This window comes from Sciurus carolinensis (genome assembly GCF_902686445.1).
Source record: "Sciurus carolinensis chromosome 14 unlocalized genomic scaffold, mSciCar1.2 scaffold_124_arrow_ctg1, whole genome shotgun sequence".
Classification (NCBI taxonomy): Eukaryota; Metazoa; Chordata; class Mammalia; order Rodentia; family Sciuridae; genus Sciurus; species Sciurus carolinensis.
In genome coordinates, this window is record NW_025920109.1 from 982,206 (window position 1) to 1,126,384 (window position 144,179).

Below are 144,179 nucleotides of genomic sequence, written 5' to 3' on the forward strand. Positions count from 1 at the left end.
ATTATTTAGCCCCCAAAATATAATTCGTAATTTAGCCCACCCAAATGTAATTGGTAATAACAGCATAAACCAAGGTAGATGGTTTGTGACCTTAATATTGTCCATATTTTTTTAATAAATACATATAGTAATGGACTGTAGAATTGACTTAAAGTCATCATCCTGGAGATTCCTTCAATAGGAAAATTGTATACAAAGTATATCACTGTGCCTATTATTTCTAAAATAAATCATTGAAATTTATCTTCAGGTGCATGTTATAATTGGTAAATTAGCTTCTTCATTCTCCTCAAACACTGGTTGCCTTCTTAGTGAAATGTGGTTATTTTGAAGCTTTAGAATCTGTTTCTTCCCAGCTAATAGCTAGTCTCAGTGGATTTTTGTGGTCATATATCTATAGGAGTTGGAAAATAACTGATGGCTTGGTGCAGGGCACTGAAACTGGAGACATGCAAGTTTCGAAAATTACAAAAAAGCAAAATCAAACTAATGCTTAACTTAGCAATAGATGAAATGAGGTGTATGCATGTTCTAATAATTCTGAATGTGACTTTCTAAGGAATCAAAATATACTAAATAATCCTTTATTTGAAAAGAAATTATTATACAAAGGGCACCAGTATTCTTAGATAATAGCTATTTATTAATAACTATTATTTATTACAACTATAACTATTAAATATGATAAATAGAATTATAGGAATAGCCTTTGGTCTTAATTTAAAAGATATAAAATTATATTGACTGAGCGCATATCTCAGATTAGATTTATTCTCTCTAGACTATCTTAGCTGTCTCAGGGCTCATCTATAAATTAGAATCATTCTCATCAATTTTTTTATTTCCTTGAGATGGTTAGTTTTACTTGTTTTATGAAAATTACAGGTTGGATCTAGTCTTAGGGAAAGTCATTGAATCATGGCAAATAGAGTTGAAGTCAGCTCACCTAGCTAGCATTAATTAGCCAAATATTTAAGAAAATGAGTCTAATTTTGCATCAACATTTTCTCATAAGTCCTTGAGGCCAAAAGACTGTGTCTAGGTTGGTGTCTTCTCACCTTTACTATAGCTGTTGATCATCCTGGATGCTTAATATCAGCCAGGTAAATACATTGCTGAAATGTATTTAGTTAAGCATTCAGTTATATGCACTGAAGAACACCTATGCAGGTTTACAAATGCTAATGATTATGTTAATATTTAGTATTGGAGCAACTACTGATGATAATGAATATAGTGAAATTGCAGCAGTAGTGACCATTATTTTTTAGTTTTTCATATATTCCAGGCACACACATTATATCCCTTATTCCATATTACAGTACTACAAAGTATGTATGATTATGGTCATTGTTTTACAGATGAGATCTTTGGGAATCAAGGAGATTCAATGCTGAAGGTAATGCAGCTTACAGGTGATAGAAATAAAATAATTAAGAAACAATTGGAAAGACAAGCAAAATAATTATTTTCTAGTTAGTCATGCTCTATAAACCAGATCTTCCCTGCCTCTGACTACCTTAAGAATGCAGACTGAGCAAAGTTTTCACAGCATCAAATAATTAAATCTAAGTTTCTAGAAATGGCAGGTCAGCCTTCTACACAAGTTACCACTAGCCCAAGAAGAAGCTGAGCTAGTGCCCAACCCAGAAGAACTGCTTTTCATCTAGCCTCTCAGGTACTCTGAGTACCCCAGAGTTTTTACCTGGCCAGATGTGTTCCAAATTGTATCTTCAGCTGGGACGTTCAGATAATACATGTATGCAGTGAAGACTAAGGTCATCTAGAAACATGTTCTTCTTTTTTATGGCACAAACTATATTCCTTATTCTCAAATGTCTGTCTCAAAGAGATGCAGGTGGGCATTTATAGGGATAGAAGAGAATGTGGACAAAACCACAAAAATGCACCTTCTTCACTGGTAATTCAAGCTTGTCACTATCAGGATGTAGGACAAGCGTATACTTTCCCAAGGCAGACAGGTACAATGAGAATCACTTCTAAGTGAAATTAACCAAGAAAGTGCATAGATTTCCAACAATATGACCACATGCTCATGATTTGAGGATATCTGTCCCAGACATTGAAGTTCTAGGGATTGGAATGATGTCTTTTAACAGATCATCTCTCAATGAATTGCAAATAAGGAATAAAACACTGCATTTTCAGAAATTTGAATGATGAATTCATTTTTCTGGGGGTTTTTATTCCTGGCAGAACTTGCAATTTCAAGAAGCCTGGGAAACTAAGTTGCCTATAAAAGTAAACTTGGTAGTTAAAGAAACAGAACTGAAATACAGTGATCATAAGATACAGTTACAAAGAAGGAACCTATTAAAAACATGTTGTGATTTTCAGAAGAATATTTTTAAGTTGTTTTTAAAACAGAATCGCTAATGTCAGGATATGGCAGTGTATTGGTATAGGATTACCAATTCGATACCTCGGACTAATGTAAACAAGCAGATATGAACTTTTATATAGGAGGAAAAGCTTTTTTAAAACTCTGTACACAAGGAGAGCACCCTGGTCCCACCTCCCTCCTCACCCACACTAGAGATGCACACAGGACAGAGAAAGGCCTGCACTGATCATAGTCCACTCTTGACCCAGTTCCTTGGCTGTGTCCCCACAGAGTGAACCCTCAGAATTGTCCCACCTTCCATCTTTATGGTACTAACAAAGTCCAGATTAGTTTGCTTGTTAGGTTTGTGCTGTGTTTTTTGTTTTTTATCTGCAGGATAAGGATCATCTTTTTCCATATTGCTTGATAACAGTGGTATTTCTGGTTCCTTTGTACAAATTCACTCTTTTCAAACATGTGTCCATGTTTTATGGTACATTGTAGCTGTACATAATGATGAGGTATTGTTACATATTCATATATGCACACAATGTAACTATATAGTTTGGCTAAATTCACTCTTGAAAATATCCAAACTTAGGATAATAATAGTATTCTGAGCAGTTTTTCCTGGGAGTGGCTGTGTTTGATAGACATCAGTCATGGCACAGTTATGCTCAGTCTATAGGTTGTAGAGTAGCATGTCAGAGAGGCAAGGACACAGAGTTGGAGCCAGGTGTCCCTGATCTACAGCTCTACCCTCTGCTGGGTAGTGGTGTGGTTTTTAGCAAGTCCTTAACTCCCTAGAATTGTGGTTTATCTTCCATAAAATGAACCAGAAAAGACCTTTCCTATAGTTACTGTGAAGATTGATTGAAATAACATTTGGAACACCTTTCCAGGGACATACCATTCCATTGTCCTAAGAAGGATGGTTGAGGCATACAGTCATGGGGTTGCTGGACCATCCTTATTTTGAAGATAAGGAGCCAGGACTCATGAGACTGAGGACCTGACCAATATCATCCAGGAAGGCAGCACTGGGATCTGGAACTCATACCCTGTCCCACTCAGAAAAATAAAAACTAGCATTTACAAGAAAAAAAAAAAAAAAAGAAAGAAAGAAAGAAATAGGAAAGTGGCCCATCAAAAGATTTGTCTGATTCAAAAGCAAACTGACATTTTTTCTCATGACCATTATGAAAGTCAGGGAACTATTTGGGAATGTGGGAATTTAGTTTGTAGTGTGAAGAACACCCCCAGAAACCAGCACATGAGACACACCTAGGCACCTCTGTAGATGGGCATCTCTTTTCATGAAGAATAATTAATACATATTTTTCTGTAGCAAAACAGTTGAACCAAACAATTGTGTAAACTGGAAATGACGCTGAATGCCAGCAGTGAGCAGCCTACAGTGAAGTGCATTGCCCTGCCAGTGTGCCTGCTGGTCATGCTGCCCTCTCTGGTGATCTGCACTTAGTAGACATACTTTAAACTATGTAGCTTAGCAGCAGAGGTCAGTACTGCTGTCTACAGCATTCTCAGTCAGCCCAAATATGTGTACTCAGGTAAAATGTCCATCAATCATCACTGGACACCTGGGGTAACTAAGAGGAGTGAGAATGGATAAATGAATTGAGCATGTTCACTGAAAGTGCTTTTATCTGTAATTCATCTGGTAAAATTATCATATTTAAATTGTCATATTTAAAATTTATCTTAATAGCCAGCCATGATACTGAGAAAAGCTCCATTTGCATTGTGGAATATGTTTAATAGAGTATTGAAACCTGGAGTCCCCTGGTGTGAACTTCGGAGGCAATAGGCCCATCCTTCCTAATATTCATGCCTCATATCCAGACCCTTTTCTAGGAAATAAAGTGTTAAATTTTTCAGTTTACACTGAACAGATCCCAACAGAAGACAGTACCCTACAATCAGCATTATTTAGAGGGGCCAGTGACAATTGTGACTGAATTCTTCCCTTCCTCAAAAATGCCTGAACCACAGTATGGGAGTGGGAAATACAAATTAATCAGCCCCTCTGTAGACTGCTATAGACACCATGTGGAGGGTGTTCTGTGATCATGTACAGCTCTGGAGGAAGAAAGGCACACAGTACTAGTGTCAGGGCTGTGGGAGGAGGTGTTTGCCAGGAATACCATGTGCCTTTTTGTCTGATTTAAATTCTTACAAACATTTTCTCTGACAAGGACCCTCAAAAATACATCTCCATTGTCTTCCTTCCTGATAATTATCTTTCTAAACCAACACTGCACTGCCAGGATCAAGTAAATATTGCCCTGGTTACTAAAGGCTGGCTGTTTTGTACCCTCTTGTGTACTGGACCCATAAGCTCTGGTCACGGCATCCTGAGATGGTCACAGCCTCAGTGGGTGCATGTACCCTGGAGTCGGATCTGAACTGTCACCCTCCCTGGGCAAAGGGTGGCACTGGTGGCCATCCCAGGGTGAAAACTGGCTCTGGATATGTTGGGCAACTGTCTCCTGGGGCATGTTTGGCCACAGATACCCTGATGCACAGAACCCAAGGTAGCTATGGACCAGGGACAGCTAGCTCACATCTGCATTCTCTAGTCAGTCCTGCTCTTGTCTCATTTATGTGTCACACATGTTTGTGCAAATACTGAACCAGGAACCATGTCACTATTCAGGCTACCCTCTGATCTCCTATTGTCCTGTTTGGGTTCTCCTGAATGTGGAATTTTACTTTGTAATCACAAAAATAAACAGGAAACTCAAAAGCTTCAGAGTTCCTTTAGTTTTCATCTTTATGTTTTATTATCTTAGAATATTCCACAGTCTCTGAGAGTACATCTGAGAAAAGTAGAGAACATAAACCAAATAAGCTTTGAAAGTATATTGCCATGCCAACAACAGCCATGGACATTTCCATCACAATATAAGTCTTACATACATTTAGTTCTGATTGGCTAAGTTGTGGGGATACATAGAACAAGTTCAGTAACAATCATACCGCATCCATAACTCTACTATTGTTAAGTATCATCTTGTCTTGGTCAGCAACCCAGAGGCACTTAGTTCTTAATATGCTGAAAATTATAATTGTTTGTATAAAGACAGTTTTAGAATATTAAGCTCTAAATTTTATTTTAAGAGCATATATATTTTTCTCTCTAATGTTTATAAAATTAATAATGACCCCATATTACATATATTAAGTATGTGTATGTGTATATATGTACATGTGCATGCACACACATATGCACAGGGCTATGTATTTGTGTGTGTGTATATATATGTGTGTGTGTGCTTGTGTTTGTGTGCTTGTGTGTGTGTGTGTGTGTGTGTGTGTGTGTGATATTTTTAATTCTTGATTTTCAAATACTGGTGTTCTTTTTCCCCAGAAAAAAATGATAAAGCCTGTGGGTAAGAATCTTCATTCAACTGCAGAAGAAAACTTCCCTCAGAAAGACCAATACCCTTCTTATCAAGAGCTGGTAGTCACATCTCTAATACACTTGGAGAGATTTGAAAAAATCCAGCTGTTGAGACCATAAGTGGAAATCTGAATGACAGTGGCATCCAGTCTTTATCAGCAGAGAGTGATAACGATAGTTTTATGTTTTCTTCTGATGATGAAAGTGACAATGTGGATGACTCCCAGGCCCACTCTGCTCTTCTAGTGACAGAAGAAGTAACTCTGAAAGGGCAGAGAATGTGTAGGATAGTGGACCCCAACTGTTCAGAAGACACCAGACCTCATAGAGACCCAAAGTACATGTTAGCAGGTGAAAAAGATCTATTGGAAGTTCCTGAAATGAACACCGAAGGTGATAGATTTGTCCCTTGTAAGAAGAGAGGTGATTCCAACCCAGATTGGGGACAACCACAGAATGCTCATATGGAGCCCTTGGATGGTACAGCTGAGCCTTCCTTCCCTGTGACCAAGAAGGAACACTGGGAGAGCATGGCCACAATTGCAGAAGAGCCCAGTGATCTGGAGAAAGACAGGGAAACCTAAGTTTGCATGTGCAAATCATTGCTGTGCAGGCTGAGCAAGACTCAGTTTTCCACAGTACCTACAAAGAGATGGGCAGATCTCAGCTGGTGCATCTGATGGGGGTAAGGCAGCAAACCAGAGCTATTGACATGGGTGGAAGACAAGTCATCTTTTACAACAAATGTAAGAAAACATCTTTTCATTCATTTTAGAAGAGCATTTTCTTAAGGTTAAGAGGTTATATTTTATTATTTCTTCCAGATGCTTTTTGACAACTTCGTGCTATTTGAAAGTCAGTTTATGCTGGGCATGGTGGCACATGCCTGTAATTTCAGTGGCTCAGGAGGCTGAGGCAGGAGGATCTCAAGTTCAAAGCCAGCCTCAGTAATAGCAAGGTGCTAATCCACTCAGTGAGACCCAGTCTCTAAATAAAATATAAAACAGGGCTGGGGATGTGGCTCAGTGGTCAATGTCCCTGAGTTCAATCTGTGGTACCAAAAAAAAGGCAATTCATAAATGGGAAATAATTATTTTTATCCCTACTCTTCACATTTTTAAATCTGGTTAGTTTTACAGTAACTTAAACATGAAAAATATTCATTGCATGTATTTTTTAAATGTAATTACTTTTTAAAGTAGATCACACCTTTAAAAACTACTTTATTGGATATTGTTAGAAGTAAAATAATACTTGTTGCATTTCAGATTATTTTAATTATCAAATCAAGTCCAGAAATTTAATTTTTCTTCCCTACCCTCCTTCAAAATCTTCTGGTTGCTTTTGAGCTTCAAAATGATGACAAGTTACTTTTCAACTAGGCAGGATGCTCTGATCCTTCTTGGATCAAACTGGGTGTAGTGGGTTTATGCAGTCTTACTTGCCCTCTAATGCAGGGCCACAAATATTTGGGTCAAACTTGAATTAACAGACTGAATACATTTTGGGAAGACTTTAAAATTGGTCCTGTGTCTTTAAGAAAATTGGGTCTGCTCCCCATGAAGTATTCTGCCAGTTTTTTCATCAGGGTCTTGCACCAGATCAGCCCAGTTGATTTCAACAGTTATGTGGAATTTCCCAGGATTCCCTCAGTGCCTACAAGTCCCATTTAAGATAGTTATTTTCAGAAGCCAAATTCAGAACTCCATGGTTTGAATTTTTTTATAAATCTTAGGTAATACTGAGACTCAGAATTAGGGGAATAATATCTTAGGGAAAATCAAGATCCTAGATCTAAAGGGCTTACAAGAATCCTATATTAGTATGGTTTAGAAGTTATAATTGTGGGGATTTATGCATAAATGAATTGTATATTTTTTAATTTAATTCCATTTGAGTGCTCACCTGCAATCTTGAAAAATAATGACTTTCATCTGAGAGCTGAGAAAACAGAAAAGACTAAAACAATGTCATGAAGCAAGGAGCATGATCATAATGCTATGCAAACATCCTACAGAGGGTAGAAGTAGGAACAGAATTCTAATGACTGATGTAGCTTTCTGGACAGACATTGTGTTCAGTTCTGCGTACTACCATTAATATACTGCTTTTTAAAAAAATTGCATGTTTTCTTTAATGAGCTACAACTCTGACAAAAAGATGTCACATGACAAAAAAATTAATTCCAAATTTTCCAAATCTGTAATTTCTTTTTTTTTATTGTAAACAAATGGGATACATGTTGTTTCTATGTTTGTACATGGAGTAAAGGCATATCATTTGTGTAATCATAAATTTACATAGGGTAATGTTGGTTGATTCATTCTGTTATTTTTCCCTTCCCACCATCCCTCCCACCCCTCTTTTCCCTCTATACAGTCCTTCCTTCCTCCATTCTTACCACCTACCCTAACCCTAACTCTAACCCTAAAACTAACCCCTCCCATGCCCCATTATGTGTCATCATCCACTTATCAGCGAGATCATTTGTCCTTTGGTTTTTTTGAGATTGGCTTATCTCACTTAGCATGATATTCTCTAATTTCATCCATTTGCCTGCAAATGCCATAATTTTATCATTCTTTAGGGCTGAGTAATATTCCATTGTATATATATACACAATATGTACATATACACAATATGTATATATATATATATATACCACAGTTTCTTCATCCATTCATCAATTGTAGGGCATCTAGGTTGGTTCCACACTCTGGCTATTGTGAATTGAGCAGCTATGAACATTGATGTGGCTGTATCTCTGTAGTATGCTGATTTTAAGTCCTTTGGGTATAGGCCAAGGAGTGGGATAGCTGGGTCAAATTGTGGCTCCATTCCAAGTTTTCTAAGGAATCTCCATACTGCTTTCCAGAGTGGCTGCACTAATTTGCAATCCCACCAGCAATGTATGAGTGTACCTTTTTCCCCACATTCTCGCCAACACCTGTTGTTGCTTGTATTCTTGATAATCGCCATTCTAATTGGGGTGAGATGGAATCTTAGGGTGGTTTTGATTTGCATTTCTCTTATTACTAGAGATGTTGAACATTTTTCCATATGTTTGTTGATTGCTTGTAGGTCTTCTTCTGTGAAGTGTCTATTCATTTCCTTAGCCCATTTGTCAATTAAAAATATGGAACGCTTCACAAATATGTGTGTCATCTTTGCGCAGGGGCCATGCTAATCTTCTCTGTATCGTTCCAATTTTAGTATATGTGCTGCCGAAGTGAGCACTGTAATTTCTAATACATCAAGTTTCATTGATTTTAAGAGATAAAGTTTCTCCATTCTGACGACTCTGAAATCAGAAAGGTGCACACTAGTTTCTTAATGGAATATAAAGTGATGTTTCATCCTACAATTAATATCTGATTACCAATGAAATCCAGAGTTTGTGTAAACTTTTTGAGCTATAGTGTAAAATACTTCTTGGTTCTCTGGTTATTTTTATAAGGCATTTTCAACTTTTGTTTTCAAAACAATAGAATCTGTGTTTGTTAATGGTGGGTCACTTGGAGTCAAAAAACAATAGAATGTCCTGTGGTGTAGAAGCTGTTCCTGCTGTAGGGCATTTAATTCTGCAAGATCAGGGCTATGCTTATATAAAACAGGTAAAAAAAAGTGAAACCCATGTTGCAGGGGAATTGTAGGCTTCTATAAGCATACCCATGAGTTCACATTAAGTTCTCACATTCCTCTTCCTTGTTCTTGGTGGGCATGCACCAGAGGGAGTTTTCTATTCTGATATGCACTCAATATTAAATGAACATCCATCCTGACTGATAGCCATCTTCTTCAGGCAATTCTGACTTAGCATACACTTTGGACATAAAATTGCACTGTTAAGAACACTAGAATGTTAACATATCATTTTACCCAAGGCTTCAGATGAGTCAGCAGTTCTACAGTAAAATTCCAGCATACTATGGCTACTGAGCATTTAGAGACCATGGATCTCAGTGTAAGTAGAGTCACCATGTAATTTATTGCCCAGCTTATGACACTTTTTAAGTAAAGGGGGACAGTAGGAACTTGCATAGTTGTTATGGACAGAACAACATATGGGGACTTCATAACAGTTTTTTTGAAGACAGTCCCAGGAAAACTCAGATCTAACATCCTTAAAGTATAAGGTCTCCCTCATTGTGCAGCACTGCAAAAAGTATGAAAAAGAACCAACTTTGAGAGTTTCCACGAGTTCAAGCTCTGGCTTGTCATCATGCAAATGGGCTCCTCCCTTCAGCGCATTTTATCTGCGTCTTTGTTTGGGCAAGCAAGGAAATATTTGAATAAAAGGTGCCTGGCTCCACCTGAGCAGTGCCAGGCTGTGTGATCTCCAGCACCCTCTCTGTCTCCCCACAGACAAAAACATTATGGCACAGAGTGCAGTGCCTAATTCCAGACCTTTCCCTGTGGTTTAGAAACATGGTCCCTCCTGGAGATCTGAGAGAGGAAGGGCATCAGAATGCACATGGCTATTCTTGGCTCCCTGTGAGCAGCACTCCATGGTGGAGTCAGCCCCTCTTGCTTCACTTTAATCAGACTTCAAGAATTTTGACTAGGGATCTACAGATTTTCTATACCTAAGTCAACTTCAAATTTGGCACCAAAATTGGATTAAATGAGAACATGGAACATCACAAACTCTTAATATACCTTTTGTGTCCTTTATAAAATACAAAGACTCATGCCTCTGGCCCCTGACCCTTCCTCCATTTGTAATGCATGCTACAACTTGAAGAGTCCTGGCTTCTCCCTCTTCCACTGAAACCCTGCCCCCATATAATTAATTGCATCACATACCACCTGCTGTGCCCATCTGCCCAGGATGGGTGTTACATGGTATCACAGTGGCTTGTGTCCTCACAATAGATCACCCAGAGACTCTCCTGCATCCTGCAGCAGTGGCCTTTTCCTGGTTCCCCACCTGGAGAAGGAGCATATGAGGAATCCACATCCTTGCACACAGAGTCCTTTCCCACAGTCCACTCCTGGAAGCTACCTATGCATAATCACATGGATTATTGCAGGTCCTTTCCCATGGTCCACCCCTGGAAGCTTCCTGGGTAGAATCATGGATTATTTTATTTTTGCTTACAGCATCAAGCATTCTCTTTATTCCCATTGCTTTGTGTGCTGAGAAGCATGCAACCCACCTGCAGTCCACTTTTCTCCCTCTGCTAGGGCTCACAGTCTTCTCTTTCTTCTTCCAGACACCCTCAATGCTGAGAAGAAACACAATTCCCTGTGACTGCTATCATTCAGAGCATGACTTAGGGGCAATATTGGCTCTAAGACAGTATTTCTGTCTTGAACTTATCTAACCTCTCCATCACAAATATATTCATTTGTAATCAGAGCCTGGTCCACGTTATCTCTGACCTCCTCAGTATTCCTGTTTTTGCTCATTTATGTTAAGTATTTATATAACCTTTTATCTAACCCTCAGTACCGTAAGTGCCAAGGAAATCATAAACTGCTGAACTTATCTTTGGTCCCCTTATCTGCAGCCTGTTGTCCTGTGGCAGCCTGACTGAATGTGTCGCAGGTGACTCTTGCCCTGCCTGGATGCACCTGAGAGCCACACCACACCTGGCTTCCCAGCAGCTCCCTCCATACCACCAGGAAGGTGGTCGCTGCCCTCTACACCTCTGTCTCTGAAAGGCCCCACAAGGTTGTTGCCTTTCCAAGTGGTGCTGTTGCCTCAGTTCCCAGTCCCTGCAGTCAGTAAATCAAAAACTTATCACCCTAGTCACTGTGCTTGAAGCTTCAGTGGCAGCTCACTGAGCTGGGATCTGGCAACTCTGCAGCTCTTGGTTAGGCAGGACAAAAGTTGGGTCCTGACTTATCAGTTGCTCTTCAGGAAGCTACTTCTGTTTATGCATGAGCTGCTGGGTGGCCCTCAACCCCAGGGCCACCTGCTGCTAGGGACTCACAAGGACAAGGCCAGGGAGGCCTTTCCCAGGTATGGTAGTTTATTTTGTAATTTTGAATCTGACTTTTTCCTGACTCTTTCAATAGGAGGTGGTTTGGAATAAAATACATTCTTCTTTCTCACTTTTTCTTTCTGCTTTTCTTTTCTTTTCAGGAGCCTGTTCACCCTCTGGCAGAGGGGTGATTTTTTCATAATGAGACTTTAATTGCAATATATGACATGACAACTGAAGACCATCTTTTTATTTTTAACAGCCCCCTCCCCTGTGTCCATCTTTGCTTAGGAAACCAAGGAAATTGAAAATGTGCTTTACATTTCCACAAATCTTAGCTAAGGTTCTTTCTCAAGGCCATGTGGAAAGAATGTTTCTAATGGTCAGAATGAATGAAGTGAGAATGTTACCTTGCCAGGTCACTGTTGAATGGGAAAAGAAGGAAGAATGACCATATGGATGTCTCCATTTAATTTCTCTGTGGATTCACCAAGGCCTGAGAAGAGGAGGATCAGGTACCCCATCCCTGAGTGTTATGGCACAGGACACATCACTGGGCATTTCCCTTATCACCAGTGCCTCTCAGGGTGCCCCCACAAAGTGTGATTTCCCCAGGAAAGTGGGCACACGTGTCCTAAAGATGTGGGTGTCACGTTCTTAGTGCCAGAACACCACAGTATTGTGTGTTTTCTCTTCCAGTTTGGAATGAAATGGAAACAGTTTTCTCTAGGTCAAGCAATTTCCATCTAGCTGTAAGTTTTAAAGTAGAAAGGATTGTAGAAAATTGGACAATAAGGCCAACAGGCAAAGATAAGATTGCCATTGAGAAGAGAGAGTGTTTCCCATGCTTCCTAGGATGGGGTCTCTTTATGCCACTGGGGAACATCCAAGTGAGTCAGGAGGCAGGAGCAAGAGAACTTCAGGCCAGAAGAGAAGCCTTCATCTTCTGTATAAAGGAAAATACAGGCCAGGGTTAGTGGGCTAAGGGTTTCTGGTTCCTCTAGATCTGGGTATAAGGTCTGTCCCTATTCTCTGGTCCATAACCCTAGGGTAATTAAAGAGGGAAAACAGTGACCTGGAATATTAGGACCAAATCAGCCCCCTGGGGTGCTGGTTCCAAAGTGGTTACTTGGCACTTTAAGGCTATTCTCCACTGATCAACTGCATGCCGCCTTTAGGAATTGGCTCATTCTGGGAGGAGCAGTTCCTCCTGGGTCAGCAAGTTCCAGGTGCCAGAGCATCACAGTATAGAGAATAAGCCACCCTGCCCTGTGTCACGCAGCTCTTTCTCAGACTGAAGCATGGCCTCCAGTATGTCCAGGATCAGGTTCAGCCTCAACACATCACAGGGAGGTCTCCAGCACCCTTGTGGCCTCCACTCAAACTGAGAAAGCATGCGCTCTGCAGTGTTGTCCTGGGACATCCTGTCACACTGAGAGCCTTGAGCGAGGGCAACCCTTCATTCATCTCCCCATTGCTCTCATGCTGTGAACTGGGTCTCTGCAGATGAAGAAAGGACTGTGACATTTCAGGCTGAGAAGATGTAACACATTTCTTGAATCTCTCTTGAGATACCTCTTGGGCCACACAAACTTGAAGAATAGGGGCACCTTAGCATTCCCTTCCTTAATACCAAGAGTTAGCAAATCACTAATCTAATCAAGTTCATCCTGTGCTACTGAGTTAACAGTTCCTTAGATTGATTCTCAAATGGTTCACTTAGCCATGTCCTACTTCCTCCTCCCTCCCTGGTTCTACTTCTACTTCTGAGCTACATCCCCACCCTTTCATTATTAATTTTTTTTATGTTGAAACAGTCTCACTAAGTTCTCAGGACTGGCCTCTAACTTAGGCTTTTCCTACCTTACCCTCCCAAGTAACAGGGATTACAGGCAAGTGCTCTCAACCATACTCTTGCCTACACACATGACAGTGGATGGTGATTGGAGAGAGAATCAAAATAGCATCACTTAGGAACTGAAAAAGACCACAGGCAGAACCTCAAATTGTGGAAAAGGCAGCAAGAGCTATGTGGCAAATATTGTTCTCCAAACACTTCTCCAGGGGAGAGCACATATTTGTGGAAGAAAGGTCATGGATGTTTCTGTTTAAATAAAATATAAGCAGAGTAGAATTAATTGTAGGCTTAAATATAACTTGGAGTTCAGAGCAATGAATACAGGATGAATCTTGCTAGATTTAATTTCTGAAATTCTGTTGTGCTTATTTTTTTTCAACTGAAGTGTATCTGGGGAGGGAGCATAGTAGATTATGTAACTGAAGTCATTGCAAAATTAAGAAATGAACTTGTTGAGTTTTATATATTTATGGTAAATTAATCTTCTCTTTAATGTGCTACTTTTTGATTAGTTCTTGCCACATGTGAATATGTGCTCAAGTGTCCCACCCCCAGATGCAAAGGAAGGGGTCATGTGAAGATTAATTGAAACACTCACAGGAGATAATTCTGATGATATGCTAATCATGTTACATTTTTAAAAATTGAAGCTTTCCACCAATTAAATCATGGGCTATGTGTTGTCAAAATCACTGCATCACTATCGAATATGTTACCACTTGAAATAGATAAAATATTCTCTTGCATTATATATAATTGGGAAGGTGGGAGGTTGCACTCCATTCATCTATGATGCATCAAAATGTATAAATACATTCTACTGTCATGAACAATGAATTAGAACAAATAAAATAAATTAAAAATAAATTTAAAATGCTGCCAATAAAATGTATGCAATGCTCTCCTAAAAAAATATTCTCAACATTTTCAGAGTCAAAAAGAAAGAAAAATCACCTCATTATTTCATTTTCTAGAAATTTTTATACTGGTAGCCAGTTTCGGAAATGAAACACTATTATATTTGAAGATCCTGGAGTTATATGTTCATGTAGTCAGACAAACAGAACATATTTTCTGGTATTCTGGAAGTCCACCATTATAGTGTTGATACTGAAGGCAGAGGTTTATCTTGGGTTCCACTCCCTAGGCATTAAGAAAGAATCAGGTCGGCTTCCATACACAGTGGCTTGACCATTAACCAGGCAGGGAGGTGACATCCTTACATTGAGATTGGAATTAAAATAAAGCATTTATATGCATTTAAATGCAAATTCATTATGTGTTTGTATGTGTATGTGAAAATGATGATCATTTTGTGTGTGCATTTTTTATTATGTATAGACTGTGGTTATGAGGTTCTATTTGATTGATAAGCACATAGCCAAGAAAACTTCAATTTAAACTGCAAGATTCAGTACCTCAAATTATGCTGAAGCTCGTAAATCACAGAGTTATCATGCTGATAGGTATTGTTGGACCCATTGCATTTGGTATGAGCACAGAATGCTTAAAATATTAAAATTTTCAGATTCATTTGGTTATTTCTCCTTTACATAGTATTTTGATTTTTTAACATGAGTTTGTTACCTTGTACCTCTGAGATGGAGTTGGGGAACAATGTAGTGTGCAAAACCCTTTGGGGTCTTTTCATGTGAGAATAGTGCTAAGTGAACTGTTAATATCACTTACCGTTTAGTGTGCCAAGAGGCACATGCCAGATCAAATCATTTTATCATTTTAACTCACATCCTCCTGCTTTTATCTTTTGAAACAGCCTTTCTGGTTGTCCAATGGCTGCAGTTAGAAAATTGTCAATGTCCCTGGATAAATATCTGCTTGATTCCTACCAAATTGGGCCATGTCCTGACCAGGTACACAGGTAGGAGCTCCGAGAAAGTTTCTGATTCTCTCTTCCTGCCAGAGTCCAGATCTGCTGGACCTCAGCTCCTTTATGGATCATGTCATTGTGGTCTGATCATCATTTTCAGCCATAAATGGACCTATGTGGGCAGCTCATTGGCAAGATTGGTATAGGGAATGATACTGCCTCTTAAGTGTACTAAGAGATCCTCCAGAAATTTAACTTGAAATTGGTCTCTTTACAGAGGCAATGCAATATGGGTGAGTATAAAAGGAATAAAGCATTCAATAACTTCCATTAGTCAAAATTCTGATTCACTAATATAACACATCCCTCAAGTCGGGTGAACTTCTCTTGGTGATCGACGTCACCTTTTCTGCCTGAAGAAATTAATGTCATAAATTTCTCCTACCCACTCAAAACTTGTGATATTATATGTTGATCCTTGTTTTCTACATATACATATAGTTTTTCAAAGCAAAATTTTATTCCATGATCAATAGCTATTAATAGAATAACTTCCATTGGTCCTTGTACCAGATTCTTCATGGTATCCATCGGTTTGAAAGATCTCACACCTAAATAATAAAGTATGTATGTTGATGTTTAATATGATGGTGTATGTCTATTCTATAAGAATTATTCATGTAGGAAAAGTGATTTTAGGATTAAGAAAGGTGTTCAGATAACTGATGTTAATGAGGCAATGGAATGTCACAACAGCTCTTAAGCATTTCAATATTTTCAGGACATAGCTTCCATTAATATATTATTTCTATATATTTAATTTAAAGAGTCAAAATTGGTATTCAAATCACATGAATAAAAAACATGCTAAGTGAAGATCATTAGTTACTGATTAAGCATCAGTTAGAAATCTTAAAATGGGATTGTATTACTGTATTCACTAGTTTTACTGTAAGTAGATAATTTATCAAATATAGAAATAATGTGAAGTTTCACTTTGCTTGTTTCATAAAGTATTCATTTCTTTAGATTAGAAAATTTTTGTCACTTTAGGGCTATAAACCAAATTATATGCATAATAATAGAAGTCATTAGTCCTGGAAATATTTCTATATAATAGCTACCATTTTCTTTCTCTAATCCAAAAACCATCATTCAAAGTTTGACATTCTGATGCGCATTATGTTTAATAAAAGTAAAACTTTTGATATTGCTAGATTCTGAAAGGTTGTGTGTTTAGTTTCTCTGACCATTAGAATATTTATATTTTCTTTGACTAGAACTGTACTTCACAAATATAATGCCTTTATCTAATCCAAATCCAATAATTCTACAGAAATAATTAACTCACATTTAGCTTGGAAAAGAATAATTTTATTGAAAAATAGGAATTTTGATTAATGTTGAAATGATATCAGTTTAATAGATGAAATATTGAGATACTATTTTAAAGTATTGCATAAATCAACAAAATTATTCAGACCAAAGGTAAGTATAATTTTCTTATTTACACACATGATATATATACAAACACAGGTTTAATTCACATAAAGCCATTTAATAAGAACATTCTATGTACTCACATAATATGGATATTGATTTTAGAAATGGCAAAGCATTCAAAGTCATTTTCACCTTCTTGTTATCAGAAATAACATTTGGTATTATTTTATGTTTTTCTTATAAAAATACTTGAATATTTAAATTAAGAAACAATGAATCAAAATAAATAAATTAAAAAAAAGAAATACTTAATGAAAAATAAATAGGTAAAACACTTTTGTATCAGCTCTCATTAAATCTTGGGTTTTTCTCCCATAACCTTGCATGGTAGTTACAAAAACCCCACAGTGAGGAGAAATCTGTGCCATTCAATCACTCAGCAATGCCTGACTTACTCACAACAGAAAAATTAAATAGAACTCAGTCTTGATGACTGAATCACCTTCCTGTTCACCCTAAGAATATCTCTTCCCTCTCCTTGGCTTATCTCACTCTCCTTGAATATGCAAAATGCCAGCCCATTAAAGAATTCACTGCCTATTTAGTTTCTTCTATTTGGATGAAGAACGCTTTCTACTTGTTCAAAAATGGAACAAACCTTTGTGTCAACAAATAAACATGCAGTTAGGTATCTAAGAATGAATTGTCTTTGTGAATACAAGTATTAAAAGGATACATTTTTCTGTAATGGAATTGTGGACCCTATAAATGTGTAATTTTTAGATGTACAGCCTTAAACTCTCTGAAGTCCTTGATGGGTTTTTCTTGTAGGGTTTTGAGCTACATTTTTTGCTGCAAATGTTGCCAGTACTCCTGCCCCATAAAATTAGTTGTGGAGTTTTTATCATAAGAAGTGTTGATAGGAAAAGTACTAAGAGAATATGCATTCTCTCCCAGCGACTACATTATTTGATCTGTGAACCTCCATGAAAACCCATTTGAATAACCATCATTTAACACACCAATGGATAATGGTTCATGGGTTAATTTGTTCTTCACATAATTTAATGCAAGAATCACATCTTTAAAAACTATATCTCTTTAATGACTAATAATACATACATGCAATTGCTAATCAAATCTCTCTCCAACAGCAAAGCATTTTTCAAATCCAGTCACATTTCTGAATCAACTGCCTAGAGCAGGTGCCCACACAGGATCCCTGCCTCCTCTTACAGCCATGGTCAGTGTAGAGACAACTCCCAGACAGAGGCAGCTGCTGCTGTCCTGAGTCTTTCCACCCACTGGATGGAAGATGCAGTCATCCTCCCCAACAGGCCACAGAGTCTGCATGTCAAGGTAGGCCAGTCAAAGGACCCAGTAGGAGACCAGAGAAAGAACAGTGAGAATAAATTGCCTTTCACATTCCTTGACACATCTTCCACCCCTCAGCTCCCCCAGCTCTGAAGCCATTCCCTCCTTGACTCAAAAAGAGGAACAGAAACAATGAGTCCAGAGAAGGAAATTGTGCCTTCCTTGGTTGGTGGCTCTTCTTGAAAATGGTCTACCACCATTTGGGGAAAAGTGAGTTATAGAGACTGGTGAGGGAGAATTTACAGATTTCAAAGCCATTTTTTTTATCAAGGGGACTTGGTAGAACAAGAAAAGAGAATTGATATTAAAATAAATCTTGACTGTGGAAGCTTTTACAGCTTGCAAATCAAAGATTATAAGAAATGTTTGATTAAATGGTGACTGATAAAACACTTGCAAAGCTGACTCAGGAAATTTTATTATTGCATGTGTTACTGTTGTGTAACCTAAGATAGTCTCAGTTGCTGGAGTGTTTTCAGGACCCACAGGAAATCCCAGATATTTTAAATCAGCAAGGAGAGTTCAGAACTTGTAATGCTCTGATCCAAAACCAAATATTGTGATCTTTGTGAAAACTCTGCATTTCTGAAGCCTGTGAAATCAATCACATTTTTCCTACAGCCTCTCCTTTCCATGGGTGAGAAGCACATGTATATGCTCATGGTGACCGGACTAATGTGTGCACAGAGCATCCACGCCTGACCTGTTGCCAGTGAACAACTCATTTTGCACATGTCATAGGGATCCACAAGAGGAGGTTGTAGGGGCTCAAGCCTATTCCTCTCCCTAAGGCCAGGAACTCCTATTGACACAAAGTGCTTCAGTTAAGAGAATATATTTCCCACTTAGATGACTGAAGCCAGCTGAAATAAAGTGCCCAGGCTTGCTTGTTAACAACTTTTACCTTTCCAGTCAGTCGAAGATTCACCAGATTAAACTGGAACCCTGAGACTCAGGCAATCAAAGCCTGTGTGGCCTTTTACCCCTGTAAGAACAGGCTGTCTCTGGAGCAGTCAGCTGCTCACCTACACTGTGTGAGACCTTCAGGAGAGCAGGTAGGGCAGTGCCAGATGGCAGTTGGCAGAAGAAACAGGCTCTGGACAGAGCTGAACCAAGTAAACACCAGGAAGAGATGGTGACCAAAAGCACTCAAAAACAGTTTTTAAACAAATGAGGTTATGAAGAAAAACACATTCTCAGAAAATACCTGTCTGTCTGAATTCAGAGGAATGAATCCCAGCGACAGTCTATTGCCTATGGCTTTGTATGATTTTAAAATGCAAAATTATTTTAATATCCACATTTTAAATTTGTGTAAGTTTCTTTTTAAAGGTATATTCTATTAGGGATATTAGTATTTTATTATATGATGGTTTAGGCTGTCCTGTGAAAATCAGATGTACCAGTATTATAATTATTAATGTCATTTAAAGTACTCAAGTCTTAGTCTTGAATTCTTCAAAAAAATTGCCTCTTTTCCCTAGTGGTAAGCATAGCAGGAATTTCGGGCTCTTTCCTTTTTTCAGTGATATGACATTTCCCATATCACTTGTTACTCAGTCCTCATAATTAACATTTTAATGACAATAAAATGTGTGGCATTGCATTACCAATTTCTCTTTTGTTGGACATTGAGGTCAGTGCTTATTTTGTAGTACAAATAAAGATGATTCTTTCAGCTTCCAATTTAATAATAATAGATACATATATTTATCAAATTACCTTTCACTAGAAATCTATAGGCAATGGGACTGAGGTTGTGGCTCAGTGGTGGTGCTCCTGACTGACATGTGTGAGGCACTGGGTTCCAGTCTCAGCACCACATACGAATAAATGAATAAAGTCCCATCAATGTCTAAAATAGCATTAAAAAAAAGAAATATATAGGCAAAAAATAATAAAAACCTTGAAAAGAGCAATCTATTTCTCAAGTTTTCTTTTCCCTAAAATGTAGTGTTTTAAACATATTAAAGTGCTTACTCAGTAATTTATTGACTACATAAGAGCTGGGTAGTACCATTCAAAAATGGCTAAAATGATACTTTTTGATCACTTTTCTAGGTTGAAATGTATAACCTAGCCTCAAAAGAACTCAAAATATACATGTAAATACTTACTATAAAAATCCCCAAGAGCACCTTGAAAAATCAGAACATCAGAAGGGCTGAAAGGGACTGGGATCTTCGACTGTGGTCCTAGCCCCTTCCTCCACTGACCTCTCCCACCTTCCCCCTTTCCTGCTGCATTCAAAGTTTCAAGCAGAGAGAAGTGATGTCTGCTGACATTGCACTGAATGGAAGCCCATGCTGTAAATGTGCCATCTCCCATCTATGGGAAGAAAGGGACACTTAGCTGTTCCTGTGTGTCATTTAGGAATGCACCTGTGTGCTTACTTAGAGCCATCTGCACCCCACTCACCAAAGTGCAGGTCAATTTCCATGACAAGTCAGGTGCTCAGGGCAGCTGACTGGGGTATGGAAATGCAGAGGCACCTCTTTTAAACATTAAGAGGAATTTTATTTTTTCAGTCAAGCCCTGGTCAGTCGAGGCATATAAACAAATCAACTCCTAGAATTTCTCATATTAAAAAAATACTATTTGGAATTCTGTTTCTGTAAAAACTATAGATGAGTCTTATGTTGAAAAAGTTGTAGTTTTCAGAGAATTCGAATCTGTACTCTTTATGGGTTTTGAACTAGAAAACTGCAACCCAGTCACATGACTGCCTTTTCCTAAGCCACGTGTCACAGAGGTCTGGAACTTTAAGTGAATGTTGGTTGTGCACTCTTAACCCAAGGTTTTTATTTTTTATTTTTTATGAAGAATGTCAGCAACTACCATATTTAGCATTTTACTTTACATTTGCCATTAAACTTGAGTACTGTAAGTCTTTTGCATTGCTACAGTTGCATTTCAGCTATAGAGCCAAAAATCATTTTGATGTGTTCCTGTCAGGATACATTGTGAGGTCATGGAAGGGAGAAGGCACATGGGTAGTATCATGGATTTTCTGTCACTAAGGTTCATTAATGCTGATATAAAAATATCTGATATTGTGTAGCACTGATCTGATACAGGATTATTAGTAACTAGAAATAAAAAAGACATATTTGATATGCAAATGGCTTAAGATGTGGTTACTACCTTATTATCCAGGAGGAGCTGTACTGTCAAATTTAGGACTTAAGGTTTACAAAAAGGGGACAGAAAGGTACAGGCAAATTATCTTAGTACAACCTATTAGAAGTGTATTTACCTCCTACAAATGTGCTGCACCTTAAGTAGCTGGTAGAGTGAGAGATTGAAAGTAGGAATGTTGCAGGTGAAACAGGCACATAGAAGAGGTGCTTTTATTTTTTCCATCAGACTCAAATGGCAGGTCAGACTAAGTGCAGCCCAGGACTCAGGGACAGCACTGTGGGAGAGAGGGTGGGAGGTAGGGGGAGTGAGAGTACATCCCAGGAAAGTAACTGGTGATCGTGGGTATTTGGAATCTCACTAATATATTCAAGGTGTTTGCTTTGTCCACCCAAAGGAAAGAGTAAAGAAATTGCCAAAAAGTTGAATGTGAATTGATCAGTAATGTTGCATGTACCAGAAAGGTATTGTTTGACCTCTTTGGAAGAAAGACAAGCATGTTCTCCCAGCTTTGAGGAATTGCTACCTGGCCATGTTGTCAATTCCTGACTTCACACTAGCCACCCCATGGGGTGAATCTTGAAGCATATCCCAAACACATGATCAGTTTTTATATACTTGAGCCAAATAGAGAATGTGGTGCTCTTCCCTCAAAAATTAATAAAGAAAGCTTAGCAAAAGGGAGCAACATTAGTTTTAGGTCTCATGCTAAGCTTCTTCAAAATAAACATCTTTATCCTGAAGTTACCATTGCTAAACCACAAGTAAGCAGTCTGTCAAATGCCGACCAGAAATGAAGTTGGGTTATGCTGTCTGTCTCTCTCTTTCTCCAGCCATGATTTAGCAAAAGTTTCCAATTCAGATAAGCTAGGGTGAAACATTGCTTTCATATTTATATGATGTTCCAGTGAAGATTCTCTCCAGCTGGTTATTTTGCATATTTCCTATGTCACTTTAATGCTGTGATGGGGGAGTTGGGAAGTTATATGTGCCTTTTGATGAACACGATTGTCAGTGCTTTAAATGATGAATTTGAAATGGCAGTTCTGTAAAGTAGGAAAGAAAATTGAAAGCTGAACTTTAAAAATATGTACATATACAAAATAATTTTAGCCCATATACTTAGCATTTGGAAGAGATTATTACTTCTATTAAGTTTACTTTATTTAAACCAGTATACATGAAGCCCACTAAGGGAGCTCTTCTAAGAAGTCTGCCTAAGAATTGAACACTACCCAATGCAACTCAGAAAGCTTGATTTAAAAGCAGATATACTTCCATAAAAACTTATATTTAAAATTATTCTCCCCACACGACTCAGCTCTAACTGAAAACTGCTTCAATGTTTTTCCTTTTCCTGTTGTGCACCAGGAAGACAAGATAGAAGAGGAGGAAATTGTGATATTGGACTTCAACATGGACAAAAGTGAATGAAATCCTGGGCAAGGCTGCACACACCTCTTCAGACACCACCAGCCCAGCACTTTCCTCTTCTCTATCCAAAACAATCAACTTTCAAGCTCTGTCTGACCAAGAGGGCTGGGACACACCTATCAAGAACAGTGAATCCCATGGAAAGACAGAGGAGGAAAAAGAGGTATTGCTTTAATGTGTCAATCAGTAAGCTGGAGACAGAACATGATTGCAGAGTATCACTCGCTTTTTCCTCCAACATTACATTTCATGTTCCTTTTTCATGATACATTATCCTGCACCTTGATTTAGAATTTGATAAAATGCCTTTTATTTCACATAAAATTTATAAATGAAACCAACTTTTCCTTTCTCTTTCCTAAAAGCATATTCAACATTGCAGCTCATACCCCAAGATGGTGACAGTTGCATGCATAGCAAGGTTGATTTTATTATCTGTCCCATCTTAAAGAGGCAATGCCAACTCACTAATTCTTCTTTAACAAGAAGGTCAAAGATAAAATCCAGCAGACAGAATCTTGGAACCATGTCAAATCTGTTTCTTTGGTTTCTTGAAGGAACTCTGTTGGCATGTCCATGTATGGAGTCATTTGAGGTATTAGATTGTAAATGTTGGATGTTTAAATTGTATCAATCCCAGGGTCAAGGAGATGTGTTTGTGCATTTGGATGTCTCAGAGGTGGTTTCATCCTGAAACCAAAAGTTGTCACCTGGTATGTGCCACTTTATCCTTTACCACTATAGACTGAGTTGCTTAATTTGTCCTCACTCACATTAATTACTTACTGTCACTTACAGGTTTTGACAGTTAGAACTCCCATTATTTAGGTGTGAACCTATTGATTGCTATTTATCAGAAAAGTTGTTGATGTTATTTCTATTAAACTTACTTGATACGTTTAAAGGACTGGAATAGCTGTTCTTTGCAGAACTATATGCCTTCTTTTTCAGATTTCCAAGGTTCACAAACTTGTGGGAGTTGGGGATCTAATTTGACTTTGGCTTAAAACCTCAGATTGAGAGCCAACATACACAGCAGTGATTACAAGATTGGACGTTTCCAATTCATCCTTCATTTTTTTCCATCCAACCTCCTTCCCTTCTTTCCACACACTTTTGCTGGCATCTCCAAGTCCAAACAGTGAGAGGGGTCATGCAGATGCCTCAAAAGATAGGACCCACTTCCAGCATGCATAAGCATCTCTGTCACCCTGAGCTCAGAGTTCAACAGGAAGACTGACCCATATCCAAAAACCCTGGTCAACAGAGTAGCACAGACAGACACCCAATGTGCAGAGGAAGGAACTGTTGACCCTGCCTGGGGTTGTCAGAAATGTGTGCCCAGAAGAAATCCACCATCCCTGACATCACATGGAAAAATGAAAGGGGTCCCACCACTATTAGCTTTTAGTGAGAATGTGCTCTACTGACTCTAGTCACTGTATTCTGCTGGGCTTTGAAATCTTCACCTAAAGTATGTAATTAATCTATCATTATACCTGAAGTTGTATATCCCTTATCTGATTTGCTTGGGACCAGAAGTGTTTCCAATTTTGGAGGTTTTCAGAATTTGGAATGTATGCCCAGACTCTTGGTTGAACTTCTCTAACCCAGAAGCCTGAAATCCAAAATGCTACAAAATTGAAGACAAATTTTTGAGTATCTTGTTACATTTTGATTTTTATTTTCAGATTAGGTTTTCTCAAGCTGCATTTTGTTTAAATAATATATTTTTGATGATAACAAATGTTAAACAGTCACCTGCAGAGTTAAGGAGTTTACTTAAAATTAAGTGATTATGAGGACTGGGAAGTGTGCATCACTTCTCTCCATCACAATAACTCATTGCCCCCCAGGCTTGTGTAAAAATCCAGCCTTACACTGAACGTCCACCTGTTTACAGACTCTAGAAGTCTGTCACCATTAACATTACTTGGTCGTGCAGTGCCACTGTCTGAAATGAAAGTGTGGAGCATGTGTGGAAGTGGGCAGGTTGCTTGGGGGCACAGTCCTCAGGGGTCAAGTCTGTGTGTGCAATCCCACTGCCTACACTTGGGCTTTAGAAACCAGAGACACTCCCCAGTCCCCAAGACTGCTTGATCTCTAGTCTATTGATCACCACTTAAGCATAGCATTTTGCACCTGTTCCCCTAAAGGGTTCTTCACTCTAGGCATGAGATCTGTGGGTGTGGGTTGAGTGGAAGTTATCATTATCCATGAGTAACAATACTTCACAAGATACCATTATAGCCTCCCATTTCTTGCATGAATCATGCAGTGTCAAAATCCCAGGTTGTTCTCATCTTTGGGAGGAACTCAATGCCATGTGCAAAGTTGCATCTAGAATTTCTGTCCTTATCCATGTGACTGGGTTGTAAAGGGACCTTGGCCAGTTTATTCAGCAGAAAGCCTCTGCAATATTCAGACTCAGTTTCAGAGTGATCCAATCCTGAGGAGTAACAAAGCAAATTTTCTTCAAGTAGGTTCTCATTTTTCTGTAAAGTATCTTGTATTGTTTGACATTGGTTATGCTTGTGTGCCCTTATAAATAATGTCAACCCCCCATCATCTCCTTTACTGTCCTTCCCATTACCCAGAAGTCAAAAAATGAACCTCATAACAAATATTTTACATTTACTTTCCAACTGTGTTTTCTTGCATAATTCAAAAAAATTCTTGATTAATCTTGATAACTTTAGAGATTCAACTAGAGAATATTTTTATCTAATGCATATATATGTGACAAAGTTTCATATTCCTGCAAATCCATAAGTTAACAAAAAACAGGGAGGAATTTTTCTTCAAGGTATTTGTTCTGTTTTGTTTTTTTAGAATGAGCTGACACTTCAGGTCTGACATCAAAATCTCTTACTGCTGCAGTTTTCAACCTGAGTGTTCTGTAATTTAGAATTTAGAAGCTCTTTTAAAACTCACGGCCACTGACAATGACATGGAGGTCTATTGGAGATTGTAATTTTTGTACTAAAAGTGCTTGCCCTAGGTTTAAATTGCCAAAATATGTTTTTAAGCCAACTGCTTATTGCCACAGCTGTGTACACAGGGTAAGTCATTGCTTGAGAAACTGCAGTTGAAGTGCTCCTGAATCATCAATAGCTCCCCAGTACAGTGTCCCACCTCATTCTTGGTTCCTTTATCTGTGCCAAGGTAATTTCTAACAGGGCATATTTACTCCATTCTGTTCCAAATCTTGAAAATAAAATGTGAGACTTGATAGGTATTATTTTGAAAAAGTAGTCTGTATTCAGGGTCCTCACTGAGAGGGTTTCACAAGGATCCTATGTGCCACATTAGTGAAGACAAACAATCTTTATAAACAGTGTCTCATCCCAACAATCCTGCAAAGCAGGATTGGCATCACACTTTTTTATGGAGTTATAGTTTTGGGGAGCTATAGTTGTTGGACCCTGTTATACAGAAATTAAGAGTATTAGTCCCAGAAGGGAAAATAGAGAGAAGGAAAAAAGCACCAAAAAATAGAGCAAACTTAGGGAATATTAAGAAAAATTAGAAAGGAAATTAAAACCCCCAAAGAGTGGAGAGTTGGTCCATGGAAAGTTGTGGTGGAAACCCATTACCACTGGTGTCTTCAAGGGTGCAAGACCAAGTCCTCTGGCAGAGGAAGGCCTCCATGTGTGTCTACAGGAACCAGTCCCAGCACTGGTTGTCCATGGTCTCTCTCCAGGGAGTTCTCCTGGGATTGCTTCGTGGGACCCTGAAGACACCTCAGGCATGACTGAAGACCACACTGTGGTGTGTCCTGCTCCTGCCATCCTTCCCTTTCACCTCCTCTCTCCCACACACAATAGGCACACACCATTCACATGACCAGGAATAGATTGACAGTTTCCAGTTTGTTGTGATCTAGTTCATGTGCATGACAGTTGCTGAATTTATGAGTAATTTTCAGAAAATATTGTCTGTCTCAGTGAAATTGTTCATCCACATGCCCCCTAAAAAATTCTGAGTTTAGAAAAAACTCAAAATATCTCGAAAGGAGATTACTAAGAAAAAACTAGGGCTATCAGTTTCATGCAACTGTCAGTTCTCCAAAGACTTCAGGACTTAAAATGTAAAAAATGCCAGATGCTATTATCTGCAATTTGTGGTATCACTATGTTCTGGTCATTACTGAAATCACCATGAACTTTTACTTGTGCATGAAAGAATTCCATTGCACACACATACTCCAAACACACGTGTATGTGCCATGTTTTCTCTTAACATCTTGCACAGGATAAAAATATTATTTCTAAATGATACTTTAAATTTAGGGGAAAATTCTTACAAATGATATCAGTGACTCTACACTTGGTCATCCTTAAGAATTCATCCAGAATAAAGTGTTTCTGTAACAGAACTAATCTAAGAATTCTTTTCAGTGATGGCCACATGTATTTGAACACGTACACTCTGCAAGTTTCCAGGGGTGGAGTGTTAAGCAAAGAAAAGGAAAAGAGACTCAATTTACAAATCAGTTGCATACATAAGAAACTAGATTTTTATAAAAAAGTGATGTAATATTTCAAAGTAATCACTTACAAAAAAAAAGTCCTTTTAAAATATTCCCACATATTATTATAGCAGATTAAATACCATTCATGATAGTCAGGCATATTGGCACATGCCTGTGATCCCAGTTACTCAGGAGACTGAGGCAGTTTTATTAGGGATTGAGGCCAGTCCAAGCAAGTTAATGAGGCCCTGTCTCAAATAAAAAATTTGAAAAATGGCTGTAACATAACCAAAGGATATATATATATATATATATATATATATATATATATTATTAGTCAAATAATAATTAATAGTCAAATAATTAATAATTATTAGTCAAATAATAATTAACACACTTTTGTGTTAACACTTTTGTGTGTTAATTATTTCAAAATCCTCCCCAATTCTGTAGCCTTTCATAATGTATGAATTCAGTCCTCATCAGCAATGGAATATTTATATGTTCCTATACAAATGTAAAATCCTCCTTAGGCTTTGTTCTGAATGTCATGAAGAAAATAATGAAATAACACTTTTTACTTCATGCCTTTTTTGTGAAAATGTCAAACCCTAAACAGAAAAACAAAGGGTCTTCCATACTGAGACAGCATTGAACTTAGCTTTAGCTTTTGCATCTACTTTCAGAAAGCCAAGATATTTCTAAATGGGGGTGGAAATTGCTACCCAAATAGAATCGAATTGTCCTAAATGGATTGGATGGTGAAGTGATCAGGGTTTACCTGTAAAATTAGAAATGACTTGACTTAGATTTTTACACTGTAAAACTCTACAAAGATGAATTTCCATCATCTGTCTTGATGAGAATTCCATGGAGGTGACTTTGAAATAACACTTGTCTTTGTAGCTGGGTACACAGCTGTTTTGAAATATAGAGTTCTTTTGACTTTGAAATATATATTTCTGTTAGCTACTATTTTTTAACTGTCAGATAAATAATTTCAAATAATTTATTTGAAATCTTTAGAAAATATTGTTTTTATTTTTAATTTTTTTAATTTAATTTATTTTTATTTATTTTATTTAAATGTTTTTATTTTTAAATTCCATCTCATTATTTTAATATTATTTCTGCCTAAATATATCTTCATTTCTTATCAGTGTACTGTTATTCCAGTGACAAAATGCTTAGAAAAAATAGAGAAATTTCCTCAAATACTATGTAAAAAGTTACAATAAAATACAGAGAGCATGCTAAAAATAAAACATCATGATTTGCCTGTTAATCATGTAATTGAACCTGGTGTTCAGTGTGTAGTGAGAACTTCCAGTACTTGATTTGTTACCACTTCATACCTTTGTAGTCTGTTGGTTTGCTTGGTTCTTTGCAGCTTAGTTCATCTTTCAATGTGTAATTTGGAAATACATTTTACAAAATCAGTAAGTATTTTATTTTTCAAGAAAGTACCATGGAATATTTAGCACTTTAAACAGTCTGAAGGCAGAAATTCTACCAAACCAGTTTGTTTTAATTTGATATAATAATAATATTACTTAAAATAATGACCAGTGTATTTACTACAGCAAACTCATGTGTATAACTATTGAACTCTTACTCAAGTAAAGAATGAAGGAATTTATGTTTGCTTTGATGGCAAGATCAGTGTTAAGAATATTTCTGTGGTTTAGAAAATTCAGGAATTTTTTTCCATTACTTTTGAATGCAGATTCAGAATCAAAAATTATATCATGCTGTAGAATTTTTATTTCCATTGAACTTAAATGAAATTTACTTCAAACAATCCAAAATATTTTACTCACTCTAAATAGCTCAATACTTTCAAGATTTGGAATATGATTTTCTATATTAGTTAATATTATTTTAATTTTAAATCCAAAAGTAATATATTTACTGGAAAATGTTGTGAGTTTTCTGTGAGTTAATGCACCACTTGGTAAATTAATGATTTGGAAAGATTAGTGACTGTTTCTTATGGGATCAGAATAAATGTTAAGCTTTAGAAAACATGAAAATTAGTAATATCCAACTAATAATGCCATCCAATGATTAAAAGCATTATAAGACACTAAGTTAGCAAAGAAAAGAAGAAACAAAAAATGATGTGAAAATGAGAGGAGTTTTTCAGAAAAATGAAATTAAAGGGCTAATACCATTACATCAGCTATTACAGATTTAAAAACATAATTTAGATGTTAATTGTTTGTGTATTAGAATGAGCATTCTGTTAATTTAGAGTCCTAATTAAAACTCTAATTCATTTTTGAAATATTCCTTTTATCTTAGTGCTGTCGTGACTGCTGTAAAGAACTATGTCTGTGTTTTCTAGGAAGTACTAATTGAACAGAAAAAATTTGAAACGTGCTAATATATTCACTCAATTACATAATTCAAGAAATGTCTCTATAATTGTATTTGCTAAGATGTGAATTTTTCAAAGATTTTCCCCACCAATTATAATTTCTCATTCTTCTTCACTTAGGGTGAAGGTCCCTAACAATCAGAATGTGCCTTTTTTCCATTATATTATTTAAATCCTTTTTAGTATTTAAGCTGAATCTTTTAGGTCAAAACTAAAACCTGACTCCAATCTCTTTGTTATTTCAGAGTTCCCTAATGGCTTCCTTCTCTTTTTCCTTTTTTTCCAGAAAAATCCAGTGAACTCTTCATAAAATTTAGAGGAAAAAAGATTCCTGGAGAGGTCTCTATAACAAACCCTAAACCGAAGCTCCATGCAAGGCATCTCAAGAAAGAACCAATCATGTAAGATCCTGGAGTTGAGAGACTCTAGGTCATGATGTTTGATAATAATATCTGGCTTATCCTTTTTTCTTTAGGACTTTTAGAGCAATTCCAACTAGTTGGTAGTTAAATGTTCAAACTATGCATTGGAATGAGGGTGCTGTAAAAAATGTACTTGTTGTGGTCTTATGCTAAGAGAACTGAAGATCTGTTGATTAAAAAATGGAATGTGCTAGAACAGTTAGAAATGCAGATATTTAGGGCTGAAGTTTCCAACTTGAGGTCAATCGACCACAGAGTATCTAAGACCTGACTTCAGGAAATCTGCTAAGCTCCTAACACTTGCTACAAAATGTTACTTGGGTAAAAAATATAAATGATTTTCTTTGGATTCTCCAAGGAGTGCTTTGACTCAAAGGAGTTTAAAGACCAGTTACTCTGATCTGATCATTATACAGTGAAATGCATACACATCATATCCCCTATATATGTATAATTTTCAATTATCAATTAAAAATAAACATAAAATAAATACAGAGCAAGGTACCCAAAAGCAACCCTAGTGAGTGAGTGAATGAAATGCAGGAAACCCCTTTCTACACATAAATGATTAAATGCTAATCAACTGTGCTGATTTTTTGCAAGACAGACTTTCATTCCATTGCTCCACCAAAGCCATTGCGAGATCACCATAAAGCCACCATTCTTGTTACATTCTGCAGGTGTCCCCTCCAATTTGGATGTCCTGATCCTCCCATTCTACCTGACAGCACAGAGATGCCACAGAGCTAGCTCACCTTCCTCCAGAATCTATTGTCCACCCTCCTCACTTGATGTCCAGGACTCCTTATTTGGGAACTTCTCTTCCCTCTCGCTGTTATCTCTTCCTATCTCGAGTGCAGTTCTGATGTGTCAAAGCACACCTGGGGCCCTTTACTTCTTCTGTCTCCTTCTGGGACTTCCTGATCCACATCCTACAGTGAACGAGGGCACGGGGCTGTATCTTCTCCCTTCCCTTCCAGCTTCCCCCCAGAATACCAGAAAAACTCCTGCCTCTGGTCCTGGCATTCCCTGTCCCTCTGCCCAGACCTCTGTCCCCAGTTCCTCTGTCAGGCTCATCCTCTGCTCATCAGAGGTCTTCCAGCTGCTGCAGTTCCGCACCTCCAATTCTTAGCATGCCTGCTCAGTTTTCTAGGTCTTTTCTTTCCAGAGCATTCCTCACCATCTAACATGGACAATTCCTTTCACCTCTGCTCTCTGTTGTCTGACTCCTCACTAAGACTAAGGCCCTGAGGGCACAGGTGCTGTTGCTCAGTTTGTGTTCTCCACTTGGCCTTGTAACTGTGCATGACACACTATGCTACTCCTCATTCTCCAACCACATACACTGTGGCCTTTAAACACACCTTGAGTATCATTGCCAGGTACAGTGGCTTTGTATACAGTAGACATCCAGTTGAATTATTCCCATTCCCACCTCAGTGTGTTGTAACAACATGTGAATGGCTTTTAAATAAGTTCAGTTTGTTCACTATTTAAGGATTTCATAGGCAGTCACTACTGGCTCAAATATCATGGCCCTTTATGTGTTCAGTATCTACCTGGGACTTTGGGGTGGACATGTAATGAATGGTATCAAACATGTAATCACTTAAACTCCATCAAACACTGTTTCTTTCCAAGAGGTCATTTGGCTGAGTCATACACTTATTCCACATGGTCCTATTTAAGCTTGCTTACCTTTAGATGGATTTTCTTTCCATGCACTATATTTAATGTCTTCAAAAATGGCAAATTTTTATTTTTCTAAGGTGGATTGTTGGAAATTGCCAGAAGTCATTGTAGACTTATTTCCATGCAAAATATAATGTTTTAATCAGCACTTCTTATGACACACACATAATAAACAAAGCTAAATAAAAATGAGGAACCCTCCCAAAAATTTTTAACAAGTTTTGAACAAATTTTTGAACATATTCATGAATTCCTAAGAAATTAACTCTCTGAGACCATACAGTACACATTTTATAGGCAGGATGAGAATTTTGATGGACATCTTACACAAACACACACACACACACACACACACACACAAACACATATGTATGTAAATGTTAGTATATTTTATGAAAGTCTTGCTACTTAGAATTCTGTCACCCTACCTTATCATATTTAACTTTGTTCCTAACATTACATTAAATATACTTTAGAATTTTTATTTTGTCAACTCTTCTTGAATTTGTGTAGGGTATGAGTGCTGCTTACTAAGGGAATTAACTAGTTTTCTGCCTTTAATTTTGATATTTTCTTTTTTTTTATTTTTTTTTTACGTTTACATAGGGTAATGATGTTTATTTTATTTTTCCCCTCGCCCCCACCCCTCCCACCCCTCTTTTCCCTCTACACAGTCCTTCTTTCCTTCATTCTTACCGCTCTCCTTAGCCTAACTCTAAACCTAATGCTAGCCCCTCCCACCCCCCATTATATGTCCTCATCCGCTTATCAGCGAGATCATTCGTCCTTTAGTTTTTTGAGATTGGCTTATCTCACTTAGCATGATATTCTCCAATTTCGACCATTTGCCTACAAATGCCACAATTTTATCATTCTTCATTGCGGAGTAATATTCCATTGTATAAATATGCCACAGTTTCTTTATCCATTCATCAACTGAAGGGAATCTAGGTTGGTTCCACAATCTGGCTATGGTGAATTGAGCAGCAATGAACATTGATGTGGCTGTATCTCTGTAGTATGCTGATTTTAAGTCCTTTGGGTATAGGCCAAGGAGTGGGATAGCTGGGTCAAATGGTGTTTCCATTCCAAGCTTTCTGAGGAATCTCCACACTGCTTTCCAGAGTGGCTGCACTAATTTGCAACCCCACCAGCAATGTATGAGTGTTCCTTTTTCACCACATCCTCGCCAACACCTATTGTTGCTTGTTTTCTTCATAATCGCCATTCTAATTGGGGTGAGATGAAATCTTAGGGTAGTTTTGATTTGCATTTCCCTTATTACTAGGGATGTTGAACATTTTTTCATATATCTGTTGATTACTTGTACATCTTCTTCTGTGAAGTGTCTGTTCATTTCCTTAGCCCATTTGTTGATTGGATTATTTGTATTCTTCGTGTAGAGTTTTTTGAGTTCTTTATAGATTCTGGAAATTAGCGCTCTATCTGAGGTATGGTTGGCAAAAATATTCTCCCACTCTGTAGGCTCTCTCTTCACATTTCTGATAGTTTCCTTTGCTGAGAGAAAGCTTTTAAGTTTGAATCTATCCCAGTTGTTGATTCTTGCTTTTATTTCTTGTGCTATGGGAGTCCTGTTAAGGAAGTCTGATCCTAAGCCAACAAGTTGAAGATTTGGACCTACTTTTTCTTCTATAAGATGCAGGGTCTCTGGTCTGATTCCGAGGTCCTTGATCCATTTTGAGTTGAGTTTTGTGTAGGGTGAGAGATAGGGGTTTAATTTCATTCTGTTGCATATGGTTTTCCAGTTTTCCCAGCACCATTTGTTGAAGAGGCTATCTTTCCTCCATTGCATATTTCTGGAACCTTTGTCTAGTATGAGAAAATTGTATTTATTTGGGTTTGTGTCCATGTCCTCTATTCTGTACCATTGATCTACCTGTCTATTTTGGTACCAATACCATGCCGTTTTTGTTACTATTGCTTTGTAGTAGAGTTGAAGATCTGGTATTGCAATACCCCCTGCTTCGCTCTTGCTACTGAGGATTGCTTTAGCTATTCTAGGTTTTTTATTCTTCCAGATGAATTTCATAATTGCTTGCTCTATTTCTGCAAGGTACATCATTGGGATTTTAATTGGAATTGCATTGAATCTGTATAGCACTTTAGGTAGTATAGCCATTTTGATGATATTAATTCTGCCTATCCAGGAACATGGGAGATCTTTCCATCTTCTAAGGTTTTCTTGAATTTCTTTCTTTAGTGTTCTGTAGTTCTCATTGTAGAGGTCTTTCACCTCTTTTGTGAGATTGATTCCCAAGTATTTTATTTTTTTCGATGCTATTGTGAATGGGGTAGTTTTCCTAATTTCTCTTTCTGAAGATTCATCACTTATGTATAAAAATGCATTGGATTTATGAGCATTGATCTTGTAACCTGCTACTTTACTGAATTCACTTATGAGTTCTAAAAGTTTTCTGGTGGAATTTCCAGGTTCCTCTAAATATATAATCATGTCATCAGCGAACAGGGATAGTTTGAGTTCTTCTTTTCCTATTCGTATCCCTTTAATTTCTTTGGTTTGTCTGAATGCTCTGGCTAGAGTCTCAAGGACGATGTTGAATAGAAGCGGTGAAAGAGGGCATCCCTGCCTTGTTCCAGTTTTTAGGGGGAACGCTTTCAGTTTTTCACCATTTAGAATGATATTAGCCATGGGCTTAGCGTAGATTGCCTTTATAATGTTTAGGAATGTTCCCACTACCCCAATTTTTTCTAGTGTTTTGAGCATGAAGGGATGTTGTATTTTATCGAATGCTTTTTCTGCATCTATTGAAATAATCATGTGATTCTTAACTTTAAGTCTGTTGATATGGTGAATGACATTTATTGATTTCCGAATGTTGAACCAAACTTGCATCCCTGGGATAAAACCCACTTGATCGTGGTGCACTATCTTTTTAATATATTTTGTATGCGATTTGCTAAAATTTTGTTGAGAATTTTTGCATCGATGTTCATTAAGGATATTGGTCTGAAATTTTCTTTCCTCGATGTGTCTCTGTCTGGTTTAGGTATCAGGGTGATATTGGCTTCATAGAACGAGTTTGGTAGGGTTCCCTCCTCTTCTATTTCATGGAATAGTTTGAGGAGTATTGGAATGAGCTCTTCTTTAAAGGTTTTGTAGAACTCAGCTGAGAACCCATCTGGTCCTGGACTTTTCTTTGTTGGTAGGCTTTTGATGACCTCTTCTATTTCATTGCTTGAAATTGGTTTATTTAAGTTGTGTATGTCCTCCTCGTTCAGTTTAGGTAGTTCATATGTCTCTAGAAATTTGTTGATGTCTTCGAGGTTTTCTGTTTTGTTGGAGTATAGATTTTCGAAATAGCTTCTAATTATGTTTTGTATTTCACTCGTGTCTGTTGTGATGTTTCCTTGTTCATTCCGAATTTAGTAATTTGAGTTTTCTCCCTCTTTCTCTTTGTTAGTGTGGCTAAGGGTTTATCAATTTTATTTATTTTTTCAAAGAACCAACTATTTATTTTGTTAATTTTTCCAATTGTTTCTTTTGTTTCGATTTCATTGATTTCGGCTCTGATTTTAACTATTTCCTGTCTTCTAATACTTTTGGTATTGGTTTGCTCTTCTTTTTCTAGTGCTTTGAGCTGTAGTGTTAAGTCATTTATTTGTTGATTTCTACTTCTTTTTTTGAATGCACCCCATGAAATAAATCTTCCTCTAAGTACTGCTTTCATAGTGTCCCAGAGATTTTGATATGATGTGTCTTTGTTCTCGTTTACTTCTAAGAATTTTTTTATTTCCCTCCTGATGTCTTCTGTTATCCATTCATCATATAATAGTGTATTATTTAGTCTCCAGGTATTGGAGAAGTTTCTGTTTTTTATTCTGTCATTTATTTCTAATTTCAATCCATTATGATCTGATAGAGTACAAGGTAGTATCTCTATCTTTTGTATTTGCTAACAGTAGCTTTGTGGCATAAAATATGGTCTATTTTAGAAAAGGATCCATGTGCTGCTGAGAAGAAAGTGTATTCGTTCTTTGTTGGATGGTATATTCTATATATGTCCGTTAAGTCTAAATTTCTGATTGTGTTTTTGAGATCTATAGTTTCTTTATTCAATTTTTGTTTGGACGATCTATCCAGTGGTGAGAGAGGTGTGTTAAAATCGCCTAGTATTATTGTGTTGTGGTCTATTTGATTTCTGGAATTGAGAAGGATTTGTTTGACGTACGTGGATGAGCCAATGTTCGGGGCATAGATATTCATGATTGTTATGTCTTGCTGATTTATGCTTCCCTTAAGCAGCATGTAATGTCCTTCTTTATCCCTTCTGACTAGTTTTGGTTTGAAGTCCACATTATCTGAGATGAGGATGGATACTCCAGCTTTTTTGCTTTGTCCGTGTGCATGGTATGTTTTTCCCCATCCTTTCACCTTTAGTCTATGGGTGTCTCTTTCTATGAGATGAGTCTCTTGCAGGCAGCATATTGTTGGATTTTTCTTTTTAATCCAATCTGCCAGTCTGTGTCTTTTGATTGATGAATTAAGGCCATTAACATTCAGGGTTATTATTGTGATATGATTTGTATTCCCAGTCAGTTGACTCATATTTGTTTTTGACATGATTTGGTTTCTCCTTTATTTGGCTATTCCTTTAGGCTAGCGCCTCCTGTTGCTGATTTGCATCGTTGTTTTTCATCTCTTCCTCATGGAATATTTTGCTGAGAATGTTCTGTAATGCTGGCTTTCTTTTTGTAAATTCCTTTAGCTTTTGTTTATCATGGAAGGATCTTATTTCATCGTCAAATTTGAAGGTAAGTTTTGCTGGGTATAAGATTCTTGGTTGGCATCCGTTTTCTTTCAGGGCTTGGTATATGTTGTTCCAGGCCCTTACTAGCTTTTAGGGTCTGGATTGAAAAATCTGCTGATATTCTTATTGGTTTCCCTCTGAATGTAATTTGATTCTTTTCTCTCGCGGCCTTTAAAATTCTGTCTTTATTTTGTATGTTAGGTATTTTCATAATAATGTGATGTGCCTTGGTGTGGGTCTGTTGTAATTTTGTATGTTTGGAGTTCTATAAGCCTCTTGTACTTGGTTTTCCATTTCATTCTTCAGATTTGGGAAATTTTCTGTTATTATTTCATTGAATAGATTGTTCATTCCTTTGGTTTGTTTCTCTAAGCCTTCCTCAATCCCAATAATTCTTAAATTTGGCCTTTTCATGATATCCCATAATTCTTGTAGATTCTGTTCATGATTTCTTACCATCTTTTCTGTTTGGCCAACTTTGCTTTCAAGATTAAATAATTTGTCTTCAATGTCTGAGGTTCTGTCTTCCAGGTGTTCTATCCTATTGGTTATGCTTTCTATGGAGTTTTTAACTTGGTTTATTGTTTCCTTCATTTCAAGTATTTCAGTTTGGTTTTTTTTCAGTATCTCTAACTCTTTATTGAACTGATCTCTTGCGTCCCGTATTTGGTCTTTTAACTATTGATTGGTGCGATCATTTAATGCCTGCATTTGCTCTTTCATCTCCTCCTTCAATGCCTGCATTTGCTCTTTCATCTCCTCATTAGCTTCCCTGATCGTTTTAATTACGTACATTCTGAACTCCCTTTCTGACATTTCTTCTGCTGTGCTGTCATTGGGTTTTATTGATGTAGTATCTAGGTTTGTTTGGGACATTTTCTTCCCTTGTTTTCTCATATTGGTCAGTTGTCAGTGGGACCCTGAGATATTGCAGTTTTCCGCTATTGGCTTATAGTGTCCCGGTAGATTTCCAGTGTATCACCTCCCAGCCTTCAGTAGCCTGATGTCTTGGAGGAATCTGATAAAGCAGCTCATCAGAAGAAAACTGCCCCTAGCCCCCTACTGGTTCCATGGTTTGAAACTGGCTCTGTGCGGAAATGCTCTCACTGTGGGCCTGCACCGTGAAGCTGGCCGTGTGGGAGGAGCCCACTGCCGGAGTGTGGAAGGCTACCTTGGGAAGACTCTAGCTGCCCTGCCCGGCTCCAATAAGCCACCTCTATCTGGGCCTGCCACCCGGGCTGAACTTTACCCAGTGGGCAGACTCACCCGTGGCTCTATTTCAGTCCGAGTCTCTCAATGCCTCCCCTTCTTAACTCCTGGGTTCTGGAGCGACTGGGGGTGCAGTCTCCCTCTAGGCCGCCATCTTGGATCGCCCCGTGAAGAGAGCCTGCAGCTGGAGTGGGCAGAGCCGCCTGAAGAGGTCTCTGGCTGCCTTGCCCTGATCCCAGAGGCTGCTTGTGGATCGAGGCTCTCCGCTGGTTCGTTGCCAGAGTACGCTGCACTGCAGTGGCTCCGGGACTCGGAGCTTGTTCTGGTCAGAAAGGCTCTCACTAGCAGGCCAGTTCCGTTCCGAGAACCTGGAGAAGCTGGCTGTGTGGGCGGGGCCCACCGCCGGAGTGCGCAGGGCTGCCTGTGGATGACTCTAGCTGCCCTGCCCGGCTCCGATAAGCCACCTCTATCTGGGCATGCCACCCGGACCGAGCTTTACCCAGTGGGCAGACTCACCCGTGGCTCTATTTCAGTCCGAGTCTCTCAATGCCTCCCCTTCTTAACTCCTGGGTTCTGGAGCGACTGGGGGTGGAGTCTCCCTCTAGGCCACCATTTTGGATCGCCTAATTTTGATATTTTCATGTACAGATCTTCCCAGAATATATCACCTAATGGGTATTGGTATATTATCATGTAGAATTTTCACCACAGATTTGGAATTAAATCTCGCTATCAGAACCCTAAACAGAAATATTTCCCACTACAATGTTGCCTCTAATTATTTCTTTATTATTTGATATTTATATGCCATCACAAATTTTTTACAAAAATAATGTTAATTAAGTTCATTTTATTACTGTATTTCATCAGTACTGTTTAATTAATTCGTCTAAAAATCAGTGCGACTCTTTGCCTTTTTGAAAAAGTTAATGTAATTGAAAAAATAAATTTTAATATAAAATAAAATAAATGCAGTGTTGCTGTGGAACACGAGGTGGCGTGCATTCCACAGTGTAGAGTGAGCAACTGAAGCAAACTCCCACCTTCCCACTATTGAGAGGGAAAATGTGCAGAAGAGAATTGTCTACACTTAATGAATGGGATGAAGGTCACTAGCACGCGTGCACACACACACACACACACACACACACACATCAACCCTTAATTTTTCCTTTACTTTTTAATATATATTTTCACTTTTTAATATCTCTAACATCCTATCCAGGAAGAGGGGAGAGTTGGTTTACTCACCTTGGATCAAGCTCTGAAACAGACGTCTCCTTTGAGAGTTCTAATGCTTGTAGTTTTTTTAGATAACCTAAATATTATTGGAAAATAACACCTCAGGGGAAAAATACTTAGAAAATGGTGATTAAGAAAATATTGGAATGTTGTTAATCTATTCCAAAATTTGTCTTCAAAAGGTTAAAAGCTGTATTCAGAATATACAGGTAAGACCTCACACTGAGCAGGATGTAAAAGAAAACTGGATGTATGGGTGATGTAATTGATTTTTTTCTTCTGATTCTTAACACTGCCAAAAATAGTGCTAAGCAGACTGGGCTTAATCTGCTTACTGCAAACAAGTGAATTTCCAGCAGCATCAGAAATAATTAAATAATTGAAAATCCAACGAACCTACTAATTATGGAAGGAAAACTTCTAAAGATAACTAACTTCTTGCATTATTTTTAAAACAGACATAAAAACCCCAGGACGATCTGAAATAAAGTGATATACAGGGGTTCAGATCAGTCTGTTCTGAACAGACCGACTGTTTGCAGATATTCTGACAGTCTGTTCTTGGTCTAGTCTTGAATTAGGGATTGTCTTTATTGGAGTACAACTTTGGGTGAAGTAGCTCATGAGCTTTGCCATTTGAACTGTTTCTGTACTTTCAGAAATGTCCCCATCTAAAATATCCACTTACATTTCAGTGATAGACTTTCTTCTTTTGCTATTAGTGGTTTCTGAAGTTACTAGGTTGCCTGGTTTTAAAAATTCACAAAAATTCCTTTCTGGACTCTATCATAATTGATGCCAGTATTTTTTAAATCTACTGTCATAATAAAGTATGGATTTATAATGTTCACTTTTACAGAATTTATATTTTCAAAGAAGTAGAACACCCCTGATTGTTGTTGATTCACAAAAATTATACGTGTTTTACATGTTAGTATCACGTTCCCACATCATTCGAATCAGATCATTGAATTTGATGTCGTACACAGATAACTAAAAAATTAATCCAGCATGCTACATTTTCTTTTAGTGCACTGATTCTTACATAAATGCCAGTATAAACCTTTAATTCACTAGCTTCTACACGTGCCTTATAGAATATTAACTTATCATGAAGGGAAAAGCTGCTTGGTAAAAGAAGCTGTGAAATGCAGTTGTCTCTAATGATGTGTTTTTCAGTTGACCCAGCTCTCCAGCACCAGGAAATTATGTGAGTGGCCATGTCACAGGAAATTCTGCATCTTACCACAGGTACCTGAGCATGTCCTGCACAGACAGAGTCTCCTCATGTTGCTCTATTGCAATTACTCATTCTCAGATGTTCTAGCAAGATATTATCTGGATCAGGAAGTACAGAGGGGTTTAGTTACATTACATTTTGGTTTTATTTTGTTTTTCAGGAATAAAATTATGACATTTAGAAATCATGATTCTTGGTGAAAAAAAGTCATTTTCTTGTTCAGGTTACAGAACAAGTGTTAGGGTTCATGTCCAGCTTTGGACCTGTCTAAATCTAAGTGAAGGCAATAGCATGGATCTGTGGAAGTGGCACCTTTAATCTTGGGCAGACATGAGTCTTAGAGATTAAGAGTGCATCTTTGCTGAATCTTTCTGCTTACCTTCTTACTGACCTGACTTTCTTTCCTTTTGAGCCCTAGTTTAAAACTTTCAGTCATCTCTACTTGGTGTTTCAGTGAGAAGGACTTTGTAATAATTATGTCACTGAATTCCAGAGTGGGGGAATCTCACTGGATTAAAGCCATTCATTTGATAAATAGCAAATCTGAGTTCTTGAGAAACAATTGAAATGCTGGCAAACCTAGACTCATTACAGTAGCAAGGCCAGATTCAAACACAGTTATTGTTTTCCTCAATCTTCAGTCACCAGTAATTTGGCTTATGTTACAAACTCAGTATGACTTTGAGTGGGTTGACTGTGTCAGTGAGGTGTATATATTTTTCTCTCTCCTCTGTAGTGTTACTGGATGTCCTTTGGCACACAAGACTCTTAAGTCCCTCACAGTGGCTCACTCTCAGAAGCTCAAGTGTCAGGAGGCAGGACCACTTTGTCTTTGTTCCCCCTGGTGGGACCCTCTTCATTCACTGTCAGTGTGTCAATGAGTAGTAAACTGTACCTAACTAAATGATCACAAAGTGACTCACCATAAAAGTTGGAAAAATATTAAAAACCTACTGTAATTTAATTGACTTGCTTTGAGGACCTTTATAATAGATTTTTAAGGAATGATGTAATTATTAAACACAATACCACAATACTTCTTTTCCTTTTTTTTTTCCAGTACTGGGGATTGAACCCAGGTGTGCTGTATCACTGACTTACATCTCCCAGTGTTTTTTATTTCTTATTTTTTAATTTTCAGCCATGGCCTCACTAAGTTGCTGAGGCTGACCTTGAACTTGCAAACCTCCTGCCTCAGTCTCCCAAGTCACTGGGATTACAGGTGTTCACCACCATGCCCAGAAAACTCTTATCTGTTAATTTCAGAATTTATTTATTTATTTTAAGTCAGACTTATGAAGATGTGGCAAAGCATTTATATCTTCTGATTTTAAGAAAATTCTACATTTTACCTTTTGGTCATTTAAAATCATACAAGAGCTCTTTTCGTTTTTCATTGATGAACACACATTTGGCTTATTTCTACATCATCTTTAACATCTCAAAGTAACTTGTGTATTGATATTTACTTATTGAATTTATTCTTCTGATTGTTATCTTCTTTATTCAAAAATTTTCATTTGTGTTTTTAAATCTTATTTGATTACATATGTAATGATAATAAATTATGATACATCTTATACCCTTGGTAATGATCCCATATAAAATTTTAAGTTTTATTAACAGAAATAGTAAAGAAAACTATTTAATATATATTTCTGATTTTCAAAGTGTTAAGAAAAAGTCTTGTGTCAGAACAGATTCTATAAATCATTTTATAGACTTCCATATTTTTAGACTACACTAGAAAAATGTTCAGCAGAGATTCATAACAGATTGAAAAGTAAGATGCACTAGAATATTTTAATCACTTCTACATTTGCCAGATCTTAATTATAGCTATAATGTCTCCTAAGTATTTTCTCTAAGCATTATTTTTAAAAAACGTGTTGCTAATACATTGAAAACATACAGATAGAGAGGTCCTATTTTGCTATTCAGTATTTTCATTTTATGCAGGTATCTATTTTATTAACTTCTTGTTTACTCAAGGAAAGCCTCCTCAAAAAGTTTATTTGGTGCAATTGTTTTAATAATTTCACTATGCTAATAAAGCAGTATTTCACTAAAAATAGTAAAAGAAAAAGTTAAGCATGCAAACCTTGTTTATAATAGAGAATACATATTATCTCTTTAAGTTCTTGATGAAAGACTTGTGCCAGTTTTTTCAGTTATCTGGAAAAGATATGTGTTATTTGTAAAAATTTCATTGGAATATAAAAAGTAATCCCTGTATTGTAACTCAGGATTGGAAATTGACATTTCATGAAAGTTCATTGGGATAAATTTTTTAAAAAGAGAGTTTCATAGTTTTCTTTAGATTATTGCTTTTTCTCAAATGAAACTTTTGTTTGGGTGGAGATCTGAACCATAGAGAACATAAATATGGAATGAAATATGAAAACAATCTCTACAAGAATGTTCAGGAAAACAATTATTTTGAATGGTCTCTCTGTTTTCATTTTTATTGGATATTTTTTCAAGGTCAACATAAAGATCAAAATCTGTATTTATTCTAGTGTATTTTGAAACTTATTCCTAATCAGGATTTCAAGTAGAAATGAATTCCCTTCCTGCTTTCACCCATCTCCTTAATTGCTGATAATAGTGAACTTGGGTCATAAGGCAGGATGGACCAGATGCAGGTTATTCAATTTCTCTGGCAATAATATTAATGCCCTAAGCCTCTGGAATTCACATGTACCACTGTTGTTCATGTAGAATAAAAGGGTTATCATGACAGAAAAATAAATCATTGACAAATACCACTTTGAAAAGCTGTTCTTCTTACATGAAAGATAAGATCTTTACGTGGTGTAGACAGAAGACCATCCATAAGTTGTGGTCTCCCATTCAAGTTCTTTTCAATATAAGGTTTAAAACAAAGAAACAGTTACAATAACTAACAGCTAATGCCATTGTGTGCCCAGTACCATTCAGTCATGACATCTTAACTTTTTTAATAAATGAATTCTGAACCAAAAGCTGATTATATTTAAGCAGAAAGACTCCCACACAAAGCAGCTCTTTCTGATCAGTTATATTTGAATGTGCCACAATCCCCCTCCCCTGCTAACCTTGGGACCCTGTCCTGCATTTTCCAGGTGTCTGATGCCAGTCTGCAGTGGGTCTGGGCATGCGTTGAGAAACTACGCGTCCCACCGGAGGTAGGACTGATCACTTTCTGAGAGGGGAGCATGGGTGTGCAGTAGGACTGAGTGAGACCACTGGTTTTTGTGTTGTTAATGTTAATTATATATTTTAGCTTGTATGACTATCCTCAATCAAGAAAAAGGGTCATCAAAATGCCCACTAACAAGGAAGAAAAAGAAGACCTCGAACTTATGTAAGTGCAATGGAGGCAGCATTGGGGTCAGCTGTTTCTGGTTGGCCTCATTGGAAGAGCCTTAGTTGGGACACAGGTGAACTTCAGTGGAGTTCCTTGGAGGGAAGGCACCCTGCTGAATACCAGCTGACTACTGAAGCAAGAGTCAGATTGTTTGGAGGTTTGAATACCTTTTCCCATTCAGAACTAAATCTCCATATTTCTTTGACAATGCAAAAGAAATAACAGTTTTTCTTAAGGAAAGCAGCATTGTAGAAGTTCTCCAGAATGACAAATACAGCCACATTTTCTCCTGAGAGTTCAGTTTTGCTTAAGGTGAAATTGAATCTGTTGAAATTTATTATCTAAGAAATATGCTACCAGGCCTAGTTATAGACATTTAAATAGTTTTCTCTACAAGATTTCTAAATACTGTATTTAAACATTTGCAAATCAAAATCCCAGTGTTAGGAGCAATGTGCTATGTAGCATCAATCAAAGCAGGAAACTTTGGTCTTTGTTTAGAAAACATAACTCAGTGTTTACATGGTTGGCTCTAGCACTGGAAAGCACAGGCTTGAATGTGGCTCCACTGCTTATAGAATAGGTGAGAAGTCACCTGAATTCTATAAGCCTCATTTTTCCACCTACAAAATGGGATCATAACACTCTCTATCCTGTGGGTTTGCAGCAAAAATTAAGAGATAATGCATTAAAAATGCTTATATCTGAGCCTGACAACTATTAATACTAATACAATGCTGCTTGCTACCAGGGGTAGCCTTTATGCAGGTATGCAGTTTCATGAATTTCCCCCAGGATGGTGTGGAACCATTTCTTCCTTCTACCCAACTGGTAATGTGTGTCTTTTGTCTCTCTAGGTGTCCTATAATGGGGTGTAATGGCCAAGGTCACATATCAGGTAAACATAGAGCACACCACATTGCTTCTGGCTGTCCCCTGGGTGCCAAGAGGCAGAGGGAGAGTCCTCTCAAGGAGGACCCTGTCTCCTGGAAACTGAGCAAGCAAGAGCTGCCCCCTTCTCCCTTCCTGGGCTGCAAAGGACTGGACCATGAAAATACTGATTCTGTCACCCACAGAAGGTAACTTTTGCTTCCTCCCTTTCTGTTCTGTTACTATAATTGGTTGTCATCTGGGACACTTGGAAGAGGAGGCAGAACCCTTCCTAATGCCATTAAATACTGCCCTTTAGATGTCATAACATTACCATGCTAGATAGATATTTGACTCATCTAAAAACATGTTATTTTCTATATTTCTGAAAATTCACTATGTTGAGTGCCCTAGAAACTGTGCAATTGTTTTTTGTATTCTAAAATATCACATATGCTGCTATTTTAAGATGGTTCAGACTGTTAGTGGCTCACTTCAGTTACTGGTGGTGATATCTACTCTAGTATGTTATGTGATTGTAAACTCTCACTTTACATATTTATACCATTCCCTCCCTCTCATGCATTGGCTCAAATTTCTGGCCAAAATGGTAATTTTTTTTCTTCAAGGAAGATGTGACTCATCTCCAGCAGCCAAAAAGAAAATGACTTAACAACTTCCATGTGCACAGCAGGATGAGGGGAAATTTAAAACCCTTTCATAGTTTCACAATGACTTAAGTCTTTTATCACCAAGTGTCCTGTTGTTTCATCTGAGCTCTTTGTTGGACAAGTGCAATCTTTGTCCAGCTTTTGGGTTTGCTTTCTACCTAAAGGAAAAGAGTGAGAAGATTTATGACATATTTCTCCAATCTGTGAGTGATGAGTCCCCGTTCTAGTCTTGGGAGCCACTGTGCCCAGTGCTGATTTAAAACCCAGTGAAGTCTGGGAAACCCAGATGCTTTGTTTTTAATCAGTGTACAAACCCAGCAAAGTTGGAGCATCTTGACACCATTCAGTTTTTAGGAAGTGGATCAAAAAACTCAGAAAATGAAGGCTTCCAGGAAGGACTTGTTTTCAGATTGTCAGTGAAACTTGTTTACTGAGAAAACTTGCATTTTTATTGGTTTGTGGGTTTTCTGTTTTGTTTTAATATCCTTGAAATGCAGGCTAAGGTCCAACATAGCTCATCTTGTTTCATTCTGAGTTTGGATCATTACTGTGTGGTCAGGTGCAGCTGTCACAAGTCAAGTGTGCCTTTAAGTGTGTCCTTGTCCATTTGGTTCTAAGAAGTAGATGAAGATCTCACTCACATTATTTGGAATGTCTTAAGATGGTTTCAGATTTGGTCAAAGCCCTGTAGCACATTTTTTTCCTTCCTGTTCATTAAGGAGCTCCAAACACAGAGGGCTGTACCACAGACCTGCCAAACTTTATCTTCTAAAGGAGAAAGAACTTCTAAAATATTATTCCTATCCAATTTTTATTTCTTAATGTCTTAGAAGATACAGAATAAATTATTGTGTGGCATTTTTTAAACCAAAGCCTCACTTTCATAATTATATGCTTCAATTCTAAGCCATTATGGATGATTATGAATGGGTGCTTCATCAACATATTTACAACACTGTATCATCCAGGAAATTTCCTACAAAATATCTAAACAAAATTTGTCCTTCAGGAAAGAATGTCAGAGGGTCTCAGAGGATACGTTACTATCTATTATGTTACAAGGAGACTTACTACAAGCACCTCTAAATATGCAATCTGCTAACTAAGTATTCATCCCTTTCATGATCAGGTTTTTTTTTTTTTTTTTTTTTTTTTTTTTTTTTTGTAGTGCTGGGGATTGAACCCAGGGCCTTATGCTTGTGAGACAAGCACTCTGCCAACTGACTTATCTCCCCAGCCCTCATGATCAATTTTTGAGAACACAACATTTAGCAATAAAACAAGAAAATTTGCACACATTCTCCAGAAAAAGAAATAATAAGAAAGCATATCTCGGTCATGGTTGACAGTGAGAAGCTTCCGGAATGGAAATTCATGGTTCCATGTTCACTTTGTGTCTCTTATTATTTTATTATCCCCTGTAAAATAATTTGTCTTTTATCAAATTTGAGCAAACCACATAGCCTTCACTTTGTATATAATGTTAACGATCCTATTTATTAATGTGTTTTCATGTATTGATATTTTTTGTATTTCATAGAATCTCAATTTAGAACACTTATTTAATTTATTTGTTCTTATTAGTTACACATGACAGTAGAATGCATGTATACATTTTGATAGATCATACCTACATGGAGTATTGTCTTTCATTTTTCTGATTCTACATATTGTAGGATCACATTGGTCATGTTGTCATGTATGTAAATGAGGTGATAATGTCTGTTTTAATTTACTATTCTTTAAGAATACAGTGAATTACATTTATGAAGGACTTTGTTCCAGAAACAATTTCTTCTCCTTTTCGCCTGGTTGAAAAATTCAGGTTGAAAATGATTGTTTTATAGATGAATTGTAACCACATTGCTATGAATGAAAAATATTTTAAATTACTGGTTAGGGTCATTTTTATTTTGATCTAAAAATTGTTCCCACAGTGATGCAACAAAACTGGAAAAGAATTACTGGCTGCTTGGAACAACAGAATTGTCTAATCATAAATGGTGGAAATGGGCTTAGTTCAAAGTTTCCTTTATCATATTAGTGCAATTTAAATAAAACCAATGATGCTACAGGGGAGGAGTGTTGCTGAGTAGTACTACTCTTCTGTGGGAGGGATTGCAGACACTGCTACAGAAGGCACCCCTTGGTCAGGACAGCATCTGAATACATGTGCTGCAGCTCCCTTTATTCTCCTTTCAGGGTAGAGACTTGTAAAATGAAAAAAAAAATAATATTTTAACAGTTAAAGTGAAAAATCAGAAACTTACCCATAACTGGAGTGAATTTGCCCTAGGAAAAGTTTTTAATCATTCAAGTCATAATGTAAAGATCAGAGCACACTTTCTATACAAACAAGAACTAGATACCACATTAGTTTTTATGGAATTTTAGCCAGTTAGAAACAATTGCTGTCTGTAATCTACATGTACAGTTTTGTGTTGATGGAAAAATAAAGTAGCTATCACTGCATCATTGCAGCAGAGAACATAATGAACTAAATCATGCTTATGTATCAGTAGTGACTAGTTGAACATTGATGTAAAGAAAATTTAAAAATAACACAGAACTTTTTCTAAGACTGGATTTGAATTTCAGAGGTAGAGTGCTTGCCCAGTTTGCAAGAAGCCCTTGTACCCATCCCCAGCAGTGCCAAAAAATTTTCTTTAAAAAACTCACTCTTGAGGGCATTTTTGCCTTTGCTTTAAGAGATCTTTACTGGTTACTTTGTACAAAGACTGTGGACTGTGATATAATTAGTGGGCAGGCCAAAACATCACTAGTAACAATAAACAATGATTTAAGTAAATAAAACATCAGTAGTAGATAATGAATAAAACTCTTTATTTTTATACAGAACAATGTTTCTTTCACACATTACTTTGAATTCTGTTTTCACAGTTTCTCTGGAAATCTGCTCAATGCACAAATTATCATAAAGGACAAGGTCTCTCAAGAACTAATGACCATCAAGCGCAAAGTCACTGGATGTAAGTCACCACCTCCACTGGGGTCTAGATGGTAGTCCCTGAGGGGTTTTGCATGTGGAAGTGTGTACTGGATTTGAAGTACAATTTTAACATATGAAAAGAAAGGTCGAATTTTGGGAAAAATGTAACTATCTGAGCAACAATTCCTTAGTCTCTCTTATTTTATTTATTTATTAATTTATCCTTTCCTGTGCTGGGGATGGAGCCCAGGGCCTCACATGTGTTAGACAAGGGTTCTACTCCTGAGCTACATCCTCAGTCTCTCTCTTATTCTTTTTTTTTAATTCTGCAACAGAGAAAGTCAGGAAATGTTATCAAGTAGATCAACAGGCACACACTGAAGTTGTGACTGTCAGTGTGCATAATGATGGTGCCTCTCTCTCTCTCTCTCACTACGTGTGTGTATGTGTGTGTGTTTCTCTATGTGTGTGTGTTTTCCTGATATGTATCCTATCAACTTTCAGGAAACACAATTTCTAGAGTCTGTATTTGAACACTTAAGTGTCATTCTTAATCTACTCAAAATATGTTCACAGTGATTCTGAATGCCTTATACTTAACATCTATATCTCTGTCTCCATTTCCCTAGTTTCAGTCACTCATCAGAATTGCAATATATAGTCTCTGAGTTCCAATTTGAATCTTCCTGCTGTTCTCTGTTCCTTGAGTGCTTTTCTGAGATTTCTGATCTGTATTTTCTTAGGACTGCAGTACTTTCCCGCAAAGATCCTTCTAAGGCATCTGTAGATGATGATAAGACATTTATTTGTCATCACAGATTTTATTTGATGTCTTTGGCACATGATTAGAGTGAGCTGGATCCTTTTCTGTGTGTGTGTTTTTGATGGAGATTGAACCCAGGGCTTCTTACAGGTTAAACCCAGGCTCTACCCCTGAGTGGCACCTCCATCTCCAGCTGAGGATGCATACCTAGTATCATTTCATTTCCCTGAAAGCCTGCTGACTGTTTTAATGTGAACATGAGACTTTATGCAGAGGTATGCAGTATCCATGGGAGGAGAGCTTCCCTCTTGGAAGGACTCTGGAGCTTCTCATTGATTTCCTTCCTATTAAGACCTTCATCTGCTTTATTGAAAGTGGACACTTAAGAGACCAGCAATACTCACTAGAGTAAGAATAAGTGCCCTGGACACTTATAGTGCCCTCGACAGTCTTGAGTCCCCCATTATGTCCATCATCCAGAGGATCAATAGGGGAGCATCCCCATGTGTTGGGTTTCCCTAGGAAATACACTCTCAATCAGCTCTTAGTACATTTTCAAACTTGGGACAATTTAACATATACTTATTTATTTCTATAGCACATTAGTTTAGTCAGTATTTAAAGGATAAGGAGAGCAAAGCTAAAGAAAAAAAGGTGCTTGAAAATTAATTGAAACTGTGGTACAAAAGAAAATCAAAGAGAAGACAAGGAAGAGCAAGTCTGAGGATAACAAAAAATGTGCTTCCCAAACCATGAGGAGCTCAAATCTGACTCCATGTTTAAGATCAAAAGCAAAAGAAGAATATGATTACCATAAGAACCACACAACAGTAAGTTTATTCAGAGCAAATCTCTTTCTAAATATAAAACTGAACACATGAAGAAACATTTCCTATGAGTTCTTATTATGAGAAGAGTAACAACACCTATTGTCCAAATACAAATCACAGCACTACTCCTAATAAAGATCAAAAAAGAACATGAAGACTGTGGCATTACACCAAATTAAAGCCAAAAAAAAAAAAAAAAGAAAATGAAAATTTAAATCGCACTAAAATATAATGGACATATGAGTTTAGCTTTTCCTACAGTGTTAAACTAATCTAGGTAAAAGTCATTAATGCTATTAGGTGAGTTTGATAATGTAAAAAAAGCTCACATTTATTTCAGAAGAATTAATGTGTCATTGGTTCTCTGCCCATGCCATAATTGTTGCCGTGCTACTTTATGTAAGGACCACTAGTCATGCCCCATCATCAAATTTAGACATCTGCACAAGAAGCAACACTAGCCCTTTTGAGGGCACCAACGAAGGGAAAATTAGGAGAGTTGACCCATTCACATATTCTGCACTGAATAGATCCTTCTAGCTCTTCCCCTGATTATTCTGCGGCTATTAAATCTCTCAGACCTTTAGTGACAAAGGGGGTAAAATTCATATTAACACATTTTTTCCTAATAAAAAAAGCAAAATTTCAGTCTGTAAAATCAATATAAAAATAAAGGTTCAATCAATAAATATAATGGAATTTGTTTGAAATAGGATTGAATTATATTATTTGTATAATAGGAAAAGATAAACATTTAATGCCCCTTATAAATTGTGTACATATAGAGGCATATGCATCCCTTGTACAAGTATATGTAATACAAAGAAAATGTTATTATAAATTACATAATTGCTGACTCCACAGTCAGCAATTATCACCAAGAAAAATTAGAATTATTGATTAAAAATGAAGTATAGTTTTTGCTCTATCACAGATGGTCTTTATTTTAAAAGCAGGATCATTGAATTGTCATATTCAATATTTAGGAGAAAGTTAATATGGTTTTCTTAGCAGCAATACATAGGAACATTAGTGCACAATTTTTTTTATTATTGTATACAAATGGGATACATGCTGTTTCTCTATTTGTACATGGAGTCAAAGCATACCATTTGTATAATCATAAATTTACATAGGGCAATGATGTTTGATTCATTATTTTTTCCCTTCCCCCCACACCATCCACCACTCTTTTCCCTCTATACAGTCCTTCTTTCCTCCATTTCTACCACCCTCCTTAACCCTAACCCTAAACCTATCACTAACCCTAACGCTAACCTCTCCCACCCCCCATTATATGTCCTCATCTGCTTATCAGCGAGATCATTCATCCTTTAGTTTTTTGAGATTGACTTATCTCACTTAGCATGTTATTCTGTGAAGTGTCTATTCATCTCCTTAGCCCATTTTTTGATTGGATTATTTGTATTCTTGGTGTCGAGTTTTTTGAGTTCTTTATATATTCTGGAAATTAGCGCTCTATCGAAAGTATGAGTGTCAAAGATATTCTCCCACTCTGTAGGCTCTCTCTTCACATTACTGATAATTTCCTTTGCTGAGAGAAAGCTTTTTAATTTGAATCTATCCCAGTTGTTGATTCTTGCTTTTATTTCTTGTGCTATGGGAGTCCTGTTAAGGAAGTCTGATCCTAAGCCAACAAGTTGAAGGTTTGGACCTACATTTTCTTCTATAAGATGCAGGGTCTCTAGTCTGATCCCGAGGTCCTTGATCCATTTTGAGTTGAGTTTGGTGTAGGGTGAGAAATAGAGGTTTAATTTCATTCTGTTGCATATGGTTTTCCAGTTTTCCCAGCACCATTTGTTGAAGAGGCTATCTTTTCTCCATTGCATATTATTGGACCCTTTGTCTAGTATGAGAAAATTGTATTTATTTGGGTTTGTGTCCATGTCCTATATTCTGTACCATTGATCTACCTGTCTATTTTGGTACAAATACCATGCTGTTTTTGTTACTATTGCTTTGTAGTAGAGTTGAAGATCTGCTATTGTGATACCCCCTGCTTTGCTCTTTCTACTGAGGATTGCTTTAGCTATTCTGGGTTTTTTATTCTTCCAGATGAATTTCATAATTGCTTGCTCTATTTCTGTAAGGTACATCTTTGGGATTTTAATTGGAATTGCATTGAATCTGTATAGAACTTTAGGTAGTATGGCCATTTTGACAATATTAATTCTTCCTATCCAAGAACATGGGGGATCTTTCCATCTTCTAAGGTTTTCTTTCATTTCTTTCTTCAGTGTTCTGTAGTTCTCATTATAGAGGCCTTTCACCACTTTTGTGAGATTGATTCCCAAGTATTTTATTTTTTTTGATGCTATTGTGAATGGGGTAGTTTTCCTAATTTCTCTTTCTGAAGATTCATCACTTATGTATAAAAATGCATTGGATTTATGAGCATTGATCTTGTAACCTGCTATTTTACTGAATTCACTTATGAGTTCTAAAAGTTTTCTGGTGGAATTTCCTGGTTCCTCTAAATGTTTAATCATGTCATCAGCGAACAGGGATAGATTGAGTTATTCTTTTCCAATTCATATCCATTTAATTTCTTTGGTTTGTCTGAATGCTCTGGCTAGAGTCTCAAGGACAATGTTGAATAGAAGTGGTGAAAGAGGGCATCCATGCCTTGTTCCAGTTTTTAGGGGGAACGCTTTCAGTTTATCACCATTTAGAATGATATTGGTCATGGGCTTAGCGTAGATGGCCTTTATAATGTTAAGGAATGTTCCCACTACCCCAATTTTTTCTAGTGTTTTGAGCATGAAGGGATGCGTGTTTTATCGAATGCTGTTTCTGCATCTATTGAAATAATCATGTGATTCTTAACTTTAAGTCTGTTGATATGGTGAATGACATTTATTGATTTCTGGATTTTGAACAAACCTTGCATCCCTGGGATAAAACCCACTTGATCGGGTGCACTATCTTTTTAATATATTTTTGTATGCGATTTGCTAAACTTTCGTTGAGAATTTTTGCGTCAATGTTCATTAAGGATATTGGTCTGAAATTTTCTTTCCTCGATGTGTCTCTGTCTGGTTTAGGTATCAGGGTGATATTGGCTTCATAGAACGAGTTTGTGAGGGTTCCCTCCTCTTCTATTTCATGGAATACTTTGAGAAGTATTCGAATGAGCTCTTCTTTAAAGGTTTTGTAGAACTCGGCTGAGAACCCATCTCGTCCCGGACTTTTCTTTGTTGGTAGGCTTTTGATGACCTCGTCTATTTCATTGCTTGAAATTGATTTATTTAAGTTGTGTATGTCCTCCTCGTTCAGTTTAGGTAATTCATATGTCTCTAGAAACTTGTTTGATGTCTTTGAGGTTTTCTGTTTTGTTGGAGTATAGATTTTCAAAATAGCTTCTGATTATGTTTTATATTTCACTTGTGTCTGTTGTGATATTTCTTTGTTCATTCCGAATTTTAGCAATTTGAGTTTTCTCCCTCTTTCTCTTTGTTAGTGTGGCTAAGGGCTTATCAATTTTTTTATTTTTTCAAAGAAACAACTATTTATTTTGTTAATTTTTCCAATTGCTTCTTTTGTTTAAATTTTGTTGATTTCGGCTCTGATTTTAACTATTCCCTGTCCTCTACTACTTTTGGTGTTGGTCTGCTCTTCTTTTTCTAGGGCTTTGAGCTGTAGTGTTAAGTCGTTTATTTGTTGAATTCTACTTCTTTTGTTGAATGCACCCCATGAAATAAATCTTCCTCTATGTACTGCTTTCATAGTGTCCCAGAGATTTTGATATGATGTGTCTTTGTTCTTGTTTACTTCTAAGAATTTTTTTATTTCCCTCCTGATGTGTTCTGTTATCCATTCATCATATAATAGTGTATTATTTAATCTCCAGGTATTGGGGAAGTTTCTGTTTTTTATTTTGTCATTTATTTCTAATTTCAATCCATTATGATCTGATAGAGTACAAGGTAGTATCTCTATCTTCTTGTGTTAGCTAATAGTAGCTTTGTGGCATAAAATATGGTCTATTTTAGAGAAGGATCCATGTGCTGCTGAGAAGAAAGCATAGTTGTTCTTTCTTGGATGGTATATTCTATATATGTCGGTTAAGTCTAAATTGTTGATTGTGTTGAGATCTATGGTTTCTTTATTTAATTTTTGTTTGGAAGATCTATCTAGTGGTGAGAGAGGTATGTTAAAATTGCCTAGTATTATTGTGTTGTGGTCTATTTTATTTCTGGAATTGAGAAGGATTTGTTTGACGTATGTGGGTGGGTAAATGTTCGGGGCATAGATATTTATGATTGTTATGTCTTGCTGGTTTATGCTTCCCTTAAGCAGCATGTAATATCCTTCTTTATCCCTTCTGACTAGTTTTGGCTTGAAGTCCACATTATCTGAAATGAGGATGGACACAGCTTTTCTGCTGTGTCCCTGTGGAAGATATATTTTTCCCATCCTTTCACCTTTAGTCTGTGGGTATCTCTTTTTATGACATGAGTCTCTTGCAGGCAGCATATTGTTGGATTTTTCTTTTTAATCCAATCTGCCAGTCTATGTGTTTTGATTGATGAGTTCAGTCCATTAACATTCAGGGTTATTATTGTGATATGATTTGTATTCCCAGTCATTTGACTCATTTTTGTTTTTTGACATGATTTGGTTTCTCCTTTATTTGGTTATTCCTTTAGGCAAGTTCCTCCCATTGCTGATTTGCATCGTTGTTTTTCATCTCTTCCTCATGCAATATTTTGCTGAGAATGTTCTGTAATGCTGTCTTTGTCGTTTTAAATTTCTTTAGCTTTTGTTTATCATGGAAGGATCTTATTTTGTCGTCAAATCTGAAAGTAAGTTTTGCTGGGTATAAGATTCTTGGTTGGCATCCGTTTTCTTTCAGGTTTTGGTAAATGTTGTTCCAGGCCGTTCTAGCTTTTAGGGTCTGGATTGAAAAATCTGCTGATATCCGTATTGGTTTCCCCCTGAATGTAATTTGGTTCTTCTCTCTCACAGTCTTTAAAATTCTGTCTTTATTTTGTATTTTAGGTATTTTCATTATAATGTGCCTTGGTGTGGGTCTGTTGTAATTTTGTATATTTGGAGTCCTATAAGCCGCTTGTACTTGGTTTTCCATTTCATTCTTCAGATTTGGGAAATTTTCTGATATTATTTCATTGAATAGATTGTTCATTCCTTTGGTTTATTTCTGTAAGTCTTCCTCAATACCAATAATTCTTAAATTTGGCCTTTTCATGATATCCCATAATTCTTGTAGATTCTGTTCATGATTTCTTACCATCTTCTCTGTTTGGCCAAGTTTGATTTCAAGATTAAACATTTTGTCTTCAATGTCTGAGGTTCTGTCTTCCAGGTGTTCTATCCTATTGGTTATGCTTTCTATGGAGTTTTTAACTTGGTTTATTGTTTCCTTCATATCAAGGATTTCTGTTTGTTTGTTTGTTTGTTTTTCAGTATCTCTCTTTATTGAACTGATCTCTTGCGTCCCGTATTTGGTCTTTTAACTATTGATTGGTGTGATCATTTAATGCCTGCATTTACTCTTTCATCTCCTCCTTCAAAGCCTGCATTTGCTCTTTCATCTCCTCATTTACTTCCCTGATTGTTTTAATTATGTACATTCTGAACTCCCTTTCTGACATTTCTTCTGCTGTGCTGTCATTGGGTTTTATTGATATAGTATCTAGGTTTGTTTGGAACATTTTCTTCCCTTGTTTTCTCATATTGGTCAGATGTCAGTGGGACCCTGAGATATTGCAGATTTCCTCTATTGGCTTATAGTGACCCTGTAGAATTCCAGTGTATCACCTCCCAGCCTTCAGTAGCCTGAAGTCTTGGAGGAACTTGATAATGCTGTGCTTCCAAAGAAAGCTGCCCCTAGCCCCCTACTGATTCCAGGGCTTGGATCTGGCTCTGTGCGGAAAGGCTCTCACTGGGGAGTCTGCACCGTGCAGCTGGCCATGTGGGAGGAGCCCACCACCAGAGTGTGCAAGGCTACCTGGGGAAGACTCTAGCTGCCCTGCCTTGCTCTTATAAGCTACCCCTATCCATGCCTGCCACCTAGGTCGAGCTTCACCCAGTGGTGGAGACTCACCCCGTGGCTCTATTTTAGTCCAAGTCTCTCAATGCCTCCCCTTCTTGAGTCCTGGGTTGTGGAGCGACTGGAGATGCAGTCACCCTATAGTCTGCCATCTTGGATTGCCCCATGGAAAGAGTCTGTGGCCGGAGGGAGCAGGGCTGCCTGGTGAATTCTCTGACTGCCCTGCCCTGATCCCAGAGGCTGTTTGCAGGTTGAAGCTCTCTGTTGGCTTGGGGACTTGTCGCTGGCTCTGTTTAGAAAGGCTCTCAATGGGCGGTCTGCTCTGAGAAGCTAGCCTTGAAAGACGCCTCCCGCTGCAGGGGGCTGGGCTTCTTGTCCTGATCCCTAAAGCCGCTTGCAGGCCAGAGCACGCGCGCTGACTCCGGGACTTGGAGCTGGTTCTGATCAGAAAAGCTCTCACTGGGGGGCCTGCTCCAAGAAGCTGGAGAAACTGGCTGTGTGAAGGGGCCCACTGCTGGAGTGCACAGGTCTGCCTGGGGAAGACTCTAACTGCCCTGCCCTGCTCCGATAAGCCACCTGTATCCAGGCCTGCCACCCAGGCCGAGCTTTACCCGGTGGGCGAGACTCACCCGTGACTCTATTTTAGTCCAAGTCTCTCAATGCCTTTCCTTCTTGAATCCTGGGTTCTGGAGCGACTGGAGATGCAGTCACCCTCTAGTCTGCCATCTTGGATTGCCCCCAGTGCACAATTTTTATTTGCATTTCAAAAACAAGTTACATATCTGTAAGTAAAGGTAACATTACAATAGTGTCTCCTTTATCTGCAGGGGATGTGTCCCAAGACCTTTATGGATGCATAAAATAGAATAGTATCAAACCCTATCTATATTTTTTTCCTATGTGTACATTTCAGTGATACTTTAATTTATTAGGCATGCCAAAAGTTCAGCGACTAATAAAATAGAAAAAAATATATAACAATATACTAAAGTTATTTAAAGCTTATGAATTATTTCTGAAATCTTTCTTTAACATTTTCAGACTGAAGTTGCCCACCAGTAACTAAAGTCTTAGAAAGCACAACTGAAAATTTTGGGGAACTACAGTGATTTTTTTTATCTTTGATGTCCCATCCCATGATGATACCTTCCCCATTAGCTCCAGACACCTTTTATTCTTGAGCTGTCTTTCCAGTGTCGCCATCTTTATTAGGAGACTTCATTGTTGTTAGCTTTCCATTACTGCAACAAAATACCTGAGATAACTTATAAAGAGAAGAGATTTATTTTGGCTCACAGTTTTGGAGTTGATAGTCCTTGATCAGCTGGCCTCTTGCTTTGGGCCTGTGGTAAGGCAACATATATCATGGTGACACATGTAGTGGAACAGATCTGTGTGCCTGATGACCAGGAATCAAGGAGACAAAGAGAAAGGAGCTGGAGTCCCTTAATCAATACCCTTTGAAGGCATACCTCCAGTAATCTACAGGTTTCCCACAGGCCCCACCTCATTAAGTTTCACAGCCTCGTACTAGCAGCACCCTGGGGATCAAACCTTTTAACACATGAATTTTTAGGGTACCTCCAAAATCTAAATTGTAGCAGTTGTCATTATCATGACCGGACATCAGTAAAACACAATGCAAGCTCTTACTTCAAGACTGTTCGTGATCACAGAAATTAAAAATAAGACTTTAATTTCCCCACTGGCCACTCTCCACAGCCATCTGATCACAGGGACAGTCATAAAATACCCTGCTCCAGCAAGGAGGCAGACATCTCACACCTGAAACTTCAAGTCTTACAAATTCCTACAGATTATGTCTTGAGTTCATCTTTGTCCTGTTTCCCTGGTCATGGGGCACGGTGCTGTGAGACTCAGGGAGAACTTCTGTAGTTATTTCCAGCTGGCTTCTGCTCTGTCCCTCCTCAATCTGTTCTCTACTCAAAGCCCCAGTGTGTTCTTGGTGTCAGTCAGATCACACAGCCCCCTTAAAACCCTACCCTGGACCTCCTGCCCCTGGGATAACTCAGGCTCCTCCTGAGGGGCACTATGGCCCCTGCATAGTGTTCACCTTCTTGCAAGCTGAGAGCAGCCCTTCCTCCCCACTGCAACAGTTCACTCCACTTCTCCACCTGGGATGTTCATCTCACAGTTCATTCTCATGTTACTGCTGCCTCCTCAGCTTCCAAGTCTCAGAAAAGATGGGTCTATTCTGGGAGTCTGCAGACCATCCCACCTACTTCCTTCAGAGCTCTTCTCATTTCATAAATGTCTCCCTGCTTTTTGTCTGTTCCCCCAGGTGTTGTGTTAGAAAATACCAGTCCCAAAGGGGATTTTTATTGCAAAAAGACAGAGTGGAAAAGCAATAGAAGTTTTTATTTGCTCAGATCAGAAAACTGTCAAGTGCTTATAGCACCCCAAATATTATTTCCCTGAGAATCCACACAGTTCAATCTGTCTTTCTTATTCTTACCCATCACTCAACTTATGGATGATTCTTCTACCAGTGAACTAGACAGTTAAAGTTGGTGCTCAAAAATGAAAGTGTTCTCCTGATGCAGGTTACCAGCCCAGAAGAAATCCTGTATCCAGGATTCAGTAGTAATCCTGTGTCTGGGATAGGATAATTTGCTCCCAGGTAACTTTGTTTGTCTGTTTCATTTGTTTTGTCTTGCTTTTACTTTGCAGTCCTGAGGATTGGATCCAGGGTGTCATGCTTACTAGGCAAGTGCTTTTCCACAGAGCTACCTTCTCTGCTCTGTGGGTTTTCTTAATAGCTGTGTTAGGCTATTGGCTCATTTTCAGATTGATCCAGTTGTAAAATATATACATCTCAGTTGTTGGGTTGGTTTTTGTTTTTTATTTTTTAATTGAATCTCAGAGCCTAAAATGGAACCAGTCTTGGAACACACTCTCTTAATTGGCCTGTGCATACCCCATTTTTATTTAGTTAGTTACTCTTAATAAAATAATAATGACTTGCAAAATAGCCACTTGTTATTTCATATTATTTGTAAACTTTCAGGAATTGATTTTTCTCCTCATATAGTGTCATGAAGAGTCCTGCACACTGTTTTGGGGGCACACAGGCTATTTCCAGGTCAGAGTTTGTGAATAGAACTGCTATATATGTTTTTTGCATGTGTTATGCCACATATGTTCACCCATCTGTCTTGAGTGCATACATGTGAATGGAATTTCTTGGTTGTGGAGAATACGAACCTTCATCTTTTAAGGTGAAGGATTAAGGATTTTAGTCCATTTACTGTTGCTGTATCAAAATGCCTTGAGACTGTGAAATTTATAAGGAAAAGAAGTCTATTTGCTTCATGGTTCTGGACTGGGAATTTTAGAAGCAGGCCTCTGGCATCTTCATAGTATCTGGTGAAAACTTTCATGCTGTAACATAACATGGAAGAGGGCATCACATGGCAAGAACAACAGTCTTTTCCTCTTCTTCCATAAAGACACTAATCTTGTCTTCATGACTTCATCTGTTCCTAATTACCTCCCACAGGTCCCACCTGTAATACCATTAACAATGACTTTGGAAATTAAGTTTCCAACACAGGAAATTTTAGGAACACATCCAAGCCATAGTAGTAAGTTATAGACTATCTTCCAAAGTAGATCTCTGCCAGCAAATCACACTAAGCCCCAGGCACACATTCTGCTCCCATGAAATCATTCATATTAAATTGAACTGCTGGTGTTTACATTTATTCCTCTTGGTTGTCAACACTGCTTTAAACTGGCTCTTCTGCAAGGTAGAAATCACCTTTAATACTATTGGTGGCATCCATGATATTAACTACCCTTTACCAGCTTCTCTGGTTCATGTTGCTGTAAAACACTGATGGGAGCCAGGCATGCTGGTGAAACCTGTTACTCCAGCAACTTCCCAGGGACACTTAGGGTGAGGCAGGAAGATCACAAGCTGGAGTCCAGCCTTGGTGCCTTAGCAAAACTGTATCTCACATTAAACATACAAATGCTGGTGTGTAGCCCAGTGGTAGAGCACTTGCCCAGCATGTGCAGGGTCCAGGTTCAGTCCCCAGCACCCCACAGAGACAGACAAACAACATAAAAACAATTATGGAGGTAACACCCCTCAAGTGAAAGTCTGCTCTGATTCAGGGCTTCACATTATGGCCTTCATTCTCAGCACATAGATACCACACCTGTTTTATGGAAGAGGAAACAAGCAAAAAGAAGATAAGTCAGTTGCTCATATCCTAGGACATGTGTCAACTTTATGTTCTTTCCCCTAAATTACATGAGCTTCTCACCGAGTCCATACAGAGAATCCTACTGTGTGTCCCCAGACTCTGACTCACCTGGCAGCACCCTAGCTCTGCCTCCAGCCCTGGGTGATGAAGTCCTACTCAGCTCAACAGCTGTCAGTCACTCAGCATCATTCATGCCTTGGCATCCCAGATAGACAAGAACTCAGAGGCACTGGAGTTTAGACTAGCTCTGTCTCAGAATTAAACCTGAGGTCATTTAACTTCTGCCCACTGGCCACTTTCCACTGCTCTGAAGTCCTGCCTCTTTATGTATGAAAGGGAATAATGGGACATGCCCCAGAGGTGGCAGGAAGTGTAACTTCTGCTGAAACAACAGGTAACTCCTCTTAACCATGTTTTCAAAATCCTTCCTATGCAGGTTTGGACAGAAATGCTCAAACTAGAGCCTCATGTTTAGTAATCAAATGGCAAGTTAAATATAATATGACTCACAGTTGCCCCTACCTCAGATTTTCAATGTGAACTAAGTCTGAACTCTTCGTAGGTATTGAAGATGATGAACACATTACACTTTTGGATGAAGGATCGAAAGAACTCAGTGAATTCCACCTTAAAAGTGAATCACATAAGATGAAACTTTGGATTCAGGTAAAAATAAAACAAACTGGTTATCGTTAAAATAAAAGTATGATCTTTGATGGAAGCAAAACACGGATCTTCCCAAACCTTGAGTCTGGAAATACCCTGACATCTTATAGGGAATACACTGAGCCTCTCTTGACTACACAATTATTGTAAAGTCCTGAATGTGTGGATCATCCAAGAGCACCATTGATTCTGTAGCTTTAGGCAAAGTGACAACAATTTTGCCCTGGTTGAATCAAAGTCTTCAAAAACAAATCAAGCAGTAGACAATGCTATAGTCAAAGAGTCTTGCAGTGCAGATGGTGCTTCAGAAAACTCAGGATAAGAGGGTTCAGTGTCCTTAGATTTATTCAAAATTAAAATGAAACATCATGACTGTTTTATTTTTCTAGAATATCTCTACATGTTTATGAGTGTTTGTTAGATCTTCCTGAACAAATGCTTTATCTAGAAATCTGAGTGTTTTGTCAATTTTTTTAGTCTCCATAGTACCCTGCCCCAACCCATGAATAAATTTTTCCAAGTGAAAATTTCAGACCAAGATTTTTAAACATTAATAAAAGTGTTGGAATGATTATAATTGGTATTATCATGTAAATCCCAGAATTCTGTTTTCAGCCCACACATCACAGCAGTTCCAGCTCCTCCACACTGACTAATAACAATTACAAGTCAGAAGAACAATGATCAAGCCCCATTGGAGACTGGACAGTCCTTACCCCTTCCCTCTTCTCCTCTCCTTTCCTGAAATGAAGGGTTTTATGCCACTATGGTTATGGACTCTCAGTATTCTCAGCTCAAGTGGCATCAGGCCATAATAATCCATCTGAAATGTCATTTTAGTTTCCTCATGCATTGTGATGATTTCAAGAATATCCCAAGATGGCAGTCAGGTCCACAGAATGCTTAATGCTTTGGTTCAGAAATAATGGGAGCTTCTCCTGGAGCCATTAACAAAAACTGCAAAGGCCTCTGCCCTCATGGATCTTGAAGTTTAGAAGGGGAAGGCAGAAAGCAACCAAAAAAAAAAAAAAAAGCATACCTGATAAATTATACTTTAAGGAGGGAGAAAAGGATTAGGCAGCTGGATTTCAATATTATATGGGACAACCAGAATCAGGAAGAAGGAAAGGTGGGCAAGATGAGGTATGAATGAGTTAGTCATTCATACCTCAGGGAGGAGACTATTTCAGACATATACCAAGTGCCAAGGGCACAAAGAAATTTGAGAAATAGTAAAGAGGTAGTGTGTTTCCAGGTGAGTGAGCTGAACAGAGGCAGGTCACAGGACCAGTGATGACCCAGGGTCATTCACATGGAGCATCCTAGGCCATTTTGATGACTTTGGTTTTTATTCTGTGTACAGAACCCTTGTAGGGTTTCAAGCTAAGGGGTAGCATGGTCTTACTTGGTTTAGATTCTGACTTGCATTTGAAGAGACTTGTTCTGATGGCAAAGTTGAGGAAGGACCTAGGTCTACATAGGGTGAAGGCAGACATAGGACCACCCCGTCAGAAAACCATTGCCACCCAGGTGACAGCAGCATGGCAGCAGCAGTGTGGGTGTGGATGGTGTCCCATCCTGTGGGTTTTAAAGGGGGTGCCCAATGGATTCAATGTTTGAAGGAGAGTTCTGGGGACACCTTGAAGTCTGAATGGATTCCCATCTGTGGAAAGGAGAGGACTAGATAAATCATGTTTGGAGAAAATGCAAAGATTTGCTTTGAGGCAAATTGAGTTTGAGATATTTTACATATAATCATGTGTAGACACTGGATCTGCAATCTATGGAGAAATGTAGACTGAATTATATTCTTATATAATAATTACTATCATTTAAGTTATTGATGATGACTAATTATGTAATAATTTATTAGTATCACTAAGTAATTATTATTTGATAATTATACAGTTCTTAATATCATCATTATAATTATTATTATTTCAACATCTGGAGCAGTATGATGGGGGTGCAATTTGGAGTCCCAGAATCATGGCATGTGCATTTCTATAAACTGCTATGCATCTTCCTGAGAGACAGACCTTTTGTTCACCTCCAAACTCCACTTCTTGTGTTCCTCTTTTGTTTCCATTTTGGATCACATCTGTGGAGACCAGCTCCAAGGCGATGGAGGAAGGGAACAAACTCACAGGACAGAATGATGGAAGTCTGAGGGAACTAAAAGATCTGAGTCACACTCTCACTTCAGGCTGTGGCAACATCCAGCCTCCACTTATGGTAAGTCAAAGACCAGAAATTTTCTCCTCTTTTGCAAGTGTTCCAAGGGTCCAGGTAGCAGGATTGCACTGTGAAGAAATCTGTCAGCAGTCATAGAGATCTCATATCACCATGTTCTTAACTCCCCAGTTGGTAGAGTGCTTGCCTTGTAAGCACAAGACCCTGGGTTTAATCCCCAGCCTCACAAAAAAAAAAAATAAAATAAAAGCTAAGGCTATTCTTAAAGGTCAAGGACATTTAAAGATGAAGGTTTATTTGAAGCTTGTTTTATAATGTGTTATGACATTTAGAGGACAAAATATCCTCACTGAAATATATTTCCAAGTGTAGGTTTTCATTTCTTAAAAATATGAGTCTTTGCATTATCTCCCCAACTCAAGTACTATAAAACAGTTTAATTCCCAATAAACCTGGCACTTTTTTCATACAGAAGTATGCAGAACATAATTAGTTCTCACACTGCAAAAAAAAAACCACAGAAGTGAGCAAAGCATTCTTATTTCCAAAATCTAAACCTATTTAGAATTTCTAAAAAATTATTTTACATTTTTATAAATATAGATAAACCATTGGAGGAGGGGCCATATCAATGAGTATTTAAAATTTCTTCTTTATTTACATTCCTTGGATACATTTTTCTAAAGTTTCAAGTTTTATATGTAAAATGGTTTAAAGATGCAGCAATGTAATAAAGAAATGCAATAGATGCCTCAGTTTTTTGCCTCACAATGACTGGTTGAATGTATCTGTCTCCACCTAGGGACCTATCAGTGAGCAAAGCATTGAGGCATATGTAAATACATTCACAGACATGTACAGCAAACTGGAACAGGACAGTTCTCACAATGCAAATCTCTCCTGGAAAGTATCAAAGCAGTGAAGGACAGGATTGTGGTGCTGCCGGGCACTAGAGATCACCAGCAGCAGTGATAATTGGAAATGACTAAGTATTGCTTTCAGAATACACATGCCCTGGAAAGCCTTGGGCATTTTCAAGAGGTGGAGGCCAGGGGAGATATTAGAGGCACACTGGGACATTCACTTGAGCTGTGCAGATGCAGAGTTCACTGGCCTTGGAGATCTGAGGCAGGAGTTGCATGCCAGCTGAAGCGATCTCTCAGTGTCCCTTTGTGGGTGGACTGAGGCAGGGAAACTGGGTGTTCTTGGAAGATGTGGAGTGGCTCCTGTGAGGCAGAAAAGTTTTCTACACAGTTTAATCCTCATGGAGAGTTGTGAAAATGACAGGCGCTCTCTCGACAGCTTAGCGCTGGCTGTGAAGTTGCTTGCTGTGGTTGTGCTCGCAAGGCTGCCCCTTCTGCGGACAGCTTGGTGCAGCTATGGTCCATGGTGGGCTGCAGAGGTTGCGAGTTCCTGCTGCCACTCTCTGACACCTACTCGTTTTAAGTCTGCCTCTTGTTGCTCTGATTAGATGACGGTGGGCTCTCTTGGAAACTGGCCGGCAGGAGCGTAGGGTCCCCTCCTGGCCCACTTCCTTCAGTGTGTGTGTGTGGGCTGACGGCTGCTGTTGGTTGGGTCTCTGTCCCTGTTGCTTTGTTCCCCTCCCTGCCTAGGCCACTGCCCTTTATTGTTGAGAGACTGGCTTAGTTAAGACCAGATGCCTCAGTCTACAGATCCATCCGGCTGATGGATGTGGGAGTGAAGCACATTAGGCTGCCTCGGAGGGGCAGCAGGCCCCCTGCACAGGGAAGACCTGGGCAGTGGCGAGCCTCCCTCACAGGTGACCAGTGCACTGGGCTCCCTCTTCGTGTATGAGCAGCCTCCTGCAGCTTCGCCTGGAGCTGCTGCCCATCCCCCCTTAGTCCATTTCTGCAGAGGGGCCTCCAGATATAAGTCCTGGAGGGACCTTTGCAGGAGGGTCATGGTCATGAAAGGGACATGTATGTTCTCAGTGAGAGAGAAGCAGGCACCTGCCTTGCTAGTCCTGGGCAGGGGGCAGTTGACTGACCCATTCTTGTGGGACATGGTCAGGGAAGGGCATGAGGACAGCTGCTCATGTTCACTTCCCTCTCAATGGATGGAATATTCTATACATGTCTATTAAGTCTAGGTTATTGATTGTGTTATTGAGTTCTATGGTTTCTTTGGTTGGACTTTGTTTGGATGATCTATCCAGTGGTGACAGCTGTGGGTTAAAGTCATCCAGAATTATTGTGTTGTGGTCTATGTGATTCCTGCAATTGAGATGGATTTGTTTGATGTACAGGGATGCTCCATTGTTTGGAGCATAAATATTTACTACTGTTATATCTTCCTGATTTGTGGTTCCCTTAAACAGTATGAAATGTCCTTCTTTATCCCTTCTGACTAACTTTGGCTTGAAGTCCACTTTATCTGATATAAGGATGGAAACCCCCACTTTTTTACTGAGTCCATGTGCATGGAAGGTTTTTTCCCATCCTTTCAACTTTAGTGTGTATTTCTTTTTCTATGAAATGAGTCTCTTGCAGGCAGCATATTGTCAGGTCTTTCTTTTTAATCCATTTGGCTAGTCTATGTCGTTTGATGAGTTTAGGCCATTAACATTCAGGGTTATTATTGACATATGATTTGTATTCCCAGTCATTTGGGCTTATTTTTGGTTTTTAACTTGGCTTGGTTTCTCCTTTGAGTGGTTTTTCTCTAAGGTAGTTCCTCCCTTTGCTGACCTACACTGTCATTTTTCATTTCCTCCTCATGGAATATTTTGTTGAGAACATTCTGTAGTGCAGGCTTTCTATTTGTAAATACTTTTAACTTTTGTTTATCATGGAAGGATTTTATTTCATCTTCAAATCCGAAGGTAAGTTTTGCTGGGTATAGGATTCTTGGTTGGCAATCATGTTCTTTCAGAGCTTGAAATATGTTGTTCCAGGCCCTTCTAGCTTTTAGAGTCTGGGTTGAGAAGTCAGCTGCTGTCCATATTGGTCTCCCCCAATATGTAATCTGATACTTTTCTCTCGTGGCATTCAAAATCCTATCTTTATTTTGAATGTTAGGCATTTTCATTTTAATATGCCATGGTGTGGATTTATTGTGATTTTGTGCATTTGGTATTCTGTAAGCCTCTTGTATTTGATTTTCTATTTCATTCTTCAGTTTGGGAAATTTTCTGATATTATTTCATTGAATAGGTTGTTCAGTCCTTTGATTTGTATCTCTGTGCCTTCTTCAATCACAATAATTCTTAAATTTGGTCTTTTCATGATGTTCCATAGTTCTTGGAAATTCTGTTCATGATTTCTTACCATCTTCTCTGTTTGGGCAACTTTATTTTCAAGATTAAATATTTTTTCTTCATTGTCTGAGGTTCTGTCTTCCAAGTGGTCTAGTCCTTTGATGATGCTTTCCATTGAGTTTTTTATTTGGTTTATCGTTTCCTTCATTTAAAGAATTTCCTTTTGTTTTTTTTTGTTTTTTTTTTTTTTTTGAGAATCTCTATCTCTTTGTTGAAATGATCTTTTGCTTCCTGCAGGTGCTCTTTTAGCTTACTTGTATTACCATTCATTGCCTGCATTTGCTCTCATCTCATCCTTTGCTTCATGAATCACCTTAATCATGTATAATCTGAAGTCCTTTTTGACATTTCTTCTAACATACTGTCATTGGATTCTATTAATATAGAATCTATATTTGTTTGGATCATTTTCTTTTCTTGTTTTTTCATGTTGTTCATGTATCTTCCCCTCTAGCAGTGCAGAACTGGGGTATTGCAGATTTTCCCCTAGAGTCTTATAATGGCCCTATAGGTTTCCTAAACCCTTTCTTGAAGGGGCGATCAATATTAGCAGTCCCCAATTCAGACACTTTGCAATCCTAGACCAAATAGCCCCTGTGAGGACTATAACAAAATTGTCATAACAAACACAATGTGTTCAAATATTATCTTCGGTAAAACAAACAGGTTTACAATAAGGTCTGCAGTTTCTAATGGAGGACAAAGAGGATGCAGAGCAATGCAGAATGTGGCTGTTAATGGGATAAGAAAAGAATATGCAGAAGTTCTAGAAAATAGAAAGGGTGAGAGTGTAATCAAAAGAAATTGGATGTTAGCATGCAAAAAAGGGAGAAAGTGACTCTGAGGGAACAGATAAAAAAAGGAAAAGAGAGCAAGAAAAGTAAAGGAATAAAAACTTAATTTTTTTCAATAAGGAGGAAAAAGAAAATCTATAGTATAACAATCATATAGTAATGAAACCTCTGTGTTCAGTAACCTGATGCATGAGAGGTACCTGACAATGAGCTTCAAACCTCCAGCAGGTGTCCCAGGATGTGTTTTTCCCCACCTAAAGATGGGAGCTACAGCTTCCAGGATTATCCAAGATGGCCACTCTGGCTTCCAAATGTGTTGGCTAATGGGGAGCTGCAGCTCAGGGGTGGATGTGGTCAGCTGTAGGTCCTGGAAGTGGGATGTGGTTGGTTAGGCAGGGGTCCTGGAGGTCCAGTTTGTTTGGTGTGGTTGTGAGATCCTCGAGCCCAGGTGCAATCAGTCAGACTGGGGTCCCGGTGATAGAGCGCAGTCAGTTGGTCTGGGAGTCCTGGCAGCAGGGAGCAGTCAATTTGAGGGTCCCAGAGGCAGGGAGTGATCGGTTCAGTTGAGGGATCCTGGAGACGGGGCTCAGGTCCTACGAGGCCTGGCTGTTTTCTCAAATTGGCGGCAGCCACGTGTAATTAAACCTGCAGGTACTGTGACAGAGAACTTCCAGACAACAGCAGGCAGCTGGTGCTCCACTGGCGGTTGGCGATCAATTTGCTGACTGTTGTTGGATGATTGGGAGGTGAGCCTCATGTATTGGGTGATGGATAGGTGTAAGGCAGGCGATGGACAGGCAAGAGGCAGGCAAATGGTGGATGATAGGCACCTGACAGTGAGCAATCTGTACTCAAAAACGGCATCAATATGTTGGCAGACTGCAGGTCATCACAGCAGACAAATGGGGTAAACACCAGGGGATTGATAAGCAGCAAAAACTGCCTCACCGAGAAACAGATATCCTCTGCTTGAAACTGGAGTTTCAGAGTGACAAGGAACACAGCCTCCCCCTAGTCTGCCATCTTGGATCTAACTATGTTAACTTAATAAACAGAGATGATGAGTTCAAATTATTATCTATAGCAAAACGAATAGGTTTGCGATAAGGACCAAAATTTCTAATGGTGGAAAAAGGAGATGGGGAGGGGTGTAGAATATAATGTTAGTGAGATAAGATGTGAGTCTATAGAGATACTGTGTTGTAGGAATATTGAAAGCAGAATTAAAAGAAATAGGTTGTTATCATGAGAAAAGGAGAAAAAGTCTCCAAGGAAACAGATATATAAGAGGAAAATAGAGTGAGAAAACTATTAATAAAAGAAGAAAGTAGAAATATAAAAGGTATAATAGGAATAATTTTAATCATACTAGTGATTAAAAAAGAATTCATCAATAAAATTATACTGTACTGTTCAAACCTATTCTTCAGTAGCCTGATAGTTGCGAGGAATTTGAAAATTCAGTGTCCCAAGAAGGATGCTATCCCACTACCTCCAGGTCAGAAATAATCAATGCTTGTGGGAAAAGGTGACTCCATGTTGATAGATGATCAGCCACAGTGTGGGCACTGGAGATGGTGGGTCTGATGGCATGGGCTTGTACTTGGTGCTGTAGATTCTTGAGGCCAAAAAATTTTAATATACTTTTAAAATTAAATGCTGATTGGAAATATTCCAGTGAGCAGAAATCTGATTCTTGGTATTTTTCCTTCTCAAAATACTTTAACTACACTCTAGATCCACATAATAAAAATGGAAAGATAAATTTTTTGATAGATCAAAATGCTCTATTCAGGGACAACTGTAGAAATGGAAGAACAACTCTCAGACAACTGTCTCATGTTGTGTGTGTGTTCTTAAAATAAGTTGTTTAGTCAGAAAATAGGTTCCAAAGAGCAGCAAACCCCCCACCTTCTTTTAATGTTTACTTGATCAGTGTTAAAGTGCTATGGTTGAAGTTTATTAGAACTATAGAACCTGAATGCCATCCTTGCTACAGAGGTCTCTGGGAGTTGCAGAATTCATAGTCACTCAGGCATCTCTAAGAATTCTGAGCAGTGTTGTGTGGTGTTCTGCCCACATATCCCTAATGACAGAGGCATGTGGAAAATGTAAATCCCCAAAGACCATGAACATTTTAGCATAGTGCTATATTGGTGCAGCCCACACAATAGTGACTCCCTAGACCTCTGAGACCACAGGAATTCGCAGTATTGTAGTTAACTCTAAGGTAGCATTGATATCAGTGGTCTCAAGTACAGCAGGTCATTGATTATTCAAAGTAGTACAGTCCATCCTAAGTGGAACTTACCATCAAGACTCTCAGGATCTGAATACAGCAAGCCTGCCTCTATACCTCTGAGTAATCTGGATAGTGGAATGTAAAATTCATACATTTAGCCCTCAATAGGAAGTTGTCTAGCAGCTACAGGCCCTGAGGTATTCTGGATATTGTAGTCTGGTCTTCTGTCTATAGAGCCTTCACTGTAGAGCCCTCTGGAAGTGGTAGACCACACAGGCACCAGGGCCTCTCCAAGAATCTTGGGTAGTGTAGTTTATTTCTCTACCCTACAGTACTCACTAATGAGAATCCTTGGAGATTCTGGTCCCTGAAGATTCTGAGCAATGTAGTCCAGTGTTTTGCTTATGTGCCTTTCCTGGGAGAGTCATGAGAACTCTCTCATGATTATGCACTGGACATAGAGAGTCCATGTCTGGTGGCTCTGGACAGGGCTGACTTTCTCTTTTTTCTAAAGGAAGGTTCACAAATGTTAGTGGCCATGGAATCCCAGGACCACCATGGAACTTCCTCCTGATGTGATCACAAGTGTGGAAATGAATTTGAAAAGAACCAGGCTGAAGGGGCTGTGTCCTCCCCAGTGCTGCATCTCCAACCCCTCTACTCTTCTTGAATACCATCATGTCTTCCTCTGCCCATAATGCTGAGGCCATTTCATCTGTGTGTTCTGCTAAAGGGAAGGACCAGCACTGGCCACCTTGGCCACCCACCAGTCACCAGACCAGGTGAGTGTGGACCAGAAGCCCATGGGCTCCCTCCCCAGACTGTGGATTCCCACTGTGCTGGGTCCCTTGAACATCTGGCAGAGAGGAAGCACTCTTGCTCTTGAAAGATAAACTATTTTCCAACATGACTGATCTGTTGTTTGGATGTGAGGTATCCCCAAATGCTCATGTTAGACAATGTAGCAGTGTTCAGAGGTAAAATGATTAGATAACAAAAATCAAAACCTGATAAGTGGGTTAATTTTTTGATGACTTGAAGACCACTGTACTGGATGGTAACTGTAGGCAGGGGGTCATGACTGAGAAGGTGGGTCACTTGGGCATGCCCTTGGGGATTCTATTTTGTCCTGCAAGCTCCTCCCTTCTACTCCGCTCCCAGTTGCCTTAACTGAGCAGCACTCCTCTGCCACACCCTATTGCCATGCTGATCTGCCTCACCTCAGGCACAGAGCAGTGGAGTTAGGCCAACCAGGTACTGAGACCTGTGAACCCAGGAGCCCAAATGAACTTTTCCTCCTGTAAATTGTAATTGTCAGGTATATAGGGCAGAGTGATGAATAAGCAGATAAGCACAGGTCCCTGCAGACAGCCAACCCCTTCATCTGGACTCAGGAAAGACTGATGCCTGTCCCTCCCTGAGAGGGACATGCAGATACTCAGAACTCCACTGGCAATGTGGACCCAGCCCTGTTTCTGTCTCATAAGCCCTCCTGTGAATCACAGTCCTAGCTATCCCTGAATTGGCTCCAGTTCTCTCTCACAGACCCTCACAGCACATCTTTCTCATTCCAAATGCTTTGCAGCCTTCACTCATTAATGGTCATGATGGCCCAGGGAGGCACTCATTCTCACCCCTGCTCCACACCCAAGGACATGGAGGTGCAGGGAAGTTAATTAAATCACCCATGAAGACACAGTTGGCAAGAGGGGCAGCCAGGATGGGAGTTCCTAAGCCATTCTGAGAACTGTTCTGCTGAGCAGACTGGACACACTGTCCCCACTGCTACCTAAGGAGGCTCATTCTGTGTCCTAACCTCCATGGATACAGGTTAACCTGTGGCCAAGTGCAGGGAACTGAGTAAGCACAGATGCTCCTGACAAGTTTTGGGGAGGACATGGAGGGACTGGAACCCTCCATATCTGTGGAATGTGTGGGTTCTGGCCAGCCCCATGGAAAGCAGTTCATCTAATGGAATTGAAGCTGTGGAGACTCCAGAGCCCAACAACACACCTTTGGTGTATCCTCAGCAGAAATGCCACAGGACACATGTCCAAGGATGCTCACCAGAAAACTGTGGCAGAGGGAAGACATGGAGATGATCCAAGCAGCCTCTTACAGCAGAGAGATAAGCACCTGGGTATGCCTGAAGTTCACTGTGACTATTAGGATGAAGTCACATCCAGCAAAATCAGACAAAAAAGGAAGTACATGAAGTTTGAATGGGTAGAACTCAGACGTGTGGTCAGCAAGCGGGATTGGTTGGCGAGAAAAAATAGAATCACAGGAAGTCACTGCCAGAGTCAGGAGTGATGACCTTGGAGACTGTGGTTGGGCAAGGGGACAGAAGGTTTCTGGGATCACCTGCATCCTGCAGTGGCACCTGAGTGTTCACTTCACCTGCCTGCTAATGATCACAAAGGCATATCATGCTCTTTCTTGATATGTGATCTATTGCACAATTTAAATAAAATACAAAAAATGATGGTCCCACAAACACAGGGAGTGGTCTCCTAGCCCATCTGGTGGATCCCTAATTTTCCACTAGCTATCCATGACACCCCCCCTCTACCAAAGTGACTCTAGGCTACTTTGTCCACAACTGCAAGTTTGCTTCTGCTCTACTCATCAAAAACAGGGTGCAGCTTTCACAGAAAAGGGTCAGGGCATTTAGGAGCTCATGGCCCTCTCTTGCCAGGGTGGCATCCCCATGAGCCAGCTCTCCAGCCTCAGTTCCAGAACAGGGCTTGTTTTCTCCTCTGTGAACAGAGGACACATTCAGGACAATGAAAACTCACTCTGCCTCCCAGGCACAGCTGGGTTCCTGCAGTTGCCCAGAGAAACCTGCTCCTGAAGATGCCTCTTAGGTTTCCAGCCTGTCTCTACTTTCACTGAGGATGATCCATCTTCTTCCTGGTGGCTATGGATAAAAAAATTTATACCAGCACACCTGCTGCACTCGGAGCTCCCTATCCATTGTTTAGCTATTTGCTCTTCTTCTTTCTGGTCTGAGATTGGGGCCAGTTTTGGTCCTCCTGTCTTGTGTGTGACTGGGGTGGTGGGTGGTTGTCCTGTTGGACAAGTACTCTGTGCCTGACTCTGCAGAAAGAACCACAAGTGGCCAGTGCTGCTTTGGGGCATTTTGGGAGAATGTAGCAGCCACATTCTTTTGGGTTTGGTTTTATCTGCTTTCCCTGGGTTTTGGTTGGGATATGATTAAAGCCTGAGGCAAACAGATGAAACAATCCTTCGCCTCACATGGTGAAAACTGTGTGCTCAGCACTGCATCACTAAGCACACAGATCTGCTGATTCCCACACTTCCCTCTGCAGGAGGTGCCATTACTTTTGTGGCCATTTTATACAAGAGGCTACTGAGGCACAGAGAGTCTCAGCGACTTGCCTGAAGTTACACAGCTACTTCCTGGCAGAGGTGGGAGTTTATCCTGACACTGTTAATTCTGCTTCCTCTACACCACTGCTTTCTTTTGCACCTTCCCATCCCAGAGCAGCATGGAAAAGGGGGTGGGGTTGATGCTCTTTAAGGTGCATCTGGAAGGGGTGTTCTTCCCTAAGAGGGCACTGCTCTCACCTGGGACTTGTCACAGTGGAGACCCAGCCCCACCTGAAAGACCTTGCCACCAGCATGCCCAGGACTTGAACTTCACAGCAAGAGTTCAGTTTGGTCCCCATGCAGGAGACCAGCTGCAATGTTCACACAGGTGGGGCTAGAGGGGCAGAAACTCTAAGACAGGACTAGTTCCTCCACATTCAGCAAATTCTAGCTGTGTCCTCTGGCAGGAGTTTGACTCTGTCATTCGGTCACTCAAACTTTCCTGCCCACTCTCAGTGTAGGACTGATTTGAGAGGCTGATCCAGCTCAAGGAAAGGGCCCCTTGTCCTCAGGCAGGGGTGGCTTGGCTGCCTGTCTGGAGTCAGGCTTACTGGGTCAAGCCCCAGCACTCTCTCATAGGAGTTGTGTAGCTCTGGAAAATCACCAGCCCCCTCTGTCAGTGTCCCCCTCTGTATGAGTCCCTGTTCAGCTTAAGGGCTTTCGTGGTGACCCTCTCCATCCTCTGGAGACATCAAGCATAGCACATGGCAAGGGCTGAGCCCAGGAAAACCTGTAGGACCCAGGAGCAGTGACAGCAGCTGTACCAGTGGTGACAGAGCTGCTGCCTTTTCCCCTGGTCTGCCAAGGAAGACCTTGTGCTGTGCTGGGGACAGAAACTCCTCTGCAGAGTCACCTCCTGGCACTACCCTGTGGGCCTCAGGCCCCTGGAGCTCACCCTTTCTTCCCTTCTTCAAGAATCTTGCTGCAGGACCCCTACTCCCTCCATGTAATCCACACCAGCCACTGTTCCCACCCCTCCTTTCACCCCCCCACCTGTGTCCATAATCACTCAGTGGCTACAAATATGCAGTCTTGAAGTCAGATGGAAAGGAGGATGAAAACCTGAAGTCCACTGGCCTGGTTTGTTCCCCATGAGGATAGTAGTTCTCCTTATCATTCTTCCCCTGCTGAGGAGTCCTCAGGGCTGTCAAATGGAGGAAGGCAGATGCATGTCCCAGCAGTGTGTCAATCATGCCACAGTGTAGAGAACCCAAGGTACTGGGATGAGCTGTGTGACAGCCTTGGTTCCAGGCTCTGGGGATGCTGAGCATCATTCCCATCCTCATGGAATCCTGATGACACCAGGGAGAGGAGACAGCAGGCCTGAGAGCCTGAAGTAGGAGAAATAGCAAGGGGACTGGTGTGACCCATGGGCTACCAAGCAGGCTTTGATGGGGTAGTTCCTAGTCCTCCTGGGCCACCATCTGGCTTTGGTTTTTACAAGAAGCAAGATGGGGCAACAAGGTCTGGTTTATGTTTTTAAAAGACCCCTTGGGCTACTGGTTAAGGAGCAGAGTAAGGGGCTAAGGGAGACTTAGGGAGCACCAGAAGGGAGTCCTGATGTGGAGGAGGCAGTGGGGTGGCCAGAGAATCAGGTCTGCCTGCATAGCTAAGCAGAACCAGAAGATGGAGGTGCATGGGATTGTCCAGGCCAGTGTGTTGCCATGTGCTTAGGGAGTCCCCAAAGAGGCTGCTATTGGGTTCTTTTGCTGAAAGAGGATGAGGGATGCTCACCAGGGAGGTGGAACCAAGGAGGCAAAGAGGCCTGCAGGTGTGTGGGCCCCAGGCCCTGGAGCTCTGTATTCTTCATCCCTGGGTGGGGCACAGTGGATGTGTGGAGCAGAGGGAACCCAGACCCGGTGCACTTGTGAACACAGTGGCACAACCACACATACACCCACACACACATACTCATACACATGCATGGAAAAAAGAAAAAACCCACAAACACACTGTCAAACACACAAGATACACACACAGACCTCTTGACACACACAGATGCACACACAGATGCATCACACAGACACACACACAGACGTATACACAGATGCATGCTCAGATGCACACACACACACACACAGGCGCGCACACACAGTCAGCTGACTGTGGACTGACCCTCTAAAACCATGAGCCAAAATGAACTTTGTCTCCTGAAAGTTGTTCTAGTCAGATCTTTTGGCCACAGCAGTGAAAAACTGGCTGAAACAGGTAGGTTTCAGGTTGTGGCCCAACAGTATTTTAGTAACTCTCAACAAGAAAAGAACTACCAATAAGGTCATCATTATTATTCCCACAGATCAGGTTAACTAAAGAGGAGGTATGAGACTAGGAATGTGGGTGTGCGCCCAGGCACCAAGTAACACAGAAGCATTAACTATCATGCTGATTTTAGTACTAAGATGATATGCATACTTGAGTTTCTAAACATTACCTAAAGTTTTATTTCTAACTTTTAATAGGGCTGTGTTTCAGGGTGTCTCAATCTTACAATAACATTGATTGTTCTGGGCTTCACACAGTCCCTTTGGTCACTGTATTTGCCTAATTAGGATTTCAGTAGGGAAATTCTGGTCATAATATATCACTTTAAATTTTTTATTTTGTCTATGTTAGTCTAGCTGTCATAAAAATCATGATTATAAAAGAATGCATGATTTTGTGATTTTTCTATTGAGAGTTTGGCAAACTACACCTTTGTCTTGGATACTCTTCTTAGAAAGGGAATAGTATAGCCTTCAGAGCTTGGTGCTTCAGTGTTTGGATCTGGTGATGCTGTGCTTCAGAGTGTGAAAATCAAGACTGGGACAATGGATACAAAACCATGTTGAGGATATTGGTAGAAAGATGTATTAGAGGCAAGGGACTAACACTTAGGTAGGCTTTATTGACTTACTTGTTCATGGAACTTCTTTGTTAAGACAGCGAATCTGTTTCCAGTGGAATCAAACCCCCCTGGAACCCAGGATTTATCACACCTTTTCTGTGATTTCTTTTTTCTCCTGTTTTGGAGAATTAAGCAACAATCCCAGCAAATTAATTTTTAGGCATTATCCAAGAGTTGTCAAGGAAAATAAATTTTCACTAGTTGGCCTTGTTAACCTAAAGGCTTTTTACAATTATTTGGAAACTGACTGAACTTCTTCTCATTTCATGTCCTATGAGGCTTGCCAAAGCTCATTCAGGGATTTTTCTCCTTCCTGAAGAAACTTAGTGGATAGGGAATGTTCTCACATAATGCCATAATGTCATAAGATGAATACCTGCAGGAGCAGGAGATAAGAGGGGAGAATTTTCTATGACTTTGATTTTTTCCAGCTTAAAAGACAGGGACTATTTCCTTTTTTAAAATTCACTGGTGCCTCAGGGCTTACCAAATTCAGTACAATTCAGAGATGCAGATCTTCTTTGTGGGGACCCTCCCCACTTGTTCCCCAGTAAATTTCAAGGAACACAGAAGCATTCAGCAATGCTATATCCTGGGAAACCTCCCACAGAGATGATTGAGCATATGAGTATTGATATTCAAGTCTTTCCAAGCCAGTGGTCTCTCATCAGACTCTCACTTTTGTGGGAAAGTAATGAGAAGTCAATTAGTTCTGTGTGCACAAGCAAGATGGTTTTAATCCTTTGAGATGATTTGCTAATTTTTGATGTTTCTTAATAGAGGAGAAGGAGATCAGCTTCTTGTTTTCATTCAAAAGTGAGCACAGGGCACTGAGTGACCCTGAATTAGATTATCACTATCCTCTGAAGAGAGTGGTTACATAGTCATTTTCCATTTTTCAAAACTGAATTGTCAGTCCTTCTCTCTACTCTAGTAAGCTTAGCTATTGAATAAATATTGACTTCTGAGTTGGTTATTTTTTATTTCACTGGAGTCTTCTTTCCAAATTTTATGTTAGAAGAATAGAAAGAAACTGTGTTCAACAAAACACACAAAAAGAATTGACCTGCTGTGACCTTGAAAGAAGCAATGCAGATGTTCCCTAAAGAAATAGAGAAAGAGAATTCCACTCCCAAGGTTATGACCATGGTATTGAACAATGTTTTGACAATTTAAGAGCATCATTTCATCTTGATAAAAATTCCATTCATGAATTTTATAACCAAAATATTTTCATCTATGTGAGGCATTTAGAAATGGAAATAGAAATTCCAGTTCCTTGCTATTTAATGGCATCACTGGAATTTTGCATGCTGCCACACACAATAATCCAAAAAAATTTTCTGGAAACTCAGTAGTACCACTGCTATAGGACTAAGGAGACAAGGAAATGAGACTTCTGATGACTACATCTTGGAAGTGAAATACCACGGTTCTTGCTGATTTAGTTTTCTTTGAAACCAGATGCTGATTTAGATTCACTTAGATAGGAAAGCTACAGGTTTTGGACAATAGATTTCTCTGATGCCAGTGATCCCTTGAAATGTACCCACATCATAAAATGAGAAGAAATATTGAAGCAATTTTAAATTGCACAGGAAGCATTGGAAGGTCTATGGCACAGCAAGCCTATCTCTGAAAATCAGTCATGACAAACTTCCAGTGGGGCAGAGTGGAAACAGGGACAAGGTAGAAGTTGATTTCCCTTGTTTCACTGTTAGAGTCACATCATGCTAGATTTGTATGTCATCCCTTGTCCCTCTCCTTTCTGTGTTGTGTTTTCTCTATGTTGGTGCATTACAGACTTATGACTCAAACTTTAGGGTTCCCAAAGTGTACGTATATAAATGATCTTATACACCTGATGACAATTTCAGAAGCATATACTGGAATAATCCCAGGGGAAAAAATCGCAAAAGTATTCAGTTCCTGTAAGGCATAATGACTTCTTCAGGACCACCCACATGGTCATCAGGAGGAAATGGGTCTGATTCAAACTGTCTCTCCAAACCAGGTGAGTTGGTACACCTGGGACTGTCTGGGGACCATATCCAGGGTGTGTTGGTGTAACCATGTCCACTTGAGTATATGTCAAGGAAGATGGGAAAAACCTGTATCTCAGTGGGCCATTAGAACCATCTTGTGTGAGAAAGAGTTTTGGATATGGAGTCCCCAAGGAAGTGAAATCACTTCCTTGACAGTACAACACACAGAACTTAGAACCCTAGTAGCTAGGCACCCATGTTCTAGATAATTCCCTAGTAGCTAGGCACCCATGTTCTAGATAATTCCCATCCTGCTTGCTTGTGTTGAGAGCAAGTTCAGAGCAATGAGTTGTCTACTCATCTTTGGATGCATATTTCTCAGGAAAGTCCCTAGTAGGGGACTTCCACAAGATTGGAAGCACTGTATCAATGTTGGAACCAACAACTCTGGTGATATTTCCCAAGAAGACCAGAGGTGAAACAGGACAGGCCATTTGAAGTGAGTAGAGTCCAGCCCTCCACTCAGATTCCCATTTAGATAGCACCAGACCCTCAAAAGTTTTTGTCTGTGTGATTATATTTGTGTCTCATATTTGTGACTCATGGAATTTGATGTTGATCAAGCTGTGATACTATCCTTTAAAAGAGTGTCACCTTACATCATTCCCTCCACACCTCAGAGAGACATAACTGCATATTTGAGTGAGTGCAAACTAGTACTTCATAAGCCCTAGTAACTATACTTCTTTGCAAGTATTCTCTAAACACCTTAGAGAGCCTTTCTACTTACCTCAGAGAGCCTGCAATACACACCTCAGAGAAAACATTTGACTCACCACAGAGATATTTCCTATACACTGCAAATAGCCCTTTTATTCTTTTAAGTGAACACTTACACTCTCATCAATAAACCTTCCTACAAACCTCATAAAACCCTCCTATACTCATCAAAGGGCCCTCTCTACATGTCAGAGAGCCCACCCTACATAAAAATGAGAACCCACATAACACTACAGAGAATCTTTCCTTCACATCTCAAACTCGCTACCCTACATGTCTAAATAATGAACCCCTACTAATAACAAGAGCTTTTTGTACACACCTCAAATTTCCATTTATATATCCCATAGGGACCCTGCCTTCACACTTTGTTGAGCAACACTTATACAATTCAGAAAGCCTTTCCTATACACTGCAGAGAGTACTCCCTATAAATTCTAGTGAGATGTTAATTCAAACCCCCAAATTCCTATGCTACAAAGAACAACAAACCCTAATACACAACTCGGATACAACTTACTACTCACCAAAATACCCTCTCTACTCACCTCTGAAGTTTGACCTGACACACCTCAGAGAAGAATCTGGATACACTTTTGAATGGCCTTCCTAAACAATGTAGGGATTCCCCCTATTATACACAAAGAATACTCCCATTGCATCTCATTGTGTTCTACCTAGTCATATCAAATAGATTTTATTATTCATTTCTGAGGGTCCTAACTACACAACAGAGAGCACTCCTATGTAGACAAAAGAACCTCTACACCCCTCATAGTTTCCTCTTGTCCACTTCATAGTGGTCTCCCTACACACCTCAAATTAACTGCAGTAGAAATCTCAGAGAACCTTCCCTTCATACTTCAGTGAACACTTCCTACACACATAGCAGTCACCTCTCCTCATAACTCACAGCCCTACCTACTCATATTAAGACCCCATTCTTCAGAATTCAGAGGGATATCCATACATTCCTTAGACATATTTCATACACACATTTTTTATCAATCACTGTATTATTTTTGGGGCCAGAGAACCATTGCTACACACCACACACCATGCCTCTACACACCTCAGAATGCCATAATTTCACTATTCAGTTGACCCCGTTACACACCTAATAGAGTCTGCCTTTTGAACTTCAGGTGACCCCATTTATCTCAGAAATCTCTCCTTACCCCCGTAGATATCCACAAATACACACTTCAGTTCATTCTTAATTTTTACCAATGAGCACCTACCTTATAAACTCATTCAACCGTCCTTCCTATAAATCTCAGACAGGTTCCCATGCAAACCTCAGAATGCCCTTTCAACAAACCTTTAAAAACCCTACCTTCACATCTCTTGTAGCCCTCAAACTTACCAAAAAGTCCTCCATATTTACCTCCTAGAGTTAAAACTACAAACCTAAAAGAACCCCATTGATACTTTTCTGAGTGTCCTACCAAAACATCTCACAGTTTCTCTCTTCTATTCTCAAATATTTCTCTCACCACACCTAAGTTTATTCTTGTTACTCTTATCAGAGCTCTCACTATTCATTGTAGAAGTCCCTCCCTACATAACTGAGATCACATTTCATGTCAAAGAGACCTCCTACACCCCTCATAGATCCTTCTGCCCACCTAATATAGACTTCTCTACACAATTCTGAGAGCCCTCCAAACACACCTCAGAGTGCTATCCCTCTGAATTTTAATTATCCCTCACTACACAACTCAGTTAATCTGCATGGCAAAGCTCAGAGACCAGCCTATTCATCTCCATGATTCCTAACTTCAGTCTATATAGATCCCCCTTCCACACTTCATGGGACACTCCCTTCATCAATTTGTCCTCTTTACTTATCTAACAGAGTTCTCACTGCTTACATAAAAAAATCCTACAAACATAGCTGAACCCTTTCTACTTATCTCTGTGCACCCTATCTATACACCTGAGTGAGCCCTCCCAACCCAACTGAAAGGACCCTCACACACCCTTCTTGTAGCTCTCTAACACACATCATAGAACAATCAGGCACACCTCATAAAGTCCACAAAACACAACTTAGATGCCACATGCTACCAACTTCAGAGAGAATTCTCTACACACCTCAGTTTAATCTTCATACACAACAAAGTGTACCCTCCATACTCAAATCTAGAGCAGTTCCTACACACAACAGAGAAGTCCATACATACCTCAGTGAGTGAAACCATACTTCTTTGCAAGAACAAACAGTGCTTCTTTGAAAACCCTCTATAAACACCTCAAGGAACCTACATACCCACATCACAGAGGCCTCAATAAACACCCTCAAAGAACAATTTGACTCTTCACCAGGATCTTCCCTATACAATGTAAAGACTGATTCTTACTCTGAACCTAACCATAACCCTCACCATAAACCTAAGTCCTCTCTACATGCCACAGAGTCTTCTCTGACCCTTAAACTGATCATGACTTGGCCCTGACATTAAACGTAACCTTCATAGTGCTCTTTCTTCTACACCAGTTTTTTTCTCTCTACTCATCTTGCCAAACTCTTACTACTCACCTCAAATGGCACTTCAAACACAGCTCACTGAGTTCTTTCTACAATTCCAGTGCACACACCCTGTGCAACTCTGTGAGCCTTCCCAACTCACTTTAGGAGGCACTCTCACACACAAAATGGAGCTGTAGGACAAGCATCATATACCCTCTTAAACAATTCATATGCACCTCCTTAAACAGCTCAGCAGCTGCACACAACCAATCTTAGAGACCCCTCTCTACACGTATCATAGTATGCTCCATAAACATCAATGGAAACAATTCTTATATCAAGAGTAGTACCTACTTGTGCAGAAAACCTCAGGCAGACATCCATGTACACCTTACTGAGTACAAATTATATTTCCATGCAAGATCTTTGTAATAACTACACTTCTATGTGGTGCTCTTTAAACACCTTAGAGAGAATTTCTACTAACCTCAGAGAGGCCTCACTACACATCTCCAAGAGCTCTTTCCACTCAATTTGGAGTTCTTTCACTGCAAAAACCCTACTTATTCAGTTATGTGAGTCCTCCATCTCATAGAAAGAAGTCCACTAACAAATATTATAAATCTCCCCTACACCTTTCAGAAGGCTCTCTGTACATACATCAGAGAGACTTCCCTACACAAAGAAAACCTGTTTTAACACCCCAGAGAACATTGCCTACACACCACAAACAAAATTTCCTACATATCTAAGTAATCGCACTGTACTCACATCAACAGCTCATCCTACACAACTCAAAGTGCCATCCATATACAGTTTATGGATGTGTCCTCCACACTTTATTGTACCACACCCAAACACCTCAGCCCTCCATATAAATACCAGCAACCTCTCCCTATAAACACCAGAGAGATGTTAATTGAAATCTCAGAATGCCCATGATACACACCTCAACCAGTGCTACAAACACAACACAGATAGGTCACACGTCTATCCAAAACTCTGCCTACACATCTCTGGGTGCTGCATATACACACCTAAGAGGGCCCCAATCATTCTCCATTGAAAGCCCTCATAAACACTTCAGAGATTTCTTATACTTTCCTCAAAATCCCTCCCACCAAAACACTGTGTGTTCTTCCTACACATATCTGATCACACTATTCACTTCAGGGGTCCTCCCTCCACAACTGTGTTAACTTCTGTACTCAGTAGTAAGACCCACTTACACCCCCATAGATCCCTCATTCACACAATGTTCTCACTTGGTTTGTGACTATAACAAAATACCCTCATCATAACCTGTTACTGTCATAAAATATCCACACTATGGCCCCTGATATTGAAAATATTTTCTCAATATACCCTCTGACACATAATATCTTCACATTTGCAGTGTCAGTCACGTAACACTCTGTGTGACTTCTGATACTCCTATATTATCCCCACTGTTAACTCTCATTCTCAAATGATACTCTTACTGTGACCTTTGACACTGATTTAATACCCTCAGTGTGGCCTCAGATGATATCCTAAGTGTGACCACTGACACTCACATTGCCACACTCACTGTGGCCTGTGATGCTCACATAATACCCTCATCATGACTTATGACTCCCACATTATAACCTCATTGTGACCTCTGATGCTGATATAATATCCTCACTGTGGTCTCAGACACTCACATAATAACTTCTTTGGGACCTCTGACACTTATAATACTCTCAGTGTGACCTCTAATACTCATAAAATAACCTCACTCTGATCTCTGATTCATATATAATATTCTTTCTTTGACTTCTGACTCTCACACGATTCCCTCAAAATGGACTCTGACACTCACATAACAACTTCACTGTGATTTGTGACACTCAAATATTATCCTCAATTTTCCCTATTCCTCACATATTTCCTCACTATGACCTCTAACACTCAGGTAGTAACCTCTGTTTGACCACTGGTGCTCACCAAATACCCACTTGGTGACCCCTGAAGTTCACATTATACAATAAACATGACCACTTATGCTCACATAATACTCTCATAGTGACCTCTGTCACTGAAAATATATCCTTCTTGTGACCTCTATCACTCAAAAAATACCTTCAGTGTGACTTCAGGTACAATCATGATACTTTTACTGTGGTCTCTGAAACTGACATAAAAACCTCACTCTTTTCTCTGATACTCATATATCCTTATAGTGGCTCCTGAAACTCACATAAAATACTAAGAGTGACATAACAACCTCACTGTGACCACTGACATTGACATAATATAATTTTTGCTTCCTATGATTCTCACTTTACCTCCCTGTGGCACAAGACACTCAAAGAATATCTCCAATGTGATTCTGATAGTCACAAAACATTCTGACTTGACTTCTGACATTCAACAATATCCTCACTCTAACATCTCACACTCACAAAATAAGCTCATTGTCACCTGTGACATTCAAAAATATCCTCACTTCACCTTTGACACTAACATCATACCCTCAATGTGACATTTGACACATTATACCTTCACTCTGACTTCTGACACAGAAGTCCTCCATTGGCCTCTATCACTGACATGGTACCCTCACCTAACAACTCACACTCACAGATTACCCTCATTGTGACTGCTAACCCTTACTTAATACACTCACTGTGGTCTATGACACTCATAAAATATACTCACTGTGGTCTCTGACAGACACATAATACCCTCCTTTGGCCTCTAACTCTGAAATAATATCCTCAATATGACCTCTGTTACTCACATAATAAACTTAATGTGATCTCTCTCACACACATAATATCCTTACATAGCCTGAGCCACTCACAGAATACCTTCAATGTATCCTCTGGCTCTCACATAATTCCTCTTCTGAGACCTGTGACTCTCAAATAATATTTTCATTGTTCTGTTTTAGAACCTGACATGATACCTCTGTGGCCACTCATACTCACATTATGTCCTCACTGTGATCTTTGACACTCAAATTATTTTCTGAAATGACTTGGGCACTTTCATATATCTTCACTGGTCCCTCTGACATTCACATAATGCCCTCACTGTGACCTCTTTTAATCACAACATAACTTCACTGGGACCTCTCTTACTTATATAATTAACTCAGTTTGGATTATGATATTCACAAAATATTCTCTCTGACCTCTGAAACTAATGTAATATCCTCACTATGACCACTGACACTCAAATAATAACCTCACTTGATCTCACTCATACTATGCAGTCAATTTGACCTATGACACAGACATTATATTCTTAATTGACCTCTGACACATAATATCATCAATGCTACCTCAAAATAAGTGTACATGAAATAAGTGTACTGTGATATCTGACACTCACATCATACCCTCACTCTACCCTCTGACACTCACATTAATCCCCAATTCTTGTCCCTGACAATCACATAATACACACATTCTGACCTCAGACACAGACTACTACCACTGTGGTCTCTGTCATTCACATAATATCGCACTGTGTCCTTTGAAAGTCACATAAATATTTTCACTGGGTCCTCTGACACACATAAAATATCCTCACTTTGACCTCTGACATTGACATAATGCCCTCATTGTGATGTCTGAAACTGATATAATATCCTCTCTGTCAATCTGTGAATTCCTTGCACTCATAATGTGATCATTTTGGTCTCTGATACTGACATACTATCTTCATTCTAATCTGTATTACATGATAACCACAGATTGGCCTCCTATACTCACATATTACATTCAATGTGACTTTTAATGCATGTAATACCTTTTTGTGACTTGAGACACTAACATCATGCTTGCAATGTAACCTCTGACACTCATAATATCCATATTTGGTCTCTGATATTCATATAATAAATTCAATCTGGCTTCTGACACTCACATAATATTCTAACTGTGACCTCTGTCACTCACTTAATATACTCACTTTTGCCCCTGATATTCACATAATATCCTCATTTGGCATCTGACACTCACAAAATATCATCACTATTACCTTGACACTCATATAATACCCTCAATGTGACCTCTAATACTCTCCAAATACCTTCAATGTGACCTTATACACTCACACAGTATAATTGTCACCCTGAAACTCACATAATACTCTCACTATGGGTCCAAGACAGTGACTTGGGATGCTCATAATATCCTCAGACTAGCCCCTGATATGACTAAATATCCTCACTGTGCCCACTGACACCACATAATTTTCACAGTTTTGTCCCTGTGATTGAGAGTATATCCCAACTCTAGCCTCTGACACTCACAAAGTATCCTTTCTGGATCAGTTGCCACTCACATAATATCCTCATTTTGTTCTGACACTCATATAATACCATCACTGTGACCTCTGACACTTACATAATATTCACAATTAAACCTCTGACACTTACTTAGTACCCTCTCTCTGGCCTCTGAAACTCAAAAAATACCATTACAGTGGCTTCTGAAATTCACGTAATAGCCTCAATGAGGCCTCTGCCTAATAAGATACCTCACTGAGGCCAATAAGACTCACATAATTACCTCACTGTAGCCTCTGATGCTCACATAATATCATCACTCTTACCACTGACACATAATATTCTCAATGTGACCACTGTGACCACAGTCACTCATTGAGTATCTTCCCTGAGACCTCTGATATTCAGTAAACACAGTCTGGCCTCTGACACTGATATAATGTCATCAGTGTGATCTTAGACATTTATATAAATTCCCCACTGTGCCTTCTGACACACAATATCCTCACTATGGTCTTTGACTCTCACATAATATCTTGTGTCCTCTGACACTCATATAATGCACTCACTGTTGCCATGACAATCACATAATATGTTCCCTTGGTCTGATGCAAAAACTTTCCTGATTTTTTACCTTGATACTTACATAAAACCCTGCTTGTGGCCTCTGACACTCACATATAAAACCTCAATGCAGCCTCTGATGTTCACATAATATCTCCACTGTGACCTCTGAAATGCATATAATAATATGTGCCCTCTCACAATCACATAATACCCTCATTTTGGACTCTCCCATTCACATAATATCCTCACTATGAATAATTACATGCACATTATGTCCATACTGTAACCTCTGAAACTTACATAATACTCTTCCTCTGGTATCAGACACACATAAAATATCCTCCATATGGCCTCTTGAACTCACATTACACCCTCGCTAGAACATCTGACACTCAAATAAAGTCCTTATCTGGCCTCTGACATTCATATAATATCCTTAGTATGGCCTCAGTTTCTCATATAATATTCTTACTCTGACCACCTACCTTGACAAACTGTCCTCACTGTAGCCACTGAAATCCAGATAGTACCCTCACTGTGGCCTCTGACACATAATATCATCACTCTGACAGCTCACATTTACATAATATCTTTAATCTGCCTACCAACACTCACATAATACCTTCACAATGCCTCTGACACTGATAATTACCTCACTATAGCCACTGACACAGAATAACCTTATGTGGTCTATGACACTTACTTATCCTCATTCTGGTCCCTTTTACATAATATTCTGCCTTGACCTCTAACTCTCCCATAATAACTTCACTGCAGCCTAAAATGCTCAAAAAGTATTTGCCCTGTGAACTCTCACATTCATATACAATCCTCACTTGACCACTTTTTTAAAAATACCATTTATTTTTTTAAAGGTTAGCATGTAAATTACAGAAAAAAATAAAAATACAAGCAAAGAACAAAGTTATTCATTTGCAAGCTGCTTACTTGGACATGCCTTCCAGGTCATAAGTATACATACGCATCACATTTTATGTGATCGAGATCATTGTGAGTATAATGCTTTTCCACACATGAATATTCACCAAAACAAAATCTAATACCTACCTCATTTGACCACTTACATTCACATAATATCATAACTCTGACATGAGAAACTCACATAAATACCCTCACTCTAGACTCTGACACTCATATAATGCTTACACTTAACTTCTGACACTAACATAATATCCTCACTGTGGAACATGACACTCACATAATACACTCATTGTGACAGAAGACACAAATACCCTTAATGTGACCTCTGACACTCACATAATATGCTTAATATGCACTGTGTCCTTTAGTATTAACATAATATTCATACATTAGTATTTATAACTAATATTGTAGTTGTCTTTTGGCTTTAATGCCAACATATTATCAATCATTTTACATCCAAAATTAATGGTTTCCCCAAGTCCTTTCAAATTTATGTAAGATGGAATATGTGGTCTCTTAAACTCATATAAAAACTGTCCTTTGTTTCTGGGTTCATGGCATACTGTTAAAGCACTTGCCTAGCACAAGTAAGCCACTGGGTTCAATCCTGAGCAATACATAAAAAATAAATAAATTAAATTAAATTTAAAAAATAATTCTGTTATTTTTTTAAATTGTCCCTTGTTCTTTTTATACTGATATTATATTCATTTTATACCATTAAAACTGCTATAATCACTAGCTTCTGGCTGTTCATACTAGCATGTTTTCCATCCATAAAATCTAAACCTAAAAGAATAGCTGCCTGGCTTTGTACCCTTAATATGAATGTGATTAATTTGTTGTGCCCTCTAAAACTAATAGCTGCCATGTGGTCTTTAATGCTAAAGAAATATTCTTACTATTCCACATTAAATAATATAGTAGATTACCTGGGATCTTAAAGATGATTATAATATCCATAGTGACCATCTAAAACACATATAATAGCTCCGCGGCAGACTTCAATAATAATACAATATTCCTATTATGGCTGTTCCATGTCCTTTTTTCCACAGTATATGCATACAGTAGCATGGAAAAATACACAATAGCTGTTCTGTCCTTTAATATTACTATAATTTGTCTGATATTACAGCATCAGAAATGGATATCACAGTCATACTGAGTACTCAAATACTAATATAATATCCAAACAATAGTATCAAATACAAATATAGAAGCTGTGCTGTGACCTCTAAATCTAATGTGTTATTCATAGCCTAGTGTCTAAATTGAATATACTAATTTCCTTCTACCTTGAACTACTAATATGGCATCCATATTATCACCTAAAAAAACAATGAAATATATGTCCTATAGCCTTTAATATTACTAAACGCCATCTTTTCCATAAATCCTGAAATAAATATAATAATGTACTTGTGGATTTTAGTATTCATTTAATATCCTTGATATAACATCTAAAACTAATAAACAGGTGTTCTGTAGTATTTAATATTAGCATATTTATATTGTACAACCTTAGGCTAATAAAATATCTGTATTTTTGTCATTAACTAATTTGCATGCATTATCATTAAAATTAATGTGTTAACTACCATGTTGATTTTAATCCTAAGATGATATGCATACTTGCGTTTCTAAAAATGACCTAAAGTTTTATTTGTGACTTTTTATACTAACATGATATCCATACTATGACATATCAGACTGATATATTAGCTGTTTATTATTATTGATGCAATATTCATACTATAAAAAGTACAACTAATATAATACTGGCCCTGAGGTTTCAATACTATTACTTTATCCATAGTATAACATTTAATATTAACATAAGAACTTCTATAGATTGTGGATATTGATAGAAGTGGTGTGTGATAACATCCATAACAAATATATAGCTGTTATGTCATCTATTTTGCAAAAATAATATCATAATAAAGCAACTCAAGTTAATGCAATATCTGTCCTTAGTTATTAATAGTAAAGTAATACCAATATTACATCATCCAAAAGTGATATAATAGTTGTCCTGTGGACAATAATTCTATTATAGAATCCATACTATTATAGAATCCTCATGACTGGGGCTGCTCTTTGTGAGCTTCACTGGTATTGAGCAAAGAGGTAAGACAGAGCACTAACAGGAACCATGATGCAAGTTCTCAACAGGATCTATTAGAAACAAACCATGCCCAGTAATTGAAAGAGTTCAGAAGGCAGTTGATCAAGCCACATAAAAAGCATGGTCTTTGTCCCACTACTCTTGGAGGAAACTGTCACCAATAATAAAACTGCAATGAAACATCCCTCAGTCATACACAGCATTCCATGCCACCTGGGATTTACCCTTCAGATCTGAGTTGCAGTCTTGCACCTGAGACCAACCAGGGGGCACCTAAGTTCCATGATCTCTGTCAGGATTACCATACCCTAACTTCACATGTGCAGATGTGAGGACATGAGGAAGTACATATGTAACTTGCACTGCCTTGTTGCTCCTTCCTACCACAAGACCAGAGGGCAAAGTCTGTGGGCCATGTTTCCAGGGTGTCTCCATCTCACACTGACAGTGATTGTTCTGGGCTTCCGTGTTTGCCTAATTTGGATTTCAGTATGGAAGGTATGGTCATAATATATCACTTTAAAATGTATTATTTTGTCTATGATGGCCAAGCTGTCAGAAAAATCATAATTTTAAAAGAATGTATGTTCTTGTGATTTTTCTATTGAGAGTTGTGCACACTAAACCTCTGTCTTGGATGCTCTTCCTAGAAAGGGAATAGTACAGTCCTTAGAGCTTGGTGCCTCAGTGTTTGTATCTGGAGATGCTGTTCTTCAGAGTGTAAAAGTGAGCACTGGGACAACTGGGGACAAAACCATGTTGAGGATATTGGTACAAAGATGTATTACAGGCAAGGGACTAACACTCAAGTAGGCTTTATTGATATACTTGTTCATGGGACTTCTTGTTAAGACAGTGAATCCATTTCCAGTGGAATCAATTCTTTCTGGAACCTAGGATCCATCACCCCTTTTCTGTACTTTCTTTTTTCTTGTGTTTTGGAGAATTAAGCAAAGATCCCAGCAAATCAATTTTTAGGCATTTTCCAAAATGATCAATGAAGAGAAATTATCACTAGCTGACCTTGTTAGCTTAAAGCCTTTTTACAGTGACTTGGAAACTGACTGAACTTCTGCTCATTTCATGGTCCTCTGAGGCATACCAAAGCTCATACAAGGCTCTTTCTCCTTCCTGAAGAAACTTAGTGGATAGGGAATGTAATCACATAATACCAATCACATAATACCATAATGTCATAAGATGAATACCTACAGGAGCAGGAGATAAGAAGGGAGAAATTTCCCTTACTTTGATTTTTACAAGCTTAAAGAATAGGACTATTTCCTTTTTTGAAATACACTGTTGCCTCAGGGTTACCAAACTCAGCACCATTCAGAGTTGCAGATCTTCCTTGTGGTGATCCTCCCCATTTTGTTGTTCCCCAGTAAATTTCAAGGGACACAGAAGCATTCAGCAATGCCCTATACTGGGAGCCCTCCTACAAGGGGGATTGTGCATATGAATATAAATATTCAAGTCTTTCCAAGCCTGTGGTCTCTCATCAGTCTCTCACATTTGTGGTAAGGTAGTGAAAAGCCAATTAGTTCTGTGTGCACAAGCAAGAAGGTTTTTAAGCCTTTGAGATGGTTTGCTAATTTTTGATGTTTCTTAATAAAAGACAAGGAGATCAGTTTCTGGTGTTCATTCAAAAGTGGGCACAGGGCACTCAGTGAACCTGCATTAGATATTAATGACTATCCCCTGGAGAGAGTGGTTACCTAGTCCCTTTCCATTTTTCAAAGTTGAATTGTCAGTCCTTCTCTCTGCTCCAGTAACCTTACCTATTGAATAAATATTGCTTTTTGAGTTGATTCTTTGTTCTTCTGCTGGAACTTTCTTTCCAAATTTTAATTAGAAGAATAGAAACTGTCTTCACCAACACACACACAAAGAAGTGACCTGCTGTGACCTTGAAAGAAGCAATTCAGATGTTCCCTAAAGAAATAGAGAACAAGAATTAAACTCCCATGGTTATGACCATGGTAATGCACAAAGTTTTGGCAATTCTACACCATCATTTATTCTTAATAAAAATTGCATTCATGAATTTTGTAACCCAAATATTTCCATCTATATGAGGCATTTAGAAATGGAAATAGAAATGCCTGCTCCTTGTTATTTAATTGGGTCCCAAGAACTTTGCCTGCTCTCACACAAACTTTTCCAAAAAATCTCTGGTACTATAGCAGTGCCACTGCTATGGGACTATGGAGACAAACAAATGAGACTTCTGATGACTACATCTTGGAAGTGAAATATCATGGCTCATGCTGATTTATTTTTCTTTGAAACCAGATGCTGATGTGAATTCACTTAGAGGAGGAAGCTACAGGTTTTGGACAATAGAATTCTCGTGACAGTGATCCTTGTAGTATACCCACATCATACAATGAGAAGAAACAATTCTAAATTGCACAGAAAGAATCAGAAGGACTATGGCACAGGTATTCTATCTCTGAAAGTCAGTCATGACAAACTTCCACTGGGGCAGTGTGGAAACAAGGAAAAGGTAGAAAGTTAATTTACACTCCTTCACTGTTGGACTTACATCATGGTAGAATTGTAGGTCATCCCTTATCATTCTCCTTTTTGTGTTATGTTTTCTGTATTTTAGTACATTACAGAAACATGACTCAAACATTAGGGTTCCCAAGGGATATATATATAAATGTCCTTATACACCTGATGACAACTTCAAAAGCATACACTAGAATAATCCAAGGGGAATAAATGAAAAAAGTATTCAGGCCTTGTTAGGCATAAAAACATCTTCAGGACCACCCACATGACCATGAAGAGAAAATGGGTCTGATCCAAACTGTCTTTCCAAACCAGTTGAGTTGGCTACACCTGGGAGAGTTTGGGGACCAGATCCAGGGTGTGTTGGTGTAACCATGTCCAGTTTTGTATATTTCAAGGGAAGATGGGAAGAACCTGCACCTTAGTGGGCCATTAGAACCATCTTGTTTGAGAAAAAGCATTAGGTATAGAGTCCCCAAGGAAGTGACCTCACTTCCTTGACAGTAGAACACACAGAACTTGGAACCCTAGTAGCTAGGCACCCACATTCCAGATAAACTCCCATTCTGCTCACTTGTGTTGAGACAGCAAGTCCAGAGTCATGAGGTCTTCTTCTCTACTCATCTTTGGTGCTTATTTCTCAGGAGAGTCCCTAGTAGGGGCTTTTCCCAAGATTGGAAGCACTATATCAATGTTGGGACCAACAATTCTAGAGATATTTCTTGAGAAGACCAGAGGTGAAAAAGGACAGACCATTGGAAGTGAGTAGAATTTGGTCTTCCACTCAGATTCCCATTTAGATAGCACCAGAACCTCAGAAGTTTTTGTCTGTGTGTGTTTATATTTGTGTCTCACATTTGTGACTCATTGAATTTGATGTTGATCAAGCTATGGTACTATCCTTTAAAAGATTACCATCTTACATCATTCCCTCCACAATTCAGATATAACTACATATTTGAGTGAGTACAAACTAGTACTTCACAAGCCCTAGTAACTATAATTCTTTGCAAGTCTTCTCTAAACACCTTAGAGAGCCTTTCTACTCATCTCAGTGATCCTGCAATACAAACCTCAGAGAAAACTTTTGACTCACCACAGACACCTTTCCTATTCACTGCAAATATCCCTTTTATTCACTTGAGTGAACACTTATGCTCTCATCAATAAGCCTTCCTACAAACCTCATAAAGTCCTCCTACACCCTTCAGAGGTCCCTCCCTACATGTCAGAGAGCTCACCCTAAATAAAATTAGAACCCACTTAACACCTCAGAAAATCTTTCCTTCACACCTCAAACTCACTTGCTACAAATCTTAATAATCACTCCCTACTAATTCTAAGAGTTTTTTCTAAACACCTCAAATTCCCATTCATATACCCCATAAGGACATTGCCTCCATACTTTATTGAGCAACACTTAAACAACCCAGGAAGCCTTTCCTATATACACCAGAGAGTACTTCCTACAAATTCCAGCAAGGTATTAACTCAAACCTCAGAATTGCCATGCTAAAAACAACACACCCTACTACTAGAACTCAGATACAACTTACTACTCACCAAAACGCCCTCTCTACTCACCTCTGAGTGTTGGCATGATACACCTCAGAGAAGACTCTGGATGAATTGTTGAGTGGCCTGCCTGAACAATGTAGGGATTCCCCCTATTATACTCAAAGAATACCTCAATTACATCTCATTGTGTTCTACCTAGTCATATCAGGTATATTTCATTATTCATTTCTGAGGGCCCTAAACTACACAACAGAGTGCACTCCTATGCAGACAATATCCCTTCTACACCCCTCATAGATTTCTCTTCAACACTTAATGGAGGCCTCCCTACACACCTCAAATCATCTGCACTACAAATCTAGAGAACCTTCCCTTCACACTTCAGTGAACACTTCCTACATACATAGCATTCTCTCCACACAGCTCAGATCCCTACCTACTCATATCAAGTGCCCTTTCTATAGAATTCAGAGGGCCATCCATACACACCTTAGACACATTTTCTACACACATTATTTATCAATCATTGCATTAATTTTGGGACTACAAAACCTTTTCTGCACACCACAAACATGCCTCCACACACCTCAGAATGCCATAATTTCACTATTCAGAGGGCCCTGTTACATACCTCACAGAGCCTCCTTTCAAACTTCAGTTTGTCCTCATTTATCTCAGAGATCTCTCCTTACTCACCATAGACATCCACAAATACACACCTCTGTTAACTCTTAATTTTTACCAGTAAGCACTGACCTTATGCACCTCATCAATTGTTCTCCCTACAAATCTCAGAAAGGCACCTGTACAAACCTCAGAATGCCCTATCAACATTCATTTAAAAACCCTATCTACACATCTCTGGTAACCCTCAAAATTAGCCAAAAAGCCCTCCATATCTACCTCCAAGGGCCAAAACTACAAGCATAAAATAACCCCCATGATACTCTTATGAGCATCCTACCAAAACACCTCACAGTTTTTCTCATCTATCCTCAAATATTCCTCTCACCACAACTGAGTTTAGTCTTGCTACTCATATCAGAGATCTCACTATTCATTGTAGAACTCCCTCCCTACATAACTGAGATAGCATTTCTACTATGTCAAACAGTTCTCCTACACCCCTCATAGATCCCTCTGCCCACCTATTATAGACCTTTCTACACAACTCTGAGAGCTCTCCAAACACACATCACAGTGCAATCCCTCTGAATTTCAGTTATCTCTCATTACAAAACTCAGTGAGCCTACACTGGAAAGCTCATAGTCCAGCCTACTCATCTCCATGATTCTTAACTTCAGCCCATATAGATCCCTCTTCCAAGCTTCATGGGACCCTCCCTTCTAAATCATTTTTCCTCCTTACTCATCTAACAGAGCTCTCACTTCTCACATTAAAAAAAACCATACAAACACTACTAACTGAACCCTTTCTACTCATCTCAGTGCACCCTATCTATACACCTGAGTGAGCCCTCCCAACTTACTGAAAGGACCCTCACACACACTTCTTGTAACTCTCTAACACACTTCATAGAATCATCTTGCACACCTCATAAAGTCCACAGAACACAGCTCAGAGGACACAAGCTACCAACTTCAGAGAGACTTCTCTACACATCTCATTTTAACCTTCATACACAACAAAATGTACCCTCCATACTCAAATATAGAGCAGATCCTACACACATCAGAGAAGTCCCTACATAAGTCAGTTAGTAAAGCAATACTTCTTTGCAAGAAGAAATATTGTTTCTTTGAAAGACCTTTATAAATACCTCAAAGAACCTATATACTCACCCCACAGAGGCCTCAATATACACACCTCAGAGAACAACTTTGACTCTCCCCCATGGTCTTCCCTATGCCCCATAAATACTGACTCTTACTCTGAACCTAATGCTAACTATAAGCATAAACCTAAGTACTCCCTACATGCCACAGAGTCCTCCCTGACCCTGAAACTGACCATGACTTGACCCTGATGCTAAACCCTAATCCTAGATCTCACAACCTATCCTCATAGTGCTCTCACCTTCTACAACAATTTTTATCCCTACTCATCTTGCCAAACTCTTACTACTCACCTCAAATTGTCCTCCAAACATAGCTCACTGAGTTCTTTCTACAATTTCCAGTGCACACACCCTGTGCAACTCTGAGCCTTTCCAACTCACTTCAGGGGCCCTCTCACACACAAAAAGGAGACCTAGGACAAACATCATATAGCCATCTTACACAATTCATACACACCTCCTTACACAGCTCAGCAGCTGCACACTACCAATATTAGAGACCCCTCTCTACACACATAGTATTCTCCATAAACATCAAAAGAAACCATACTCATTTCAAAAGTCATAGCTACTTGTGTAGACAACCTCAGGTAGATATCCATTTACACCTTACTGAGTACTAATTATATTCCTATACAAGACATCTTTACTAACTATACTTCTATATGGTGTTCTTCAAACACCTCAGAGGGAATTTCTTTTCACTTCAGAGAGCCCTCACTACACATCTCAGAGAGCTCTTTCCACTCACCTCAGAGATCTTTCCTATACACTGTAAAAGCCCTACTTATTCAGTTATGTGAGCCCTCTCTCTCATAGCAAAGAGTCTACTGACAAACCTTATAAATCCCCCCTACACCTTTCAGAAGGCCCTTCATGCATACACCAATGAGACTTTCCAATCCAAAGAGAACCTGTTTTGACACCCCTGAGAACATTTCCTAGACACCACAAACTCATTCCCCTATACATCTAAGTAATCCCACCCTACTCACATCAAGATCCCTTTCTACACACCTCAAAGTGCCATCCATACACAACTTACAGACACTTCCTCCACATTTTATTGAGCAACATCAAAACAACTCAGCTCTCCATAAACACTCCAGTGAACACTCCCTGTAAACACCAGAGATGTTAATTCAAACCTCTGAAAGTCCATGCTACACACCTTAACCACTGCTACAAACATAACATAGATAGATCTCACTTCAATCAAAAGCACTCCCTACTCATCTCTGGGTGCTGCATATACACACCTAAGAGAGCCCCATCATTCTCCATTGAAAGCCCTCACAAAATCCTCAGAGATTTCTTATACTATCCTCAAAAAACCCTCCCATCAAAACACAGTGTGTTCTCCCTATACTTATTGGAGAGATTTCACTACTCATTTCAGGGGGTCCTCCCTCCACAATGTGTTAACATCTCTAATCAGTCATAAGGCCCTCTTACACCCCTATAGATCCCCTTGGCATGCCTAATAAAAAAAACTCCCTACACACCTGTGAGAGCTCTCATACACATATCAGAATACCATTCTTATGCATTTAAATGAGCCCTCACTATACACCTCAGAGAACCTACACTACAAAGCTCAGAGAGTCTTCCCTACATATCTCAGCGAGTCTGACCTACATGTGACATAGGCCGCCCTACACACTTCATAAGGTCCTCCCCTCTATATCAATTTTTTCTCCATACATTCTCTTACAGAGCTCTCACTATTCAGCTAAAGAGGTACTCCAGAAACAACTCACTGCTCCTCTCTATTCATCTAGGTACACATTCTTTATACAGCTGAGTGACCCTCCCAACTCATCTCAGAAGGAAAACCCACAAACATGGTGGAGACCTCTAACACACATCAAATATCTCTTCTACGGACCTTATAGAAGTTTCCCTAAAAAGATCAGAGACTGCAAACTACCAACATCAGTGTTTTCTCTACACACCTCAAAGTAACCTTCATTCACATCAAAGAAAGCCCATCCTACTTACCTCAATAGCAGTCTCTACACACCTCAGAGAGACTTCCCTACACACCTCAGCAAGTACAAATTAGATTCCTTTAAAAGTCCTCTTTACTAACTACACTTCATTTCAAGCACTCTCTAAATCCCTCAGAAAGTCCATCTACTCACCTCAGAAAGCCCTCAATACATGCCTAAGGAAGCACTTTCAATTCACAACAGTGTCCTTCCTTATGCTTTCAAAATATGGACCCCAACCCAGAATCCAACCCTAACTCTAACCCTAACACTGAGTCCACAATACATACCACAGAAAGCCCTTGCTGACATTGACAGTGACCATGAACCTGACCTTGACACACTACTGAACCTAATGCAAGCATTAACCTTAACCTCATAGAACCTTCCATTCTACATCAGTGTTTTCTCCCTACTCATGTCACAGGGCTCTTGTGCCTTACCTTAAAAGGCCCACCAAACATTACTTATTAAGCCCTTTCTACAATTCACAGAGCACCCTTCCTATACACCTTTGTGAGCCCTCCAAGCTCATCTCAGGAAAACCTTGCACACATGATAGGAGATCTCAAACACGTTTTGTAGAACTCTTTTACACATGTCACAGTTCTCTCCCTCCACAGTCACATATTACCAACCTAAAACACCTTCCAAATAATCTCAGAGTACCCTCCTTAGACATCAAAATAAGTTGGTTCTACTTACCTCAAATGCATTTCCTACACACTTCACAGGGACATCCTTACATATCTCAGTTTGTACAAATTAGATTCCTTTGCAAGCCAGTTTTACTAATTAAACTTCTTTGAAAGTGCACTGTAAACATCTCAGAGAGTCTATCAACTGATGATAGAAAGTCCTAAATATACACCCCATAGAGCCCTTTTGACTCAGCACAGAGGCCTTCCATATAAATTACAAATACTGAACCTCACCCTGAGCTTGACACTAACTCTAAATTAAGCCTAAACTTCAGCCCTCCTTACATACCAGGGAGTCCTCCTGACACTGACACTGACCATGAACCTCAACCTGACCCTAAATACTGAACCTAAGCCTAGCATAATAGTGCCTTTCCTCATTTATCAGTTTGTTCTTCCTACTCAACTCACAAATCTCTACTCACGTCAAATGGCCCTTGTAACACAAATCAGTGAACCCTTTCTACAATTTACAGAGCACCTTCCTGATTCACCTTTGTGAACTCTCTCAACTCATCTCAATAGGCTCTCCCACATATGTAAAGGAGCCATCTGACACACATAATATTACCTTGCCTACACAGTTCAGAGGCTACTCCCTACAAACCTCAGAGGGCCCTCTGTACACATATCTTAGTTTCTTGCTGACACATCAAAGAATACCCTCACTACACATCTGAAGAACTGTCCCTATACAACTCAGAGAGACATCCTTAAGACCTCAGTGAGTATTCACTATGATTTTTTGGAAGCCTTCCCTAATCACCTCAGAGAGCCTGTGTAATCACCTCAAACCATCATAACACAATAGAGAGCCATTACACCAATTCAGAGAGTCATTTAAACACACTACAGAGGCATTCCCATGGCAATGCAAATACTAATTTGGATCCCAACACCAACACTGAAATAAACCTTAACTGTCTATCTCTAACACTGATCCCCTAATTCTAATACTAACTCTAAATGTAACCTTAATCCAAGCCCTAACCTCAAAAACTAACCTTATACTACACTATACTACACATCATTTATCAATCCCTACAGAACTCGGAGATCAGTTGCCAAATACTACACTCTGCCTCGCTACATTACTTTTACAATGCAGAGGACTCAGTTACACACTTGTAGAGCCCTCCTTTCAAACCTCATTTTGTCCTCTTTGTTTACATCAGAATACTCCACTTACACACCTTAGAAATACCTATCTGCACCCCTTAAAGAGTACATACCTTTCACCAAAGAGGACACTCCCTAAACACACCATTCAACTATCCTCTCTACAAATCTCAGAGAGGATTCCATAGAAACCGCAGAATGCCATTTCATCAAACCTCAAACTCCAAAAAAAGCTACCTGTGCATCTCAGGTACACTGCACTACTCAACAAAAAACCCTCTCTATTCACTGCCAAAGGTCAAAACTACAGAACTCAAAGAGTCCTCTTTATACTCCATTGAATGCCCTCCCCAAACACCTGAGAGATTCCCTATACTATCTTCAAAGGATCCTCCCTTCAAACTTTAGTATGTTCTCCATACTCAAATCAGAGATATCACATTATTCACTTCAGAGGGCCTTCTCTACAAAACTGACATCTCAGTTTTGTATTTTGCATTTCTCCTCAGATGTAAAGCCCTCTGACACCCCTCATAGATACTTCTGCACACCTAATAGGGACCACCCTACATCTGAGGGACATCCCTTCACATATCAGTGTGCCATCCCTATGCATTTCAATGAGTCCTCACTAAAGTCCTCAGGGAAACTATACAACAAAGCTCAGAGAACCCTCCCAACTCATCTCAGTGAATCCTCCTGACATACCAGAAATACTCCACTCCACACCTCAAAATGCCTCCCTTTCTATATGAATTTTTCCTCCATATTCTTCTTATACAGCTCTCTCTGCTCACCTCAAATGATTCTGTAAGCACAACTCACTAGAATTCTTCTACTCATTTCAGTAAACACTCTGTATAGACCCATGGTGATTCCTCTCAACTGCACACAGTTGGACCACCCACACATGACTAATAGCCCTCTGACATGTCATAGAGTTCTCCTACACACCTCATAGTGTACACTACATAGCTCAAAGACCATGCATTACTAACCTCAGAGAGCCCTCCCTACTCACCTCTGAGTATCCTCCATGCACATAAATAAAAGCACTCTCTAATCACCTCAAGAAATCTCTACACACCTCAGAAGACATCCGTACATACCTCACTGAATACAAAGTATATTTTAAAAGCCACTTTTGATAATTATACTTCTTTGTAAGTCCTCTCTAAATACCTCAAATAACCTATCTATGTACCTCAGAGAGTCTTCAAGTTACACCTTAGAGAATTTTTGAGTCACTACATAGGTCTTCTGTGTACACCACAAACTCTGACTCTGATCCTGAATCTAACCTTAAACCTAACTCTAAATCTAATCCCAAGCCCTCCCTACATAAAATAGTGGGTCATTCCTGACCATGATACTGACCATTATCATGACATTGACCCTAAACTTAACCACAACCCACACCATAATCCCATAGATTTGTCCCTTCTACATCAATTTGCCCTCCCTACTCATCTCTCAGAGATAGCATTTCTTCTCTCAAAAGGCCCTGCAAACACATTTCACTTAACCCTTCCTACACATCACAAAGCATCTTTCTTCTGCACTACTCTGTGCCCTCCCAACTCACATCAGTGACACATCCACACGTTAATTTTCCCTATGACACACATCATGGAACCCTCCTACACAGGTAGAGCACTTTTTACACAATGCTCATAGAGTCCTCTTTACATAGCTCAGAGGCCATAAGCTACCAAACTCAGAGGGCATTTTCTACACACCTGAGTGTACCTTCAGACACATCAAATGCAGCCCTCCCTACCCACATAAGAGCAGTCCCTAAACACCTCAGAGAACTATCCCTACACACCTTAATGAGGCATGTCTAAATACCTCACTGGGTACAAAATATACTCCTTTCCAAACACTCCCTACTAACTATTTTTCTTGGCAAGCCTTCTTTAAACACAACAGAGAACCTATCTACTTACCTTAGAAAGCTATTAATGCACATCTCCAAGAGTCCTTTCCACTTAAAAGTGCCATACATACACACCTTAGGAATGCTTCCCCAAGATGTTTTTGAGCAACACCCAAACAATAAAGAAAACCCTCTTCATACACCCGAAAGAGTACTCTTTATAGTTAAAATTCAAACTTCATAATGCCTTTGCTAAACACCTTAGCAAACACTACCTATACATCTCAGATAGATCTCACTAAACACCATAAAGTCCTCCCTAATTACTTCCAAGTGCTCTACCTACACAACTCAAAGACCACTTGTGATATTTCTTGGATTGACCTTCCTAAACAGCATTGATATCCCCTCTAGTATTCTCAAGAACACTCCTATCACACCTTAGTGTATTCTCCCTCTTCATATCAAGTGGATCTCTCTATTAACTTCAAAGGGCCCTTGTTTACAAACCAGATAGCACTCCTACACAGACAAAAACCATTTACACCCACAGAGATTTATGCTGCACACCTGTGACCTCCTAACACATATCAGAGCACCTGAACTAAAAACCTCAGGAGGACCTGTCCATACTTCAGATTACCCTACCTACACACTTTACAGATATCTCCCTATACGACTGAGAAAACCCTTCCTGCTAAAAACAGGTGTCCTTACACCTCATAGTGTCTGCCATACATATTTCAGAAATACTTCCCACACACTTCATTGAGCAACTATTACACATCATAGAGAACTGTCACTAAATACCACACACCACTTTTCTGCACACCTCACAAACCCTACTTTAAAAATTCAGTGGCCCTGTAACCCACTTCTTAGAGCTCTCCTTTGAAACCTCAGTTAATCCACCCAATTCATTTCAGAGATCTCTTCTTATTCACACTAGGGGGCACATTCCTACAAATCTTGAAAGTTCTTAATACCCACCTAAGAGCACCATCGTTATACACCCCAATCAAGGGTCCTCCCTACAAATCTCAGAGAGACTTCCATACAAACATTAGAATGCCCTTTAAGCAAGTCAGAAAAACTCTACCTATATATCTACTAGATAACTCTCACTACCCAGCAAAATACCCTCCCTATTTACCTCCAGACACCATAAGTACAAACCTCAGATATTACCTTAAATGTCCTCCTAAAATGCCTCTGATTCCATCCACTATCCTCAACACTCTCATCACACCTCAGTGTTTTCTCCTTACTCATATTAGACATATGTCACTGTTGCCCTGAGAGGAACCTCCCTACACTACTGAGATAACCTTTATAATCAGTTATAACAATTTTCTACACCTCTCATATATCCCTGTGCACAGTCTAATAGTGACCTATCTAGACCCCTCTGAAATCCCTCCCTACACATATCAGAGTTCTGTCCCTATGTATTTCAATGACCCCTACTTTTACACCTGAAACTACACTACAAATCTCACGGAGCCCTCCCTACTTATATCAGGGAATCCTACCTCACATTATATAGATCACCCAAACAACTCATAGGTCCCTCATTTCTATGTCATTTTTGCCCTCCATACATATCTCACAGAGTTCTCACTACTCACTCTAATTATTTTTTTCCATTTTTTATTAAAATACTTTTTTATTTTTACAGACACATTTTGTTTCATTGTACACCAATGAGGTACAACTTTTCATTTCTATGGTTTTACACAGTATATACTTCTGCCATTCATGTAACCATATATATAGGGTAATACTGTCTGTTTCATTCTACTGTTTTTCCATCCTCACCCTCTCACACCACTTTTTCCTCTACACCATCCAAAGTTCCATCATTCTTCTCTTCCCCCTGCTACCATCCATTATTATATATTGTCATGCACTTATCAGAGAAAACATTCGGACTTTGGTTTTTTTGGCTTGGCTTATTTCACTTAGCATGATGTTTTCCCACTTCATCCATTTACCAGCAAATTCCATAATTTTATTTTTCTTTATGGTAGAGTAATATCCATTGTGTATATATACCACATTTTCTTTATCCATTCATCAATTGAAGGGCATCTAGTTTGCTTCCACAATTTGCTATCATGAATTGAGCTGCTGTGAACATTGATGTAGCTGCATCACTGTACTGTGCTGATTTTAAGTCTTTTGGGTATAAATCAAGGAGTGCGATAACTGGGTCAAGTGGTGGGTCCATTCCAAACTTTCTTTTTTTTTTTTTTTTTTTTCAAATTACAAGAGAATTTATTGGTGAATAAAAATGGAAATTTTAAAATTATAAAAGGATTTTAGACCCTATCCCTAAAGTTACGCTATTAAGATATGGTCTCTTCATTTCTTGGCATTGCTTTCCTCTGTATGGCTCCATTCTCAGCCACACTTCATGGAAAGGAGGGAGATACATATGGTCATCAACAATTCAGTCTAGACAGGGTACATTAGTTGATTTTACATGAATCATTTTTCATCCTTTGGACCAGGGTTGGATTAAGATGCCAAACTACAGGTTCCGGTCTCTGTGCCAATAGTAAACAATTCAAGTTCATGCTACCATGGAATTTTTATCCTAGACACAGATTGAGGACGTAGTGTTTTCTGTGATTATTAATGGAGATTTCTTACAGCTGAATTACAGTTCATATTTTTCTTAATCTTATGAGTTTTCAGATATTTTATAACTGTCTTATTTCTGATTGTAAATTATACATTTTTCACATGCATTTATTTCTTAAATTGGAATGAAACTTTTTTTTTTCTTTTTATTGTAAACAAATGGGATACATGTTGTTTCTCTATTTGTACATGGCGTAAAGGCATACCATTTGTGTAAGGAAATGAATAGACACTTCACAGAAGAAGATGTACAAGCAATCAACAAACATATGGAAAAATGTTCAACATCTCTAGTAATAAGAGAAATGCAAATCAAAACCACCCTAAGATTCCATCTCACCCCAATTAGAATGGCAATTATCAAGAATACAACCAACAACAGGTGTTGGCGAGGATGTGGGGAGAAAGGTACACTCTTACATTGCTGGTGGGGCTGCAAATTAGTGCAGCCACTCTGGAAAGCAGTGTGGAGATTCCTTAGAAAACTTGGAATGGAAACACCATTTGACCCAGCTATCCCACTCCTTGGCCTATACCCAAAGGACTTAAAATCAGCATATTACAGAGATACAGCCACATCAATGTTCATAGCTGCTCAGTTCACAATAGCCAGATTGTGGAACCAACCTAGATGTCCTTCAATTGATGAATGGATAAAGAAAATGTGGTATATATATACAATGGAATATTACTCAGCCATAAAGAATGATAAAATTATGGCATTTGCAGGCAAATGGATGAAACTGGAGAATATCATGCTAAGTGAGATAAGCCAATCTCAAAAAACCAAAGGAAGAATGATATCGCTAATAAGTGGATGATGACACATAATGGGGGTGGGAAGGGTTAGTGTTGGGGTTTGAGTTGGGTTTAGGGAAGGGGGCAGGAATGGAGGAAGGAAGGACTGTATAGATGGAGGGGAAGGGTGGGAGGGGAGGGGGGGAAGGGAAAAAATGGCAGAATGAATCAAACACCATTCCAAACTTTCTGAGAAATATCCATACTGCTTTCCAGAGTGGCTTATTTGCAACTCCACCAGCAATGTTTGAGTGTGCCTTTTTCCCCAATCCATGCCAACATTTATTATTGCTTGTGTTCTTGATAATAGCCATTCTAATTGGAGTTAGATGAAATCTTAGCGTGGTTTTAATTTGCATTTCTCTAATTACAATGGATGTTGAGCACTTTTTCATATATTTGTTGATCACCTGTATATCTTCTTCTGTGAAGTGTATGCCCAATTCTTTAGCCCATATATTGATTGGGTTCTTTGTATTTTGGGTGTAAAGTTTTAAAAGTTCTTTATAAACTTTGTAGATGAGTGCTGTGTCTGAAGTGTGTGTGGATAAGTTTTTCTCCCACTCTGTAGGCTCTCTTTTCACTTTGTTGATTGTTTCCTGTGCTGAGAAAAAAAATTTTTAGTATGAATCTATCCCATTTATTGATTCTTGCTTTTATTTCTTGTGCTATGAGGGTCTTGTTAAGGATGTCTGGTCCGAAGCCAACATGATGGAGATTGGGGCCTAATTTTTCTTCTATTTGGTTCAGGGTCTCAGGTCTAATTCCTAGATCCTGATCCATTTTCAGTTGAGTTTTGTACAGGGTGAGAGATAGAGGCTTAGTTTCTTTTTACTGCATGTGAATTTCCAGTTTTTCCAGCACTGTTTGTTGAAGAGGCTATTTTTCTCCATTGTAAGTTTTTGACACCCTTGTCCAGTATGAGTTTACTGTACTTGTGGTGAAGACTGGTGGACTCACAACAGTTTCCCCAAGGAATTTGTTCACCAACAAGGACCACTGCCTGCACACACCCCCACCTCTTCAGGAAGGAAACCTCCAGACTGAGGGGCATCATCAAGGCAAGTAGTGGCTTTATTTTTAATGCAGTTTATTAAATAAAATTTGAAATGGTACATAGATGATTTGAAGAGAACTTTGTGTTTGACCAAATTTTGACATCTAAGTTAGGACAACAGGCTGAGAATTCTTTAAAAAGTCATCATTGGGCAGGTTGCCTGTAATCCTTGAGTCCAGGGAGGCTGAGGCATTAGCATACAAGTTTGAGAATAGCCTCTGACTTTGTCACAAAATAAAATGAAAATAGGGTTGTTACTTAGATGTAAGAATCCCTGACTTCAATTCTCAGCATGAGTCAAATAATTAAATAAATAAAATGAAAATAATTCCAGAGAAGAACCTCCTGGAGTTGAATTGGTGGCAGTGCTGGCAAACAGAGAATGCTGAGCCCACAGGTGGTTGCAGAACTCCCATCCCAGATGGGTTTCAAGGACCTGTGATGGTAGAGGCAGGGAGCCCAGAGCTTGGACAGGCCTGGTGGATGCAGGATCGCTTGAGCAGCCTCAAGCAATTCTGGCAATGCAAAGGGGTTTCCCTGATGGAGGGCAGAGGCTGCTGCCCAGGGTACTGATTCAGGTTCTGGGTTCAAGGCAGCAGCTTGTGATGTACACACTCAGGTGCAGCATCCACACCCTGGCTTTTGCAGAAGGGCCAGACACCCAAGTAATTCCAAAGTGTGGTCTCCTGCTAGGGCTGCCCTTGGTCACCATTGGGAGAGAAAAGAATGGGATTAGGGCAGGTGGAATCCCTGCATAACCAAGGAGTTGTTTCTGTCTCAAGACCAGGATGCTCATCAGGAAGCAGTCCCTGGGAGTCATATGGACAGGCCAAGAACAGCAGTACTATCCATCAGGTCTAGAGGGAATGTACTGCAGAATGAGTTGAATGAGTAGTGGGTAGCCTCAGGACTCTGAAGACAAAAAAATAGCCTCAAAGCTGGCTGACTTAAACCAGGATCCAGGTGGAACAACAGGAGAATATTTGCATGAAGGAAACAGAACTGCAGGCATTTGTATTCTCTGGGTTCAGAAGAGAAAAGGAGGTGTGCATTCATGATTGCACTTTTGGCAAGTTATCTGTCCATCAGAATGGCAAACCCCCACTGCTCCTGGTGATGGACCCCAGAAAGGGAAGGAAGGGAAGGAAGGAGTGGGTGGTCTTGGTGGCTGCTGGGATCTCAGAGGCAGTACACTGTGGTTTGGGTGTGGTTGGGGTGCCCAGCAGAGTCCACTGTAAATTAAGACTTGTTCCATAGTGTTGCAACATGAAAACAGGGGCTATCTTTAGAGCTTGACCAAGTTGGCAGTCCCAGTGTTAGTGCAATGACCCAAAGAATGAGGTGCTCTGGGAAAATGGGTTGTGCTCAGGTAGAGATGTCACAGAGGGTAGATCTTGCCACCCCCACCTGGAGATGGGATGTTGCTCCACACACCCTGCTGTTGTGGTGCACATGGACAGATCATAAGGCCCTCATCCCTGGCCTGAAGAAGGTTCCATGGATTAGACATGCCAAACTTGAGGAAAATCAGCTTTTCTCCATAGAGTCAGCTGCCTTGGGTATTTCCTTGCAGAGATGCAAGACTGACGAATAGGCACCTGACCTTCCTGCTCAATTATGCAGGCCCATGGTCCATGGTCATGGCACTGGCAGCCTTGGTGTCTGGACAGGGTCCCTATATGGGTCCTGAAAATCCCCTCTGGTTGTGTTGCACATGGCAGAATCTGTGTTCATTGGGCCTGGCTGATTTCAGCACTGATGCCTCCCAGAGGGCTCTACCCCCTGAAAAAAATTCCACTCAATGCTTCTTAGCATTGAATATTAAACATGGAGGAGGGTTCACCAAGCATTAGGCCACACAGTTCGTCCCAATACATACATCCTTCTTGAACATGTTGAATGCATTTGTTCCCTTTCAGTAGCCTCCAAATTCCAATATGTGGGCTGGCTCTGGGAGGGAAGGAATCAGGCCACACACATGTTGCCCCACCTCTGAGCACCTGCCTGTGCTGAGGGGCCTCCTCACAACTGCCTCTCTGGTAGATTTAACACAAAGTTTTCCATAGAGGGTCCCATGTGAGTACCTGTAGGGGGAGGTGGGAGGAAAGAGCCCTGTCAATGTACCCAAGGACAACAGGAAATCTTTCAAGCTGGCAGAGCTGGGTTGGAAGCCTCCAGCTAGGGCATCTGATGTCAGGAGCCTACTTGGTGGTATATTTTAAGACAGAGGGACACATGAGGGTGTAGAACCCAGACAAAAAAAGCATTTCTGATCTACCAGTATTGTTCCTCTGCTTCCAAGGGGGCCCACCATTGGGAGATCCTGAGGAATCCCACATCAGGGGACCCTCACTGAATATGCTGTACCTGTCTCAACTCTGAGGCCCAAGACTAATGTGGGGAGTATTGTGTGAAAAGGCTGGCAAGGCATCCTCAGTGTGGAGCTCCCTGAGGTGGGGGCTGAAGGTGGGGTGCAGCCACATGAGCACCTACAGTGGTGCTACTAGTGGTGGGCAACTCTTCAGGGTTCTGTGATCAGCTGTCAAAGTGGAACCAACCTGACTTCAGTCTCAGCATACAAGTGAGCATTACTCTCTGTGTCCTTTGACCAACTGTGCTTCCTGGCTGGCTTCAGTTTGGGTCTGGCTTACACCATCCCTGATGCCAGAGCCTTGTGAAGGAAGGTTTCCTGTTAAACAAGAAGGGCTATGAGACTGGACTAACAGGGTGCTGCGCTTATGATGACCAGTCAGGAGGCTGAAGAAGGAGTATCAAGTTTGAAGCCACCCTGAGAATCTTAGAGAGACCACATCTGAAAATAAGACACAGAGTGCAAGGGGTTGATGAGGAGAGGAGCACACTGGGTGCCAGCCCTACTGTCACCCCCACCCTGACCAGGGATAGGAACTTAAGGGGAGGGGGGCTCAGAGCAGGCCAGGCTGAGGCTGCACCTGGGACTTGAGAGAACACCAAGAGCTTTGTGCTTGAAAACTTGGGGTTTGTGAACACTGCCCCTCTAATCATCACCAGCTGTTTTTGGTAAATCCCAGAAACACTGAGGAAGGAGGAACAGGATGTGAGGAGAAGACAGCACCTGAGCCCCTCTGCACCAGGCATCCCCTACAGTTTATGATGCCCTGCACAGCCTCTCTTCATAACTCCCATATAATTTGTGATATAATGGCCTAGGGGGAGGGGCAGGCAAAGCTATTTTTGCTACCAACCTGTCAATGAGGACCTCACAGGAGCCTGTGTGACTCCTGCTGTCAGGGTCTGAAAGGTGTGAGAAGGGGTTTGAGCAACTGAAACAAAAATGAGAAAGATGGTTTCCAGGCAGCTCCCAAGCAGGGAATGGCATGGGTGGAAACACAGGGTGCCTCACTAAGAACTCACCAGGAGTTTGAAGAATGCAGATAATTAAGTTAAACGTGGGCCTCTCTGAACTAGTCCCCTGGTTTTGCACTGGCTGCCTACCCCAAAGTTCACCTGTTCCTGGGCTCATCACTCTTCATGGGCAGCAGTCAGAAGTGGCCTTCGACAGTAATAGTGAGCCTCACATTTCCTTCGCTCCTATTGCCTGAGCTCCATGTGGGGCTGATTCATGCCAGCACCCAAGGCTGCCACATGTGGTCTCAGAACTAATGAGCAGGAGGCTGCAAGACTTGTACATAAACTTGCAGGGCCCATGATTGTTGCCCAGGGTGCTGAGTCAAGTTTCCCCAGATACTTTGCTCCCCAACTCAGGCAGCACCGTCACGCTTAGCACTGACTGTGGCCACATGTCCCTGGTTCTTCGTGATTTCAAACCCCAGCTAAATGGTTCTTCATTTCCTGAGTATCCTCACTTCTTCTCCATTTGAAATTTTATAAAATGGAGTTTGTGTCTATCTGCATCCATGTCCTCATCTCAGTGAGCTGTGCACATGTGGGGATGCCCTTAAACATTCACTACAGGTAAGGCATTACAGGGAACCCAGGGAAGATGAATATCCAGCAGAGCCACCCTCTGTGGTTGGCAAAAGGCCACCATTCATACCATCCCCACTCTTAAGGTGAGGACACTGAGGTCCCAGCAGAACAGATAAGAGTCACCAGCAGTGGAAACAGCTGATTAGAACTGTAGCCCTGGGCTACTCTGTTTTTATCTAATCATTGCTCATCAGTCCCACAACTGAACTTTCTGGAAGGGATTTTTTTTAGTAGGCACACAGTCTCAGAGGATGCTGAATTGCCTGCACTATGGTCTAATGATCCTGCCTTTGCCTGGAGAATGTTGTCATCCAGCTTGGTCCACATAGTCTGCCATCCATAGCTATACCCCTGGGCCCTCATTTGAGTACTCCATTATTGCAGGAGTGCCCTTTGCTCTTTCTGTCCTCAGTGTGATTGTGAGCTTAACCTTCTCTGTTTCTCCTAAAGAGAATGATTGCTGTATAATAAAGTAGATGAACTGTCTCTTCCCTCTATGTTCTCAAGCAGGGATTGACAGGAGGTAGGCTGCTGCCTTCCTCAGTGGGAAATTCAGGTGATCACCACTGTTCTCAGCAATCATGTGACTCCTGGATGACAGCAATGAAGATGGTGTGAACTCCCCTCCCATGCTGGCCCTGCTTGGTGCAGGTATGGAGGCAGCAGACCCTGCTGTAAGTCAGACTCCATGATCATGTGCAATTAGGGGGAGTGGGTGCCAGGCTGCTAAGATGACCCCCATTTTTGCTAAAGTGAATGTATCTCTGTCAGTGAGCTGGTCCAGGGAGGAGGCTGGGTCTGCAGTTATCTTTCTGACTTCATGGTGGTTTAAGCTTCTATTTTCATTATCATAATTTGTCAAAACACTTAAAAATATATGTTTTTTTCACCTAATTCAATTGCAGTTCTACAACAGGACATCTACATCTGAATGAAGCTCAGGTGGGATTAACCACAATTCTGATGCCTTTGTAGATGTTGCTGGGATTCCTGGATTAAACCCTGGGCATTGCTTTCCCAATGTAGGGGCTGAGTGCCACATCTATTTCCTACCACTCCAACACTTGACATGGTTCTGTTGGAGTAGAGGATCTGACACTTGACACAATTTTGTTGAAAGATCTTCCTCCCTCTTAGGGACCATAGGTGTTATATGTCTCCATGTATAGTTGCTTTTAATACTAATAATCAATACATCCTGAGATTCAGATTATAGAGAATACTGGGGAGATTTCATGGTGCTGGGACACAAAATAACATACAATAAAGTTTAATATTAATACTTAGATGAAATCATAAATAAGCAATTATGATTTGCTCAAATTTGTAAGGAGCCTGTAATTTCTTTTAGTATACAAATGATCTAAAAGTTTTATATATGTATATGAGAATGTATTCCTCTGAGCTTTGATGTGGTGTTTGGTCTTCCTTGCTTTCTTAGGGTTTATGATTAAGTTTAAGAATATTTTCCCAATTAATAAAAAATAAATAGGTTAAACATAAGTACAATTTGTATTCTTCCTATGCCTAGTTCTTTAAAGATCAAAATAGTTTTAGTCTGCCATTGAGTACATAAAATAGAATAAATATTAACTCTAAGCTGATTCCTCTATTTTGTGCTAGTAATAACAAAAAAATTTCCACTGTTAAAAGCTAACATTAGAGTTCTTGGAAAGGGTAACTTTTATAGAAACTTAATGACAAATTCTTTCAGGGAAATTAAAACTAAATGGAGCATGGTGCAATCTACCTTGCTGGGAACTGGGTTTTGTTTTTTGTTTTTTATTTAAGCTATCATACAGTAAGAACATGTTTCTTGAATAAGATAATTAATTATACTCTTAAAGATTTTTTACTTAACATTTCATTGTATTAACCATGAAGTGATGCAATCAATACCAAAGAAAAAACATACAAAAAGATTCTGTGAACAATAAAGATTCAGATTCAGACTCAGAACACTTGGTGTCTCTCTATGCTGTTTCTCCAATGTGCCAATGCCTCCCATCCACCTAGGACACCCGAACACTGCTAGGAATGGACCCTGGCAGCTGAGAAGTTGGATCATGGTCCCTAGGGTTACTGCAGAGCATTTTCACCTGAAAGCCAAGATCTGGCCAAACTGAATGACCCCCAAGCTTCAGCACTGCTTTCCAGAGTCATGGGACCCCGAGGCTGCAGCAGCAGTCCTACATCCATGTATCTCCTTCCAGGCAGGTCTGTGGAGTCCAGGGCTTGACTGTGACATCCTGAGTCCAGTGACCCAAACCAATCCTCCCCAGGAAGCACTGGAGCAAAAGGCTCTCAGTTACATTTCAGCCTCCCACTGGAGACACAGAAATGCAACAAGGAGTTATGTGGTCACTGTCATGTAGGAGCCACACACAAATACACACACACACACTTGTGTTCAGACACATCTTGCCATTGCTTGTGTGGTAGATCATTCACTCATATTCTGTTTTTCCTTCCTTCCTTCCTTCTTTCTTCACTTCCTTCCTTCCTTTCTTCTTTCTTTTTGGTATCAGGGACAGAACCCAGAGACACTTTACCCCTAGGCCATGTCCCCAACCCTTTTTTTTTTTTTTTTTTGAAACAGAGTCCAAATAAGTTGCTTAGGGACTGGTTAAATTGCTGAAACTGGCCTGGAACCTGGAATCCTCTTGCCTCAACCACCCAAGTCATGTGACATCCATATATTTTCTATGAGCATTTCCAGAGGTCCTCTCAGACATTGAGTTTCTGCCACAGGAAAGGGAGATGAACAGGACAAGCCTGAGTACCAGATGCTCCTCATCTCTTGAGCACATCTGGGGAGATGCAAACTGAGTGTGGGGAACACCCCCAAACCTGGCTTGGCACAGAGTCCCATGCCTGCTCATCCCTCCCTGCTGGACGCTGAGGATCATGATCCCTGCACACAGTAGGGCCAGCAGCACAGAATTCTTTGGCACAGGCCTCCTCCTCCTCTCCCCCCTTCTTGAAAGCTCTGGGTTGCCCAGACTCCCTGCTGGACAGCCTTTCCTGCAGCTTGTTTTAATCACTTTTTGAGTTAAAAGTCAATATTTAATTAACTAAGTAATTACACTCAGTGTTGGAGCCTCCAATTCTGATCATAGGTATATCTCTTTCTCTGTTCAAATGGGTCATCTTTTGTCCTTGTGGTTTGAAGCTCAGTGGTTTGGTGTTTACCCATTTAAGACATCATGTGGGAGACGTGCTTTCCTTACTGGATCATGTCCCCCACTGATCCCAGTCATTTTCTTTGCTGTAAAACCCACTAATCTGGCACTAATCTGGCCACTGCTGTGTTACTAAATTCATGACATGACATAGCATGCCCCTCCTTTATTGCCATCCCCCAGTTCACTGTACTCGAGTGAGGTTCTCCTATACAGCATGTAATAGGCTGGTGGTTTATAATCAGCTCTGTCATTGTCTCTCTATTTCAAATGTTATATTTATATTATTGACATTTTGACTAAGTATTGCTATGTTAGGGTTTAGGGCAGCTGTTCTATTATTTATTTTCTATTTTTCCCCTCTAGGTTCTTGTGATTCCACTTTGACTTTCTGGAGCAGTACCTTGCATACTCTTCTCAGCACTGCCTGGGTGCCACCATGTGCATTCCCAGGCTGCCACATCATGCTGTCATCAGTGTTTCATCACTGAGATAAAGCACTGAGGCCTCCACTGAGGCCACTAGCCTGCCCACTCCTGAAATAGAGTTGTCTTAAACTTGCTTTGCACACATTGAGCATCATATACTATTTGTGCTTCGGCTGTCTCATATCACTTAAGAAACTCAATGGTGAGGAAGAGTTTATTCTATTTACACCCCTTTTGTTACCCATCTCAAAATTCTTTCATTTCTGTAATTTCAAGAACACCTGTTTCTTTCTGCCTCCATAGTTACTTTGGAAGTGAATTCCTGATGGATAACATATAATTTAATATGCTCTGCCAATCTCTGTGGTTTTTATTGGTGTATTTAGACCATTAACATTCAATGTAATTGATTACCAGGATTAAAGTTTATCATTTCATGGGGTATTTTGGGGGCTCTGTTTCTTCCGTTTGGTTGGTTTTTTGGTCTTCCTGTGAGTTCCTTGGAACTTCTCTAGAGTTATGCTTTGACACATCTGTGTGTTTTCCAGTGCATCTCCCTGTGCTGTTTCTCAGTTGCTGTTCTATATAATCCCATCTACTCATGTCTCACCCCACTGTTTTGAGTGAGTTGCAGAGCTCTAACCTCCAACTTTATCCAGGTTGCTGCCCTCCTGGGCCTGGGAAAGTCACCTAATCCTTGTGTGCCTCACAACCCTCTTGTATGTGACAGGGTCAGTAATGGCACTGGCCTCCTTGGGCCTTTGCAATGAATAAGGGATTTGCTGCCTAGTAAGTTCCTAAGATAGTGACTGACACACAACATGCCCTGGATAGTCAGCACTTGCCCATGCACAGGCAGAACATGGCAGGGTCACGCCCTGGGGGAGTCTGACTGCTCTGCTCCCTCTGTGGACAAGAAATCCAGGGTTTCCATCTCCAGCCAAAGTGCATATTCATGTGGAGGTGTCCTATACATTGAAGGATGCTTAATAGTAAACCTTGTCCCTCCCTCTAAGTGCCAGCCCCCTCCCCCACCCAAAACATTGAAAGATCTGATTCAAAATGTCAATAGCAACCAGGTTGAAAGACTCTGGCACAGGGATGGTGCAGATCTAAGAAAGTCCACAATGTTGTAAATGGCAGCTACCATGTGCTGTGTGCTATGCAAGGTGTTGGGGACCATGCTGTGACCAACACAAACTCTATCTCTAATTGTAGGAAGCCACTCCAGTATTGGTACCAGGTAATAAGTTGAGTGTACAGTAAGTGTAGAAGGAGACAAAACCCAGTGAGTGCCTGGGTGTTCCTACTGCTTAGGTAGTGCCCAGGACAGGCCTCAGAGCAGGTGACATTTATGCTTAGAATTTACAGAGAAGAATGACTCCATCATACAATGTCTGAGGAAAAATTCATAGTCAAAAAAGAGTCAGAGCAAAGGCCCTGGGGCAGAAGTGAGCCCAGCAATAGAAAGAACCCTGTGGTGGGGCTGGATAGGGGAAGCAGGAGAGGTGGGCCAGGGCCAGGTTACATGGTTTCAGGAGTTTGCACTTATTCTGTAAGCCATGAGAGGGGAGCAAGTGTTGGGTGGTGAGTTGGGGAATTGGAGTATGAAGTGCTCTCACAAGGTGAGACTTGTGTCTTGAATGTCCATGACCTGGAAGGAGGCCCCTTTGATTTGGGACTCCTTCAACTCTGCTGCTCTCATCCTATTCCAGTTCATGCTGAGTGGTCCCACTTTAGAAAGACCCCTCCAGCTGCCCTAGGGAGCATTCAGGATGGGGCAGTGTTGGGAGAAGGAGGGGAGACTGCCAGCTACATCACAGTACCTAAGAGAGAAGATGCAGGCAGCATCCAGGAAAACTTGCTGTGTGACCAAGCTGGGGTTCTGGGTGGAGGCTGAACTTTCCCAAGGGCAACAGAGACAGGTAGAATTCATCAAGGTCACAGCAAACATAAGGAAGCTCGGCTGCAAGGTCCTTGGTCTCCTCCCAATACCTCGCTTTTTGTTTAAAATAAATAAGACCAAAAGTATATTTTTGGACAAGATTTGCAGACTCAATTTCTCAAGAAGTAGAAAAATTACCACAGAAAGCAAAGCACAGAGTGAGATCAGAGCCCTGTGGGGTGGAGATGTCTGCCCCCCCAATATGGATCAGTTCTTCAGTGGAATGTGATAGTTTTTTCTCTAGACCCTCTAACCCTTTAATTCTTTTTTTTTGGGGGGATATCATCTTGCTTGTTTACAATTTAAATCTAACAAGAGTCTTGTTTGTGATGAAATTTGTTGACACAGGATGTGGCCACACCTCCCCACCTCCCCACTGGGAAGTAGAAAGAAGTGACAATCATCCATTAGGTTAGCAGTGGCCTGTGTCCACTGTCAAAGGGCAGTGGAGTTTGGATGTTTGTGTATATTGTTGCTGGCAGAAAATGTAAAGATCTCCTAGCTGGAACTCTGAAATTAGCTCTTATGGTTCAATCCCTAGTGAACCTGGAGCCTTTTTGAATGCATTATTAAAATTATGAACCAAAACTGAGCTGCCCAGAGTAGATGATTTGTATTAAAGCTCAGAGTAGAGGTTGTGTGCAGAGTCATGCATATGGATGTTCTCAGGCAGTTATCAAAAATAATTTGCAGCCAGGAAGCAATCAGTGCTAGGACTCGCAATGATGATTTGGTACCTAAGAGCAGGGCATCATTAGAATGGACTCAGGGGGCAACTGATGGGCATTGATACCCCTGCACACCATTCCTGGAGTCTCATTTCTCAGCAGAGAATTGCTGAGTGGCCTTGAGCTTGGAGAGGTCTGTGGGGTCCTTCTGATGTGGCCTCATGGAATATGGAGACTTCTGTGTTATCCTAAGGACACAGGTGAAGGCACTTCAAGAAGAGGAGGGATGTGACACTCTGATTCCAGCTGGAGGATAGATTATCAGGACTTGGAGCAGAAGCAGGGAGACCAGAGAGGTTCATTCACAGAGGAGGCCACTGCAACAGTCAGATGAGCACACAGCTGCAGAGGAGTAGGAAGGGGCTGGGGGTCCTTGGAGACCCAGGTGAGGAACAGGAAGAAGGGTGCTCCTGGTATTGCACCTGGACCAAGTTGGTGACTGAGCGCCAGCCTCTCTCTTGGGATCAATACATCTTGGGATCAATACATGTCTACTGTATGATCCAGGATTGAAATCAGCTGAATACAGAGCTTGATTTACAGCTTTATATTGACTCATGACAAACCAAAATAAAATGCTGGAATAATAAAAGGAACTGTGGGTGTGATGGGGACACAGAGGGCAAGGAAGACAATTTGAGGTGGAAATCTACCCACATGTTGTGTGTTTACATTTTCTGCACACACATGCATGTATGTTTCCACGTGTATATTGTGTGCACAAAATTTGAACACAGAGCCCAATCCTTGAACCCATGCTATTTAACCACTTTCTGGGTCAACATTGAGTTGTTCCTGTTTGAAAGTTTATTATTCACTGCTCTAAACCCTGCTGTAGGGACGTCTGGATGCATGCACCTTTGTGCTCTGCATGTCTAGATATGAATTTTGGGAAGTGAGAGAGGAGGTCTCAGGTTCATTGTGGCATCTGTCAGCTCCCACAGCAATCCCAACTCTCAGCAAGTAAATGACTGCCTGGCCTTGTATGGAGGCCAGACTCCTCCTCTCTGAAGGTTGAAGAGGCCTTTGAAGGCAGCCAGAGATTTCCAAAGTTGACAGATGAGGAGGAGGTTGGGCCTTTGAATCTCTGTGGTTCATCACAGGTCAAGTCAAGTATCCTTGTGCCCCCAAAACTGAGCACATGTCCCCAATCCCCATGACGGCTGCTCACAGAGGTGGGATCTGGAAAGTATTCATCATCTGCTATTTTCTTCTCCCCACAGCAGCTCTGACTGTCCTCTGAACTAGAGAGTTCTTGCCTGAGATGATTTTGGGCTTCCTTCCAGCCCTAGGGCACAGAATGGCCACCTTGATGGGAGGATGAACATGGGATAGAACAGAAAGAGAGCTCTCCTGGTTCCCAGCAATGAGGTGGGTGAAGGTGACAATGGCCACACTAGCAACTTCCCTTCTCTACAGGGAGAGGAACAGGGGACAGAGAGATCCTGTCTGTATTATGTACTTTGACCAAGAAACCTGTGATGGGTGGATTTTTGAAGAACACTCTCTGGATAGGTGCTACTGCTTAATTCAATCCAAACAAAACTCTGGTAAGCATCTTTGGGGCCAGAGTTTGGCCAGAGTCTAGGGACACCCAGGTGATGATTCATGGGTCTTGCCTGGAAGAGCAGCCAGTGCAGAGCAGAGTGGAGCAGAGGTCTCCAGCATCAGCCATGAACTTCCAGTCACACTGTGTTTGCTGTAACCCAGGGCCTTCTGACCTGGGAATTGCAATTTTATGCTAAGTAATTCTGGGTTGTGAATAGGAAAACAGTATCCACTGACATAAACAGAAGATCATTCCCAAAACAAAGATATGAAAACTGTTATTAGGCATCAGTGAGCTGCCTCCCTCCACAGTGGCCTTCTTTGTCAATGAACAGAAGAGGGGCAGCACCTGGGACTTTCCCCTCAACCTGGTCAGCAGGATGGAGACTTGAAGGTGAAAAGACTTTCTCAAGTGCAAGTCATGGGCTTTGAATGCTGAGGCAGGGGATGAGGGACCATGGCATTAGAGGCATGCCACTGTAATGGGCTGAGAGATCAGACTCCATGAGAATATTATAGGCCAGACTCTAAGGGAAATGACTAAACAGACTCCATTTTGCTCTGAGCTTATAGGAAATAAGCTTCTCCCATGGGAACACACTGCCTCTGTGCCCATAATCAGTTACTTGGTGTGACATGTTTAATAATGTACAGTGGCAACTCCTATGTAGTAAAGAATTGCTCTCTTTTGATTCCTATTGCTCCTAAACAATGTTCCATGTGAACAGTGGTTATGTGGATATTAGCAACCATTTCTTAGTTTGTACCTAGGTAATGGTAATTTTGACCCACTTCCCTCTCTGTTGATGATCTCATGATGTTGATGTGTAATTTTGAATCATAGCAACAGACACTTATTATTAATGTGATTGTTGGCATAAGAACCCCTACAACCCTGTGGTCAGGGCTGTTCTCCCAATATCCATTTTTTGGGGAATCATGTGAGGCAATAAGCTGGCCAGCTTAATAAAGACTCTCAAATTTGGACTTCTCAGTGGTGATGGGTCTGTTCTTAAGTTGCACCCCATAACACCACAAATAACCCAGAAGTCCTGCAAGTTTGTCCTTACTTCTGAGATCAAAGCAGTTGCTGACATGTTCTAGCAGGAAATAGCCTCTCCTTCCTGTCATCAAAGGCTGACCCTGGCTGCAGGAGAATGGGAGGATGGCTGGGACAAGAGAAGAAGCAGGAAGACCAGTTGGCCCTGCAGGGGTCTGGGCAGTGCTGGGGCTCAGAGCAGGGTGGGGTGCCACTGAGGTGGGAGGTGGCTGGAATCAGGTGGGAGGGGAGGTGGGAAGGTCAGGGGCTGCTATGTTTCAGGCAGAGTCATTGGGCATGTGGGGGTGCAGCAAGGAGATGGGAATTTCGATGCAGATAGGCCGAGGGGCATGGTAGACTTCAGAGGTCCAGCAGATGTGTTCCACCAGGCCGGGGCATGTTGACCAGCTCTAGGAATGCTGCTATGCTCTGCCTTGCTGAACAGAGACCCTGCAACCAAGTACAGTGTGCTATTGAGTTGCAATAAAATAGTCATGAAGGGACTATTGTGGGCTGAGATTTTAGAGAAGCACTAAGCTGTAATCTCTGAGTCCCATCAATAACGCTATACCCAGTCCCTCCTGAGGCCCCTCACCACCTCCCCTTTGTTGAGAGTGACCACAGCAGAGTTTTCATCCAGAAGATTGTACAACTATCACTGGTGGAAGGCAAAGGACAAAACAATTTACAGCATGATTTTTCATTCATTATCCTTTAATGAAGTTCAATGCTGCTGACTCCATGTCTGCTTAATTGATTTGTAGTTTAGCTACCATGTTTGAGCCTTGGATATTCATAACTAAAACCAAAACAGCAGACATTTGATTTGATCTTGTAACATCCAGGGATCAGGAGTGGTGTCCTTTTGCATCACTGAAGAAACATTTGTGAAGCAGCTCCTGGATTCCAGTGTGATTCTTCTGGATTGTTATGGGGACAATAGTGAGCATGTATCAACCAACAGATCCCCATGCTTGGACATGGTTTGATTGCTGTTGTTTGTCCCCCAGGCCTTTCTATACACTGGGAGGTTCACATATCTTACAGTGGTCCTTGCCCGGGCATTGCTGGGGGCAGGTGGATCTGAAACGGATCACATGTCATTATGGATGTTCCAGGGACACTTGAAGTTAGGGGAGGGTTTCCAAGTAAATTTCAGCCCCAAGGAGACACCAGTGGCTTCATATAGTGCAGAACAGAGGTGCTTTCCCTCTCTGGGCCTCAGTTCATGGCTCTTTGTCACTTGCTGGTCCAGGTCAAGGCTCACACCCCTGTGCCTGAAACCATAGTGCTAGAACTATGACTGCTTTCCTCCTATGCACACAACTGGACTCATGTGACCCTCATCTCTGTACCACCCCAGACTTCCCTACTTACAGGTCTATCCTCCAGTCTCTAGAGCTCATGTCTAGTCAGTGTCTATAGGGGTTGGGGTTGTGCAGGTGCACAGTGAATAAGTGAGTGGAGCTAAGATGATGGTGGACATGTGAGGACATGACCAGTTTCATGAATTTCCTTCCCCTTGAACTCCCCATGTGGAAAGGGGACAGGAGGTGCAGGTCTTCTGATGTTGCAAGCAGAGCCAGATGCAAAATCCTTCAATTAAAAATAAAAGTGGACTGCTCATTTTAAATGTTTCTTTTAATACTTTGTGGGAAGATTCCAAAACAAACTCAGCTATAACAGGATGTGGAAATCAGCCTGGGTTACACTACACTTGGTAGCTGAGTCATTTAATACTTTACAAGGCTAACCCAAACTGATTGCTTGCTGTATGCCTGGCATTGAACTGCATGCAGGTATCACACATGTCTCCCCAGTCCATCTTGAAGGATAACATGTGACACCTCAAAACACATTGCTCAGCCTTTTGTCTACATGGAGTTAAGAGCACTTGAAAAACAGCAGGTGTGACAGAGTCACCTGATCCAGCTGTTTCTCCAAGCCTGAGAGGATATCACCACATGAAGGATGCCTTCCTGGTAGCAGAGGATAAATGACCATCTTTGCACCAAAGACTGGGAGTTGAGACCAGGGCTCTTTAGTGCAGACCTAATTAGGATGATTCAGCTTTTTTAGGGTCCCCATAGATGTGTTTGCTCTTTCCTGATGTACCCACCCTGACCAGTTCTTTACTCAGGTATTTAATGGTGACTTTGAGTCATCACTACCTTATGAAGGCCCTTGTCCATGTAAAACTTGTTGATCTGTCTGTGTCAATTTAATTCTCAAAATTAGCAGCAAACAAACAAACAAACCCCTTAAGAGTGGAGACAAAATTTGGCCTCCCTAAAATTTTGCCTTCCTGACAACACTCAGAACATCCTCAGAAGAGACAACAATACTGACATTGTTATTGTCCCCACCTTCCAGGAAAGAGTTTCGGAAATGTTAGAGTCCCACAGACATAGCAGGGTAGGAGTGAATCCCAGGACTAACTCAAGAATTCATGCTGCCTTCCCCACCATCCTGAGTTTAATGACAGCACATTGTGGAATTTTTCTGGAAGTGTATATATAAAAGAAATCTTGGGCCTAAAGTGAACATCACCATACCTCTAGTAAGTGAGGACAAGTCAGTGACTCCCTGGAGACTGGAAATCAGCTAGCAGTGGGAGGCATGGGGCAGGGAGGGGATCTGACACATTCTTTGGACTCTGTCTTTTGCACACTGCAGGAGACCAAGAGGTGTGTGGCCTGACAGCTTGGGCTAGGGTGTGTTTGTCTTTTGACAGGAGACAGAGATGACAGAGATTCAGAGAGAGAGAAAAAGAGTTCATGACAGAGGCAGAGATGGAAACAGAGACAGAGATAAAGGTGGGTCAGAGTGAATAACAGCAATGGAGCATAGTGCCTCTTGGAAGGCAAGACACTTGCAGAGCAGTAACCTGGAACTTGAGGACTGAGCTCCACCCTCCACACCCCAATCAAAAGGAAAGACACAGGATGCAGGTGAAAAGGAAGTTTCTGGTAGGGAGTGTCCTGGAGTCTCACTGGCCTTGATAGACCCAGCCAGGCCCCTGTGTCCCAGGGACCTGGACTGGAGGAACCCCTGCAGAGGTGAGAGTGCTTCCTGTTTGGAGACCACCAGTAGGAAACTAACTGTGCTGCCAATGTCCCCACTAGCTGGTTGACCTAATGGAGGGAAACTCATGGTCCCAGAGAGACTGGGTTCAGACACCAGTCTCGCCTTCCTCCCAGGACCATGCGATCCTCTTTGTCTTTAACTGCCAGTTTGATAAAGGCATGGGTGAGCACACACATGGACTACTGTTAAGCTCTACAAGATGTCCAGTGCCCGGTGTAATGAAAGGGGAGCTTTCATTCAGTGCAGAGCAGGGGGGACGGTGGTCAATGGGAGAGCTGGCCCCATCCAGATGGTGCGGCCACTTCTGTGCAGCTTCTTGCCACTCACCTTCTCAGGAGAAGGTAGAAATCCAGAGTTCTATGTGAAGTCCACTTTTCTAAGCACTGTAGGGAAGTAACAAGGACTTCCCTGAAGCTGTGAGTGTCTATGATCTATTTCTTTCCCAGAGTCACCTGTGGTCACTCAGAGAGATAGGGGTGCATTCAATGGTCTTCTTTAGAGGATCCCAGGCACTGCAGATGTTGTAATCACTTCCTCAGGTATGAGATGTGGAACAGGATGATAGGAGATGGTCACCTTGGAACTTACCCAGGTTGCTTATTCCCAGGCTCTTTCTCCTCAGTGCCCCCCATGTCTTCCTTATCCAATCATATAATTGTCCTTTAACTACTCAAATGACACAAAGTCCTTCACTGTTCTTCCACCACTGAGACCTTTCCCCAGTGGCCAGAGTCACTTTCAGTTAGAACTGTGGAGAACATTTCCCTCATTAACTCACGAATATACACACATGAACTGGAAACACATTAGAAAAACACACCATGAAGAAAGATGCAGAAGATTGAGTCATTTGACAGCAACAGATGACCTCTGAGCTAGTGGGAGCAGGGAACTGAGCTCTGAGGAAGCTGAGTAAGGCAATGGGGCAGGTGGCTCCATGGTGAAGAGCACTCCAGGCCATGGGATTGGGAAGTGCAAAGACCCTGAGGCAGGAGTTCTTACAAGATGTAGATATTCATAATGTCACTGTTCATACTCATGATCTTGGTTCGGCTTATTTGAAGAAACTTTCTCACAATAAATCCTTTTGATGTTCATACTTATAAAAAAAAAGATGTTTGAAGATGACCAATGTCCGAGGGCAGGTCCTGGATGACTTGAGCCACAGTCCAGCAGGGAAGGCAGTGGTTAGATATAGATTCAGGTAAAACCCTGGGCATGCCAACTCTATTATCATCACTGTCCCACCTCCTGTTCCCCCATGTTTCTAAGGAGCCTGGCCCCACAATATCAAATTATTCACCTACAATTAAACACAAACTGGATGGGGTGATCCAAGATGGTGGACTAGAGGGTGATTGCATCTCCTGTCACTCCAGAACCCAGGATTCAAGAAGGAGAGGCATTGAGAGACTCGGACTAAAATAGAGCCATGGGGTGAGTCTCCCCCACTAGGTGAAGCTCAGCCTGAGCAGCAGGAACAAATAGGGGCAGCTTATCAGAGCAGGGCAGGGCACATAGAGTCTTCCCCTGGTAGCCCTGCTCACTCCGGCGGTGGGCTCCTACCACAGGGCCAGCTTCTTGGAGAAGGACCCCCCAGGAAGAGCCTTTGTGCCCAGAGCCAGGTCCAAGCCCTGGAACCAGTAGCAGGCTAAGGGCAGCTTTGTTCAGAAGCACTGCATTTTAAAGTTCCTCCAAGACTTCAGGCTACTGAAGTTTGGAGGTGATACACTGGAAATCTACAGGGACACTATAAGCCTATAGAGGAAATCTGCAATAACTCAGAGTCCCACTGACATCTGACCAATATGAAAAAGCAAGGGAAGAAAATGCCCCAAGCAAACCTAGATACTATATCAATAAAACCCAATGACAACACAGCAGAGGAAATGTCAGAAAGGGAGTTCAGAATGTACATAATTAAAACAATCAAGGAAGCAAACAAGGAGATGAAAGAACAAATGAGGCATTGAAGGAGGAGATGAAAGAGCAAATGCAGGCATTAAATGATCGCACTAATCAACAGTTAAAAGAGAAAATACGGGAAGCAAGAGATCATTTCAATAAAGAGTTAGAGATACTAAAATAAAAAACAGAAATTCTTGAAATGAAGGAAACAATAAACCAAGTTAATAACTCCATAGAAAGCCTAACCAATAGGATAGAACACCTGGAAGACAGAACTTCAGACATAGAAGACAAAATATTTAATCTTGAAAACAAAGTTGACCAAACAGAGAAGATGGTAAGAAGTCATGAACAGAATCTACAAGAATTATGTGATCTCATGAAAAGGCCAAATTTAAGAATTATTGGGATTGAGGAAGGCTTAGAGAAACAAACTAAAGGAATGAACAATCTATTCAATGAAATATCAGTAAATTTCCCAACTATGAAGAATGAAATTAAAACCAAGTACAAGAGGCTTATAGGACTCCAAATATACAAAATTACAACAGACCCACAACAAGGCACATTATTATGAAAGTAACTAACATACAAAATAAAGACAGAATTTTACAGGCTGTGAGAGAAAAGAATCAAGTTACATTCAGGGGGAAATCAACAAGAATATCAGCAGATTTTTCAATCCAGACCCTAAAAGCTCGAAGGGCCTGGAACATTTACCAAGCCCTGAAAGAAAACGGATGCCAACCAAGAATCTTATACCCAGCAAAACTTACTTTCAGATTTGATGATGAAATAAGATCATTCCATGATAAACAAAACCTAAAGGAATTTACAAAGAGAAAGTTGGCATTACAGAATGTTCTCAGCAAAATATTCCATGAGGAAGAGATGAAAAACAATGATGCAAATCAGCAATGAGAGGAACTAACCTAAAGGAATAGCCAAATAAAGAGAAATCAAATCATTTCAAAAAATAAATTGAGTAAATGACTGGGAATACAAATCATACCACAATAATAACCCTGAATGTTAATGGCCTGAACTCATCAATCAAAACACATAGACTGGCAGATTGCATTTAAAAGAAAAATTGAACAATATGCTGCCTCCAAGAGACTCATCTCATAGAAAGAGATACCCATAGAATAAAGGTGAAAGGATGGGGAAAAACATACAATGCACACGGACACAGCAAAAAAGTTGGAGTATCCATCTTCATTTCAGATAATGTGGACTTCAAGCCAAAACTAGTCAGAAGGGATAAAGAAGAACATTACATACTGCTTAAGGGAAGCATAAGTCAGCAAGACATAACAATCATAAATATCTATGCCCCGAAGATTGGCTCATCCATGTATGTCAAACAAATCCTTCTCAATTCCAGAAATCAAATAGACCACAACACAGTAATACTAGGTGATTTTAACACACCTCTCTTACCACTGGATAGATCTTCCAAACAAAAATTGAGTAAAGAAACCATAGATCTCAATACCACAATAAACAATTTAGACTTAACAGACATATATAGAATATACCATCTAACAAAGAATGAATACACTTTCTTGTCAGCAGCACATGGATCCTTCTCTAAAATAGACAATATTTATTGCCACAAAGCTACTGTTAGCAAATACAGGAAGATAGAGATACTACCTTGTACTCTATCAGATCATAATGGATTCAAATTAGAAATAAATGACAAAATAAAAAACAGAAACTTCTCAATACCTGGAGATTAATGCACTATTATATGATGAATGGATAACAGAAGACATCAGGAGTGAAATAAAAAAAATTCTTAGAAGTAAACGAGAACAAAGACACATCATATCAAAATCTTTGAGACACTATGAAAGCAGTACTTAGAGAAATATTTATTTCATGGGGTACATTCAACAAAAGAAGTAGAAATCAACAAATAAATGACTTAACACTACATCTCATAGCCCTAGAAAAAGAAGAGCAGACCAACACCAAAAGTAGTAGAAGACAGGAAATAGTTAAAATCAGAGCCGAAGTCAATGAAATTGAAACAAAAGAAACAATCTGAAAAATTAACACAATAAATAGTTGGTTCTTTGAACAAATAAACAAAATTGAAAAGTACTTAGCCACACTAACAAAGAGAAAGAGGGAGAAAACTCAAATTACTAAAATTCGCAATGAACAAGGAAATATCAAAACAGACACGAGTGAAATACAAAACATAATGAGAAGCTATTTTGAAAATCTATACTCCAACAAAACAGAAAACCTCGAAGACATCAACAAGTTTCTAGAGACATATGAATTACCTAAACTGAATGAGGAGGACATACACAACTTAAATAAATCAATTTCAAGCAATAAAATAGAAGAGGTCATCAAAAGCCTACCAATAAAGAAAACTCCAGGACCAGATGGGTTCTCAGCAGAGTTCTACAAACCTTTAAGGAAGAGTTCATTCCAAAATTGCTCAAAGTATTCCATGAAATAGAAGAGAAGGGAACCCTCCCAAACTCATTCTATGAAGCCAATATCACCCTGATACCTAAACCAGACAGAGACACATCGAGGAAAGAATATTTCAGACCAATATCCTTAATGAACATTGACACAAAAATTCTCAACAAAATTTTAGCAAATCCCATAAAAAATAAATTAAAATGATAGTGCAACATGATCAGGTGGGTTTTATCCCAGGGATGCAAGGTTGGTTCAACATCCAGAAGTCAATAAATGTCATTCACCATATCAACAAACTTAAAGTTAAGCATGATTAAATAAGCATGATTATTTAAATAGAAGCAGAAAAAGCATTCGATAAAATATAGCATCCCTTTATTCTCAAAACACTAGAAAACTTTGGGGTAGTGGGAATATTCCTTAATATTGTAAAGGCCATCTACGCTAAGTCCATGTCCAATATCATTCTTAATCGTGAAAACCTGAAAGCATTCCCCCTAAAAACTGAAACAAGGCAGGGATACCCTCTTTCACCACTTCTATTCAACATCATCCTTGAGAGTCTAGTCAGAGCAATTAGACAAACCAAAAATTAAAGGAATACAAATTGGAAAAGAAGAATTCAAACTATCCCTGTTCGCTGATGACATGATTATTTACTTAGAGGAACCTGGGAAGTCCACCAGAAAACTTTTAGAACTCATAATTGAATTCAGTAAAGTAGCAAGTTACAAGATCAATGCTCATAAATCCAATGCATTTTTATCCATAAGTGATGAATCTTCAGAAAGAGAAAATAGGAAATCTACCCCATTCACAATAGCATCAAAAAAATTAAATACTTGGGAATCAATCTCACAATGGAGGTGAAGGACCTCTACAATGGGAACTACAGAACACTAAAGAAAGAAATTAAAGAAAACCTTAGAAGATGGAAAAGTCTCCCATGTTCTTGGATAGGCAGAATTAATATTGTCAAAATAGCCATACTACCTAAAGTTCTATACAGATTCAATGCAATTCCAATTAAAATCCCAATGATGTACCTTACAGAAATAGAGCAAGCAATTATGAAATTCATCTGGAAGAAAAAAAACCCAGAATAGCTAAAACCATCCTCATTTGAAAGAGCGAAGCAGGGGGTATCACAATACCAGATCTTCAACTCTATTACAAAGCAGTAGTAACAAAAACGACATGGTATTGGTGCCAAAATAGACAGGTAGATCAATGGTATAGAATAGAAGTCATGGACACAAACCCAAATAAATACAATTTTCTCATACTAGACAAAGGTGCCAAAAATATGCAATGGAGAAAAGATAGCCTCTTTAACAACTGGTGCTGGGAAAACTGGAAAACCATGTGCAACAGAATGAAATTAAATCCCTATCTCTCACCCTGCACAAAACTCAATTCAAAATGGATCAAAGACCTCGGAGTCAGACCAGAGACCCTGCATCTTATAGAAGAAAAAGTAGGTCCAAACCTACTATCAGTAATGTGAAGAGACAGCCTACAGAGTGGGAGAATATCTTTGCCAATCATACTTCAGATAGAGCGTTAATTTCCAGAATGTATAAAGAACTCAAAAAACTCTACACCAAGAATACAAATAACCCAATCAACAAATGGAAGAAGATATACAAGCAATCAGCAGATATATGAAAAAATGTTCAACATCTCTAGTAATAAGAGAAATGCAAATCAAAACTACCCTAAGATTTCATCTCACCCCAATTAGAATGGTGAATATCAAGAACACAAGCAACAATACTTGTTGGTGAGGATGTGGGGAAAAAGGTACACTCATACATTGCTGGTGGGGTTGCAAATTAGTGCAGCCACTCTGGAAAGGAGTATGGGGATTCCTCCGAAAGGTTGGAATGGAACCACCATTTGATGCAGCTATCCCACTCCTTGGCCTATACCCAAAGGACTTAAAATCAGCATACTACAGAGATACAGCCACATCAATGTTCATTGCTGCTCAATTCACAACAGCCAGATTGTGGAAACAACCTGGATGCCCTTCAGTTGATGAATGGATAAAGAAACTATGGCATATATATACAATGGAATATTAGTCTGCCATGACAAATGATAAAATTATGGCTTTTGCACGCAAATGGATGAAATTGGAGATAATCATGCTAAGTGAGATAAGCCAATCTCAAAAAAACTTGATCTCGCTGATAAGTAAGTGAGGACATATAATGGGTGGTGGGAGGGGTTAACATTAGGGTTAGGGTTAGGATTAGGGTTAGGGATAAGGAGGGTGGTAAGAATGGAGGAAGGAAAGACTGTATAGAGGGAAAAGAGTGTTGGGAGGGGTGGGGGGAAGGGAAAAGATAACAGTACGGATCAAACAACATTACCCTATGTAAATTTATGATTACACAAATGGTATGCTTTGACTCCATGTACAAATAGAGAAAATACATGTGTCCCATTTGTTTACAATAATAAAAAAATAAAATAAAATAAAATAAAAAAACACACACCCACAGCAAATCATCATCTCCTGGGCTGTCCAACCCCTCTGTGTCCCTGAGCCTTCATGGTGAGGAAAGGGAATCCAGGAGTCTGGTCTGGAGGGGATGTTTTGTGCATCTGCTCCACCTGAGGCAGTCCTTGGACCCAAGTCTCTGGGCTGGAAATTGAAGCCTTCATTTTTGAATCTTCTAGATACCAGGTTCCCTGAAATTTCAGCTGGCCATTGGGAAGTTAGGTCATATATTTTTGTGTTTGCTTATAACTCTGGACTTGGGCTCTTCTCAGCATTTCCTGGTGTGTTGCATTTAACACCAGCAGTGCATGGAGTGCCAGCAAGCATGAGTCCTGCCACTGTTTAGTCACGTATCATGAATCCTTCTATGGCTTCCTAGACAGTATTGCTTGATGTGAGGGAGAGATGTAGAAGAGAAATGGAAAAGAACCAAAGAAATGCCTCTTTGTTCTGACCTCACTCCACTGCATTTTGCTTATACTGTTTTCCTTCCTGCCTCCCAAGGTTGTGTCTATGTTGACAGTACAGGAGGACTTCCCACACCCTGCCTGTGGCCCTGATATGTAACAAATCATTCCAAAATGTACAATCAAAACAATTTTCTCAAACAATCAAAATGACTCTCTCCACAGGGTCTTTTTGACCTACATGTGCCTGGATTGTTCTTGTGGTTGTTGTGGCTTTTGCCTTTATAAACTCTGTCCTTCAAAAGTTCAGCACTGGGAGTTCTTTGGGGTGTAGACCTGCTCCCAGCCACTCGCCTGGCAAGCTCTGAAAGGAACTTTTTTTCAATTTGGCCCAATCTGCATGGTGGTTTGTGACTCTCTGTACAAAGGCAGACCAGTTTTAAAACAATATTAGCTAAATAGCTGTCCAGGTGGCCCCCCAAGTTGACCCAGAATGGAAACCACAGGGGATGTGAGTGGGAGAGGCTTGGGAAACTGAGTTCTCATGGCTGGGTAGCCCTCCCTGCCCTGAGCCCATTGGAGTAATGGAGAGAGATGTCAGAGTGACTCACCCATGGCCCAGAGAGGTGGGAAAAGTTAGTCATGGAAATAAATCGGGTCTGTTTTCCCCACACTTCCCCTGGCCACTGCTGGAGAAAGCAAGTTTTGGTTGGACACTGGCTTCTCTGGACACATTAAGCTGGCTTCTCCGGCCCCTCTTCTCACTTCTGAGCTGTCATCGACGCCAGGGCAGGTGGGGGGACTGGGTCATATATTTCTGTGTTGAAGCTGTTGACATGGAAAGACTGGTAATTAGGTTAGTGTTCCAGGGGGAGGCTCACATGCACTGTTCACACAAAAGTATCCCCTCATTGAAGAGGTCTGTTAAAAATGATAGTTTATGGGCACATGAATCAAACTCTGGGCACATGAACAAGCAGCTGCACAGAGGGACAAGCAAGGACACCCAGAACTAATGGCCTCCAGCATGATGGAGTGGAAGAGCAGGGGAGTGGGGTTGACAGGAAGGAGCACTAACTACTGCATTTCTGAAAGTAGGAGGTTCCAGGGTCTGGGAGGGAGAGACTTGGGGAGAACATCACCCTCGACCTGAGCTTTGGAAAACAGGGAGGGCTTCACTCTGACAGCTCCCTCAGGGCCCTGCCCACAACATATGTAAGTGTTGTTCAATGGGCAGGGACAGAGGGGCTTGAGGGTGGGCAAGCAGGTTCACAGGAGTTGAAGGCCAGCTGTAAGCAGTGGAAGGATCTCCCTGCAGTTAGAGGCATGAAGGTCAATGACTTTACTCTGAGAGTCCACCATGCTGCTCATGAAAAACTTTGGAGTCTGTTTGGTGATTAAAGCCAGACATCTCCGTGAATAGTGGGACACACAGACATTAGCCTGAACTGATACACATGGGGAGAATCCATGCCAGGTATGCCACAAGGGGCTGGATAAACCATGGATGTAGAGTGGAGCTGGGCCCAACCAAGGTCTGACTCTAACGACCATGTGCTCCTGACCCCAGAACCCACAAAATCACATGACACCTCAAATGCTGATGCTTCCTGCCAGCCAGGCTCACTCTGTGATGCCCAAATCCTTCCAGGAGTTGTATGGGAAGGGGAAGAGGCCTCTATGCCTACCTGAAGAACCTGGTCCCATGTTCGAGGACCCCATGGGCCAGTTGGTCAGTGCACAGAAGATATTTCCCCCAAATGCAGGCCTCCCTAGAACCAAGGGTTTGCTGGGCAAAGGCTTCTGTTGATATTTGGTTTTTGTTTTGACTGAGTTGAGGGATTCTGGGAAGGAAAGTGGCTGGACTGGGGAGGAACAGGAGGGGGAGGAACAGGCCACAGGGTGCTGGAGGCGACCTGTGCCTGCTAAGATTCTCCATGCATGGAGTCCCCTGGAACCTCAGAGCAGCCCAGTTGCAAGTATTGTTTGTGCCCCTTCATTCAGGTATAGAAACTGAGGCCCAAAGACATTAGTATCCTTGCCCCAAGACACGAAGCTAGGAAGTATGTGGGCATGATTGAGCATGGTCAACCTGGATACCCAGCCCCTCCTAAGTCTGGAGTGAATAAATTCTGGAGTGGACACAGTGCAAGCTCATGCCATGATCAGGGTCCTGCCAGCAGGTCCAACAGGCTTTTCAAAATCCCAGAGAGTCCAGACCTCTCTCTGCCTCCTGATCCCTGAATTCAACCTTAGTAGACACAGGTCACCTCCAGCACCCTGTGGCCTGTTCCTCCACCTCCTCCCTGCCTTGTCCCCTCCTGTCCACCTGTCTCTTGTCCTCACCCACCTGATTAGATTGAGCATTCCAAGAGAGTGATAATTTCCATCTCTCCTGTGCTCAGTGTCTGGCTCCTGCCCTGCCCAGGACCTTCTACACAGGCTGGTGCTCCATAAATTTTTGCCAAGGGGATGAGCTCTCCTTATTCCTGAGAAGATCCTTGGGACTGGATCACAGATTCATGAAGTACAGATCCAGGTCAGAGGCCACAGATGTATTTGCTGGGGAATGGTTCACTTCGCAGAAAGGAACAAGTGTCCCTGGCCCTCACACCAAATTCTAAGAAACCCAGCAAATAAGCACTAATGGAATGTTTGATATTCACAGCTCACAATCAAGTTTTAAGTCATGTTTATGGACCAGAGAGAACTGTATATTTTATCTGCTGTATGTATCTTTTCATGACATTGGGTCCCCTGTATAATCGATGTTCTTTCTTAAAAATATGGCTTGCAGTACATTATCATTGTGTCTATTTATGAAGATGTACCAAGAATCTCTCCCTGAGAGTTAGCAGAGGCTTGGGAGTCAGTGATGCTCTGGAAGGGGCCAAGAACCAAAGTCTTCTGATTTCACCAGGAGTTTCCAGGTCCTGGTTGTTGGGTTTGGTGTGATTTTATCAAGTTCTTAGACCCTGTTCAGGTTGCTCTCAAACCATTTCCATGTTACACATGAAAACCAGAGGGTCTGAGATTTCCTCTCAAGGTCACACAGATCTTGAGATAAACCAGGCCTCGACCCTGGTGCAGTCCAGCTGATTCCAAAACCCAGGCTGTCCCCAGGGGCTAACCCTATCTTGGGTCAGATAAATTATTGAAGAATAGCCTGGTGCACTCCAGAGAGGTGAATCAAGCAGTGGGAATTAAAGTTATAACAACCATCTTAGCTCACAGTTAATTTTTTGTCTTTTTTTTTTTTTTTTTGGTTCTGGAGAGTTCTATGTTTAATGCATATGTGTTCATTTTTATTATTCTGGGGGCCTTTGAGAAAATGAATGTTTTATAAGACTTGGGGTATCATTTCATTACTTTTAAATATTTACAGAGGCTTAAAGTTGTGTCTTTGCTTTATGATCCATGGTGCCGTAGCATGGCCCTCTCTGTGATTTGTCTGGTATTAAGTCCTTGATGAGGAAAACCCCAAGGAGACCTTTGGACTTGGGGGACCAGAGCAGCATTCTGATGGCCCTCAGGGAGTCATGTCCTAGGGGGTGGGTGCCTCACAGCTTCAGGCTTTGCCCACCAGCCTTTGCCACTCAGCCACCTCCAGGGTAGTGGAAGTCTCCCTTTCTGGAGTCTGGCAAAGCCCCTGGGTAACTGCAACCCAGATTGGGCCACAACTCCAGAGGAGTGGTTGAAGCAACAATGGTGAGGGAGGCTGAGGGTCACACATCTGCACAGAGGTGGGTGCAGCTGGGTGAAGGTACCTGAGGGGCCATGGGGAGGGCACCACCTGCCTCCCCATCAAGGTCACCTGAGCTGTCAGGTAAAGGGAGATTGAGAGTCAGTTCTCAGTGAGATCCACTGTCACAGGCTGGCTGCATCCTCAGAACCAGAGGAAACTTGAGGAAGAGTGGCAGGTGGCACCATCTGTCCATTTACTCCCTCCAAACTCACAGGGACCTTGCTGGGTAGTCAGGACCAGAGAGGCCCAAGCCCATACTCCAGCTTGAATCTTGCTTGAATCCCCCATCTTCTCAGGAGTTCCACAGTATACATAGGACAGCTATGAGTCTCTCTGGGTTCCCAAGAGCATGCTCCTCCCACTGCCTTGATCTGTGACCTATACTACTGGGCTCCTTGCCTCTGGCTGTGGTTATTCTCCATGTGGGAGGCCCATTCCAACAGGGCAGGAGCTGAGGTTTGCCTACTCCTTCCTGCAGGGTGACTTGGTCTTTCTGTGCCTTGGCCTCTGCCAGTCACACCCTCCAAGCACCTTCCATCTTCCTGGTAGCAAGGCAACCACAGTCTGAAGACCACAAAGCAGCCTGGGCAACACAAACAGGCAAGAAATACCTGGGGGATGTGTCAGACTGGAGGTTGACACTCAGAGTGGGAGGTATAGGGAGGGAACTGAGCTGAGAGTAGGCATCTGGGAGTATCTGGGCCAAGGTGTGTCCTCCAGGGTCATCTAACCTCCTGACCTCTGAAGACATCACACTGTTACTTTCCTCTCATGCCCTTGTCACCATGCAAGCACTTTCCTTGGTTGGTGGTAGAGGCAAAACCCGTCTGTCTCATCTGCCATTGTAACTACTGAACTTGGGTCTAACCCTGGTACATACTGAAGTGTTCATTCAATACTGATGACTAATGAATAAATGAACACACAGTGCACAAGCAGGCATTCATGCCACACCACCGCACCTGAGTGTGGACTCTCACCCTCTTGTCTCCTCTCAGGACAACAAATAGGAGTGGGAACTGTGGCAGATTGGGCATTATGGGCCCTGTTTGGAGGGGCAACAGGGTCCTGGCTCCAGTGATCTTTGCCATGTCCAAACATGACTTTCGTGTTCCAGATCTTCCTGTTGATCAGGAGAAGGCTAAAACTGTGATCTACTAAAATGTGAACTCTTATAATGATTATGAACCTACCACCATCTTGTGAACCAAAGAAAACACATGTGCCATTTGACCCATGAACCAGTGCTCATGACCTCTGAGGAAAGCAGCCAGGTCAGTCACTTGCAAGGGCATGGGACATTTGGGTGAATCTCCCCTCCTGTGTGAAATGGGCAGCTCTGACAGGCAGTGGTGGGGCCAGAGTGCCTGGGCTCGGCCCCCTGCCCTTCTTTGGTACCAGTCTGTGTTGATTACGGCCCTGCTCACTGTCCTGCACCACATGTGAACACCTGAGGCCTTCACCCATGTGGTCAGCTCTTAGGTCTGCATGGAGAAACACTTGACAGACAAGAGCATCAGTGTTAGGGTCACTGTTTCTGCTCTCCTTCGCAGGTGGGGCACTGCTGACCCTCACAAAGTGCTGGGGTGGCTAGGTCATGCTATCTTATGAATGACATTTCTCAGTAGTGCAGGAGATGTTAACCTAACTTGAGGGCCTGCCAGGGTGAGATTTGAACCCTGGGGGCTGGCAGCAAAGCCTTGAGGTCTCCCCTCCAGCCCCTGACACAGCCAGTGACCCTGATCAACTGCAGCCAGCATCCATCCCGCCTGCAGAGCCCTCCTCAGTACAGTGACGGTTCCCATGTACCAGGGGCTCCTACATCCACCCCCAGACTGGCCACCAATTATCTACTTCCCTGCAGTTGTGAAGGCTGGAGCATACCCTCCTCTCCCACACAGAGATGTTTGTGGGGAGGTGGGGAGGCACCCATGGGGTCCGGCCTTAATCAGAGAGGACCCAGACCTCCCCTCATTCCTCCACACCAGTGTGGGAGAAGACCACTTGAGTTATTTCCAATCCCAACCTCATCTTGGTGCTGTCAGAGCAAGATGGCTAGCCTGTAGTCTGAATTCAGAAGCCAGGTTTTTATCCACCCCCAGTAGTGTGGTCTTGGGGACTTTTCTGACTTAGCTGTATCTGAGTTTCCACAAAGGGTAAAGTAACAGATCTGAGTATGGCTGAAAGTTCAGAAGCATTTGTCACAGGAGCACTGGACCTGCAGTGTTATCTCTTCTTGTCCCTCTTTGGTCCCTGTTCTGCCCAGATGCTGCAAATTTGACTTCAGACACTTTGGGTCTGATCCCTCTCCTTTTCTGAAGTTTTACCAGTTACCAGGTGACAGTAGGGAATAGTATGGTTCTCATGCTCAATAACTCTAAATAGGTAGATACTAAGCCTGTCCTTCAGCCTAGATTGAGGGTATTAGTCATGTGGCTGCCAAGGAGATGGTCCTTGGGCCTGTCCCACAGCCCTCCTGGCCCAGCTGTTCTCTGCTCCCCCTGTGTACTTGGGGGCTCAGTTGTCACCCCAGAGTCCCTGCTCCATTTGGGGTAGCATCTTCTGGCTATCCCCAGCAGCCCAGGCTGAGTTGTGTATGTGAATGTGGGCAAGGGCCAAACCAGACAGCAAGGGTGCAGGGACTGGTGGGCTGTGGTGCCATGGGGGGCATGAGGCCTGTGGCTGCACTTGATCAACTCTGTGAGGCAAAGAGGATCATGGAGCCTGAGTCTTGGTAATTGGAAAAAGGCAGCATTTTTATATGAAACTTCCTGGTTTTTGAATACTGGCAAAAATCCTTTTAAATAAAGTCACCCTATGAGCCAAAGATGGAATGCCTGTGGATGGGGGCTGGCCTTGCCACCCACTCTGGCCAGTGCTGTGCTCACAGCCACACCCCCTGGCAATGCTGGCCATCTCCCTGATGCTTAACTCAGTCTTCCTAAGGTTTCTGTGCCTTACACATGCCCCAGAAGGTGCAGTGTCTCAGTCAACTTGACAGGGATGTGGCCAACCATCATCCACCTGGCCAGTCAGCTTCAAACCAAAGAAAACATTGAGGACAAGAAAAGACAGGCACAGTTGTGGGGACAGGGAAAAGTACCTGTCCTCCCAGAGCTGGTATTCTAGCAGGGAGTCAGACAGTGCACAGGAAATAAGCATTAAGTAATAACATGCTGGATAGAGGAGAAGCACATGGGAGAGAAATAATACAGGTGAGAGGTTAGGGTGTGTGTGTGTGTGTGCAACTCTATGTTTGTGATAAAGGCAGGCCTCACTGAGCAGGGGACATTTGTGGAAAGATCTGGCTGGGTCGACAGGATATCTGCGGAAGAAGCAGCCCAGGCAGAAGAACAGCAAGTGCAAGGGCCCTGAGGTGGCCCTGTGCCTGGTGCAGAGTTGAAGAGGCTGAAGGGATTGTGCAGGGGAAAAAGGGGAAGAAGGCTAGGCACAAGGTCACCTGAGGCAGAGTCTGTGAAGGACCATAAGGATCTTGGTTTTGGGAGGACTAGCTGCTGTGCAGGAGGTATGGAAACCATCTCAGGTCTTCACAGGGTCCCACTGACTGCACATGGAGCAGGGTGGGGAAGGCCAGGGAGGAGGAGGTCAGGCAGCTGACCTGGGTGGCAGCAGCAAAGGGTGCGAGGTTAGGATCACTGGTAAGTGTGTGAATTGAGGACCCACCGAGAGAACCAGAAGGAGGCCTGCAACTCTGGGCTCCTCCTTGATGGCCAGATGGTGATATTTCCTCCCCTGAAGTCACTCTGGATTGAGGGATCAGATGGGAGGAAGGGGAGGGGCAGGATCTATTTATTACCTGCTCCTCTAGCATGAGCTTCAGGCTCAGTCCACAGTCTGACGTGTCCTCATAGTTTTGGGACTAGGGTATCCCCAAAGGAGGGAACAGGATCTGTGTCTCCTTTGTGTCCCCTGCACCAGCCCAGTGCCAGCCCTGGTGAAATTCCAGGGTCTCTGTGTGGCACAGGCCAGGGGCAGAGTCTGGAGGCCACATCCGGCCCCTGGGCCAATGGCTGCTGGGGACTCCTGAAACCTGAGTGTGTGTCTGTGAGACCCCATAATCCCCAGGTCTCCAGGGGACTCAAAATGTTATGTCTTATCAGAGGAGGAGCAAGCAGGAGAGACAGGGAAGAGGAGAAGGAACATGGATGATGCTGCAGGCCCCCCTCCCAGCTGTCATGGCCCCTTCTGCACAGGGCAGGCCTCACAGACAAGCTGTGTCCACCAATCCTACAGATGTGTACTGAGGGCCACAGCGTGAGTCACAGCTGGGAGATCTGACTCATATCCAGCACACATGAGTATTCATGAGAACAGGCCCAGCAACTGGGGAGTCAGAGAGAAAACAATCTGGTCTGTGCAGTACTGCACAGCAGGTGACAGGTGTGTGAACCCTGCTCCAGCAGGTGCCCTGTGGACCCACCCTCACCTGCCTACAGGACTGCAGAGGCTCATGTCTGAGTCACTCTTGGAGACTTGTGTCCACCCTCCAGTCAGGGCATTCAGAAAGCAGGTCCTAGGTGTCCCCACTCTGCACAACCCTTGTCCTAATAACAAATTCTGGGGACTGAATCCTGTTGAGAGCTTCAGCAGATAGGGTGTTGTTGATCTTTTGGTGGTTGGGACCTTGAGCTCCCTGGATTCCTGCAAGTTCTCAGTGACTCTTGGCTTCAGTGCCCTGACCTCCCAGGGACAGGTAGAGAGCACGTCCCAGAGATGGCACAGGAAGGAGACCCCAAGGTGAGTCAGACCCTGGTTACAATCTGCCACCTGCTCAGCTCACTCAGCCTGCAACACTGGCATCCTCCCATGGCAGTCTCATTGCAGGAAATTGACAGGAGTGCAGTTTAGTCTCTGGGGCATAAAGATGCCTTGAGGCCCTACAGAACCTGCTCCATATGGCTCATGCCTCACTTCCCTCCATGTCCCCTGGTCACCTCTTAGATCCTCTTGCTGATGGTGATAATTCCTGGTGCTGAGATCCCATCTCTCAGTGCCAACCCTGTCTTCTCAATGACCCCATATTAAGGACACAGAGGCCCAGGTCTCTTCTTACCCACACATCCATGTCTCATTCTCTGAGGCTGTGTTCATGTGGGATGGGCCCACTCCCCATGGGCCTCCTCCCTCTGCTGCAGGACAACCAGCCTGGCCTGAAGCCATGTGTCTGCCCAGGGCAGCAGCACCAGTTCCTTCACCTGTGATTGGCATGAGGAGACCCATGTAAGGAGGGAGCTGGAAGGGGACCAGAAACCTGAGAGAAGAAATACCTCGATCCCTGTGCACACTGTCCCCCCTCACTCCACTTTGGCTTAGGGTCCCAATTCCCCACTTCCTGGTCCAGCCCCACCAGGCTCTGGACAGGAGAGTGGCCTCCTCAGTTCTTCACCCACACTTGCTGCTGCTCAAGTGCCTTCAGATCAACACTCAGGGCAACCAAGTGGCACATTTGGGCTATAATATTCCAAAGAGCAAAATAGACAAAACCCTCAGTCCCAGGACTTTGACTCCACAGGGGTCCCAACAATGATAGAAACACCTGTTATGCTGATAGCCATAAAGACCAGGGACAGAACTGAGGAACCAGGTGAGAGGACTTCAATGGGGTGACCAGGGACAGCCTCACACAGAAGGGACATCTGAGCCAAGCTCTCAGCAGGTGATGAAGGACCCACAGTTGTGAGAGGCACCATCATCACTGTCGCTCTCTCCATGGGCTCTGAGTGCCAGGGATGGTCCAGGACACACAGGGCCTGCCTGGCTGAGCCTGTCTGATCTTCCACACCTGGGAATCACCTTGCCACTACTCCCTCTCTGGCCAGGCCACGAGGCATCCTTGTTCTGGTTTTCTGGTCTTTCACCTGTGCTCTGGGGCCTATGATCTTGGCCTGAAAAGGGCCCAGGTCCTCATGGGACCTCTGCCCTTTGACCTGCTGGTGGTCTGAGCAGAGCTGAGGAGACATTGTGGGCAGAACTAGGACTTGCTCCACTGTTTGCTCTGGAACCTCCACCTCACTGGGTGTTCAAATGGCTTTAATTATAAGCAGTGTGTCTGCTGCTCATTGAGAGTGAATGGGCAGGTGTGGTGGGAGACACTAGGGCCACCTGAGTGGTGACCAGGTCTGTACTGTCCCACTTGGTCCCAGCACCACAGGCATCAGGAAGGAACCATGCTGGGGTCTGGTGTATGGTCCCCTTCTCTCACAAGTGCAGGCCAGGAGCCTGACGCACATGATCCCTGCCTATCACCTACAAACCCTGCATGTGCTCCTGGGGTTCTGCTCCAGGGGGAGCATGTGCTCTCCTTCAACCCCCTCCTTTCATCCCTGAGCCCGATGGAACGGGACAGTCTAGTGTCCACTGAGACAGGTCAAGGACTGCCATTGAGGTCAGTGTTGGGTGGAACAGCCATCTTCCTGGGATGAGCTGTGTGGAGGGTCTGCAGTGAGTCCTTGAGTGGTCTCACCAGGGTCTTCTGGAACCTGCAGAGCACAGGAAGCCCAGTCAGAGGCTGCAGAAAGGCCATCAAGGCAGCCTCCTCTCCTATAGACGTTGCATTCATCACCCCTCTGCCCCTGTCAGTAGGACTTACGGAACCAGCACAATGGGCTCCCAGAGCAGATGGTGGCCCCAGCCCCAGTTGCATCCCCTACCTTTCACAAGAAAATGAGGGAGACAGCCAGACGGATGTCCATCAAGCCAACCTCACTGAGTCTGTGGCCCTGTCCATGCAAGTTTTCAGAACAGCCCTGGATAGGCAGCCTCTGTCAGCCTTGCAAGCCCTGGCCTCCATCCACACCTGCCTCCTCCAGAGCAGAATCACCTCTGTTTTTCTCCCAGCATCCCAAGACCACAGTGGGGGCAAGTGGCATCTGAACAATTAAATGGGCTGAGCCCTTGTTAAAAAGGGACACCACAGTCCGTAGTGGAGTGCAGCAGTTACAAGGATGACCAATATAAAAAAGCCCCTTAGGGGCAGCACCAGGTCCACTGGAAGCCTCTGCACACTTGCAGCTCCAGCTCCAGGAACGTGCTCCACATGTCCATTTACTCACTCACTCAACAGACTCTGTGGGGCCTCCTGGGGACAGTGGTGACAGTTACAGCCACTCAATGATGGTTGGAGGATTAGGGCAACCTAATCCTTTGGGGGAGGCTCTGGCAAATCCTAGCTCAGGAAGGGTTGCTACTGGGTGTGGTGGAGCCACAGGGTCCTTAGCAGAGTGGAAGCAGTGGGATCTGAGTTCAGCAGCAGCTCTGGAGCCTCAGTGTCCACAGTGAGGGCAGAGCAGGCCCAGGGCACAGCAGACAGTGTGCAACTGGTTAAGCTGGTGTTGGTCTGAGGTCAGGGCCTGAGACCCCTGCCCTTCCTCTGCCTGCAACCAGCCCTCTGGCCACCACCTGGCCTGACCCAAGGCATCTCCAACCCACCAAATGTGGGCTGGCAGCCCTGTCCTTCAGCATCTCTGCCAGCACATGGGACCCAGGAAGCCTTGGAGCCATTGCCCCAGGAAAGTAGAAGGGTGAGATGGGTCCTTCCATTTAGGGGCCTCCACTGCCAGAATCCAGTTTCTCCTTCCTTTGTGGCCAGCACAGGGCCAGGGCCAGAACCTGGTGATGGTCCCCTCTGAGAAGCCCAAAACCTGCTCCTGGCCCCTAAGAAGGAGGAGGCAGTTGATTCTCCCTAAGTCCTCAGATTCTGTAGAGGAATAGCAAAGAGCATAAGTGAGGGTGTAACCCCTGAGGAGTCTCAGTGTCCCCTTGGCTAAATGAGCCCAGAGGAAAAATAGGGTCACCTGGGAGAATGCTACAGTCCATTGGCTGGATGTCCCCACCAATACTTCACCATGCCACTCTCATGCCTTGTCTCTCTGGAATCCCTTCCTGAGTACCTATTCCTTCTCCACTTTTCCAGCAGAACAGGAGTCCTGCCTGTGGAGTTATCTGCTGAACCCCAGGTCCTCCAAGTCAAGTCTGGCCCACAGTCAGCTGGTGAGGTATTTTCTAGAAGAGTGGCTGAGTTCAGAGGTGAGCAGGGATGGACAGAGGCCTTCCACAGCCTTGGCCCTGCTCCTGGGCTCACCCCATCACCAGCTCCAGCCACCTTGGCCTTGTTCCTGGTACACCTGGGGACATTCCTACTGCAGCACCTGCTCCTTGGCTGTGAGGCTCTTCCCAGGGTAACCTCATGCTTGCTCATACCATCCTCAGGCCCCTGTGTAAATGTCAGCTCTCAGACCCACCTTGACCACCTTGTTGGCTGTACCCCCAGTGCCTTTCCTGCCTTCATCTTCACCCTGTGTCTGTGGTTTTCTACAGTGTCCAGAATCTTCTAGTATGCTCATTTTCCTCTTGTACTGATGGTTTCACTCTTCAGAAAGTCAGGGGAGGGTCGGGCGGTGGAGTGGTTAGCTCCGTAGTCATAGGCATTGGGTCCACAGCAGGTGCTTAGTAAACATTGACTCAATGAGGAGCAAATCCTGAGGTTTGCAGAAGGAGCATTCCCTATAGCAGGATAAGCAGACAGAACTCTCTGGGAACCAGAGCTGGAGATGGCACCAAAGAAGTTGGAACTATGAGGAAAGATAATTCCAGGTGAGATGAAGTCCTCAGAACCAAATGTGTTTTCTGGGCCTGAAGTAGTGTTCCCCAGGTTCTCTTTAGTTTTGTGTTTTTTATTTTTGTGCTTTCCAAGATGCTTGGATTTCATGCAGGCTGGTGACAGTTCTTCAGCAATTAATTCAAAATTTTATTCATCTTCAAAAGCTTTAAGGTTGCAAATCAAACTGGGTGTTATGCTAACCACATTCTGTGCTCCTGTGTCACAAACTACTATAATCCTTTGCATACCAAGCAGACCTTCCTGTGTCTTGGGAGAAAGAAATTCTCCCTATGTTCATTGCTCTAATTACATCTGCAGAAAGTCAGATCATATACACTGACACTCAGATTTGCATTATGCAAAACGTTCCTCTTCCCAGGTTTCCCAAATCACTGTAAATGATTCATAACTTCCAGATGCCAGGAAAGGCATTGTTCAATCTGCCAATACATGTACATTAGATATATTGGGGAAAATAAAGGAGGATTGATACTGTAAAGTATCAGGGAATACTCATCCAGGAGCATGTGTGCCCCATAAATTTGCTACTTAGGAGAAGATCAAGGCAGCTGACCAAGTCCTGTCACTGAAGCCTTGGTGCATTAATCAGATGGAGAAGTGTGGGCTTCTGTCTCCTGGGTAGCCTTCTGTGCTCTCTGGGGTGGACCGACCAGCACCCACACTCCCTGACTTGGGATGGGCTCTGGAAGGTCATTGCGATGCCCAGGGTGTGCAAGAGTCCAGTGTTAGAATGACTGGTACTGTCCTCTGTTGACTTGGAGACTCAGAGACTGTGACTGACCTTTGGGCAGTTTTGTTTCTTCAGTTAAAATGAGAATGTGTAGGTGGACCTGTGGCTTCAGGGTCAGATGAGTCTCACAGGAATCCATATGGGAGTCCTTCAGTGTACCACACCTACACCTCTGCTCTGGGAAGCAATGGAGAAAAAGCAGACCAGGCCCTATGCCCAGGGAACTCAGAGGGCACAGACTGGGAGCAGCCTGAGCAGACAAGTTTGAGGGTGATCTGTAATGTGCATTGATATACTCATACAATCCACTCCTACTTGGACTTGCTGTTACTGAAGCACCCACCTGTGACAGGCAGGACCACTTTCCATGCTCACAGTCCCTTCCATTTGGTGAGTAAAAATTGTTATAGTCAAACATCAAAGCTCTGTATCAACTAAATCCCTGCAAGGTCAGGGGCAGCCATGAAGGGCAATGCTCCTTCATAATTCTGTGATCCTCAGGTCTCTTCAGGACCTGAACCCCATGCACTACTGCCAACCACTGTCCTCTATTCTCCTTACTGGAATGATCTCCTGGGGTTCAATGATTACGATGTGGATTCCCCTCACTTCCACTGCCACCCCACCATGGAGATGGAACAGGCACCCAGGCACACCAACCAGGTCCCAGAGGTGATATCACCACAGAGCGTACCATTCTTTGTCCCTAGTTCAAACCAGTGACTTGGGAGATACAGTGATAGGGAAAGGAAGAGTTTTATTTTGTGACCAACAAATGGAGCAGGGGGAGCTGTTGTGGCCAGTCAACCTCTGAACTCTGGGAGTTGAGAGGTTACAGACCAGACCAGGGTGAGAGCCTCAGGGATTCAGGACCACCACTTTGGGCTCTTTTCATGGTCTTCCATGACCAAGGACAGGTGTCTTTAGACTTAAGGGGCTAGAAAGAGGCCAGGCAGGTCCAGGTCAAGTGGACCCTGACATACAGTCTGGACAGAACCTTTCTCACATGATCAACATGTCTCTGCACAGAGCCAACCCAAAGGCTAAAGCCATGAGGAGAAGACAAGACAAGATGGAGAAGCCAAGTCTTCATGCAATTCCCCAGGGACACCCACAGGCCAAGGAATCAGGTCTCTGAAGAGCAACCATGGCAACAATGACCCTTGTGACACATACAGAACTGTCAACTGCAGAAAAGCTAGACCAGTCCTGGACTTCCCAGCTGTGTGACCTCCAAGAGAGTGGTATTTAAGTCAACCAAGAGTAAGATAAGCCTGAGGGTGTGCCTAGGTGTCCCTCATGAGCAGCAGCAGGATTTAGAAGGGATGGGCAGGCAGGTGGGCTGGATAGCCCCGGGATCTTCTCCTCCCAATTGCATTCATCCACTCAGCAGAATTTACCCCTGTGCTCCATGCTGTGTCCTGCATATGCACACTACACTCACACACACACACACACTCACTCACTCACACACATATACTCACTCTCACACTCACTCACACCCACACACACTCATACACTCAAATATTCACTCTCACACACACTCATACACACCTCACACTCACACACAAACTCACATTAACACACACACTCTCATACACACTCATACTCACACAATCACTCACACATAAGCTCATACACACACCCACACCTACACACACTCATGCTCACATTTACACAGTCTCAAACACTCACTCACATACACCCTCACACTCACACACACACATACACCCTTACACTTACACACACTCATACACACAGTCACATTCATGCACTCACATACTCACACATCCACAAAATCCCCTCACACACACTCTCACACACTCTCACATTGACACATACACTCACACACTCTCACATTGACACATACACTCACACACTCTCACATTGACACACACACTCATATGTGCTCTCACACACATGCTTGCACACTCATACACACACACTCACATTCACATATGCACACACAAACACTCAAATGCCCACACACACATATACTCACAGCACATTCAAACACATGCATAGCTCACTCTCAACACACACAAACTCACACATACACACCCCCCATGAGTCTCTTTCTCCACACAACCTGACTAACTCATCTCCCCCAATGGAGATGACACTTGACCACGACCTGGAAGATGACAAGGAGCCAGACACAGGCCTGGGAAGGGAGAAACTTGGGTGGCAGATGCAGTGAGTGCCATTACCCTGGCAGGTGTGCTGGTGCCAAGGGAGCATGGACAGGTGTTTGATCAGGGCAGCAAACACAGTGGGCCTAGAGGCCACAGTGCGATTCAGGGTTTTACCCCAAGAGCCATGGGAAGCCATTCAAAATGGAAGTGGAAGAGTGACTTATCATGTGCCCTGTAGAAGTCTGCCTCTGGGACCCACAGGGTGGCAGCAGAAGAAGGATGCCTGGGAGAGGTGGGCCATGGTCACCAGGATGAGAGGGGAAGGTGGCATGGGCAGGTGATGGAGGAGTTGCTGACAGTGGATGGGACTGAGGGATGTGTTGCCCATGGGCCAGGGTCCAAGGATCCAGAACCCCAGGATACAGGATGAACAGGAGCAGCCTTCCCTATGTGGGGACAGTCACAAGAAAAACAGGAATCTGTGGACCATGTTTGCACTGACCAGAAGGCCCAAGAAGGCAGAAACTGGTGTCAAAGAGTAAACAGACCCAGGGATGAGTCATCCACAACAAAGATGGAGCACTGAGGGCATAGAGACAATCCCATGTTCTGCTACCTGGGTTGTGGGAACAAGAGTCATGCTGGAGGGTAATTTTGCAGTAAAGCATCAGGGTCAGGAGACTCCCCCTAATGGGACAGGCCTTCCTGACACCCAGAAGGGGCCTTTGGGAGTTGGGCAGGAAGAACAGGCTGTGGTCCCTCAAGGAAGAGGCAGGGTTAAGGGGTGAAGTCAGAGGCCAGGGACAGAGACCTGATCTACATCAAGACAGGGACTTGAACCTTGGGGGCACTGTGGGAGCAGGTAGTAGGGCCCAATGACCCAGGGCAAGCAGCATGGCCTGAGCTGGGATCTTGCAGGCAAACAGGTGTTCCTCATGGTGCCACCATTTCCTGGATGCAGAGTTCTCCATCCCAGTGAGCAGGAATTGGGACATCCAGGCATCACAGCTACTGGGGCACTTGGTCCTGAACTGCTCCTGTGCCTGGTTCACTTGACTCCCAGGGTTGGAGTCAGGGACTCTAATGGAGAGCAGGCTGAGCCACAAGGACTTGTAAAGTCTTGCATGTGTGTGCATGAGGACACACACCTGAATACCACACACCCACACTCCCTACAACACACAGGT

At 41.2% G+C, this 144,179-nt stretch overlaps 1 non-coding gene and 1 pseudogene across 1 annotated transcript; one reads left to right on the top strand and one right to left on the bottom strand.

The window, feature by feature from the left end:
- The first annotated feature begins 3,728 nt into the window (after nucleotides 1-3,728).
- On the top strand, nucleotides 3,729-114,019 carry LOC124973322 (suppression of tumorigenicity 18 protein-like; annotated as a pseudogene).
- Nucleotides 8,899-9,005, bottom strand: LOC124973328 (U6 spliceosomal RNA). The gene has a single exon (XR_007106666.1). It is a non-coding gene; the product is annotated as a U6 spliceosomal RNA (small nuclear RNA).
- Nucleotides 114,020-144,179: the final 30,160 nt, after the last annotated feature.